The 134,812-nt window shown below is 37.6% G+C and overlaps 4 protein-coding genes across 8 annotated transcripts in view; 3 read left to right on the top strand and 1 right to left on the bottom strand.

The window, feature by feature from the left end:
* Positions 1–22,320: 22,320 nt before the first annotated feature.
* LOC115210231 (ras-related protein Rab-2) lies at positions 22,321–59,278 on the top strand. The gene is made up of 8 exons (XM_029778704.2): positions 22,321–22,475; positions 34,615–34,686; positions 42,194–42,261; positions 49,001–49,083; positions 49,598–49,690; positions 53,448–53,559; positions 53,796–53,864; positions 56,471–59,278. The coding sequence occupies exons 1-8, from the start codon at positions 22,430–22,432 to the stop codon at positions 56,564–56,566; spliced, it is 639 nt and encodes a 212-aa protein (XP_029634564.1). The 5' UTR covers positions 22,321–22,429; the 3' UTR covers positions 56,567–59,278.
* Positions 59,279–70,509: 11,231 nt separating this feature from the next.
* Positions 70,510–78,607, top strand: LOC115210829 (mpv17-like protein 2). Of its 3 annotated transcripts, none has more exons than XM_036502552.1 (2): positions 70,510–70,980; positions 76,896–78,607. In XM_036502552.1, the coding sequence occupies exon 2, from the start codon at positions 76,905–76,907 to the stop codon at positions 77,490–77,492; it is 588 nt and encodes a 195-aa protein (XP_036358445.1). In that variant the 5' UTR covers positions 70,510–70,980; positions 76,896–76,904; the 3' UTR covers positions 77,493–78,607. The 3 variants fall into 3 exon arrangements, with proteins under 3 accessions (XP_036358445.1, XP_029635436.1, XP_036358446.1); XM_029779576.2 differs by lacking the exon at positions 70,510–70,980 and adding an exon at positions 71,488–71,820; XM_036502553.1 differs by lacking the exon at positions 70,510–70,980 and adding an exon at positions 72,621–72,742.
* A 6,965-nt stretch (positions 78,608–85,572) lies between these two features.
* Positions 85,573–96,055, bottom strand: LOC115210314 (nucleolar and coiled-body phosphoprotein 1-like). Its single transcript, XM_029778839.2, is given in 6 exon segments — positions 85,573–87,476; positions 87,794–87,952; positions 88,044–88,115; positions 88,118–88,253; positions 95,095–95,226; positions 95,940–96,055. Coding segments are annotated over 6 exon segments (2,358 nt in total). The 5' UTR covers positions 95,946–96,055; the 3' UTR covers positions 85,573–85,623.
* Positions 96,056–96,178: 123 nt separating this feature from the next.
* Positions 96,179–134,812, top strand: part of LOC115210622 — a 119,130-nt gene continuing 80,496 nt past the window's right edge. For 2 of the 3 annotated variants that reach the window (XM_036502549.1, XM_029779224.2), the window contains exons 1-8: positions 96,179–96,230; positions 97,019–97,167; positions 105,489–105,567; positions 116,182–116,266; positions 117,592–117,692; positions 119,858–119,960; positions 122,357–122,442; positions 130,080–130,176. In XM_036502549.1, the coding sequence (XP_036358442.1) occupies positions 97,027–97,167; positions 105,489–105,567; positions 116,182–116,266; positions 117,592–117,692; positions 119,858–119,960; positions 122,357–122,442; positions 130,080–130,176 (692 nt within the window). In that variant the 5' untranslated portion in view covers positions 96,179–96,230; positions 97,019–97,026. Of the gene's footprint in view, positions 96,231–97,018; positions 97,168–105,488; positions 105,568–116,181; positions 116,267–117,591; positions 117,693–119,857; positions 119,961–122,356; positions 122,443–130,079; positions 130,177–134,812 lie in introns of those variants that run through there. The other variant, XM_029779225.2, reaches the window with a different exon arrangement.

Below are 134,812 nucleotides of genomic sequence, written 5' to 3'. Positions count from 1 at the left end.
TCATTAGAGCAGTTAAGAGCATTGAAATCTCATATTAGAAAATTGGCTTCGGAGTCCAAACCCTCCTTAATAGTATATAAAATAATACACCATCTGAAGATGGCCAGAAGATTAACAAAAATGCATGATAAGTGAGTCAAATATTTACTTATTAGTATTAGTTATTTTGTAAAGGCAGCGGGCTGGCAGAATTATTAGTATGCCAGGCAAAATGCTTAGGAGTATTTTGTCTCACTATGTTCTGAGTTTAAATTCCTCCGAGGTTGACTTTGCCTATCATCCTTTCGGGGTCAATGAAATAAGCACCAGTCAAGTGCTGGGGTTGATGTAATTGACTTGTTCCCTCGCACCAAATTTCAGGCCTTCTGCCAATAGTAGAAAAGAAAGGATTATTACTTATTTTGTACCATTTTCTAAGTCATCCTAAATATTTATCCTCACAAATATATAGGAGTATTTATTAAAAGAAATCTCTTGAATACACAAAGTTGTATGTAGCTGTTTAAGATATTGCGACTTTGTTTCAAGATTTCTGGCTGTCATCCATAACAAAAATTGCCTTGTAAGAAATGGTTTCATTTAATTAAAAAAAAAAGATTTCTAATCTATTTTGATATCATACGTCTCATCTAACCATTTTCTTCACATTACATTTTTGTTAATACAATGCCTACTTGATATTCTAGTATTAAAATGTTTATTTATAGGGCAAATTTAAAATTATAAACTGTTCAATAAATTTTGATTTACATCTTATAGTTTTCTCTTCCATTTAGAATTATTTCACCAAGTATTGCTTATCAGAAACTATTTCAAAATATATACAACACTTTACTAACACTTAAGTTGCTATTCTAACTGTACTATTTCTAAGAATATGCAAATTTTTTTTTTTCACTTCTAGTAACTATTTCAGACGTTTTAGCATATTTCTTAGATTTTTTAAAAATCAAAAACAGTTTATTATGTGGGGTTTTTTTTCTTCCCAAATTTGTATATTTACATTTGGATAATTGAGATTAACATTTATAGTTGGATGCTCAACCACTTGAATGTATTGTGGGGTATGTATTAAATATTTTCAGCTAAGTATGCTGAGAGTAACAGAACTTCGTACTTTGCTGCAGAGTACAACAGTTTGTTGATATTGTTTTCATGTGGTCAGTGGCCCAGTTCCTTAACATTATAGCTTCTTTACCGCCTTTAATTTTAATTACATAGTTTTTCAAAGAATAATAATTGTAACAGAATTTGTAGCATTGCTCTGTTTGTTGATAATTTTTATCCAATTTACTTTTAATTATTTTTTTTCAGCTTTATAGTTTTGATATAATTTTTTTTTTATTTATTCTGCTTTTTTTTAATGAAACGTAATCCAAAAAGTTTCTGTCAAAAAAGAAAAAAAATCAACTCAAATTGCTGCTTTTTTTTTCTTTTTCTATTTTTGGTTGTAATTTTGAAAAATAAAGTTTTTCATTCATAAATGAAAATAATCAAAATAACTGTATAAAAATGATATTACAACTATTTTGAATTGAATCCATGTTTGCATTCAGATATTTTTGAAAAGAAAATACTAACCAAAATAGTTTGTATATATATGTCTTGTATTAATTTATTGATTATTAAAAAAAAATGAGAGAGAATGGTTGTACTATTGACAAGTTGCTGTTTTTCTTTGATAATTTACTTAACATATCTGCTTTGGATGTAATATATCTGCACAATTTTGAGAAACTACATTCTGAATACTTAACTGATAGTCAACATTTGACAAAATGAAACTTTTTTTTTTTGCAAAGTCACTCACGAAATTGTTTATTGAGAAATATACTGTTGCAAGTCTTGCAAATGTTTTGTAGTCTAAAGCTGACTACAAAAGGTATTGCTTTGGAAACTGGTAAGGGAGAACACTGAACAACTCATTCCACTTTGCAGGGCTCCAAAGTGTTAACAATTTTCATATAGCCAGAATTGAAACTGGATGGGGCGTCTATTTTTATGAAAGAAGACAAGTTGTTTTTAAATACGTCTGATCAGATCTGATTGTAGAATAAAAGTTCTTCCACATGCACATGTTGCTCTTCCAACTTCTCTAATTAAACTATGGATAATCATATCAAAAAGTGTTAATACATTTTAACAAAAAGTGATTTGGGATAAAGTTCCTATAATATAAAGTGTAATAGTTCTAGCCACATAGAACCATGTATGTTACGTGCATAATGATAGATAATTTTTTCTGATAATTTTATTACAATTAATATACCTTTTACTTGTTTCAGTTATCAAACTGCAGTCATACTCTCTTTACTCTTTTACCTGTTTCAGTCATTTGACTGTGGCCATGCTGGAGCACCGCCTTTAATCGAGCAAATCGACCCCGGGACTTATTCTTTTGTAAGCCCAGTACTTATTCTATCGGTCTCTTTTGCCGAACCGCTAAGTAACAGGGACATAAACATGCCAGCATCGGTTGTCAAGCAATGCTAGGGGGACAAACACAGACACACAAACACACGTATATATATACGACGGGCTTCTTTCAGTTTCCGTCTACCAAATCCACTCACAAGGCTTTGGTCGGCCCGAGGCTATAGTAGAAAACACTTGTCCAAGGTGCCACGCAGTGGGACTGAACCCGGAACCATATGGTTGGTAAACAAGCTACTTACCACACAGCCACTCCTGGGCACTACCTTGAAAATTCTTAATTGAATGAATTAGCCCCAGTTCTTATTTTAAGCCTAGTACTTATTCTATTGGTCTTTTGCTGAACTGCCAAGTTACCAGGACATAAACACACACACACAACAGGCTTCTTTCAGTTTCCATCTACCAAATCTACTTACAAGGCTTTGGTCAGCTGGAGGCTGTAGTAGAAGACACTTGTCCAAGGTGTCATGCGGTAGGACTAAACCCGGAATCATGTGGTTGGAAAGCAGACTTCTTACTATGCTACTATGCCTGATATATTTTGTCTTTTAGTTAAGAGTCCATGATCCTTTACTGCACCTCTGAGACTGGTTCTGAGAACGCCTCAACTGAAAAATATGTAAAAACTCAGACACCCTAGTATGGTCGTTCCTAAACAAAATAGATGTCTGGATATCAATCCTATCACACAACCCTAAAAAGAATCTTTTCTGTGCAATAGCAAAGTTAGTCCTTTTACATGGAATAGCAGCCTGGTCGCTTACCAAAAGACTAGAATCCAAGTTCAATGGAACTTACACTCTGAATGCTAAGAGCAGTCTTAAACATATCTTGGAGAACACATCCCACCAAGAATCAGCTGTATGGAAATCTTCCTGTATCCTCCATCATAAGGGAAAGGCACCTGCACTTTGTGGGGCATTGCTGGTGAGCTAAACAAGAGCTGGTAAGCGATATACTGTTATGGATGCCAAAGCATGGCTGTATTCAAGCAGGTCCTCTGAAAACAATGTATGTAGATCAACTCTATAGAGACACCGGATGTCTCTCTGAAGATCTCACTCAACTAATGCAGGACTGAGATAGAAGGTGTGTGCAGGTTAACCCTTTAGCATTTAAACCGGCCATATCCAGCCAAAAGTATTCTGCCTGTTTTATGTACAAATTGGCCAGATCTGGTCTCTCACACCAGCCCTACAATATCATCTTAAAAATTAACAGCTACCTCATTAAAATCTCTCAGCTACAAGATAATGCATGATTAGTTCAAAACAATGTGAATAAAAAAGGATTAATTTTGGCAGAATAATATGAATACTAAAGGGTTAAAAATGTTTGAGCAAGCTCAACCTGATGATGATAGCTGAACTTATTCCTACAAGCACAAAATAAGCATCTCATCTAAGACCAGGAAACTTCAGCTCTACAGAGAATGAATATAAGCCTCAACTTCTTATGATTCTTCCCTCCCATGTTCATTTCACATGTACTCCTACATGATATTCCGATAATTATACATGTGTATAATTTTTGTTAAGCTGTGTGGTAAGAAGTTTGCTTCTCAGCCACATGGTTCCAGGTTCAGTCCCACAGTGTGGCACCTTGTGCCAGTGTTTACTACTATAGCCTTAAGCTGACCAAAGCCTTGTGAGCGGATTTGATAAATGGAAACTGAAAGAAGCCATGTGTGTGTTTGTTCCCCCACCACTTCTTGACAACTGGTTTTGATGTGTATACATCCCCATAACTTAGCAGTTCGGCAAAGGAGACTGATGGAATAACTGTCAGACTTAAAAAATAATTAATAGGGTCAATGCAGTCAATTAAAGTTCTTCAAGGTGGTGCCCCAGCATCGCCTCAGTCTAAATGACTGAAACAAATAAAGGATAAGATATCATGATTTCAATTCCTAAACCGGGTGGTGCACTGTATTCTTGAGCAAAATACTTCGTCACATGTTGCTCTGCAGTCACTTTAACACCTGATGCGTAGTACTCAGTGCACCTGTTCAGACAACGTTGATTTGATTGCTATAAACAAATCATTTGTGCAGGTCATTCTGCAAAAGCTGAGTGCTCATATGTCATCCTCAATGGGTGAGTCCATCATATATATATATATTTTATCTATGCGCCCTTTTGAAGCCTAGCCAGGCTCATGGGCCTGGTTTCTGTGGCGTATGTGTTCCCCCCAGCTGGACGGGACACCAGTCCATCACAGCGTTACTCAAGAAACAGGAAGGGAGAGTGAGAAAAAGTTGGGGCGAAAGAGTACAACAGGGGTCCCCACCCCCTGCCGGAGCCTCATGGATATTTTAGGTGTTTTCGCTCAATAAACACACAACGCCCGGTTTGGGAATCGAAACCGCAATCCTCTGACCGTGAGTTCGCTGCCCTAACCACTGGGCCATTGCACCTCTACACACACACATATAGGCATGTATATATAGACTACTACTTCTACATATTTGTGTATGTATCTGAAAATGTGTGGGCCTGTAAAGGAAGGCATGCGAATGTGTCTTCCCAAATATTTTTTCAATTATTCATTCAAGATCTAGAATATTCTATATAAATTGAAAGAGTTGTTGCTATTTGTGGTATTTTTAGGTGTGGTTAGTCTCTTATTCTTTGTCCCCACCACCATTTTATTTGGGTTTTTTTTCATACATTGTTTGAAGTACTAATTTTTCTGTCTTTCCTTTCCAATCCTACCCTTCGCTTTGTTCACATTGCATCCTCAGATGTCTGACTCTCACTCACTACTTCCTCACCTCTCCCTCTCCCTATCCCACCATAGATAAATTTTCAAAAGAAAGTTTCTTACCCTTTCACATACTGTTTCTATTTTCACTTTTAATTTTCATGTTCCTTCTCCTAACCAAACTATCTTTTCTTGTCATTTTGTAGAATCCTCACTATTATACCATGAGTTGCATAAAACTTCTTAACCCTTTTGTTACTAAACCGGCTCTGGCTCTGTAGTACAAATGTCTTGTTTTCATAAGTTTTGCATCAAAATATACCACCAAACCTTAGTTGCAATTTATATTTCTAACACTAGCTTACTGATAGCTAAGTTATTTTACTAAATTTTTTGTTATATTTAAAATAATTGAAAGAAACACAGAACATCTCAAAATAAATACGGTAACGAAAGGGTAAGGCAGTATTCTATGGCCATATGCCCTTCCTGACAACAGTCCTTATTAGTTTTTCAAGTAATATACTTTATCCCATGCCTTTGCTTGTTGGACCACTGAACTGCTGTACTTTATGGTTTATCATCATCATCATCATCATCATCATCATCATCGTTTAGCGTTCGCTTTCCATGCTAGCATGGGTTGGACGGGTCAACTGGGGTCTGTGAAGCTGGAAGGCTGCGCCAGGCCCAGTCAGATCTGGCAGTGTTTCTACGGCTGGATGCCCTTCCTAACGCCAACCACTCTGTGAGTGTAGTTGGTGTTTTTTACGTGCCACCTGCACAGGTGCCAGACAGAGCTGGCGAACGGCCACGAACGGATGGTGCTTTTACGTGTCACCGGCACGGGGGCCAGGCGATGTAGGACATAAACTCACCACTACCCAAGTTGTTTCAATACAAAGACATGCAAATACACATTCATATACATGTCTGCAGCACACATAAGTGCAGGAATGGGTGTGTGGTAAGAAGTTTGCTTCCTAACCACGTGGTTCTGGGTTCAGTCCCACTACATGGCACTTTGGGCAAGAGTCTTTTTCTTTAACTTCAGGGCCAACCAAAGCTTTGTGAGTGGATTTGGTTGACAGAAACTGAAAGAAGTATGTTTTATATATATATACTTAAAATAAGAGAGTTACCGCTAAGTGGTTAACTCTAGTGCTCTGGTTTTTTATGTGCTAAGCCACTTGGTGTTAAACTGATGGTATTATTAAATTAATATCTAATTTTTCACCCTCATTTTTGAATGTATATATATGTATATTTATGTGTCTTTGTGTTTGTCCCCCACTACCATACTTGACAACCAGTGGTTCAGTAAAAAGTGACTGATAGAATCATGGGCCCAGGTGCAAGGGGGGGTGCAAGTACACTTCCTAAAATTTTTGGTGGGTGCAAAATCAAAATTTGCAACCCTACTTACTATTTTTCATGTTTAAGAAACAATGTGTAAAAGTAGCTTAAAATTAGGTTTCTTCTCAAAGAACAAAAATAAATAAATAAAACAACTCCTTATTTGTAAAAAAAAATTTGGGATTGCACCCCCTAAGCAAATTTCATTCCTGAGCTAGTGGATAGAATAAATACCAGGCTTAAAATAAAAATAAGTATTAAGATCCTTCAAGGAGGTGCCACAGCATGGCCAGTCTGATTAATGAAACAAATAAAAGATTAAAAGATTAATACTGTCTCATGAAGTCACACTTAACCTAAACCTTACAGAAAAAAGCAGTTGTGAAAATGGCATTAGGAAGGGCATCTAACCATAGAAAATCATGCCAAATCAAACTGGAGTCTGATGCACCTTCCAGCTTACCAGTCCTGGTCAAACTGTCCAACCCATGCCAGCATGGACAGTGGATGTTAAATAATGATGATGATGATGATGATAAATTCTTTTAGCAAAACAAAGGAACTTATAGGCGCAGGAGTGGCTGTGTGGTAAGTAGCTTGCTTACCAACCACATGGTTCCGGGTTCAGTCCCACTGCGTGGCATCTTGGCAAGTGTCTTCTGCTATAGCCCCGGGCCGACCAATGCCTTGTGAGTGGATTTGGTAGACGGAAACTGAAAGAAGCCTGTCGTATATATGTATATATATATATAGGCGCAGGAGTGGCTGTGTGGTAAGTAGCTTGCTAACCAACCACATGGTTCCGGGTTCAGTCCCACTGCGTGGCATCTTGGGCAAGTGTCTTCTGCTATAGCCCCGGGCCGACCAATGCCTTGTGAGTGGATTTGGTAGACGGAAACTGAAAGAAGCCTGTCGTATATATGTATATATATATATATATATATATAAGTGTGTATATGTTTGTGTGTCTGTGTTTGTCCCCCTAGCATTGTTTGACAATCGATGCTGGTGTGTTTACATCCCCGTCACTTAGCAGTTCGGCAAAAGAGACCGATAGAATAAGTCTCGGGGTCGATTTGCTCGACTAAAGGCGGTGCTCCAGCATGGCCGCAGTCAAATGACTGAAACAAGTAAAAGAGTAAAGAGTTATATAGCATAACTGTAAAAAGAAAAGCAAAAAAATAAGAACACTCATGAAATCAGAAGAGTATCCAGCTTCATTTCACAATGGTCCGCAAAACTCGGTTGTATTTACATATGTATACACACACACACATGCACATACACAAACATGCACATATAGAAATAACTGGTTGCTGTTTATCTATTTCATCTATCTCATCTTTACGACTTAGGTCAAAGATGAATGGCTGAAATGCTAGACTGCTTGACTAAGTCTTGTAACCGTTTAGTTCAGGGTATGAAATAAGAAAAATTGATCATTGCATAATTTGCTCAGCCTATGCCCTGGCTGGCTCCAATGATTATCTTACTCAGGCATATATGCTATCATGTCTGTACTGCTAAGTATATTATGAATTTTCTCAGAAATCCTTTATTGTGGTTATTGATTACTTCTATCACTTAAGTCTCGGATGCATTCATCTTCCAACTCATATGAGACAGTGAAGAAGTATACTTGATTGTCGCTTAAAAATATGTCTAAAAAAAGGAAGCGTAACAAAAATATCAGAAAACTTATTGAAAACTGTTTAATGTCTAGAAAACTGTTTTATCCTATACACTTACAACATTGTCAGCAACAACAAACAGCTTGAATCAGATATGAATGTTGATAGCAAGCAAGCGAATTTGTGTTCCAGTATTCACTGAAAAGTACTCACTTTAACAAATATTACACAAAGTCTGCAAGCATTTAGTAAATAATTGTACACGTGCACTGATGTTGCACATCCAACAGAGTATACTACCTTTCTTTCTCTCCAGTCTACACATGTCTTCTGCATTCATAACCCATGTCTCACTACCACAGAGTATAATCGTTCATGCACAAGCATCATACAGTCTACCTTTCACTCTGAGAGAGAGTACTTTTGCTGCCAACAGAGGTAATAGCTCTCTGAACTTCCTCCACCCTATTCTTATTCTAGAAACAATACTTTCAGAGCATCCTCCACCATTGCTAATTTGGTCACTTAGGTAACAGAAACTATCTATAACCTCAAGAGAGCCTCCTGGGCATTTGAGAGAATCTAATTCCTGTGTGCCCTTAGTGCTTATTGTTCCTACACATCTGCCACATACAATACTTGGGCCAACTTTTTGATACAAAGAGAACACCTATGTATAGTCAATCCTTATTACATTTGTATAAAATGTATTTCTTTTGATGGAAAAGTGGTAAGATCTAACTTCAGATAGTTGTATTTTTGTTTTTGTTTGTTTTTTATCTCTTAGCTTTTCTATCAATTTGGTCAAATTTAACTCTTTACCTATCTAAGGCATTTTCATAAGTTTACACTAAATGTCCATGTTTGTTTTCAGAATTTTAGTTAATCCTTGTTTCATAGATTTTTGAGTAATATAAAACATTCTTTTCATAAGTCCCCTGTTACTCTGGTGGGTGAAAAAAATTGAGATTATATATCATATACGATGCATCAACGCCAGCGAAATGTCTTGTGTATCACTTCTGATACACAGGTCAAGCAAAGGCGTTAAATGTTTTGTAAACTATTTTAGTTTGTAACCCTTTTCTGAGTTATTAAGTTTGTATTTGTTCTGAAGTTTGTCGTTGTGACTTGTGGGAAAAAAATATAGCAATTCTACCAGCAGTTTACAATATTTTGAATTTTTGCAACTGAGTTGACAATGTCCTTTACTACAGCTGCTCAGTTATGTGTTGCATATACTGATTTCAACCTAAGATGCTTAACACCAAGCTCTTCCTTCAGGCAATCCATCTTTGCACACATACCAATGTATCTTCCTGTGTTTTTAATGTCTCCACTTGTTGTTAAATGATTTATGCTTTACTGACCATTATTGAACTGCATAAACTGCTCGTGCCTCTGAAAAATGTTTGTTCATGCCCTGCTGCACTAGATTCAATTATTTCACCAATTCCTAATCAAATTTCCTTCTTTACTATAACTGACTATAATTTTCAGCTTTAGAACCTGGGTATTTTCTCAGCTGAATCATTATATTTGAAGGAGGTAGCTTGAATAGAAGAGATTTGCTGTAAAAATCAGTATAGATCAGTTTGGATAATAGCTCTTAAGAATTCATTGTGAAGGACAGGATTAATGTATTGAAGTTCAAAAATCAATTGTATTATATGGAGTAAATGGCTTATTACAGTTGGATGGCCAGTTGTTTGTCACAAATGTGATTTGGCATCATTGGTCCACAAATTTTGTCACAAAGTTGTTTGTTTGCACTATTTAATTGCTTACTATACACACCCATTGAACTTCAGATGCCTTTTCAGTTTCTTTTCTTGAAGAAATTTTCAAGCATCTTTGATTAACATCGCTCTGGATGAGATTTTCAACAACTTTTTAATATTTGGTTCACTCATCTGTGTATATGGGTAGACAGCCAGTGGGGATAATTTTCATGCCTTAAGAACTCCAGTATTGTCATTTCACAGTCTACTTCTGAAATTTCACAATCGTGTTTCTGAAATACTTTCTTTGTGACTGGCAGGAATATCTTCTGATATTTCACTTTAACAGATGTATCATACTTTATGATTCACACAGGAATACCACCTGGTGGATGTTTATGACTAATTTCATCTGGTTCATTTCTATTTACACTTGTTATTCATCATCATCATCATCATCATTTAGCATCCGCTTTCCATGCTGGCATGGGTTGGACAGTTCAACTGGGGTCTGGGAAGCCAGAAGGCTGCACCAGGCCCAGTTTGATCTGGCAATGTTTCTACGGCTGGATGCCCTTCCTAACGCCAACCACTCCATGAGTGTAGTGGGTGCTTTTTACGTGCCACCGACACAGGTGCCAGACGAGGCTGGCGAACGGCCACGCTTGGATGGTGTTTTTTATGTGCCACCGGCACTGGGGCCAGGCGAGGCTGGCAACGGCCACGAACGGATGGTGCTTTTTATGTGCCACCGGCACTGGGGCCAGGCGAGGCTGGCAACGGCCACGAACGGATGGTGCTTTTTATGTGCCACCGGCACTGGGGCCAGGCGAGGCTGGCAACGGCCACGAACGGACGGTGCTTTTTACGTGCCACCGGCACTGGGGCCAGGCAAGGCTGGCAACGGCCACGAACGGACGGTGCTTTTTACGTGCCACCGGCACGAAGCCAGTCGGGGTGGCGCTGGCAGCTCCTGATAAATCACACTCAGACTCTGCAACTGACTATGGTGACACTGAGATTGTGACACCCTCGAAAAATAATCCAAAATTATTTTCTTTTTCTTCTGCATGGTATAGAGTTGTAGTCAGACTCATCTACTGAGTTCATCTTTGATGCCATTTACCTAAAAAAAAAAAGACTCCTTCGTGAAAGCCAGGATTGATGTATCAAAATTCAAAATCAGTTGTATCAATATGCTTGAAATTGGAACAGGAATTATTGGATATGATAGTAAACATGAAATTTTATCTTCAGTGGAGTACAGGCAAATAAAAAAATCTCGTCTGTGACCTATTTTAAAGTATTTTCTACTTCTAGGTACTCGAGTGACATATGTTACACTTTGTACCTTTCTGACATCAAGCCAGTCACGATGTCACCATTCTGTTCTAACAAGATCATTAACCAACAGATGGTACCAGTGGAAGGACAGAGTAGTAGCACCACACATTTTTTGGTGTTCTTGTTTCTCTTGATCTTAGTAATTACTCTTTTACTTGTTTCAGTCATTTGACTGCGGCCATGCTGGAGCACCGCCTTTAGTCGAGCAAATCGACCCCGGGACTTATTCTTTGTAAGCCCAGTACTTATTCTATCGGTCTCTTTTGCCGAACCGCTAAGTGACGGGGACATAAAGACACCAGCATCGGTTGTCAAGCAATGCTGGTGGGGACAAACACAGACACACACATACACACAAATACATATATACGACAGGCTTCTTTCAGTTTCCATCTACCAAATCCACTCACAAGGCATTGGTCGGCCCAAGGCTATAGTAGAAGGCACTTGCCCAAGATGCCACGCAGTGGGACTGAACCCGGAACCATGTGGTTGGTAAGCAAGCTACTTACCACACAGCCACTCCTGCGCCTACAGGATTTATTTCAAATTTGCATACAAATTTGAAATAAATTTATTGATAATTCTGTGTTAGTTGAACGAAAATAGAAAGAAATCAAATTAAACTTTACATGATTCTCTATGGCATTGTTTCATTACTGTACAAAATGTGGATGATCATTGTAAATTTGAAGATCGCTGCATACTGATATAATTTCATCTCTGAATAGTTCAGAGGACATTGATATTTCTGTCCTCATAAAATAATAAACAAATCATTGCTTACAGAATCAGATATGTAAGATAATGGATAATATCAAAGTGTGTGTTACATAAATGGCAATATGTATCATTTACAATGTAAACTTAATTAGCTATGAATAAATAGATATATTTCGTAAGTAGATCAATGCATCATGTAATCCATTGAAGTGTAAAAATATCACTAAAAATGTTTCGTCTTCATACAGTGAAGAGTCAGCTTCATAGAGCCCATCCCCAGATGAACAAGCCTTATTAATCAAATGAAGGACCATCTACATGGTTGTTCAGCCTGCTAAAAAGAGGAACCAATTTCATCTCAAAATATTCTGTATTATAATCTTTTATCTATATGACACAATCAATGTAGGTATATTGTTGAAAAGTCAGAAGCTGCAGTTGTCATATCATAAAGGATCCCTTTATGGATGTGGTGTGTTAAACATACTATGTCTATAAAGGGATCCTTTCTCAAGATGACCACTGCAGTGTCAAACTTTTCAAAAATATATTTACATTGAGCATGTATTATAGATAAAGATTTTACTCCAGAGCTGATACTATTGCGTAATTTGAACACTTTATTATCATATCATTAAAAAAAGAACAGACATCATTGGATATAATTGCTTGAAAATAAAATGAGATGGCCATGAATGGAATGCTTTGATTATAGGTATTTATAAGGAGAGTTGAACACAAAGCAGTAAATGAGCAAAAATTTGCTAGCTGCCAAATTTTATTGAGCTTTCAGAAAATCTCTTACCTCATTTAGATCTAGTTCGGACAAGCAATCAGGGTTTAAGTGTCAGGGCCATAAAAACACTATGAAACCATGAGCAAAATGCAAGTCATTAACTCTTTGAGATAATGCAGTGCTCTATCAACTTAACCCACAACTTTCTTCCACAGATTACAACACTTGAAAGTAAATAAACACAAAATAGTTTATATCAGATATTTTAAACGATTGGTTCTTATATGGTAAGCTGCAATGCATTGATATGCTTTACATTTTTTAAAATATAATTTAATTCTTTAGAAAATCCATTCTGTAACTTGAGTATCTTGAAATTTATTATTCCCAATTTTGTAATTTAAGATTTTGTACTTCACATGTATGATTAATATAAATGTGTGTGTGTGTGTGTGTGGAGGCACAATGGCCCAGTGGTTAGGGCAGCGGACTCGCGGTCGTAGGATTGCGGTTTCGATTCCTAGAGCAGGCTTTGTGTGTGTTTATTGAGCAAAAACACCTAAAGCTCCATGGGGCTCCGGCAGGGAGTGGTGGTGACCCCTATTGTACTCTTTCGCCCCAACTTTCTCTCACTCTTTCTTCTTGTTTCTTGGGTAAAGCTGCAATGGACTGGTGTCCCATCCAGCTGGGGGGAACACATATGCCACAGAAACTGGGAAACCGGGACCATGAGCCTGGTTAGACTTGAAAAGGGCGCATAAATAAATAATATATATACATATATATATATATATATATATATATATATATATATATACTACAAAATTAGAAAATGGAGAAACATACTTAAATCAATCAAACATCAACCATCAGATGATACCCAATCAATACAGCAGTATATTGGATATATGTTATCCCATGGTGGGTTGAATTTCCAACCCCTATCTCATTTTATATATATATATATATATATACATACATATTTTATCGTTAACTTGCTTCAGTCAATGGCTGCAGCCCTGCTAAGATATTACCTTGAATGATTTAGTCAAACAAATCGACCCTCGGAAAAGAGGATAAAAACCCCCTTTGGTCATGAATGACCATGGGATTGCACCTTGAAAGTTCCTCCCCGAGGCATGAGTCCAGGAAAGGTTGTTTATGACAGACCAGCAGTTGCTCATGCATACCAGCCTCCCTGTCTCCATGCCACTGCTGTTATCCAAGGGAAAGGTAAAGGCCAATACAGTTTGGCACCAGTGATGTTGCAATTCTTTGTACAGCTGAGTGAATCGGAACAATGTGAAATAAAGTGTCATGTTCAAGAACACAATACACAGCCTGGTCTGGAAACCGAACCCACTACCTTGTGATTGTGAGCCCGATGCTCTAACCACTGAGTCATGCGCCTCAGTACTTATTTTCTAAAGCCTGTTTCTAATTTTATTGGTTTTTTTTTGCCAAATTGCTAAGTTATGGGGACATAATCAAACCAACACCAGTTGTCAAGCAGTGATGGGGGACAAACACAACATAAACACACACATTCTTTCAGTTTTTGTCTACCTAATTCACTCACAAAGCATTGGTCAGCCCAGGGCTATTGCAGTAAACACTTTACCAAGATATTGTGCTGTGGGGTTGAACCCGAAATTATGTGGTTGTAAAGCAAGCATCTTAACCACACAGCCATACCTGAACCTATATAAGCATTAATTTCCTATATTTTCCTAAATTTTAAACTTTTTTTTTGAACACCAAATCTGCAAGTAATTTCTTCTACACTTCCATATGTTTGATCTCATGTGCCTCAGTATCGAAAAAATTGAAAAGCAACTGCTTAAAATTCTATTGTTGGTGTATTTTCTCTGAAACAAAGAGCCTACTTTAAAAGCTGTGTTAGTTCTTTAATCCACTATAAATATTATTATATTTAATAGGCTTAGTTAAATATAAAAATCAAGAGTAGGTAATACTGGTAGTGAGCTTTGTGACTGGCTGGTTTTACAGCAACTATGGTGGTCATGGTGGTGCTGGTGCTGGTGGCGGTAGTAGCAGTTGTAGTAGTAGTAATATTAGTAGTAGTAGTAGTAGTAGTAGTAGTAGTAGTAGTAGTGGTAGTAGTAGTAGTAGTCCTTCTTGTTGAATGGACCTCATTAAATTAGATTAGGTGATGGAGTTAGATATCTAATTGTTAATGACCCACAAACTAAGAGTGATCGGAAATTTATATTTTGATTAGCATTCAAGACATGACAATCTGTCATGTATTCCACTGCATCTGTCTTGCACTGGTTAGTCTAGGTTTTAGAAATTGTAACTGGTAAAATCATACTGGCCAAATAAATAACAAAGAAAAGCAGAGGTCTAAGTAAATTTTGTGACTGAAGTCAAAATTTTTCATCACCATCATCATTGTCATCATCGTTATCATTGCTTTCCCACTGCTGGCATGGGATAGGTTGGAAAGGAATGAACATCACCACTTGTCTCAAATTTTTGTTATCTTGTATTGTATCTTATCTTGTATTGAAATCTGCTACAGGCACTTTCCCCCACCTCTACTCATCCCCTATTTGCATCACATCTCCATACCAATGTTGTCATGGTGCCTATATACATCAACTGAAGCTCTCCTTTAATACACAGCTGCTCTCTCTCTCTCTCTCTGTTCATTACTGCTTTCATTCTATGCTGCTTATTATTACTCTTTTCAAGAGCAGTAAGCTGGCAGAACTGTTAGCACGCCGGGCAAAAAGCTCAGCAGCATATTGTCGAGCTTTACGTTCAGAGTTCAAATTCTGCTGAGGTCAACTTTACCTTTCATCCATTCAGGGTTGATAAAATAAGTACTAGTTGAATACAGGGGTTGGTGTAATTGATTTAACCCCTTCCTTGAAATTACTAGCTTTGTGTCAAAATTTTAAACCAATATTACTCATTTCTTTTCTTGTTTTTCTTCAACGTCCATGTCTCCCTACCAAGCAGTATTACACACTTTAGAAATGTTTCATACAGATTGCTTTTGCTCTGTGCATGTCTGTTTGTGAGCGTGTGCATGTGTGTGTGTGTATGTGTGTGAGAGAGAGCAAGAGACATAGAGAGTAAGAAGCGAGAGAGAAAAACCCTCCATTACTCTGGCTACTATAGAATTGCTACAATGTCTACTGCAAATTAGGTCACCACCTAGCAACTACATCTGGTAAACCTGACTGATCAGTTTGTAGACGTACTTTCAAGGGTACTCCTACTGTTAATCATATCTGTGCTTCTATTATAGCCACAGTCTTATGTGTACTCATTATTTACAATGAATACACATTGACATACTACTGACATATCAAACTAGACCTCATATCTCATTGAGATTTGGTGCTTTTTGTTACTAACAAAATGGTCTTCGCCACTTATATTTTAAGTGATTGAACAATTCCACATTCATTGTAACTTTCTCAGCAGGTCTTTAACAAACTCTTCAATGAGAACTGAAGATTCATCATTTACTTTTTAATATGCTCAAAATCTATTCCAAATGATATCCAGTCTAGAATCCCTTTATCATAGTCTTCATCATCATCGTTTAACGTCCGTTCTCCATGCTAGCATGGGTTGGACGGTTCGACCGGGGATCTGGGAAGCCAGAAGGCTGCACCAGGCTCCAGTCTGATCTGGCAGTGTTTCTACTGCTGGATGCCCTTCCTAACGCCAACCACTCCGTGAGTGTAGTGGGTGCTTTTTACGTGCCACCTGCACAGGTGCCAGGCGAGGCTGGCAATGGCCACGGTCGGATTGGTGCATTTTACGTGCCACCGGCACGGAAGCCAGTCGAGGCGGCAAGAGCTATAATTAAAATGAGGGGTTTGGGAGCAGAAACCTAATGACTATCTACATACAATATTCTTCCCTGTACTCCCTGCCAATATTCTTCTTACTAACTCTTATGCATGGTTTGAATAATTCTTACAAGTCTTTTGTCTACACCAAGTGGTTTTTATCTTTTGCTGCTCAGCATCACACTTCATTGGAAAAGCAGTTATTTCAATCAAACAGAAGCCAATCTTGCTAATATTGTCCACATTTTCTTATACTATACAATCTAGTATGTACCTCTTCCAGATATTTCTTAATATTTGCCCTCTAGATGAAATTTATGTGGAAATTATCAAAGAAGACAAGGACTTCTATAATGAAATTGTATTGGATCTTGTTTCATTATCAGCCATGTCTTCTCCTTACTGATAACATAATATCCAACTCAAATTCGAATTCAAAAAGTTTTTTTGACGATATATTTAAAATAAGAGCAGGTATGGCTGTGTGGTATGAAGTTTGCTTCCCAACCACATGGTTCCAGGTTCAGTCCCACTGCGTGGCATCTTGGGCAAGTACCTTCTACTATAGCCTCAGGCCAACCAAAGCCTTGTGGGTGTATTTGGTAAACGGAAACTGAAAGAAGCTCATCATATATATATATATGTTTGTGCATCTGTTTGTCCCCCTCCACTATTGCTTGACAACCGATGTTGGTGTGTTTACATCCCCATAACTTACAGTTTAGCAAAAAAGACTGATAGAATAAGTACTTGGCATACAAAGAATAAGTCCTTGTTTGACTAGAGGTGGTGCTCCAGCATGGCCACAGTCAAATTACCGAGACAAATAAAAGAATAAAATATAAGTATTGTACCTAGCTTAGATATTATATTTCTAAAAAAGAACATCATAATTTTTCTAAACACTAAATACCCTCATCCACTGCTACCACCACCATATCTCCACAGTGCCCCACTTTAATCTGAATGGTTATCCTTAACCTAAGGATAGGCTTGTCAACCAGATTAAGAACCACTGGTGTCCAATTAGTTTTTCAGTTTTCACCAAACTCTAGGCCATTAAACTCTATCAAAGACTTTCTACAGATCAAACGTGGAGGCGCAATGGCCCAGTGGTTAGGGCAGCGGACTCACAGTCGTAGGATCGCGGTTTCGATTCCCAGACCGGGCATTGTGAGTGTTTATTGAGCGAAAACACCTAAAGCTTCACGAGGCTCCGGCAGGGGATGGTGGTGAACCCTGCTGTACTCCTTCACCACAACTTTCTCTCACTCTTTCTTCCTGTTTCTGTTGTACCTGTACTTCAAAGGGCCAGCCTTGTCACACTCTGTGTCACGCTGAATCTCCTTGAGAACTACGTTAAGGGTACACGCGTCTGTGTTGTGCTCAGCCACTTGCACGTCAATTCCACAAGCAAGCTGTTCCATTGATCGTATCAGCTGGGACCCTCATCGTCGTAACCGACGGAGTGCTAGAAGAAGACAGATCAAACAATGTTTTGTTCATATTTTAAGTACTTTTATTGAAATTGTTTAACAAGAAAGGTGATATCTTTAGAATCACATACTGATGCAGGCCAAACAGTTTCTTATACAAGTTAACCTCATTCTGACACAACTGTACAAACCTGTATTTAACTATACACTCTCAGTTAAGCTAAAGGTACTCTTATTTACAGTTGATATTATAGCTAAAGTATATATAATCACTTTATCCAATTTCATAGTATCTTATTCCTATTATCTGATGCTGTTCAGCTCTAAATATCTCTATTGTTAACTAACAATGTTTCTTTTCAAATAGCTTTCTTCCAGATTTCAAACATCTGGAGTCTTTCATTTTATAATTTATACCATGTAGAAACTCCTGTGATAACTATGTCTCATTAGTCAGTGGGATTTTGGTTTACTGAAAAGATATTACAAATATCAAACCTTCAAGGATGAAATGAAAAAAATTGTATATAGAACTCCAAGTACTATTTCTTTAACCTTAAATTCAAGACCCTCTATCTTCAATTAACAATTTCTACATAACTTCTAACTCTTTAACCAGTCATTTCTATCTATTTACATTATAAATATTGTATAGAATCATGTCAATATGATATTTATTTTGTCTAATGATACATTGTGTTGACATTGTTTCAAAAATACTACTACTTATATTTATGGAGTCCCTTTGACATTTGATTCAGAGAGGCAGACATTTTAATTCTAAAATGTCTCACTTCTGTGATTTGAAGCCAGAACTATTGAGTGTTTTACAGAAGCTAAATTTCAACTTTGAGTTAAATAAGCAGGATACAATAAAGCTTAAATTCTTCAAATTATTCTGGTAGTATTGCCCTTTCTGTTTGTATTTAGTAGCAATATATACAGAGTCATGTAGATAAATTGTGACCAATTTTAAGCAGTTGACTTAGTGAATTTAATGTTTCATTTTTTGACAAAACTCTACTTGCTTGAAAATCTAATCCTCCTCTTTATTTTTCAAGTAAAAGGCATGCTGATTCGACTACAGAAAGTCATGGAACAACAGAATCATTCTGCTATTGTTGTTTTGCTGTGTGCCAGGTTCATTGCCAGTAAAATTGCTAAGTTAGTGAAACTTCCAAAAGCAACAGTTTACCATGTGTATAAACAATTTAAAGAAGAGGAAAAGATTGATAGAAAAGATCACAAGACTCAAAGTGATTCCAAACACAATCCTAAGTTTCTTGCTGGCCTCAAATGCTCAACTGAAGCCAACCCACCTTGAAAAGAAGTGCAATGTGTCCCTTCCCTCAGTGTCCAGAGCTATGTTCGATGATGCTGTCACCTCCTAACAGCCAAGGCCAAAGCAATCAGAGCTGAGAGATACCCAAAGCTTCTGTCATTCATCAAGCATCAAAGTGCAGGAAAAACTCTCATGTTTGTGGATGAGAAAAAGTTCACTGTAGATGCTGAGGTGAATCACTGAAATTCTTGAATGATTGCATACAACCCTTCCGACACCACCCTAACTGTGTTTGAGACTAAGAATCCTGTCTCAGTAATGGTATGGCAAGTGATGGAAGTATCATGGACCCACACTTCATAGAGTCTGGCTTGAAGATTGGCATAAAGGAGTATCTGGACATCCTGAAGAACTCTCTGTTACCTTGGATGGAGCATAAGTTTGGGCTTGACAATGTGGTGCTTATCCAGGATTCTGTACTATGCTATGGGTCAAAAGTAACACAGGCCTTCCTTGGTGAGGTGCCATTTTTTGTAAGGGCCAACATCTGGCCCAGAAATAGCACAGATCTCAACTTTCTCGATTACTTTTTATGGGGAGTACTTCATGCAAGGACCACTGTTTCACCACACTCGAGTGTCAACAGTCTGAAGACCTGCATCATGTGTGTGACATGCAAAATCAAAAAGGCAGAGGTTGCAGCAGCTGCAAAAAATTTTGTTCTTGTATAGAGGCAGTAATTGCTCGAAAGGGCAGCCATATTGAGCGATGTTTCTGTTGTAATAAAGGTTACATTAAAATTATATCTGTCTCTCTTTACTCTTTTACTTGTTTCAGTCATTTGACTGCAGCCATGCTGGAGCACCGCCTTTAGTCGAGCAAATCGACCCCGGGACTTATTCTATTGGTCTCTTTTGCCGAACCGCTAAGTGACGGGGACATAAACATACCAGTATCGGTTGTCAAGCAATGCTAGGGGGACAAACACAGACACACACATATATATATATATATATATATATATATATATATATATATATACACATACATATATACGACAGGCTTCTTTCAGTTTCTGTCTACCAAATCCACTCACAAGGCATTGGTCGGCGCGGGGCTATAGCAGAAGACACTTGCCCAAGATGCCATGCAGTGGGACTGAACCCGGAACCATGTGGTTGGTTAGCAAGCTACTTACCACACAGCCACTCCTGTCTACTACCATTATTTTAGTATTTATAACCAGCTTTATGCATTCTAAAAATTGTCTCAATTTATCTGCAAGACCCTATATATATAACACACACTGTTCCTGTGTTTACATGTTGCTTATAATTTGACTTATTAAGCACTTTTATCAAGACTGTCTGTCTCCATCTTGATTTTATCTGCTTTTCCATTCACTGACATGGATTGGATAGACTTTCTGAGGCAGTGTTTTACAGCCAGATGCTTTTCCTGTCTCTAACTCCATTAGAGATACACTGTACCTATTTGTAGTGATGCTACTGTGTAGGGTTCAGCGCGCATGCGCAGAATGGGACTACTTCTGGGTGGCCACCGGAAGTCTTCCCCATGTGCATGTGCGGGAAAACGTTCCCTCAAGCCCGCCAAGCTCAAATCGCTCTCTTCGGCTAGACAGCATTGCGATCGGACGTGCATTCACAGGCTCTGACAACCACTCGTGCTACGACATAGCGCCAACGACCATCAACCAACTTCAACAAACTAACACGAAGCTGTATATCAGAGGCTGTCTTTCTCCCACTAGACACACGTACGACATCGCAATCAATAAACCAGAACTACTGTCTTTTACCTTCAACCTGACTTCGTCTGCATTGTTTTATAAAATTTATATGTGACTAGATTGGATATCGACACCCTTTCAGTGGAGCGATAACAGATCCTTCGTTACATATTCTAAAACTTAGGTACATAAATAATGGTAAATATAGTTAGATAAACCCTCATTAATCCACATTTAACCCCCTTGTCACTTAGGGACATAGTGTAGCTATTCTAAAATAGGGATACATACAATAAATTTGAATAATATGGAAATCGATCAACATCAATGGAATTTGTAGTTTTGTGGTACCAGTGCCGGTGGCACATAAGAAAACCATCCGAACGTGGCCGTAGCCAGTACCACATCGACTGACCTCCGTGCCGGTGGCACATAACAAACACCATCTGATCGTGGCCGTGCCAGCCTCTGTACCGGTGGCACGTAAAAAACACCATCCGAGCGTGGCTGTTTGCCAGCCTCGTCTGGCACCTGTGTCGGTGGCACATAAAAAGCACCCACTACACTCACTTAGTGGTTGGCGTTAGGAAGGGCATCCAGCTGTAGAAACACTGCCAGATCAGACTGGAGCCTGGTGCAGCCTTCGGGCTTCCCAGACCCCAGTTGAACCGTCCAACTCATGCTAGCATGGAAAGCGGACGTTAAACGATGAACGATGAGACCCTCATTTGGTAGGCATTTAACTCCCTTGATACTTTCTCAACAAATGCCTACACTATCTTGTCAAAGATTCTTTTAATTCAACATAGGAAAAGTCCTTTTTTTTTCCTATTTAGGCAATCATCCAACTGGAATAATGCGGTGCCTTTAATCCTAAAGTGCATATCCTCTATTTTAATCCTATTTTGCATGTTTTACCACCACTCATAACATAATCTTCATCAAATAGGAAATTTCGTCCACTTATTTTGGCGTTGATAATCTGTCGACTTAAAAATATTTTTATAGTGTTTAATAAATTTCTAACTACGGAATTATTATAAAAGAGTGTAATAAATGGATTTTAAAATTGCCGAAAATGTATATTATTGTATTATATATTTCGCCCTCCTTTCGTTGTTGTTGGCAACTGAAGAAAAAAAAGTCAGTTGCTTATACTGTAAAAATTTATCAGGATTTTTCGAATTACATTTATTCTTTATATGCTTGGCAGAATTCGTCTTTTTTTTATTTTTATTTTCCCGCCTTTCTTTTCTCTGTATTCGTAACATTTCTATACTTTAAAGTAAGACAATTGTATTTCATAATCTGCGAAGATGTAAAAAGGCAAGAAGAAGAAGACAAAGATTTTTTTTTTTTTCGCAGACGGTTGCGCCCTCTATATAACGTAGAACGGCAAAGCGTGACGTCAACGTCCGGTGACGTCATCAGCAGACATACTTTTACGTAGCTTAAACTGTCTCGGATCAAGCTTCAGGATGTCATATGCATATTTATTTAAGTACATTATTATAGGTGATACAGGTAAGATTTACGTATATAGCTTTGATGGTTTTTTTACTCTAACGTATTAACGTATTTTCGGTATAATTTTTCCATGATAAATTAATCTACGTGCTGAAAACTGTTGTGTGTTGACGCAAGTCGTAACAGCATTTCGTATACCACTTGTCGACGTTTGATATCTTCCCTGACTCCTGCCCACGCCTCTTCCCTTTTTCCCTCTTTTACCGACACCAGCAGCACTGCGAAGATGGCAATATTTCTCAAATACCCACAACCTGTCACCTGTTAGCAATAATAGCCAATCCTCCCCTATTTCCTATGCCACAATAGACATTAATACATATATATAGACATTAATATATATATATATATGTGTGTGTATATAGAGATATGTGTGTGTATATGCCATTTATCTTCCATGCATTTGTGTTTGTTTCGTTTGAAGATGGCAATATTTCTCAAATATTCACAACTCATCACCTGTTAGCAATAATAACCAATCCTCCCTCTGTTTCCTTATGCCTCAATAGACAATACATACATATATATCCATATATATATTTATATACAGAGATATGTGTGTGTATATACCATTTTTCTTCCATGCATTTTTGTATTTGTTTCCTTTCTCGGTGACGTTTTAATGCATTTTAATGTCTTTTTAAATCTCTGGAAAATATTACCTAACACTTGTTTGCTTTCTTCTTCTGTTTATACTTCTGTGATTTAATTACTGATAAAAAAAAACCCCCAAAACCCCAAATATATTCCAATAACTGCTATTATATAATAAAAACGTGACAATTGCCAAGTCGTGGTTAAAAGATACTAATGGCCATATTTTTATTGATGAAAAATAAAACGCACCAATTAGTAGTTTGTTACTTGTGATTTATACATCCCACCTTTTGATAATTTCCAACCCTTTTCTTCCTTTGTTTTCGTTTTAGAAATCAGAAAACATCTGGATAATTATTTTCCTTTTTTTTTTTACTATCTTATATTATTTTTCAATGCTTTATTTGAATAGCACAAAGGTAGCTTTTTTTAAATATAAATATCATTTTTATTTCCATGCAATTGAAACTTCCTATTAACAGTGGAATATTCTACTAGGTTTGACTAGTCAGGGGGAAAAAAGAAAAAAAATACAAAACAATCAACATAGTACCTTAATTCCTTTCATTTTCTTTAATTAACTAAAATCATATAATTTTCCTTTGTTGCTATACAGATTTGATTAGAGTATATTATATTTTTGCTTATTAACTTTTTATCATATTAAATTGCCTCTTACTGATTGTTTTTTCAACACAGATTATATATATATATTATATATATATATAAATATAAGAGAGTGACCACTAAGCCACTTGGTGTTAAATTGACTGTACTATTAAATTAGTATCCAATTTTCTCACCCTTATTAGTTGATTATATATATATATATATATTCCTTTAAACTCATTCAATAGTTCATATTAAAACTCACCAACACGAGACGTGTTTACATTGTGTATTTTACGTATTTGTAGGAATTGTTGAATTCTATATCCAATCTGTTAGTTAATTATTTAAAGGGGTTAGTTAAGGTGTATATTTATGACCACACTGTAGACCTATTTAGCCTAATAGGTGTATATTTTGATATGTAGAAAACGAGATCACTGGTGGAAATATAAAATCTGTCTAATGTATATACGATGCATCTCCATGTAGTTGTGTGTCTGTATTGCCAAGTGTATTCCTAGTCTAAGAGGCAATCAATATTTACACTAGGGTTTTTAAGCAGTCCCCTCCAACAACCAGTTAAACATGACTAAAAACTGCGTCCTTGTACTTCGTATTGGGGTCCATAAAGAGATTTTCTTTGCTCGTTTTCGGGTCCTTTATATATTGAAATTTCATAAATATGTCGTTTTGTTATTTTGGCTGAGTCTCTAAAATTTTTGCTCTCTGGGATGTAAATAATTATATCTGAATTCTCATTAAATAAAGATAGTGCCTTGCAGCTATTTTAGAACGATTTTTTGAAAGATATTTATCGGGTGTGATTAATTTTAACAAGTATGTATGAACAAATGACCTGCTTTAAAAGACTTGCATAAAAATATTTTCTGGGTGTGACGACCTGCAATGTATGTATGTATATATATATATATATTATATATATATATATATATATATATATATATATATATATATATCCTACACAACCATAATGGTTGTCTAGGTTTAAATATTGTTTTTTTTTTGTTGTATATCAGTTGCAACCATTGTAAATGAATAAAATTGTTTCTATGATTGACTGTTTGCTAATTACTGTCATTAAATATTCTTTGCCTATGTAGAATATAAACTGTACCCATTTAAGATCATAGTTCTATAAATGTAACTGATCATTCGCTGTTTCTTTACTCGAACTACTACTGAATTTCGTTGCCCTATTTCGTGTTTATGGGTGTATTTCACTTGGTTCAAGCTTTGTTCATTAATGCTTTGTGTAATGAGGTAAAATAAAATATTGTCAGCGATGTCTCTTTGTTACACCTTCGGCAGTATATATATATACATATATATATATACTAAAACATTGTCTCCATATTGATGCATTATCGATTTATTTTTAGAAAGTCACAAGATATATATATGTATACATGTGTGTGTGTGTATATGTGTGTATGTATATACATATTCATTTAGTTAACATCCTTTTTAATATGTTCAATTGTCGGTGGTGGCCTTTTCGATTGTGTTAAAAATTCATAAGATGAAAAGGTAGCCTTATTCGTATCGACTACTACTTCGTTTCTTGGTGCACGCCTCCTGCAAGAAACCTCTGAATCGCATTTGTCTTCGTTTCAGTTGTTCAATTCTATATATGATATGATTTGAGTTGGTGAGTGGAGCAAATGTCTATGTATGACTAGTACGTGTTCAACCAACAGCTTGTTCAGCTATTAGTGCGTGTGTGTATATATATATATATATATAATATAGTTTACTGTGGAAGTTATTTATTACGTTAGGTTCGCAGCTGGCCTGAAAAAAATATGGATTCGATTTATTGAATTCATTTGCAAGCCTTGTTTTTCTCATCTTTTTCTCTGTGTATATATTTTATTGATGAACTATAGTCTAGGTTATAGCAAGCTATAAATACATAAGAGTATAATAACCTCAGGAAAACTAGTGATATTCTGCGTTGGCAAAGAGTATAAAGCAAGTAATTCTGTGGAATAAATTGTGCCATAAAAAAGCCTAACGTTTCGGTCAGAATCCGTCGTTGCAGAGAAAATAAACGAATATTTAATTCAATCTCAAGTTGTCATATATATATTTGCGACAATCTAGCGAGAGAATACACCATATGTCCAATATATTTCGTTAACAATGCAGATTTTACCAGTGGCAGTAGTTGCTGTTGTATATATAATCACTCCTCTTTAGACTAATCTCAGTGACATAGTTCTCTCCAGTTGCCATTTTCCTGACATATTGGTTGTTTACATCTTACTTTCATTTCCAACAACTGTTGGATGCATTTATGTGGCTATTTAATGTAAACCCCAAGACGGATGTTATTGAAGATTCTTTAAATTAAAAATAGTTAAATACTACAAAACCGACATTTTAGAATAATTTCGAACGATTCATATAAAGACTTTAATTCTATGTTTCTGAAACCCTTGCAGGCATGATGATTATTATTACTTCCTATAACTCATAACTAATATATTGATTTTTTTAAAGTCTGAAAAGGGTATTTTTCACATTTTTCTTTTCCTTCTTTAATTTCCTCAATTTTGCACATCATCTGCGTAATATTGTCCGACACTTATTAACTAGCTTGTTGTGAATGAGAAATTTAATAAATTCAGTTGCTGAATATAGAATGGTAGTCCGAAATTGTGTTGATTTCAGGAATAATTACAGATCCAATTTCTGCAAGATGTGTGTGTATGTGTGTATTTACATAGATTGCTGTTAATACTAATCGGTTGTACTATTTTTTAATATTTTTTATAGCAAATATAATGATCTCAATTTGATTATTATAAAACTAAAACTACTTCTTGTTCTGTCGTCTCGTTTCTTAGATATTTATTAAATTATAATTTTCACATTCAATTAATTTAGATAATTCTGTAATATAATTTAATCTTAAGCAGTTGAAAAAGATTTTATAATATAGTTAATAATCGTCCAGTGATCATGACAACCAGATTTCTACTAAGGTTATTAACGAAATTTATACATTCTACCTGTTAGAAGCAATTACTACCGATTCTTGCTCCATATGTTTGTCTCTTTGGAACTTCCTTATGTAAAGCTTTTCACTTGATGATTGTTGCTCATCTTAGTATGCTCTCTTGAATTTCACTATTTCACTGGTTATTCTTTATGAATATGTAAGCTATTTGTCTGTTCATGGATGGATTATTCTATGCAAATTTTCACTCTAGAGATTATCACTGGTGATATAGGAAAGCATGCTACATTTTTTTATCAAATAAAACCTCTTCATGAAGTATTTGAATGAAAAGGAAAAAAACAACAAAAAAACACTTATTTAAATGATATTACATCTTGTACCTTTTTATATATTATTTGTAAATAAATAAATGGTAGCACTATTTCATTAAATCAATAAAAAAATTTATACTTTTTGTTTAAAATTTGTTATGGTGTAGTCAAAGAAGGACAGTTCTTGTGACTCTTTTCAGGACTCTGAGACAGAAAGGAAGAAGTTACCTGCAAATCAGGGACCTTGCCTGAATTCTTTAAACCAGGGATTCTCAACCGGGGTCTATATAAGAATTTGTTAAAATTTATGTGCAATAAATTTCTTATACTTCAACACATTTTTTATGCAGTTCCTAATAATACTTAATTATAAAAAAGAAGAAAAAAAAAACCCAATTTTTTTTTATATACATTGAAAGGCTATGGAGGTCCAGCAGATTAAAATAGGAATCGAAGGGGTCCATAGGCAAAAAATGGTTGAGAACCTCTGTTTTAAGCAGTGGATTTCTCTAAACACACCACAAGGTAGTTGGGTGGTGTGAAACCAGATGCTATGTTGGGTCAACTATCTGAAAACATGCCTTCCACACCTTTATATCAAATTTCTCTCGTGGTTTTAGCTTTTAGTTGACCTGAGGCTTATTATAGAAGACATTTTCTAGACAATTTTGTTTTAACATGCTTTTCCTGAAATAAAACATTTGAGTTATATCGTTTTTCATATGGTTGAATGTAGTAACTAATATGAACATTTCAATGACTGGCTTGCACATCACATTAAACATTCATTAAAACCATAATTCAAACAATTTATACTCATTCAGTTCAGGTTAAATAGTTTCTGTAAAATCTTGTTGGAGATGTTATATATGGATTTCATTTGTAAATGCTTTCATAATAATCACCCAACCATTTGAATAAAGTTTCTTGTTTTTCATGAGCTTAATTTCACTTCAAGTGTTGTGCTATATTTATATGTTATGTACCAGTCTATTTAGTTGAAGATAATGCGTTCAGGATGAGAAGTTTTTGTGATAGTGTTGAACTGAATGTGGTGAATGGTTCAGTGGTTTGAAATCTATGGCTGACATATATCCATGTTTTAATTAAGGAAAGAAAAATTGTCAACTGGTGGGAAATTCATGTTTAGAAACATTGGTATCGATAAATCTAGACTGTTTCTTAATGAAATAGACTTTGTTGAAGTAGTCTCTATGAATGAGGAACTTTTGCTGCCAGTCATAATTTAAATATCTGCAAAAAAGGTTTGCATTATGCATTACATTCTACACCTATTTACTGGGATATTAAAATTTTATAGAATGTAAAGGTTAAATAAGCTGAATATAGTTACAATTTGGTTGGATGTTGACATACATCTGTGATGGAAAGTATTATCTAAGTTATTGCAGGTTTACTTATTTTCAGTGGATAGGAACTATATTATCACTTTGATCACTTTGACCGACCAGTCCGTCAGGCATCCATTTGACACTGCTGGTCACAGCATGATGTCCACTCCTCTCTGGATCGCGCCTTTCTCATCCACGTGATCCCAATTGTCCTCTTGAAATCGTCACTTCACCGTCGTGGAGGTCTTCGAGTGGTCTTTTCCGCTCACGCAGGTACCACTCGACAAAGAGAGAAGAGCAAAGACTGATAACGGCTCAAAGAGCCATGGAAAGGTCAATGCTTGGTATCTCGTTGAGAGAGCACATAAATAGCAACATCATCAGAAAGAAGTCCGGCGTGAGAGATGTCATCGCAGAGTATACTCGCAGCAAGTATAGATGGGCTGGACACGTCGCCCGGCTTACCGATAATCGGTGAACGCACGCAGTTGTCGAGGAACTATATTATATGGTCATGAATGTTGAGTAATAACTGAAAGAGTGCAACTGTGAATACAAGCAGCTGAAATGGGGTTCTTCCAAAGGATCTCTGGAGTAACATTACTCAACAGGGTGCATAGCTCAGCAGTTAGTGAGTTTCTCTTGGTTGAGCTGCTACTTCTCTGCATTGAGAGGTCACAGCTCCAATGCTACCGGCATGATTAGAATGCTGCAGGGAAGGATCACAAAATAGCTTCTTCAAGCCAAGCCAACTGGTAGCAGACTTAGGGGTCGACAAAGAATGAGACCATTGGATAATATCCATAATCTCAGTTGATCAAGCTTGGGAATCCAGCTGGAGAATGTTGCTTCTGATCGGACGCTATGGAGGAGGTACTTGATAAATGGATGGAGTAAATAGGCGCAGGAGTGGCTGTGTGGTAAGTAGCTTGCTAACCAACCACATGGTTCCGGGTTCAGTCCCATTCCGTGGCATCTTGGGCAAGTGTCTTCTGCTATAGCCCCGGGCCGACCAATGCCTTGTGAGTGGATTTGGTAGACGGAAACTGAAAGAAGCCTGTCGTATATATGTATATATATATATATATGTATTTGTGTGTATGTTTGTCCCCCTAGCATTGCTTGACAACCGATGCTGGTGTGTTTACGTCCCCGTCACTTAGCGGTTCGGCAAAAGAGACCGATAGAATAAGTACTGGGCTTACAAAGAATAAGCCCCGGGGTCGATTTGCTCGACTAAAGGCGGTGCTCCAGCATGGCCGCAGTCAAATGACTGAAACAAGTAAAAGAGTAAAGAGAGTAAAGTATATTGTTGGTTTGGTTTGGGCTAGTTATCTTATGAAGGTTAGAATTTTTCTTTTCCTAACTGGTATTGATAGTTACTAAGAGTAATATTAGTTAAATATAATTAAATATTGTAATATTCTAATATTTGAAATGTGTTTTTGAAGTAAATATCATTAATTGAACTTGCACCAGGAATCTAGAACTCTGATAAAGTATTTCATAATAAATTGATGCTAACACTCTAATTTCCTCCCAGTAATTTTTTCCCCCCCAAGTACTGATTTTTAATACAAGACTTCAAATTTTGGGGAAAAGAACAGTTGATTGTATTGACTCTAGTATTTGAAAGTGCTGGGACAAATACCATAAAGCATTTTGTCTGACACTCTTAGAATTCTGCTAATCCCCAAAAATTCATCATCATCATCATTTAGCGTCCGCTTTCCCTGCTAGCATGGGTTGGACGGTTCAACTGGGGTCTGTGAAGCCAGAAGGCTGCATCAGGCCCAGTCTGATCTGGCAGTGTTTCTATGGCTGGATGCCCTTCCTAACGCCAACCACTCTGTGAGTGTAGTGGGTGCTTTTTACATGCCACCCGCACAGGTGCCAGATGGAGCTGGCAAACGGCCACGAACGGATGGTACTTTTACGTGCCACCGGCACGGGGGCCAGGCGAGGCTGGCAATGGCCACGAAAGGATGGTGCTATGTGCCACCGGCACGGGGGCCAGGCGAGGCTGGCAACGGACACGATCGGATGGTGCTTTTATCTTATATTCTTATATTCTTCCTTATGAAGGTATTTGCTTCATTTAATCAACTCATGTTTATAATAAAATATGAACACTGGGATTAATTTTCCATCAATGAACATAGCTTATGTGTTTGTACTAATTTTGAGCAATAGTCTTGTATACAATAAATTGATCTGTTAGTTTTGGGATTTTAAAATGATTGATTTTGATAAGGAAGGTTTGTATGAATGGCTTCATAAAACGTTTAGTTGAATACTTCTTAGTCCTTTCTGCAAAGGACATTATGGCCTGTTGAAAAGAAAAATTAGAGGAAACAGTATGCTTGTAACATTTGAACTATTTTAATACCGCCCCGACTGGCCTCTGTTCCGGTGGCACGTAAAAAGCACCATCCGATCGTGGTCGTTGCCAGCCTTGCCTGGCCCCCCGTGCTGGTGGCACGTAAAAAGCACCATCCGTCTGTGGCCGTTTGCCAGCCCCGTCTAGCACCTGTGCAGGTGGCACGTAAAATGCACCCACTACACTCACGGAGTGGTTGGCGTTAGGAAGGGCATCCAGCCGTAGAAACACTGCCAGATCAGACTGGGCCTGGTGCAGCCTTCTGGCTTCCCAGACCCCAGTTGAACCGTCCAACCCATGCTAGCATGGAAAGCGGACGCTAAATGATGATGATGATGAAGACTGCTTAAAACTCGAATTTATTTGAGAGAACATTCTGTAAATAATGTTTATTACTGCTAGAATATGTGTTTGGATTTCATTTTTTAATATTTAATTAAGTTTATGCTGGCTTAAATTTCAATCAAATTTATTTCTGAAAATATTCCATTTAAAAATATTTTTTAATTCAGGAATAGTTGGCTTTAAAAAACAAATGTCAAAATATTAAAATTCTCATAAAAAAATGTAAAAATTTCTTTGTGTGGCATATTAGTTGAGGATTAGTTGGTCTGTGGCTTTATAGTAGTAAGTTTATCCGTTTTACTGGCAGATTGTTGTATTTCCCTCTGTATTATAAAGCACTAAAAAGGTAGCAAATTGGTAGTCATTAGAGCAGTGGTTTTCAACCAGGGTTCCGCCAGTACAGTCCAGGGGTTCTGCAAGAAGTTACAAAACTGCAAAAATCGGCAGTAATTTTTAAGTCTCCTGTGCAGAAATGTGTGCATAGGACTATTAAATTATTGCACAGGGGTTCCTCGAGCCAGTGGAATGTTTCCTTGGGGTTCCGCTCCAGCAAAAGGTTTGAAAAGCACTGCATTAGAGTGTCAGATAAAATGCGTTGAGGTATTCGTTCTAGCTCTCTGTTCTCTAAGGTTAACTTTGCCTTTTTTGGGGAATTGGGGTTCAATAAAATGCCAGTTCAGGACAGTGAATTGGCAGAATTGTTACAGCAGTGAATGTAATAACTTGCAGTATCTGTCCTCTCTGCATTCTTGGTTCAAACTCCGCCTATTACTAGCTTCTTCATTGTGGGAAACGGAGCCTTTCGGATCTGGCTAATGGGGATAAGCCTCCAATGTCAGACAACAGAATATGTTAATTGGAGCTACACTTAAAAAAGTACGATGAATTCTAGGACAGTTACTAATGCTTCATTCTGAGTCTTGGTGACCAGGTCATAAATATACAATAAAACTATAATAATGCACCCATCATCATTTCAGCATATGATCTCGGGTCAAACCTCTTGTCAAATAAGGTTTGTTACTTGAATATTAAGACTTTCTTAGCACTTTTACCCTTTAAACTATTTTAAGAAACATAAATTTCTCAATTTTCTGATTTTCACACCTGTATGAACATCAATGGAATTTGTATTTTTGTGGTACCAGTGCCGGTGGCACATAAGAAAACCATCCGAACGTGGCCGTAGCCAGTACCGCATCGACTGGCCTTCGTGCTGTGGGCACGTAACAAACACCATCCGATCGTGGCCGTGCCAGCCTCGCCTGGCCTCCGTACTGGTGGCACGTAACAAACACCATCTGAGCGTGGCCGTTCGCCAGCCTCGTCTGGCACCTGTGTCGGTGGCACATAAAAAACACCATCCGATCGTGGCCGTTTGCCAGCCTCGTCTGGCACCTGTGTCGGTGGCACATAAAAAGCACCCACTACACTCACGGAGGGGGTTGGCGTTAGGAAGGGCATCCAGCTGTAGAAACACTGCCAGATGTGACTGGCCTGGTGCAGCCTTCGGGCTTCCCAGACCCCAGTTGAACCGTCCAACCCATGCCAGCATGGAAAGCGGACGTTAAAAGATGATGATGATATGCTACCTGTTTCTATGTTTAAAAAAGGTCATTCAGATTTCCAATCTCATCCCAGTTTTGTTTTTTAAAATCATTAATTTTTTAAAGATATCTTTGTAATAACTACTCTTATCTTTTAATATCTGTGCATTTATTTTCCCAGAAAAACAGATTTTAGACTTGTACATTTATATTTTATAAATACAATAATAAATTTTGATTGCTTTTTCTTATAAATTTCTCACAGTTTCTAGAATGTACTTCTGGATTGAAATCTCTTCCTTATATCACATGATTGATCTTTTGAACATCTGGTATCGTGTAATAAATCTATACATTCTCAGGTTGTATTATACAATCAATACAACATACAACCCTTTTGATACCAACTTGTCCAAGATTGCCTCTGATTCTATCATACAAACATCCTGTTTAAATTAAAACCTTCCATCAGTCATTTGTAATTTATCGCCTTTGTGTGTGGCAAATGTGCAGGTACAATAAGCACTAAAAATGTACAGAAAATAGACTTCCTCAAATGCTTGGGGGAATCCTTAGAAGTAGTAGATAGCTTCTGTTACCTAGGTGACCAAGTTAGCAGTAGAGTAAGTTCTGAAAGCATAGTTGCTAGAATAAGAGATGGGCTAGGCAAAGATCAGAGCTACTATCTTTGTTGGTAACTAAGGGCCTCTCCCTCAGAGTGAAAGGCAGATTGTATGATGTTTGTGTATGCTACATGCAAATATATGGGAAACTACCACCTGTGTCATCTCTCGTGAAAGGTAAGAAAGTCCAGTTTGCTGGACATTGTTGTAGAGCTGAAAAAGAGGTAATTTCTACTCTTCTCCTCTGGAAGCCATCTACTCGCAATACCAGAGGGCGCGCACTCTCCTACCCTGATGTAATCTCCAGGGATACAGGCATCCAGCAACAGGACCTCCGTAATGCCATGATGGACCGTGAAGTCTGGCGCAGCATGGTAAATTCCATTGTCTCGACCACGGTCGAACAATGATGATGATGATAACATGGCAGTGAAACATGGGCTATAACTACAGAAGACTTGAAAAAATTAAGCCAGCAAGCTCTGCCGGATGGGTAATGTAAGTGTGCACACACAACAGTGTAAATGATTTAATAGGAAAACTGGGTATCAGAGGCATCAGATGTGTGCAAGAAAGAACACTATGATGGTATGGTTATGTTTTGTGTATGGATGAGGACAGCTGCTTAAAGAAGTACTGATTTCTAATTGTGGAGGGAAGACCTAAGACAGAGTGATGAGAAAGCAACTTCAGATGCTGGGTCTCACTGAGGAGATGACAAGGGACTGAAACTTGTGGCAATTTGTTGTACATGAAAAGATACATTAAGCTAAGGAATATAGTGGCAATCCATGCATACAAGCATGCACCTACTCCCTCTCCCAACTGAGAGGTCTTTGAGTTGCAAGTGTTAGTACCATGTAAAATGCATCCTTGCTGGTGCCTCATAAAAAGCACCTGGCACACTGTAAAGTGGTTGGTGTTAGGAAGAGCCTCCAGCCATAGAAACCATACCAAAACAGACAGTTGGAGCCTGGACAGCTCCTGACTGACCAGCTCCATGCCAAACTGTCCAACTCATGCCAGCATGGAAAATGAACATTAAACAATGGTGATGTTCCAAACATCAACTTAGGTTATTTTACTAAGTTCTGCATTTTTAAAATTGATTTAAACAAGGTAGTGTATTTCAAGAGAAATATGGTAACAGAAGGGTTAACTATATGGTTGGTTATAGAATTCTAAAACCCAAACATAAATTTAAAAATCTCTGATTTTGATTTCTGAAAAATCAAATGAAATTGTGAGAGAAGTACCCTTATAAACTCCTCCCTCTTCCTCACATTTTTCTGCCTACATTGTAATGAAATTATTATGAATTTTTTGTTGTTGTTTTATCTTTCTATTGTATCTTGATAGTAATTAAGTTCTTTACTTCACTAGGTGTTGGTAAATCCTGTCTGCTGCTGCAGTTTACTGATAAGAGATTTCAGCCCGTACATGATTTAACCATAGGTTGGTATATATTTTTTAATTCATTTTTTTTTTTTGTCTTGAATCATTAAAATTGTTGTTAAATCTTAAATTATGAGTCATGAAAAGAAATATAAGCATTTTAGATTTCTAGTTGTCAGATTTTATAATAAACCTCTTATATTATGTATATCATGGAAACTAACTATATAAATATTTAAGCCTTGAGGCAAGAAATGTCTTGTATCTAAAATGTACTTACTCTCTCTCATAGTTAATGAAGAACTAGGCGCAGGAGTGGCTGTGTGGTAAGTAGCTTGCTAACCAACCACATGGTTCCGGGTTCAGTCCCACTGCGTGGCATCTTGGGCAAGTGTCTTCTGCTATAGCCCCGGGCCGACCAAACCCTTGTGAGTGGATTTGGTAGACGGAAACTGAAAGAAGCCTGTCGTATATATGTATATATGTATGTGTATGTATGTGTGTGTCTGTGTTTGTCCCTCTAGCATTGCTTGACAACCGATGCTGGTGTGTTTACGTCACCGTCACTTAGCGGTTCGGTAAAAGAGACCGATAGAATAAGTACTGGCTTTACAAAGAATAAGTCCCGGGGTCGAGTTGCTCGACTAAAGGCGGTGCTCCAGCATGGCCGCAGTCAAATGACTGAAACAAGTAAAAGAGTAACTCAAAATGTTATGTTTGAACTGTTCTCTTTAACTTGTTTATTTAATAAACACTTTGTTCCTACTTGGCACAACATTTTTAAAACATACTTTTAAGGGGTAGCAAAATTCAGTTTATGTAGGGTGTCAGGGTTCTTAAGGCCAGCTCTGATTACATGAATGTAAGTCTAAATCCTCATTACAAATATTGTGTTGTATTGGCAAAGGGACCTAAATGGTAATCCTTGTAGAAAAAAAATTTGTTAATCCATGTGAGATATTTGTGCTAAGAAGGAAAACTTTCTTTTGATAAATGCCTTTGTCAATTAGTATAGATCATTTTGCTTTTTCTGAATTAACTCCTCAAATGTTGTTGACTATCTCTAATGGTATCAGTCTGAAAATTGGTGCCATGCTTTCTTCACATCATTGTGGTTGGTTATAAGAAAGGCATCCACTTTATTCTAAGATTATGCAAGTGTTCAAATTTTTTAAACTCACTCAGTGTAAGTGTCAGTTGGTGGCTGTAGTCAAACTGTAGAAGTTCCATACCTGAAATAACATGGGTCAAAAAAGTGTAGACATCTAACAAGCTAATGCTGATACATTAATACTAAATATGATACAAAAGAGTTTCAACTTACATAAAGAATTCCATTGTTTTCTAGGATCTCTCTTTAAAATAACTACCTGTTGATATTGCTGTGTTTCAGTTATGTCAAAAATTGAGTACAGATGTGACTTAGCAAATGCCTCTTCAGTGAGAATATTATGTTATAAAAAAAAAATCTTGCCTTGTAGTTTGGGGAAAATCTATAAAGAGGTTCTGATAATACATCAATAGAAACTGAGCTTAAAAATAAAGAATACTAGCACAAAATATGGTTTGATCTTTTTACAACCATGAGGCAATGGCAAAGGACCAAGATCTCTGGAGATATGCTGTGACTGCAAAAACCCGGGCTGCTTCCTGCACCAGTTCCGCATAGCCCCTGCCCATTCAAAGTACCTTGGATTCCAGAACATCCCGCTGTGCTTGAGGAGACCTGTTGAGTCAAGTACATGAACATCGAAATAAATATCAATGGAAATAGTAGTTGTGATACCCGTGTCGGTGGCACATAAAAAGCACCATCCGAACGTGACCGATGCCAGCGCTGCCTCGACTGGCTTCTGTGCCGGTGGCACATAAAAAGCGCTATCCGAATGTGGCCGATGCCAGCGCTGCCTCGACTGGCTTCTGTGCCGGTGGCACATAAAAAGCACCATTCCGAATGTGGCCGATGCCAGCGCTGCCTCAACTGGCTCCAGTGCTGGTGGCTCATAAAAAGCACCATCCGAATGTGGCCGATGCCAGCGCCACCTTGGCTGGCTTCCGTGCCGGTGGCATGTTAAAAGCACCAACCGATCGTGGATGATGCCGGAATCCCCTGGCACCTGTGCAGGTGGCACGTAAAAAGCACCCACTACACTCGCGGAGTGGTTGGCGTTAGGAAGGGCATCCAGCTGTAGAAACTCTGCCAGATCAGACTAGAGCCTGGTGCAGACCCCGGTCGAACCGTCCAACCCGTGCTAGCACGGAAAACGGACGTTAAAAGATGATGATGATAATTTCTAGTGAAATAACTCTGTATTTTCCAATTTCAATAATAATCAGGAATTTGGAGGGATTTGGTAAAATAATTTTATTATAGAGCTGGAGTTTGGAACATCATCATTTAATGTCTGTTTTCCTTGCTGGTTTGGTTTGGATGGTTTGACAGGAGCTGGCAAGTCTGTTGTGGCATGGTTTTTATAGCTAGGTGCTCTTGCACCCTTGCAAAACTACTTGCACAAAAGGTGTCCCTGTTAAATCTGTTTCTCACAACATATTCTAACAACTCTTCCCTCTATTTGTGTCCACTCATGGCATTCCCTCTCTTCCACTTCCTTTTCACACTCTTGTGAACTTACCCACCCATTCACCCTAATCTTCTATTCTTCTTCACTTATATACACTACTTTACAGAGTATACTGAATGCTTTTTACATGGCACCAGCACCAGTGAGGTCACCAGGTCACTTACGAGACAAAACCCTTCAACTGAGGTGGGAGTAGTATTAAGGGAGATGGCATTGTGTTGGCCTTGCATTAAAGGAGATACATGGCTACCTCAGTCGGAGAGAGAGAGAGAGTGTGTGTGGGTGGGGGTGTACACTCAAGTTACAAAGTGGTGTATATAAGTGAAGAGGAATCGAGGATTAGATAGGGTGAATGGGTGGGTAAGTTTGCAAGATTGTGGAAGAGAGGGAATGCAATGAGCAGACACAAATAGAGGGAGGGGCTTTTAGGAAAATATGTTGTGAGGAAGAGATTTAACAGGGACACATTTTGTGCAAGTAGGATTGCAAGGATGCAAAGGGAGAGTGGGAGATATAGGGGAAAATACTTCTAAAACTTGTATTTGAAAATTTACTAGAATTGTCACAGGTAATGATATAGGTTTGTTGTATTTTAATCAAATTTGACATTTAAGAGCTATGACTTTTATTCATGATTAAGGTCTGTTTTTAACCTGAAATTGTATGCTTTTCAAATATTTGTACATCTAAGATTTTTTTTTTTTACAATCTAAAGACCAATGTTTTGGATTAAAAAGTGAAATTATTGAAAAGCTTGAAATGGAATTAATACTTAATGAGTAAACTTGTGAATGTAGACAGCACTTAGTTTTAGACAGAATGAATACATCTTGTAAGCCTAGTTTAAGATCATTAGAAGTAGAAGTGATTATGTTGGACAATGAAGGAAGAAAGATTTAAGGTTGTCATTGAAGGAAGGTTTCTCAATGCAGTGTAACTTTTTATAAATAATCTTGAATGCTTTACTCTTTTACTTGTTTCAGTCATTTGACTGCGGCCATGCTGGAGCACCGCCTTTAGTCGATCAAATCGACCCCGGGACTTATTCTTTGTAAGCCCAGTACTTATTCTATCGGTCTCTTTTGCCGAACCGCTAAGTGACAGGGACGTAAACACACCAGCATCGGTTGTCAAGCGATATTGGGGGGACAAAGACAGAAACACAGAAACACAGACACACAAACACACACACACACATATACATATATACGACAGGCTTCTTTCAGTTTCCGTCTACCAAATCCACTCACAAGGCATTGGTCGGCCCGGGGCTATAGCAGAAGACTTGCTAGCAATGATTGAAAAAGTATCTTATTGGTAATAAATAAATTCATTCCAGTCATCATTTATTTAGTCTTACAATGTTTCTAATTATTTCTATTCTATTTTAACTCAAAATCATCAAACCACTTCCATTAATGTATGTAGACTTATAGATCCTTTGTTAATCAATGTTTTGCTGACTATTCATTTGTTTGTGAACTTTTGAAAACTGGGAGTAAGATCTTTTAGTATAAAATTTTAAAATCTTCATCTTATTTGAATTTTATTCTGTAATCTATTTTCTAAAATACAGTTAATAATTTGATGATGCCAAAATCAATTATCCTATTAGCTTAACTTAATGCTTGCCTTAAGAATGTTTTATATAATTTTTTAAAAAGGTGAATACGTACTATTTTAGATGATTTATATTTGGTAAACATTACATTACTGATGTTTATGGTGGCCAGAGATCTAGGGAAGATAGTATTCAAATTGGCAGCTAGCCAATTTGAACATAGCAGTAGTCATCAACTTAGTGATAGTTTAGTATCTCCAAAATAATGGTATTTTATTAATTGCCATAAACATACCCAACATCATGGGACATTGAAATTCTTTCATTTTGAGGTTAATAGGAAATTTTTTTGTATTTGTTTACTTAGTATTTTACTTGATTAAATTGCATTTATTGAAAGTTAAAGTCTGATAACATCTGTAAATATGAAAAATAACAACTAGGGAAGTTCAACTTCGCTTTTTGGATTATAGTTACTTATTTTTTAGTTTTGAGGTTTTTTTGATGAGTATAACTGATTCCCTTCCAATATGTTACGAATAATTATTTCATTAAAATAGGGAACTGGAAAGTAAAGTTGATTTTGGTATGGTTTAAACACAAATGTTGACATTAATTGTTATCAGAAGACATCTAATCTAGATTTTGGCATGTTGTGCACACTCTGATGATTTCTGTACCTTTAACTTATTGTCAAATCTGGTAATCAGAAGAGAATAACATTTGCAAATTTGAATAATTCTGTATGCTTTCATGTGCTGTAGAAGATAGGAAATTCTGACCTTATAGGCAGAGCTTTTTATTGGAAAATTTTTATCTACTCAGACCACCATTAGTCTCCATCGTTAGATTCATCTTCATTATCATTATTGTTCTAATGTAAACTTTTCTATGCTTGCATGGCTTAGACAGAATTTGTTGAGGTAAATTTTCTATGAATGCCTTTCCTGTTGCCAGTCCTCACTTGTTTCCAAATAAATCAATATTTCACCATGACCAGATATGTTTTTAGAGAAAATTAGAAACAAACAACCCCATTTGTATGACAACAATGCTTGTTTTCAACTACTATATGATGTCCAGTTCAGAAGAGAGACACATGTGTGCGCAAACAAATGACAGGCTTCTTTCTATTTTCGTCTGTCAAATTCACTCATAAAACTTTGACACTCTGGGCTATTGTTAATACTTTCCCAAGGTGCTATGCAGTAGGACTGATCATGAAACTATATGGCTGGGAAGTAAACTACTTAATCATACAGCCATGCCTGCATCATATGTCTTTTACATAAACAGTAAGTCTGTTTCATATGACCTGCTTCTTATTCATTCTCAAGTTATACAGAATAAGCATCATCATCATCGATTAACGTCCGTTTTCCATGCTAGCACGGGTTGGACGGTTCAACTGGGGTCTGGGAAGCCCGAAGGCTGCACCAGGCCCAGTCAGATCTGGCAGTGTTTCTACAGCTGGATGCCCTTCCTAATGCCAACCACTCCGTGAGTGTAGTGGGTGCTTTTTATGTGCCCCCGACACAGGTGCCAGACGAGGCTGGCGAACGGCCAGTGCAAATATAAATGGTGACTGAGTCTTCTTTAGATTCATGTTAATGTATCAAAGGAAAATCTCACTGAAATAAATGACTGGCTAAAATATGTCAGCTGATTAATGAAGAATTTATTAGCAATGGAGGCAATCAGCATTAGAAAAATTCAGATGGCAGCATTCTTTCAAAGTCTCTATGCGGCTTAATTGGATGAGCTCCATCCTCACTGAACTAATTAACCTGTTAAAATCTAATTTAGCCATCTTGAAGCTCAGAAGCATGCAGCTGTCTGCTTTGTCTTAAGAAAGGTTATGTCTCTGACTGTCATCTCATACTGGTTCCGATCTCATTGAAAATTTCCTCATAGATGTAATTTTTCATGACAACTATGAATAGTAGAGCTGTATTTTGATGAAATTTATAATAGTTATGAACCTTTTAAAGATTGAAATGAAATTTTGTAATATTAGTTTCATCCCATTCTCTATACGCTGTTGTGGCAGTTTTTTAGTTTTTGTTTACAAGATGTAAAGTTTTTTTTTCTTTTAAGTGATTGATATGAGAACATATGCAAATACCCTCATCTAATGGATAGAAAGTTTAAGGCCACCAGGAGTTAGGTACCTTGTAGCTGTTCTTGAAGCATGTCTCTAGGAGAATACATATGTCCACTGCTATCTTGGTAATAGAACTGGGTAGGCAGTCTAGGCTTGACTAGGAGAAAGATAACTAAGAGTGTAAACTGGCAAAGACTAAGGAAGTCAACTCTTAAACAGTAAATCAGATTAGAAGAGAACTCACAGCCTACTGATCCTGTTCATCTCAAAGAGAACTTGAAGGTGAAACAAATGTGTTGTATCCAAGGCTCCTGAGGATGGGAATACTTGTTCTTTTGCTCAATACTTTCAAAAGTCCTGGACATTGAAGCCAATGTGTTTAATTTTATCTACCTGAAAGATGTAATGCTATAAAATAAAAAATCTCCTCAAACTAATATTTGGATGCTAGTATGTAGCAGAGGGTTACGTTTTTAATCAATTACATAATATTGTACCATATTGGTATGGAATTCTGGGAGAGATTATGTAAGAAAGTATCAACAAGAAATTTTATTTTTAGAGCAGCTGTATGTAATTATAATAATGAAATTATTGTATACAGTGCTCAGGTGCACCACAACTTGTCAGAAAGTGCGTATAGAGTATATGCAGTAATGTACAAATGTCTGGAAAGCGAACAATGCATTATCTAAGTGTATTAGGTTAATAGAAGTAAAGAAGTACTATTGTATTTCTGAGGAAGAATCTTTCTTCAAGAAAGCATTTTTTTGTACCTGTAGTTATAGAATTATATGCAGTTATATACTGCTGGCTTAAAAATCATTTGAGTTTGAATCAAAGTCCTTATCTCTTTGGTGTGAATTACTTTTTCAGATTAAATTTCAGTTAATTTATTTTTATTACTGAATTACAGTGTATAAACAGTTTGTTTGGTCACTACAATGGTTAACAGCTTTTGTTTTTATAGTCCTTCATAATTATGTTAATATATTTTATAGTCTTTTATAATTAGGTTAATATATATATTGTAGTCTTTTATAATTCTGTTCATTTATTTAGTTTTCTTTATATTAAGATGCATCTTGTCTTTTAATCAACTTATCTTGCCATGCTTTTTTTAAACTTTTTTTTAAAACCTGGATTTTCATTTCATCCTCTGTAATATTTTTTGTTGGGTCAAATAAAATCCATTATTCTGAAAGGCAAGATGTGTGTTTAATGATGGAAGGAGAAAATAAAGGAATTTTTCTAAGATTCCACTAAAGTGTTTGCAAAATCTTGTATTTGAGTTTAGTTAATTAAACCTTTTTCTCTCAGGTGTGGAATTTGGTGCTCGAATGATTACAATTGATGGAAAACAAATAAAATTACAGATTTGGGATACTGTAAGTTTATATTCTTCTATTCAAATTTAAACAAATTCAAAAGAAAACATTAATGAATTATTAATTATGATTATACTTGTCTTTGTATTAATTGTTTCTTTTTTTCCCAGTTTAATTATGCTTATGATTCTTATTCATATAATTCTTTTGATATATTTTTTGTTATAAAGCCTAGATAAAAATGAATCATTTTTCAATGTTAAAGACTTTTTGATATAATATTTCTAAGAATGTCAACTTGTTTTAACACACTATCTCAAAGATAGTATCTCAGTAGTGACGGTTATTTTGTACTATATTGTTATATGGGAGTAAAGGAGAAAATGGCAAAAATAATCAAAATAAGGGTAAAATGAAAGCAGATGGGTTGAGAATTGCTAAAGAAGTTTCTTTGTTGGCTAAAAACTTAGTTGTTTAGCCATGATTGATCCAACTTATGAAAACTTCTAGTCATGACCATATAACTTTTTGTATATTATTCTTTAGTGTATCCTTCCTTTTTGAAGGGAGTAGGGTATTATTTGATTGCTCTTTGGCTGCTATTTCTAGTAGACTGATTGACCATATAGAGGATCCTGTCATTTGTTTAGCTTCAGATTTTTTTGGATGTTAGGGCATTATTTGAGAAAGATGTGGCTGCTATTTGTAGCACCCTCAGTTCAAAGTTAATGGAAAGATAATTTGGGGTCAATAGTGAAAAATACAATTTATTTTTTTATATGTTTCAGCCTTGAGGCCGTGGCCATGCTGGGGCATCGCTATTGTAATCACCTTTAAATTGGCCAGTTCTATGGCGTTTGAAGGGTTTGAGTTCAATATTGCTGCCCTCTTTTGAGATCTTGGATAGTAAGAGGTCCAGTTTCTTGAAAACATCTACTCCCATTCCATGGAGGTCCCTCAGATGTTTTGGTAAGGAGTTAGATAGCTGTGGGCCTTTGAATCCAAGCTATTGCAGTACATGGTCCTCACCCTAGATGAGACAGCTGGGACTTTTGGAACAGTGCAGTGACGTCCATTTCGAGGTCACAATTACAAAGTTTGGTGCCAGCCCTTCTAGTATCTATCACTGTGTACCTCTCCCGTCTTTGTTCTAGGGAGGAGTTGTAACTCTTTCAGTCTCTCCCAGTAGCTCAGCTGTTCCATTGATGCAATCTTCCTCATGTAGTATTACTGAACCGCCTCGAGATCTGCTATTAATCCTACAATGTAGGGTGACCATAGTTGAGAGCAGTAGTCCAACCAGCTGAGGACAAATGTCTTCCACAGGACCAGCATTGTTTCCTGGTCCCTTGTTCTGAAGGTTCTCAGAATCCATCTGGCCATTCACCTGCACACTACCACCATCTTGGTGACATGCATGTGAAACGAGGCATCGTTGCTCATATAAATCCCAAGATCATGCACTGTATGTGATTCTAGGATTTCCGCTCCTTTTAGTCCAAAGTATCGTTGTTGTGACTTCTGAGTACCAATTAGCTGGTAGTGGAGGGCTTGGAATTTGCCTGCATTAAATTGCATGTTGTTGTCCTTAGCCCATTTATATATGGCATCTAGGTCTTTCTGTAGAAGATTAGCACCAGAAGGTTCCTTGACTGCTTGTGCTACTTTTGTGTCATCGGCATAGCTAGTAAGTATAGCTATCTGTGTAACTGATGATTTGTCCGAAAGCACTACCATGGACAGTAGTGGCCCTAATACAGTTCCCTGAGGCATTCCACTTTCTATTAATGTCTCCATGGAGAGGGCTCCATTGTCTGCTACAGCCCCCAAAATAGAAAGCTTTGGTTTATGAGTGTAATGTTGTTGAAAACTCTTTATATAAAATATGTAACACCTATTTGTCCCCCCCCCTCCCAGTAAATGATATAGATTCCTGATGCCAGTATATTACAAATAAAGTATACATATCAGCATCATTCTAAAATCCACTTTTCCATGCTTGAAATGATCATATGGAATTTGTTGAGGCAGATTTTCTACAGCCAGATGCACTTCATGTTGCTAACCTTAATCTGTTTCCAAACAAAGTAATAACCTCCTAGTTCATAAAACAATGACTAACCTAGAAATGTTATCATGGTTTACTGCAAGCAAGGGACACTGCCTATATTGATATTAATTCATTTGCAAATATTCTGGACACTGGGCATGTTTCACTATCACCTATACTTCAAAAAAAAAAATTATGAATACACAAGAGAATTTTAAAAAGTTAGGCTTAAATTTAATGACCCTTCTGTAACTAATTTTCTTCACAGGATACTTGGGAATTTGAATGGTTTTAGTCTATCCAATTTTGTTGTATGTTGTCAGTGAATAACAACACAGCTGGTCATAACATTGAAATATTAGCGTGTTCAAAGTACTGGCAACTTAAATAAGGTTGAAATTGAGAATAAATTTAAACAGAAAATAGCATGCAGATGAGTATTAAACATTAGTGGAGAAAATAAATTGGTGTGGAATTTTCTTATTCTCCCCATCACTTTTTGTTTCCCTAATTGGAAAATATCAGTATATGTATTACTGTATGGTATTAGTGGCAGAAATGGTAGAACATCAGACTAAACGCCTAAGAGTGTGTAGTTTAAATCTTCTATATTCAAGTTCAAATCTCTCTGGGATTGATAAAATAACCACCAGGTATATAATGGTATCAATTCAGTTGATAGTATACTTTTACTACAAGTTTCTAAGAAATCATATTTGTAGTTTACAGTGATTCAAAATTAAGTTCCATACACTTGCGTCAGAAATTAATTAGCACTTCTCAAATTTCTACATTAAATAGGTTAAATCAATTAACCTATGAGCTGTTCAAAACGTCTTACGCGATGAGAAAACTTAGTATGGTGTGATTTCGGTCCTTGCGAGGCGCTACCTATATCTATTAAACAAAGGAAGATTTGTCTGCATCCGTACTCCAAGTTGTTGTTGCACTGCTATGTCAACATCATAAGGCTGTAGACTCTCAAACTGCTCTGCAAACAAAGTTACGTCATCGTTCTGCGCAACAGTGAACTCGCAACAAGGCAATAGTTCGAGATATGGCCACTAGGTGACAGCACATACCTTGAGTGAAGAGCAAATCAAGGGTGCTAATTAATTTCTGACGGTAGTGTATTTTAAATATCTTTATTGTAGTATAAATTGTTGAGGTTTTATTTTGCTTTAGACTGAACTTTTCAGATTGAACTTTATGCATTGATCGTCTAAAACAGATGGCAAGCAGAAACAATCAGTAACAAAAAAATAAATAATAAATAAAATTTGAGCAAAAGGATAATTGTATGCACATGTTTGTAAATATACTTGTATTAAAAAAAATTTTTTTGCTTTACATTCAAATAAAGGAATTCTAAGCCAAGAAAAAAATGTCACATTAGTGGAATTAAGACAGCAACAAATGTGTAGTCACGTGCTAAACTTTTGAAGTATTGCTATCAGTTTGAATTTGTAAAAACACCTGTTACTTTTTTTTTTTTTTTTTTCCTTCAAAATCCAGCTTGTCGTGAATCTTGTTGAAGCAAAAACTAAATGCACAAATAAAAATGGATACAATTGTGATATAGCTCTTGCAGATATTGAAGCCATTAGCCTCTTTTTTCATTTTTTTCATCATTAACTTTTCGTTGGTTTTTACATCTTTCGCCCCCGTGCCGGTGGCACGTAGCACCATCCATTCGTGGCCGTTGCCAGCCTCGCCTGGCCCCCGTGCCGGAGGCACGTAAAAAGCACCATCCGTCCATGGCCGTTTGCTAGCTCCGTCTGGCACCTGTGCGGGTGGCACGTAAAAAGCACCCACTACACTCACGGAGTGGTTGGCGTTAGGAAGGGCATCAAGCCGTAGAAACACTGCCAGATTTGACTGGGCCTGATGCAGCCTTCTGGCTTCCCAGACCCCCAGTCGAACTGTCCAACCCATGCTAGCATGGAAAACAGATGCTAAATAATGATGATGACATCTCATCTCTTTTTTTACTATCTCCAGTGACTATTCTATCCCTTGTCTACACTTAGTAGACATTTTATAGGAGTGTCCCATCAATATTCTTTGTATTAGAAGAGCAGATTTAAGTACAATTGTATTATTTCTATATACTCACGTGAGTCACTCAACTGTTCATAAGACAGATGTCAATAGATGATTAATTCTATTGACTTACGAATTAAGTTTATTCTCTTAAGAACATTAGTGACACAAGTGATATAAGTCTAACAAGAAACTGCCAGATCAGACTGGAGCCTGGGGCAGCCTCCTGGCTTCCCAGACCCCGGTCGAATCGTCCAACCCTTGTTAGCATGGAAAACGGACATTAAATGATGATGATGCACTGTTTCTAGATTGTTACCCCTAAAAATTAAGAGTGCTTATTATATACAAGAACTAGATACTACTCATTTTTCTACGGTCATATTCAGAATGGCAAAAGTTATATCTATTGCACAAGCTAACAATTGCGCAGTAAAGAATTTAACTTGCTATTATAATGTTACATTTTTCTATGGTAGGGATAATACATTAAATGTTCGTGTTTCACAAGAATAGAGTGCCCCTAAGATTGGATTGTTCTGTCATTTACTATCTGAAACACTTCAGAATGATTCGGATGGAAACAACAAAATGACAAAGGATATGTAGTTTCTGTTTAAATGATGTTACAAACACCTCAACCTGTGCGTTATATACTGTTACAAGTAGAAAGGTGTTAAAAATTTTGTTTCAACTGCAGTAATAGATGTTGGAACTTTCCAAAAGCATTCTTGCTGCAACTATCCAGTCAATATATCATTTAATATATTCAAACATATATATATATATAATATATTCAAACATATATACATATATATATACATATATATATACATGTATATATATAATATAAATATATATTTTTAATGTAAAAATATTTCATTTTATTAAATGATTTTAGCGTTATATTAAACAATATGTATTGTGTAATATTCTAAATGTCTTGTGTTCAAAATAAATCTAAAAACATTTTAAGTCTCACTTCACATCTATTCTTGTGAGAAATACTTAAAACTGAATAGTGTCATTATAATAAAAAAAAAAAAAAAAAGAAAGCCTTTATATCACTGTTAGGAATCACTCTTTTCATTTCAATCATCAAAATAGTAATAATTTAATCAATTTGAGAGAATTGAGAGGTAAAATGACATTTTAAATTGAAAGGATTAATGTATTGCTTTAGTTTTTGTTAGAACTAGGAAATTCTAAAATATCCAGAGTTGGTGAAAATCATCAAGAAATATATTTTGTCTAGCACACTGTTTTTGCCAAGTTGTGAGCTGCTAATTTCATATCCATGAAAATCTCTGCAAAGTGTATAAGGATCTCCTTCATCTCATTGCAAACTAACAAGCACATTATTATCTCAAATCTAATTTTATGTAGAAACAACTTGCCAACATTTGAAACCAGTTTTAGTAAAAAATCCCAAATTTGCTATCCTTCATTTTTTGAGAAAACTACTTTAAAAAGCAGGTTTGATTTACTTTAGAGTCAAATTATGAAATTGTCTTCCTAAAAGAATGAAAAGGTAGAAATTCATTGCTTACCTAAATGACTTTTTCTTTTTACTCTGATTAATTAGATAATTTATGTATTTGGTTGAGAGGATATAAATTTATTGTGGCAGTTTCGTAAGAATAGGCTGTGAAAAGATGATCAAGGATACAATTATAGTAAACACTTTATTTCTGGGAATGAGATTTGTATTGATTGAAAAGCAACAAACTTGTCAGTAGCATGTGATCCACCTGTTGGTTTGTATAGAAATATCAACTTCAACTTTTTAGATAAAATCAATTTGTTTTTCTTCATATTTTTATCAATTTTCTTTGATGCACACCATTGTAATATATTTTTCATTCAAGACTGCTGGCATGAATAACTCCTGTAAGATCAGAAATGTTAAGGGCATTTATTATTGTATATCAAGTACAGAGGAAGCTATGTTTAACTGATGGTGTGGAGAACCAAAACATGTCCAGATTTGTTGCTTAGACTTGCCAAGATTAAATTAATATTGGAGAAGTAAAGTTTTCTCAGTGCACAAGTATTAGATTTTTTTTTTCCACATTATGATGGCCATAAAAGTAGAACCAAAGAAGACATGTGGAACTTGTATTTAATTGGTAGATGAGTGTCAAAGAAAATTTTAATTATGATACAACTGATTTTATATCGGTCATCATTCAGTCAAGAGTTCTGAACTCCTGGTAGAGCTATCTTTGGCTACTAGGACAAGGACTTAGATTAAGCGCGACCAACCTCCAAAGGCCCTAACGGTGGAACAAGTAGATGATTACAACAACTCTCAATGCCTGAGCCAGCAGATGAAGAAGACAGTTATGCATGACGGACATACTACAGAAGGTACTACTCAAAACTAAAACCGGGTCAGTGGCATTCTGTTGCAGGGGAAGGTAATGAAACCAAGTGTATGGATCACTTTCTGACAAGTTGAGGTCCACCTCAAAGAAACCCACACCATTGGTACTTTTTTCTATATCAGTCAGCCAACTGTGGTATAAATAGTATCATTAATCATTTTGATCTTTCACAAGGTTGAATTATGTATCTTTTTTTTACAAGGAATTTGTGTGTGTGTGTATATATATATATAATATATATATATATATATATATATATATATATATAATCCTTTCAAACTTTGAAAAAAGTAGGTTAATGTTTTCATTTGTTTTGCAGGCTGGTCAGGAGTCATTTCGGTCAATAACCCGATCCTACTACAGAGGTGCAGCTGGTGCTTTGTTGGTCTATGATATTACAAGGTGATTCAGATATTTCCATATCATTTAAGTAGTCAGTCAGTCTTATAGAAACACACATTTGAATATATCTTTCTGTTTTTGTATGAAGGATTTTGTGATTTTATTTAGGGCCTTACATTTTTTCAGTCTTTTTGTCAGATCCACAACTTTTTACTGTCTCTTGCTCTTGACAAGCTGTTGGGATTGTAACTGTCTTGAGATTTTAAGAATGGATTTTTTAAAAAATCAATATCATTAATATAAACCAATACTTCTTGTCATACTTGACTATAAATGCCATTTTCGTCACAGATGTTCCCAGTAGTTTGTTTGCAAGCAATTATTGGTTCATTCTAAAATAGTTCAATTGGATCATTGAAAAAGACAATATAAATTTTTTAATTATTCTACAAAAATAATTTTATTATCAAATTACAGAGATGGTCGTTAGTCATATTAATTTACAGAAATGTTTTAAACATTATCTCTTTTTATAGTTTCATGAATTAAAAATCTCTTTCAATTTACCTTGCAGGCGTGATACATTTAACCATCTGACAACATGGCTAGAAGATGCACGCCAACACTCAAATTCTAACATGGTTATTATGCTTATTGGAAATAAAAGGTAAAGGTTGATTAGGTTTTGCCTTGTGGATGAGTGTGTATATCCTGTGTCTCCTGACCCCTTTGGCTTAACTTCTATGCACCTTCAGCCCTTCCAATTCCTGAATACTATCTTACCTCTCTCTGTCTCACCTGCACAGATTCACTGTATCATGTAGTCTATATAACATGAGATAACACTGGATACCTCTCTATTCAACCTCCACAGCATCCTTTCTTTTATCTTCCCCCATCACAATACTTAACCCCTCTGTCTCTCTTCCCACCATCACTACATACTTTGTGAAGTGTGGATCTTTGTGTTCACCATCACTCCCTTTCTCGTGTTATTTATGATTGATGTTTCACTCTTTTCTAACTGTTTCTCATCTCTGATTTCCCATCAATCAATCCATCCTCATTTCACCTCCAGACAGCCATTACTTCCTCTCCCACTAACCCTAACATTACTCTTGTCTTCCTCCTAGCATTGCCTTTGCTGTTACTCTCTCTCCTCTACCATCCTTTCACGCCAATTAAATCTGTTTTTCCTATCATACTTTATCTTCTTGCCATCTCACCCTAGGCTCTGCTGCTGTTATCACCATTGATATACTAAAAAAGTTGATTGAAAAAAATGAAAGGAAGCATTGTAGTGATGCAAAAAGTTAATTTTCACTTAAGAAAATATTTAGTTGCTGTTTTAATGATGAGATCATTGAGTGAGTCCTTGTCTATTTTCTATCACTCGTTTTCATCTCCAATTGAAAATGCTTTACTTCACATTCCCACAAACCCTAAATCTGCAATCCCAGTTAAGATGGTATTTTAATGATGCCGCACAGTAGTTGCTGGAATAGAGTAAGTAATTTAGAGCTTGTATTTTGCTGGTGGCATTGTTACACTTAAACCATTTTATTTGCTTGAAACTTTATAACTTAAAAATGAACATAATTATATTGTGTTAAGGCAGGACACTCATTTTGCCTTACAACAGGTTTTATACCTAGCAAAGAAGTTATTAACAAGTATAAAATATTTCTTCTGCTGATATGTTTAGTAATGAGACAATAGGTCACCAGTGGGGGGTCACAATTTAAGTGGATTAGAAGTCACCAATTTAACAGGTACCACTATGTGTATGACATGTATGTAGAAATAAATATCTAAAGGCAATGTTGTAAATAGAATATAGTACTTTATTCTTTAGTGTAAATCACACATGTTGCAGTAAAACCACTTAAGTTGGTTTGTAAAAGTTAAAAAGTGTGTAGTGAGTCATAAATGAAATTCCCTAGATTTATGATGTATTTAAGTTGGTGCTTACAAGCCGCTAATTGAACTCTGCTAAAAATTAAATGAGCTGTGTGACGTTGGTTGTAAACTCTATACTAAATACCGTAAATCTTCGAGTATAGTCCGTCCTTGAGTATAATACGCAGGGGATTTTTAAGGGGCTGTACTTCTGAAAATCCTAAACCTTGTATATAATATGCACCCCTTCTCTAACTTGAGTCGTGCATAATTAAGCCAGCAACACCTTGTCGAACAAACATTTCCGTGCATGCGTAATACAATAATGGTGATATTCTTAACTCTTATATGGGAATGTGTGGAGGCGCAATGCTCCAGTGGTTAGGGCAGCGGACTCGCGGTCGAAGGTCTCGGTTTCGATTCCCAGACCGGGCGTTGTGAGTGTTTATTGAGCAAAAACACCTAAAAGCTCCACAAGGCTCCAGCAAGGGGTGGTGATCCCTGCTGTACTCTTTCTCCCATTCTTTCTTGGCCTGCTCGCTTAGCCAGCGGGGTGGTGTCATTCGAAGGCTAAAACAATGCGAATGCATTGTGACCAGCGATGTGTAACTACATCTGATGGACTGGTCGATCACGTGATATAGGAATGTAAATATGCTTGCAAATTGTTTTTGTTGCATGTTATTCTGTGTTCTGAATACTTTTATTTTAATAAATGTTGCTTACTGCAAGTTATAGACAGTTCTTTTATGACTTCATTGTTTTCAGGCTTAGCTTAAGGTATTTTCGCGCCTCACATCACAAAATGCGTCTGAATAAACATTGCCTGACAGCAAATAGAGACTCGGACATTGCTTAGAAGATATATTTCATTTTTAACCTCGTATATAGTATGCACTAGGGATTTTGACCTTTAAATTTTGGGGGAAAAAAAATGTGGATTATACTCAAGGATTTACGGTACATAGCTGAAAGAATTATGTAGCACTAGGGCCATTAACTCTGTCCGATTAAGTTGGTGGTGAACATAAAACATGCCACATTCTAGAAAGTGATATTGTTTTCTCGTTGTCAATACTGCAACTGTTTTAGCTCCTTGAAAAAGGCATGCAAAACTGCTGGGTGGAAGTTGTCGCATGCATTCTCCTGCAGCCAGCTCCAGTTGGATGAAATGGGCGTAGTTCTTTCTTGTCTCACTACATATGTAATAAGCTGTGACAATAGCATGTGGGATTTGAATCTTTAGTACAGAAATGGATTTCAACAGCTGTTAAGTACAAAATACTAACTCAGATCATATTTTCTTTTGGAAGGTTGCTTTCAAGTATCCAGTGGTGCCCCAACCCCAACAGATTCCAGCTGCAATTAGTCGTGAAATAAATAATTTTCCTCATTATTTTACTTAGTCTTACTTGAAATTCATGTGAAACCATTCATCTGCAAATATTATTAAAGAATGCATGTGTTAGGTATTTTTGCCAACTCCTAAGTTATCTATTTGTTCAAGGATTATTAATTAGTGTTTTAATTCAAACTCCAACAATTACTACAAGCTACATTTGTACAAATTTGTAAAATGACTTGTTTTCAAATTTGTCAATGCTTCAAAATATGACCCCCCCCCTCACTGAAAATCTCAATTTCTTTTTTGCTCCAGAATGTTAACCCTTTCATTACTCTATTTATTTTGAGATGCTCGGTGTTTCTTTTAATTACTATAAATATAACAAAGAATTTAGTAAAATAACTTAGTTATCATTCAGCTAGTGTTAGGAACATAAACTGTGACCAAGGTTTGGTGGAAGATTTTAATTCAATACTTATGAAAACAAGACATTTGTACTACAGAGCCAGAGCCCGTTTCATCCAGGATGGTAATGAAAGGGTTAAGGCTTCTAATCTCATGGTTAAAAGTCAGCAAATTTCTTTATAGTGACTTTTTGACTGCCCAATCTTATAGTAAAGGCATGGTATAGATATTGTCTTATCCATTGTATTAAATACATCATATAGTTGCTTTCTTTTGGACAAATCCCATTTTCTTTTCAATACAAAATAATTGTTTATAATGTATAGACTCCATATTCTAATTTCCATTAAAGCATACTACCCTGTATCACTATAGTATTTTATATTATTCTTTCTTTAGATTTTAGCCATCCTAGTTTTTACCCTTCATTTTTTTAGTATGTATTCTTAATTTTTACCTTTCGAAGCTCATGTCTAATTAATGTATATTTGATAATATATTACGGTGGCGAGCTGGCAGAAACGTTAGCACGGTGGGCGAAATACATAGCCGTATTTCGTCTGCCGTTACATTCTGAGTTCAAATTCGGCCAAGGTCGACTTTGCCTTTCATCCTTTCGGGGTTGATTAAATAAGTACCAGTTACGCACTGGGGTCGATATAATCAACTTAATCCGTTTGTCTGTCCTTGTTTGTTCTCTCTGTGTTTAGCCCCTTATGGGTAGTAAAGAAATAGATAATATATTTCTAATTCTCAATTGGTTTTTCCTTTGTAGTGATTTAGAAGCCAGGAGAGATGTGAAAAAAGAGGAAGGTGAAGCATTTGCCAGAGAACATGGATTGATTTTCATGGAAACATCAGCCAAGACGGCTGCAAATGTGGAGGAGGTAATATCTTAATTTCACTTGCTCTCATGTCATACAGAAAACATGTAACTTTTTTTTATCTCATTACAGAGATCAGTTTGACAGAAAAGCTAAATTGAGTTTTTCTTTTTACTCTGAATATTCTAGGAATTTATTTCAATCTTTCTTTTTTTGAAAATATGCCAGTGTTTGCATTTTTCTTATTGACATTTTAATGCTTATTTTTAGAATTTTAATTAATTGTTTATCTTTTCTAGGCTTTCATTAACACTGCAAAAGAAATATATCAAAAGATTCAAGATGGTGTTTTTGACATTAATAATGAGGTTTGTGGATTTATTTATTTGAGAGAAAATTCTTTATTTTAGAATCTATTGTTTAAAAAAAAAATCTTCATTTTGTAGTGTGAAGTGAATTGCGATCTTTATTTTGAATTGTAATAACCATTTAAATACGAATGTAATGTTTGCAAGATAGATTCTTTGCTGTACTTTGACTCAGACTGCAGGCACTGTAGTGCTGCGAACAGCTATGTATACCAGTTGCCTTATTTTCCAAGCTAGAAAGTAAATACTAACCAATTAGCTTGGATTTGACTGCTAAAAGAATCCAATTGTAAACATACCTGCTCTAAGAACAAAGATAAATTTGAGTCAGTGAGGTAGTCTCTAAATAATTGGTTGACTTGCTAGAGGTAACTACCAAATTTCCTGAAATCACACTACCATCTAAATTATACTGGACAAGCTTGTTGGAGATATCTGAAAAGATGTAATGGTAATTACTGGAAAACCTTTGGACATAGTTCTGCTCAATTGGAACTGGGACAATAAATTCTAAGGCACATAGGTGTAAAATCTTCTGGCAAGGTAACATGGATGGAGTGGGGGGTGTAGGCATACTCCTTGCGGAGAAATGAGTCATAGAGATTGTCAGGGTATGTAATAGTGCTTAAGCTCAGGCTAGTCCTGCAAAACAGCACAGCTACAATTATCTCTGCCTACGCCCCACAAGTGGGCCTACCAAATGATCAGAAGGCCATTTTTATGATGCCCTTCTACAGGCTACTTCAAAGATGAGTGGCAATCCAGTATCTTCACTAGTGTACACGGAGGCCATGGCATTGGTTCCTGAGACTATGAGGGAACTAGGCTACTGGAGTTCGGTGAAGCATGTAACCTTTTAATCTGCAAAACTAGCTTCAGGAAACCAGACAGCCACCTGATAACCTATCAATCAGGTGACTCTCCTAGCCAGATTGATTTCATCCTCACCAGACAGCAGGACGCAGGGTTGCTCTTAAATACAAAGACCCTCCTGGATGAAGAATGTACCCCCCAGCATAGGCTAGTCATTAGTGACTTTAGGCTCGAGGCCAGGATACCAATCCAAAAAAGAAGGGTTTGGAAGTTAAAGAACTCATGATTTGATGAGGGTGGAGGAACTACAGACATCAGACATAGAAGATAGCTGGAAATTCCTACGGAACAGCTTGCTGAGTGCCACAGACCAAGTCTGTGGATGGTGCAAAGTCCCTTCCAGACCTAGAGTTATATGGTGGTGGAATAGTACGGTAGACATAGCCATTAGAGCAAAGAAACAGGCCTGGAAGGGTGGGGGTAGCAGGGAACTGTACAAGGTATCCAAAAGGTAGGCTGGGCAGAAGTTTGCCAATGTCCAGTGATGTGAGGACTAAAGAACTGAAGTATTTCGGATTGCAAGACAGTGCACGAGAGAAATGTGTCCACATGGATGATGGTGGACTTGCTGTTAATGATTCTGAAAAGAAAGAGGCTTGGAGAAGCCATTATGAAAGACTGCTGAACTTGGAGAATGAATGGGAGGAGGAGAGCCTGCCAAATGTTGACCCAGTAGAGGGGCCAGCTATCCAAATAGACAGCTCTCTGGTAGATAAAGCAATTAAGGGTATGAAGCCAGGAAAAGCCCCCGGCCCATCAGGAATCATTGCTGAGATGCTTAAAATATCTGGTGGTGTGGGCTATAGCCTAGTCACCTGCATTGTAAACCAAGTAGTTCATGATGGAGTCATACCCAATGTGTAATGTGTAAGCACCCTGAGAGAAATGTTGGATTTAAGAAGCATCAGATGTGGTGTGCAAGAGAGACGTTTGCGCTGGTATGGTCATGTGCTGCATATGGATGAGAAGAGCTGTGTGAAGAAGTGCCACTTCCAAACAGTCTAAGGAATCCGGGATAGAGGTAGACCCAGCAAGACATGGTTTGAGGTAATGAAGCATGACCTTCGAATGTTGGGCCTCACAGAGGCAATGATGAAAGACCAAGACCTCTGGAGATATGCTGTGACCGTGAAGACCTGGCAAATAAAGTGATTTCATGGCTATATCCTACACCAGTTTTGCATAACCAGCCCCAGCCCATTCAAAAGTACCTTGGATTGTAGGGCGACCTGCTGTGCTTGAGGAGACCTATTGAGTCAAGTATATCGACTTCAAAATGAAAATCAAATAGAAATTGTAGTTGTGATACCCGTGGCCGATGCCAGTGCCGCCTTGACTAGCTCCTGTGCCAATGATATGTAAAAAACACCAACTGATCATGGCTGTTGCCAGCCTCCTCTGGCCCGTAAAAAGCACCCACTACACTCTTGGAGTGGTTGGTGTTAGGAAGGGCATCCAGCTATAGAAACACTGCCAGATCAGACTGGAGCCTGGTGCAGCCTTCTGGCTTCCCAGACTCCAGTCCAACCCGTGCTAGCATAGAAAATGGTTATTAAACGATGATGATCTAATATAAAATGTAAAAACACATAATCTTCCTTTGATAAGAATTAATGTCCTTCACCACTGATATCAAATTATTTTGTTAAAATTTTTTTTTTGTAATTAATATTCAAGTTCTATGAGTTTCAGATTTTTTTAAATGATTTTTTTTTTTTTTTTTTTTTCCACAGGCAAATGGAATCAAGATTGGTCCACAACATTCCAATGCCAACACCAGCATGCCTTCTGCTGGTGGCGGAGGAACCAGTGGTGGTAACTGCTGTTGAACTTATAAAATTGGTTGGTGTCAATGAGCCGTTGGAAGCAGGATGCCAGAACTTGCTATTTGGCTGCTGACAAGCCACCAGCCAAGAGACAAAAGTATGCTAAGGGACAGTGTGACATCAACAACTACCACACTCTTCCAACTTTCTTAGTTTGTTCTGAATATAATTTCAGCCAAGTTCAGAAACCTTTTTAATATCCAAATTTTTATGCAAACTGAGTAAATTGAACTATTTTACTTATTTTCTAAACACTCTAAACGTTTGCATTCCTGGAAGGTTTCTTGAATCAACCATTGGTTAGAGATAAACAATTGCACTTTCTTTAGTATTTATACATACATATAACTTCAAAAATACACCAACCCACACAACATACACACACACACACACATTGTTACTATTTTACAATGGACTGTATACACACATACAAATACACACACATTTAGTTCTATTCTAAAGGGTATGTCTGTTCATGTTAATGTCAATTTTGGATGCATATATTCTGTGCGTATGTTCATCCATGTAAAATTATGAGTATATAAATCATGATGGTAAAAGGAAAAAAGCTTGTCTTATAGATAGTTTGCTGTTTTCATTTTTAATAAATTGTCCTCTGTAAACTGTTCCTATATCTCAAAAATATAAATCTCAAGCTCATATTCTCATTCTTAGAAGTGCAGACAGTCAAAATTAATTCAACAAGTATATATCAATATCATTTAGTTGGAAATCCCACATTTTCCATTTTTTTGTTTTTAACATTTGTTTCATTTCAATGTGACTTCCCAACCTACTTTTCTTATTTGCTTTGCTTTGCTCCTTTTTATATTTACTTGAATACAGTGACACATCCAACTATTATTCAAGATTTACTACCAAATTAATCAGCTTAAGTTTAATTTTGAAAAAACTAATTCAAATAACAAATTCCTGCTACATTCCAAATTTTTTTCCCTCAAGTCACTTTGTAGTCCAAATAATAAAAAGGATGTTTACAGAAGTCTGGTTTGCTTTCCATCATTGTTAGATTTAGCTGGTTGAGTTAAAAACTTGGACATGATAAAAACTAGCTTGTAGCATACAAGAAGATTATTACTTGCTTTTATTTTTAAGTGTTCTCAATAATGAATTAAGAACTAAGCTATTCCAGTTTCATAGTGTTATTGATAACGTCTTTTAGATCTGCTGCAAAAGTTGAGATATATGTTTCAATCCATGCAAGAGTGGACAGTGCAAATGAATATATTTTTCCACTGAAATTAATTTGCATTATTTAGTGTAAATTTGACTATTTGTGCATGTATCTGAAAATGCTTTATAGACGGTATTCTTCACATTTACAAACCTATTTGACACACACTGCTCAATTAAAAAAAAATCATTGCTTTCCTTTTTTCCATCCTATCAAGATTTTCATATCAAAGTTGGGAGTGAAAAAGAAATAGCAGTCATAGAATTAAGTTTAATAAATTTCTTAGTTTCACACTTTTGAATTAACCCTGAAAACTAATCGTTTTAAAGATTTCCTATAAAAGTTAAACTTTCAAAATAAATTTAAAGTGTTTTGATTCCTCACATGCATTGCTCAGCATTTAAATTTATCAACTGTATTGGAAGCATCAGGATTCACTTTATCCCCAAATTTTTATTTTTACATGTAATGGATTTTTTTATTTAAAATATTGAATTGTAACATGATAGAGGTTGTAATTCGTGGGTGTATAAAAGTATAGGCATGGCTGTGACTAAAACTTCTGAAGGCAGTGGCCCAGCATGACTGCATTCTATTGCCCTGTAAATCAGTAAAAAATACAGCTGGCATGAGTATTTCAAGGGTTTATAGAAAAGCTTAGTACACTTTTCCTCTACTAAAATACAATTTAAAAGTTATTTGTATGAATAAAATGTCCATTGTAAATTGTTTAAAAAAAAATAGAGGCTGACACAATATATAAATGTTCTAGAATGAGAATATGTAGATACTATTAAGACTGAGTCTAGATTTATCTCATTAAGGAAAAAAAAACAACAAAACTATGAAGACAATATACAAATCATTTTTTAATTTTATTTTTCAGTCATCTATATAGCTGCATACCCAAACAATTTTCTCGTCCAGCCAACATTTACCTGTTGAAGAGAAAACAATTTTAAATATTTAGTTCACATTTTGGTTTACAAATACATGGTAATTATTCGATAAATTAATGTAATACAATAGTAAGCCTAATTAGTTCAATAAGAGTATAAAGACATTTGACTGCAACACTAATTCACTAATAGCCATAGTTCTGTTGCTCTGTTTAATACAATCTCCTAAATTTCCCAGCCTTGCTATGAAATTTAATGGTGAAACTACTATTAGAACTCTAGTTTTATTACTTCAATACTTAATATTGTTATTGTTTGAGCTGTTTTTACAAAAATGATAAAGTTGCAACAAATCAAATGTAAATCTAATTACCATCAACATGAGGAAATAGCATTTACAAACCTCTTCAATATCTATATAGGCAACTGAGAAACAATTAAATGGTCTCTGTCTTGCTGTACAGCAATGGAAATGTGCCTCTTAGTAAATCATTCTCCAAAAACATTTAATTTCCACAACTTATGAAATCAATTTTGTCTTGACTCTTTCAGATTAATGCCAGTTGGGTAAAATTTAAACTGTCAAAAGCTTACCTGAATAATAAATATAATTTACATTTATTCCAAGTTGTGTTCCTAGAAATTGCTGCCAACCAGCGTCTAGAGGTCTGCGATTTATGTTTATTAAAGGTGAAATATAAGATATTGAACTTACTACTAGAGCCACTGAGCAAAGAACATAATTCTACATAGCTGATTAAAAAGTTTTCTTCTAGATTGGTGTTCCACATTAGCAAGCCATATATGTAGTCTAATCATAACTACATCAATTTTACAAGAAAGTTACAATTATAAAAGAGAAAAAAATGTCAAATATGATATAAAAGTTGAGTTTAAAAGGCCAGCACTTCAAACTACAAAAACTGTCAAACAGCTTGCTATGATGTCTTTACCTACTAACTATACTTATTCAAGTTGAACCAGTGATTACCCATCTTCAGCAATGGACATTACGTATAAATTATCCTCGCATTTATAAATATTGCAACATTAAGTCATCAACATGGTACAATTCCTGACAAAACTCACTACAATGACAATCAGCAAAAAATTATTTTTCAAAAGGCGTCTGTGAGAACACAAATGACTAGAGTTTATTTCCAACTTCATTCATCATACCTTTTTTTTTAAAGGATGATTCAGTTCTTTTTTTCCCCATATAAGAATTTAGTAAGCATATTCATTCCTCACCAAGACAATCAGTTCTCAAGGGGGAATATAACAGTTATATCATTTCAAATAAAGCTCAGTTCAAAAGTAATTATTGGAAGTTAAAATAAAGAAAATCTTCAGTATGATATGACTTGTATTATATCTTGCACCTCAACACATTGGTCTATTGACTAAATTACAGAAAATATATATTTCCAAGAAAATTACCACCACTACCAAGTTTTTACTTGACCAAATGCACATAAAAACATTCCACTTTTCTAAATAGCTTTCTTTGTGTACATAGGCTCTAAAGATGCAAAATAAAACTGAAAATAAGTGTCTTGTGAGATAAAGTACTTAGATATTAACCTGGAAATTTGGATCCAACTATAAAAGCATTGACAATGCTTTCATTCAACATTACATATCTCAAAGCCTTGTAAGTGGAGATCATTCTGAATCTGAAGGAATGTGAGTGTGCTTTTGTCTTGATATGGTGTGGCAGCTGTTTACAAGTGTTGGTGGTGTTCATTTATAATCTTACATGGAAACATTATCTGGTTATGGGCAAATATTAATTTGCTTGGAAATAAGTGAGGGTTGGCAAAAAAGAGTTTGGCCATATAAAAACCTGTCTCAAATGCCATCTGACCCAATGCAAGCATGGAAAAGTGGATATGAAATATACGATGGCTTCAGAGAGGCAATGACACATGACCGAAATCTTTGGCAATATGCTGTGCTTGAGTAGACCAATCAAACCAAGTGAAAATGTAGTTCTGGCAGATACTAGTGTCACACAACTGGCATCCAGCCATAGAAACCATGCCAAATTAGACTGGAGTCCGGTGCAGCCCCTCGGCTTACCAGCATGGACAATGGATGCTAAATGATGATGATGAAATAAAAATTACATTGGATATGTATTTGGTTGAGAGCTTGTGGGCAATAATGATGTTTCTGATGATTGTATACATAGCCTCAAATAAGCATTCAATGCTGCATATTAGAGTTCTAAATTAACTAAAGGATTGTAATATTATTGAAGCTACTCTATAGATACAAAACAAGCAGTTAAGTTGCTAAATGACATTTAACACCTATGTTCAGCATGTGACCTGGTGTTTGGAAAAATGGAATGTTTTTGTAAGTTCAGAGTTTTAATCTCGTAGTTGACCAGCAGATTAATAAATGGCAAGAGGTATAATATACATTAATCTACAAGTTGTCAAAGTGAAGCAGTAGATTTTGCTATCCATCAAAAGAAGAAAACCAAGAAGTGTGCTGTTCTGGTATGATTTCTCCAAGAGTTCAATTTTTACTGTTTATACCTAATATTATAAATACTGAATGCTATTTTCATGTATCTGCCTAAAATTAAACCAGCTTTGATAACTTGAAGATTTGGTACTGTTTGCATGAATATTTGAAAAGTGAAACCCCTTGCAAGCCCTAGGTGTTTTGTATGTTACTTGAATTTTACTTATATATCTGATATGCTTGGGAATGGTTGTTTTAATCTTAGATTACTGGATTTAGACAAAGTGTTTAATAAGAGTATCTGCTGGTTAGTATTTAGAACTAATATCATTTGTACTCTTTCACTGGTTTCAACTGCATGCTGTAGCTATGCTGGGGCACTGTCAGCATTAATGCTTGTTTATTTTAGACCCATTTTCTGGCTCCGCCTCTGGAATCAATTCTGGTGAAGTAGTGAGTTGGACAAGTTGTGGTGCATCTGGTACTTCAGAAAATTGTCTAAATGTTCTTTGAATACATCTACTCCTAGTAGATTTCTGGGGCCTTTTGGCAAGATATTGAAAAGTTGCAGGTCCTTGAAACTTAAGCCATTACAGTACTGGGTCCTTACTCTGGACAGAGAGGACAGGATCTTTGGTACAATGCAGTGGTATCTAGTTTGGTGAATTGTAGAGCTTTCAATCCCAAAGTTAGGTTTTAGACTTTCCATAATCTTCCATATATATCATTGCATATCTTTCATATCATCTCTATGGGGAGCAAAGCATTAGCTCTTAACTTCTTGGTAGCTTCTCTGTTGCACTGAGTCAATCTTCTCAGTATAGTGCCATTTGAGTGCCTTCAGTTCTACTGTTAGTTTGACGTTTTGAGGTGATCGTAATTGAAAGTTGTAATTCAGATGACTGAGGACGAATGTTCATAGGTCTTATTAACTAAAGCTGTATAGTTGGATATTATATATTGCAATTGGTGAACAGTAAAATCACTGATTACAAGTTTCCTACAAGTCAACCAGTTTTGCTGTATTTTGAATGGTAAGAATAACAAAAGATTGTCTCGATATCTCGGTAAAGAACAACTATGACAAGGGGCTTCATTCAAATGCATCAGTTTTCCTGTTTTATTGGCAATCATCAACATCATTTAACGGCATGGGCTGGACGGTTTGACTGAGGTCTGGAGAGCCAGCGGCTGCACCAGGCTCCAGTCTGATCTGGTAGTGTTTCTACAGCTGGATGCCCTTCCTAACACCAACCACTCCGAGTGTTAGTGGGTACTTTTTATGTGCCACCAGCACAGAAGCCAGACAGGGGGGCCTAGCATCGATCCGGTTTAGATAGTGCTTTTTACATGCCACCAGCATGGGAGCCAGTCAGGGGGCACTGGCCACAGCTCCAATATTGATTTTACTTAGCTTAACTGGTCTTCTCAAGCATATATTGCACAATGCATCAAGGGTACTCTTAACTGGGCTGGACATGCGTGGCTGTGATCTCACTTTAGTGCCGGGTCTTCTCAATTACAGCATATCTCCTGTCATTGCCTCTGTGAGGCCCAAAGTTCAAAGGTCATGCTTCACCACCTCATCCCAATGTCTTCCTGGATCTACTTCTTCCATAATTAGGGAGTGACACTTCCTCATCCATACGTAACACATGACCATACCAGCGCAGTCGTCTCTCTTGTACCACATTTGATGCTTCTTATGCCCTTCTCTTAGGGCACTTACACTCTGTTGTGTATGCACAGTGACATTACACATCCAGCGGATCATACTAGCTTCATTTCTTTCAAGCCTACGCATGTCCTCAGCATTCATGGCCCATGTTTCACTGCTGTGTAGCATGGCAGTTTGCACACATGCATCATAGTCTACCTTTCATCCTGAACGAGAGGCCCTTAGTTGCCAGCAGAGGTAGGAGCTCCCTGAACTTTGCCCTGGCTATTCTTATTCTAGCTGCTCCACTCTCAGAGCAAACACCCCCACTACAGACTTAGTTGCCTAGGTAGCAAAAGCTATTAACTATTTTTAGTTTCTCCCCCTGGCATGTGATGGAATCTGTTGTATCTACATCTTCAGTGTTTATTGCATGTCACACACAAAAACTATTTTCCTGGTTAACCTACCTTTGATTTTGCTGCACCTTTTATGTGTCCATAGCTTACAACAGGCACATTGTATGGAGTTTCTACCCACACCTTTTCTACAGATCGAGCAGGGCCTTCTATCTGAAGGGGATTGTGGTTTGCCAGCCTTCCTATTTACTAAAACTTTGGTTTTTGCTAGGTTGGCCCTATATGTATATAGCTATGGTGCTGTATTTACAAGTGTCATTACCTACAAATTAACTTTATGAATAAAGAGAACTTTAAAAAATTAGAGAAAATTTCAAGTTACTTTACACCTTAAAGTTTCATGGTAAAGATAACCCTTAGACAGAAGTGGTTAGGAGAAAGAACTTTGGTACTCTTGGATAATTCAGCACTAATCTTTTTACCAGCTACATGTCTGAAGAATGCTTTCAAGCATGAAGCTAAGAGTAATGTGATATAAAGTAACTACAACAGGCACATGACAGGCATCCTTACATTTTATGTCTGCCAAATTCAATTCACAAAGCTTATGGGCTTATGGTAGAAAACACTTGTCCAAAGTGCTGTGCAATGGGGCCAAACTCAGAACCACATACTTGTGAATAGATTTTCTTCATCATATAACCATACCTATTTCTTTATTACCCACAAGGGGCTAAACACAGAGAGGACAAACAAGGACAGACAAACGGATTAAGTCGATTATATCGACCCCAGTGCGTAACTGGTCCTTAATTTATCGACCCCAAAAGGATGAAAGGCAAAGTCGACCTCGGCGGAAATTGAACTCAGAACGTAACGGCAGACGAAATACGGCTACGCATTTCGCCTGGCGTGCAAACGTTTCTACCAGCTCGCCGCCTTCCATCATATAACCATATCTGTACACATGTATATATTTCTTATTTATCGCAATTTTTAACAGGTGTTTCTTAGAGGCTTTCTGTGAATATCTTGTTAAATATGTGAATACTGTTGTGTTTAGTTTTGTCATTGGAATTAATTTGTTCCAAAGATAAGGCAGAAGTTATAAATTCTAGTTAAAACATAGTTACAGATATTAGTGCAAGAGATTCATTAAAGAAAAAAAAATACGTGTTGCAAATCATTTGACAAGAAAACACCAAAAATCAAATCTTAGTATCAATAATATTGAACAAATAGAGAGAAAGAAAGAAAAAAACGTTAACTTACTCATCGTCTTTGAATTTTCTCTTAATTACGGGGACATATTGAAGTATTAACTTCCAGTCAGTAAAATACAAAAGAGCTACACCTCCAGTAGCAGCAAATATACCTAATGATCGACTTCTACAATGGAAAAAGGATTAAACATTTTGTAAGGAGTGGTATTTCAAAAGAAGTAACTGACTTTTAAATTCAAGGCACAATCAATAAATCACAATACATTACGTTAGCTTTCTTTCAACACGACAATATATATATATAAACAAAGCTTAATAAAAAAAATCTATTTCTGTATAAATAAAAGGGTTAATGGGTTAACTAAATACTACTTGCAAACATTTCCTTTTAGTTGGAGGAAGAAAAATTAACTAGCAGCTATTGTGAAGGGCTCTCGGAGTAGAAGGGAGATAATTTCAAGAAATTAAGACGTTAAGTTGCATGTTTCAAGGAAGTAAAGCCTGATCTTTGTCTACAGACAAAGGACATGGTTCAGTCTATAAGCCTTCATCAGCATAGGGTAGTCTGTTTGTATGTTATGAATAATTTTGGTCCAATATCATTTGCACGATATGACAAAAAAAAAACCTGAAATAAGGGAAATAACTCAAATACCATGTCGAAGCTAACGAGTGGTGTACTGACTGCTATACATAATTACTTTTATTGAAATTTCCATTTTAGGTGAAGGAAGAAAACAAAAATCTAGTGGTAACTGCTAGTGACGGTCAATTTTTTCGTAGAATTATATAAGCATCTCATTTTTTATTACCTTAAACTATCATAAACATAACGTTTATGATCGTTTTTTCATCGTCTTTGAAGATTTTGGAAGGTCAGAAAAGTTGCTCTTCAGAATGGGTCATGTTTCTTCTATAGATCTATCTCAAGATCACCAGATTGAAATCTCAAAATATGTTTTTAAAATAATTAAAGTACCTCTCCATCTCTCTCTCTCGTGTGTGTGAGAGAAAGAGAAGCAAAAAGTTGAGAATGCATTTGGAGTCTTTGAAAAGATTTACGTATGACTGGTGGTGTGAGATGAGAAGACTCCTGGACTAGAATGAACTATTTGTGAAAAAATGAATTGTATTTTCACTTTTAGAAATGTTTATAGTGATAAGAAGATCCTATGCTAGCATATCTCCAGGTCGTTCCATATTACACTACTTCTGAAAATCATTACGCACTGATATGTGTGTACATATATATATATATATAGTGAGAGAGAGAGAGAGAACACCAGGGTTAGGTTTAGAAAAAATTTCTTCTTCTGAAGGTTATCTAAGGAAAGAATTGGGGAAAATATACTTAGTACATGATCAGAGACTACAAAAATATTCAGCAATGAGCACATCACAACTTAAAACCCCATCAACAACACAAAGACAATTACCACATACATCAAGGAGACAGTCTTGTACTTTACTCTTTCTAGAGAGGAGCATCACGACACTAAAATCCTCAAAATTGCTGCAAATAAGACTTTACAATATCTGATGATCTCCTATGGTAACTTCACACACAATACCCCTGTTTTACTAAACCAACTGCATAGTCCTTCCAGTTAAACCACCAGACCATTTGTACCTCTTCCTTTCATTTCACTTTCCCTCACCATCCTGATAATTCACTGAAGTTGCTTTGTGCCATGTAGAAACTACAGAAGAGGTATTGTAAATTCCACCTGTGAATTAAGTGCAATTAACCCTTCTTTATCATCAGCAGTTAAATTAGGGTCACAAGCGTTTCACTCCTTAGCCTATATGCGGCGAGCTGGCAGAAACTTTAGCACGCCGGGTGAAATGCGTAGCCGTATTTCGTCTGCCGTTACGTTCTGAGTTTAAATTCCGCCGAGGTCGACTTTGCCTTTCATCCTTTCAGGGTCGATTAAATAAGTACCAGTTGCGCACTGGGGTCAATATAATCGACTTAATCCGTTTGTCCCCTCTGTGTTTAGCCCCTTGTCGGTAGTAAAGAAATAGGTATTTCGTCTGTCGTTACGTTCTGAGTTCAAATTCCGCCGAGGTCGACTTTGCCTTTCATCTTCTCGGGGTCGTTAATTAAAGTACCAGTTTCGCACTGGGTCGATGTAATCGACTTAATCCCTTTGTCTGTCCTTGTTTGTCCCCTCTATGTTTAGCCCCTTGTGGGTAGTAAAGAAATATATATGCTTTACTCGAGTAGGGCAATGAGGACTAAATCAGTCGTTGCCTGCAGAAGTGTTCCATGCATAGTCTCTTGTCAATCACAGTGACTTCAGCTGGGTTTAGCTGCCATGCTTCAGTTGTCTGGGTTCCAGACACTACAGGAAATAGTGCACCAATCTAGCTGAAAAGTTACAGTAAGTGTGTGTGTATATGTTTGTCCCCCTAGCATTGCTTGACAACCGATGCTGGTGTGTTTACGTTCCCGTCACTTAGCGGTTCGGCAAAATAGACCGATAGAATAAGTACTGGGCTTACAAAGAATAAGTCCCGGGGTCGATTTGCTCGACTAAAGCCGGTGCTCCAGCATGGCCGCAGTCAAATGACTGAAACAAGTAAAAGAGTAAAGAGTAAGTCATTAATCAAGAACTGATATTCAATTGTCTTTAAGCTGGTAAGAAACTTAGAGTCTGTCCTCCAGAGACACTGATTTTGACCATGATGATTCTTTTTACACTCTGAGAGAGCAAAAACATGTCTGGTTGGAGTGCTGTTATTGTTACCTTGTTTGGAAAGATGAGTTTCAAATTCTTCCTACATTTCTCAAGCACTATTAAGCTACATCTGTTCTTGAATCCTTTTGATATCAACCAGCCTGAGACCAAACCTGATTCTATGATACAAACTTCTTGCTTTAAAGTGAGCTAAATTAAAAACTTACAGCAAAATCTCATGTTAATATGTTCCAAAACATCAGCTTATTAATGACAGTTATTTTACAAATTCTTTCATCATCATCGTTTAACGTCCGCTTTCCATGCTAGCATGGGTTGGACGTTTCAACTGGGGTCTGGGAAGCCCGAAGGCTGCACCAGGCCAGTCAGATCTGGCAGTGTTTCTACAGCTGGATGCCCTTCCTAACGCCAACCACTCCGTGAGTGTAGTGGGTGCTTTTTATGTGTCACCGACAGAGGTGCCAGACGAGGCTGGCGAATGGTGTTTTTTACGTGCCACCAGCACGGAGGCCAGGCGAGGCTGGCACGGCCATGATCGGAAAATCAATTGAAGCAAAAACAGTATGTTTTAACAGGAATATAGTAACAAAAGGGTTTAACTGAACTTACTAACCAAGGAAGCAGGATGCAAAAGTCACGAGGACTATTTTTCCTCTGAATATCTAATATATATTACTGGATATTTTCAGGATTATTTATAAGATCTACTTAATAGTCTTTCCTTACATTAGATGGTAAAGAGGTTCACAAAGAAAAAATAAATATATAAATCAACTAATTTCTTTAACCTGATATTTCACATATTCATTCCTTTTCACGAGTATTTTATTATTTTCTTAAATGTTCATCAAAACCCAATCCATTACAAACAGATATCTGTGACAGTGGTTCAGAACACTCTATGGCACCTTATAAACCCGGAGGCGACAAATGCCTTGTGAATGAATTTGGTAGACGGGAACTGTATGGAATCCCATCGTGTGTGTGTCTGCATGCGCGCGCGACTTTGTTCCCTCCACAACCAGTGTTGGTTTGTTTACGTCCACGTAATTTAGAGGTTCGGCGAAAGAGTTCAATGCAATAAGAACCAAACTTAAAAAGAAAAAAAAAGTATTAGGTCTATTTGTTCGACTAAACCCTTTGAAGGCGGTGTCCCAGCACGGACGCAGTCCGATGACTGACACGAGTAAAATATAAAAGATAATCTTTGTCCTCTCTTATGGGGAGAAAATTTTTACTTAAGAAATATACGTTTTTTGGAGATAAGGCAGAATGCAATAGATCCAGGTGCGTCCCTACTAATATCAACATTCCATCAGCACTGACTTAGAACTGAACCGTAAAAGATTTAACAATAACTGCATGTAAAGTAACTTTATTCGATCCATCTGTTTCTCAGCCTCACGATAGCTAAAAAAAATGAGGGTTCATTCAATGTAGAACCGCTGCGTAATTGTTCGACCTGCTAGATATAACTGCTAAATCTACAATAGTTGTAAAAAGAGAAAGACATCTATAGAAAGATTGGGTGGTTACGACTGCAACACCTTTGATTATAGGTCTGTTTAATCAAAGTTGACTTAGGGGCGAAACGACAAAATGACGAGTGGTATGTGTCTACTATTTATAAGGAAAAATACTTATATTTTTCATGAGGAAAAATACTATTTTCTATATGAATATGTGAGTTAGAGACTCGTGCGTTTGTAGAGGAGTGGTCGAACACCTCCACAAAACTCTGCGACAACCTAATAAATAGCCAATTGTTCCTGCCCTCATTTTCCCCGACTGAAAAATCTACTCTTAATACAAGTTTCGTTTTCCCCACAACTTCGATAAATAAATAAAAATTATGCTGCATATTTTTCCAGAAATTAATCAAATTGTCATTTTGCAAAGTAGGCTGTAAAATCTAGACGATTCTGTAAGGCCAAATATAAAACAACTGAATATTCACTGTAAAAGACTTCTGGTAACTAAAAGGAATCGGAAAATCACAATTCACTTCATTTAAAACAATTTTTGATGTAGAATTCTACGAGAAGGAAATAAACTGAGACTTGATTTTTAGTTTACCAGAAACACATTGTATCAAGTTAAAGTTAGACCTTTTTTAGTTATATTTTTTAAACTATAAACTTTTAGTTCTTATGCTGAGACACAAAGGCATTTAATCAGTTTATCTTATATACAATAACTCCCGGGAAGCAAATTTTCATTTCACATATTTTGACAACATTATGCTAGAAATTTTAAGTGTATTTTCGAAAATTCTTCTATAAAAACGTAATAAATAACCTTTTGACCGACCAAAATGAAACAAAGGGAAATAACATAACTAAGATCTGAAAGACCCTTTTTAGCATTTTAATTCTGAATATAATTTGAATGCTGGAAGGATTTCTGGACTTCCCCAACAGAACAGAACAGAATCAACAATTCATCCGAACAGAAGAGAAACAGGAAGAATTCTTTGGTGTGACCTTCAACAAGCATACATAGAAAGCTAATTAAAAAGAATATCGACCTCGTTTAAGGTATAATTTACAGACATATAAATATACTTACGCGTTTTTAAGCTGTTGGGCATGTTTCCCCGAAAATAGTTGAGCGAGGGGCATTTTACTTTCGGATGAAGGTTTGTACCAAAGACTCTGGTATGGAGAAGCCACGGATGCCAGTCACCTTGCTGAAGATGGTTCGCCAGGGGAGATAAGTAGCGATAACTCCTGTCACGCACTCTTCGTTAATTATAAGTCAGTTTATTTTATACTAGCAGTATCGCCCGGCGTTGCTCGGGTTTGTAAGGGAAATAACTATATAAGCATTTCTAGAGAGTTATAGCCAAAAAATAGCAAAAAAATGTATTAAAAATGGAAAAAAAAAAATGATGGTAAATTTTTTTAAAAATCGTTGACTCATCGTAGACATTTTTAGAGAGTTACTTCCCTTATATAATAGCGAAAAAATGCATTCAAATGGAAAAAATGATAGTAAATTTTTTTTTTTAATCGTAGACTCATCGTAGACGCGCGCTAATACCCATAAGGGGTCGATATGAATCATGGCTATAAGATACCCGGTTTTGGTTTAACTGCACCGCAAAATGTGGGAGTAGTTAGGAATCTAAATCGTAGGAGACAGACACACAACCTCTCTTTCATATATAAAGATTTATTTAAAGCATTAATTAGACCAGTGCTTTTCTACCTTTTTTCCTGGAGCGGAACCCCAAGGAAACATTCCACTGGCTCGAGGAACCCCAGTGCAATAATTTGATTGTCTTATGCATACATATCTGCACAGGAGAATTAAAAATTACTGTCGATTTTAGCATTTTTGTAACTTCTTGCGGAACCCCTGGACTGTACTGGCGGAACCCTGGTTGAAAACCACTGCATTAGACTAATCAACATGCAGTGTGTCTTTTCTTCTTTTTATAAATATAGTTGGGCAATATGGAACTGATTCGAATGAGAGTTGGTTGATATATCTGGCAGGTCGCGTGATCACACAAAGCTACCCTAGTTGACTTCATACACATGTTAAGCCGAGCCAAAAGGGTGCTGTTCATTTCAGCCGTCGAAGAAAGTTAAACGTAGGAAATCTCATCGGTATCACTCAAAAATGTTTCGTGAATAAAAGAGGTGAATTTTAAAGATTATTTCTAAGGAGGCTGATCTAATCAAGTACAAGCTAACAGCATTGGATCAACAAGATAAATACCGCTAGTATCAGTAGAATGGTAGGGTTTTCTGTACCTGAGTATTAAGTCTCTTTTGGCGCATCCACTTTGAAGAGACATTGTAAACCGGAGAACAATGACCACTGGTCACGGCTGACTGCAAAAGCGTCTCAAGTGACACCCAAACGACTGGCATGAGTTAAGGGAACTTGATATGCTAGAGAAAGTTTTTACACCCATTCTCACGTGTCCAGGTCGATTGGCCCCATTGCACCCAGCACTAAGAGTTATATTAATATTGATAGCGAAAGTAACTGTTGTCAGTGTTAGTTTCTTTTTAAGCTCCCATATTTTATTGGTATAATCATTTACAACTTCTGTAAGTATATATGAAATAATGTCAATCTGAGAAAATTTGCTTTTACTAAACATTTATCTTAATTCCGTTCGCAACTTGGATATGCCTTAAAGAAATGTTAGTTTTTTTAGATTGCTTTCTGTTGCTACACATTTTAACTTCTTACCATCTTAGCTCATAACTATCCTGATCTAGTGGATTAAAGGCATTCTAGCCACGATCACTTCATTCTTTTTGGTGTGTGTAGGAATATGTCATCTATTGCATGCACTATGTCCTTTATATAAGATGACAACGGGTTTAAAGGAGATTTGGCAAGCATTTCTAGCAAGTCGAGCGACCACGAAGAGGCAAGCTCACTGACTGTAGACGGGGTCCAAAAGTCCGTATGTATTCAAACAATCAAAAGCTACTCATGAATTCCCTACCGAGTCGTCATTTCATTATCTTGCCTCCTTTGCTTGGGCACCCTCGACCGCCACTACTTCTACAAGCTACCCTAACAGCAGTGCGATCGATAAGTACAGTAGTTATTTCTAGACTACGGATGGAATTAGTGTCTTCTATTTAAAATTATTTCCATTACTTCCATCCATACAAGTGACACGGTGTTACACTGTGAGACGGGAAGTAACACGGAAATCATCTCTGGGACAACATTATGTAACAAAAAGGAAAACAGAAACAGGCATTCAAGAAAGAAGGTAGGAACATTGAATCGCATCATATACTCGAACGTGAGAGATTATATTTCTCATATTACGAAAATTTTCACGAGAGAAGCTGAGAATAACTCGATGAATTACTAGAGTTAGTTACCTTTTTGGAATAGATTCTCCACGCGATCGCTCGACGTGCTAGAAACAACAACCAAATCACCTTAAAGTTTGAAAGTGTTTATAGTTACAAAAAATTAATTTCTCGATCTGCCGTTCAAAGGGTAAAGATCCGATGCTTCTGTTGTTAAAAAAAAAGAAGCCAAGTCCTATAGGATAATATAGTTCTAAGCATATTATGTATGAACGAAAAGAAAAAAGACTTGTTGGTCATGGGTAGAACGTCTTTGGTCGTAGATGTACGAGATCAGAACTGACATGTGGCAAAACAATTCTGCACGTTGAAATACACACACACACACACACGTTAGGGCCATAGATATTAGATGGAACAGGTGTTAGTTGTAATTTGAGAACACGGTAAAAGTTAGAAAAGCCGAAATAATTTTTTATATTGGTATTTATTTTGAATATTTGCCGTCAAATTTTCTAGGGAGGGAAAGGTTTGAATGTCACAGCCTATTTCTTATAGATTTGAACCTTACCGACAGATATATAACTTTTTTATCGTATTTATTGCATTAAATTTCGCCGATGTTGATCATCAGTAGTTTTATACACACTAGTGATTTTCCTCTCATAAGAAAATATTAGTTTATATCTATTTTTTTTTAGTAAGTACACCCCTACGTGGTTCACTAAGAAAAACAAAAAACCTCGGAAAATTTACCTTGTTTTTTTAAACCCCAAAATAATATCATAGAGAGCTTAGTGCTCCTCATTTGAACACAAGGTCACAGACTGCGTTAATGGCAATTACTAATTAAAGAGACGGACTACCTAAATTGAAGTGGATCTGTGTGCTTTATAAGTAATTAATTGTGCTTAAATGTGTGTCTGTGTGTGTAATATATATCTTCGAAATAATTTTAAAATATACATGTTTGTTATAGACCACCGCGAACGGATGTACCATGATATACCATTAACCAGCCGGAGCGAAGTGTTCGTACCTTTCAGAGTGTGTAAATTACGATTATATTGGGGTTTAATGTAAAAAAGAAAACCTCAACTTAGTAGGCATGCACAGATACATACTGACACACATAACAATTTTTCTAAATTTCAAGTTTCATTTTGCAGATACACTTGACGTATGTCAGTATATTGAGGTTGGGGCACATATGTGAAGATAATCCTGCAACATGCCTATACGTGTGTGCCTCCCACTGACTTTATTTCTTCATAACCTCCAGAAAAAACGGATATTTTTTAATGAAACCTTCTACAAATACGCTTTAGATGGTATAGAATCCCATTGTATTGGAATTTGTTGTGAAATTTTTTTTTCCGTACGTGGGGAGAAGGGTTTCGCAAAATTCACACAAGGCACCTAAAAATGGGGGCTAATGCAGTTTCGCACCTCTCCTTGAAAAATGCATTTTTTGAAAAAAAGGTTTTCGGATCCCTGCGCTTTAGATGTCGGAGATTACGGGGAGAGAGAATTAAAAAACATTTTTTTTTGTATATTCTCCGACATCTAAAACATAGAAATCCGAAGAAGTTTTTTCAAAACCATGCATTTTTCAAGGAGAGGTACGAAACTGCATTAGCCCCGAAAAATGGATATTTTCAGAGTGATTATGATAAAATCGGAATTTAATATATATATATATATATATAGGCGCAGGAGTGGCTGTGTGGTAAGTAGCGTGGCACCTTGGGTAAGTGTCTTCTACTATAGCCTCGTGCCGACCAAAGCCTTGTGAGTGGATTTGGTAGACGGAAACTGAAAGAAGCCTGTCGTATATATGTATATATATATATATATATATATATATATATATATATATGTTTGTGTGTCTGTGTTTGTTCCCCTAGCATTGCTTGACAACCGATGCTGGTGTGTTTACGTCCCCGTTAACTAGCGGTTCGGCCAAAGAGACCGATAGAATAAGTACTGGGCTTACAAAAGAATAAGTCCCGGGGTTGAGTTGCTCGACTAAAGGTGGTGCTCCAGCATGGCCGCAATCAAATGACTGAAACAAGTAAAAGAGTATACTGACACATCACATACATCTACAAAACGAAACTTGAAATTTCGAAGAAAATTGTGTGCATGCTAACCGTTTTTATTTATTTATTTTTACCACATCAGATTCCAATATATCCGTACTTTATGCACTCTGAAAGGTATTTGTAGAAATTTTCATTTAAAATAACTAATTTTTCTGGAAATTATGAGGAAACAAAGCCGTTTCGGTCAATATAAAGATCTTCACCCGTAAAAAATAAAATAAAATAAACCAGCCTGCTGGGTGTTAACAAGTATGTAGAAAGAGTATATAAAAAAAAAAAATTGCCTAACGACCCTGGGGGTTGGGGCGAAGGACTTTCGGAAAATTCACAAGATCCAATTTTTCCGTCATAACTTTCGGTAAAATGGATATGTATTGATTTTTTTTTACGGAATCCCACGTGTTTGGTTATGGAGGATCCGATTCTGAAAAAAAAAAAAATTTTTAATCGCATTTTCAAAATTTCAATCCCACCCCACCTCATACTCCCCTACGTAATTTTTCACTTTTTCCGGATTTTTTTTTTTTTTTTGTGAAATACGTAGAAAAATACGAAAATTACGATTCTGATAAAAAATTGTTTGTAAAGTTTCAATTCTTCAACAAGGCGGCAGCTCTGAACTGAAACTACAGAAGAAAAGAAGAAAAAAATCTTCAAGCAGGTTAGCCACATGCTAGAAATAATAGCCAAATCTCACACAACTTTGATAACATAATCTACTTCCGTCTATCCCTAGTTTCCGCATTGACCACCAGATAAAGGATCGGGGGACCCTGTCAAAGGCTTTCTCCAAGCCAAGTACAGAGGTTTATCTTTGGCCAGATATTTCTCCTGCAGTTGCCTTACCAGAAATATAGCATCAGTGGTGCTTCTGCCTGGTACAAAACCAAACTGCATCTCATCTAGGCTAACTCTCTCCCTAATTAGTTGGGCTATGACCCTTTCTGTAACTTTCATCACTTGATCCAATAATTTGATACCCCAGTAGTTATTTCTATCTAAAGCATCACCTTTACCCTTGTAGCAGTTGACTATGGTGCTGCTACACCAATCATTGGGTCAGACTCCTTCATGAACTACCTGATTTATGATGCGGGTGACAAGACCATAACTCAATATGCCCGGTATTGTTAAAATTTAGGTAGTAGTTAAGTAGTAATTTTGCATTGCTTTATAAATGCACATTCTTTTAAGATAATTGCATTTCCTCTTATAGCTCTATTTTACATTATCTATTATTGACATTCAAGCTTTCTTCATTTTGCATGTCTTCCCAGTGCTCCTCCACATACTTACAGGACTATCGCTATGGAAATATCTGATACAATGATATCAAATCAGTATAATACATACTATCTTAAAGATATCATGTTTGTACCAGTATATATATATGTTTTTGTTCCTCCTCGAGCCATCCCTGGCTCATAAGGGCCGGTTTCCCAGTTTCCTTGGCATATAGATTCCCCACCTGGACGGAATGCCAGTCCGTCGCAAGAGTAAAGAGTGAGAGAAAGTTGTGGCAAAAGAGTCAGCAGAAGTTCGCCATTACCTTCTGCCGGAGCCGCGTGGAGCTTAGGTGTTTCGCTCATAAACACACATTGACCAGTCCGAGATTCGAACCTGCGATCCCTCGACTGCGAGTCTGCTGTCGAGGGATCACGGGTTCGAATCTCGGACCTCTTAAAAGGATGTCAGCATCCAAGTTCCCCAGTTTTATCCAGTGTATCAGTAAAATACTAAAAGATGGGTATATTGTCATTTATGTATAAGAAAAAGAAAATACTATATTTTGGATAATATATATATATGTCATCATCATTTAACATCTTTCCATGCTTGCATGAGTTGGATGGTTCGATTGAGGACTGGGAAGTCGGGAGGCTGCACCAGGCTCCAATCTGATTTGGTAAGGTTTCTACAGCTGGATGCCCTTCTTAACATCAACCACTCTGAGTGTGTAGTGGGTATTTTTTACGTGCCACCAGCACAAGAGCCAATCAGGCAGCCCTGGGATTAACCATGCTCAAACGGTGCTTTTTACATGTCTCCAGCACTGGTGCTAGTCAGGTGGTACTGGCATTGGTCATGCTTGAATGGTGCTTTTTACATCCCACTGGCACAGGTGCTAGTCAGGCGACACTGGCATCAGTCACGCTCGAATGGTGCTTTTTAAAGATAATAACTTATTTGAATTTATATGTACATAATAAGTACATGTATACACACACAAGGAGGACAGTTGTATAAAGTTGTGCTATGTGCTCAAAGAACTGGCATCTGTAGAAGAGGGAGTCTAATGGAGATGTGAATGACATGGTGAAGTCAAATCTAAATCACACCTCACAAAGAAGATATCAAAGGACCATGTTGACTAGCATATTACCAATCAACTCAGTTGACCCACTTGCCTGCTCAGGCATAACAGAATGGATGTTAAAATTTATGTATATTTGTGTCCATACACACATATGCATGCTTGCATATCTGCCTGCTGTGTAACCTACACCACTGTTCTCTGATAACTTCATGCCCCTCTGATGCTCGTATTAGTTTTCTACCCTCACATCATGCATCGCTATCATTGATGTGTCTGTTGCCCATCCCACTCTCACCTTTAACTCTTTATTGTTAAACTGTTTAGCTCTGATTGGGCAGATCTATAATAAAAAACATTCAAGTTGCGACTATTTGACTTTTGTATTTGTAGAGATTGTATCTGGGGCTACATGATCTATGTCCTTTTTTAAGACCATGTAATGGGAGTTGAGGAAGGTTTGGTTACTATTTCTAGTTCATATATTTTTTTCTGGAATGACTACCAATTTCTCAATATGAATTATTTAAAATAGCTTTTAAATAAAGACTCAGATCTAAAATTTTTATCACCGTTGTGAATGTAAACAAAACTGTTTTATGTTTTCCAGGTCGAAACTATGACTAATGTTTTTATTGGTGCACGCAAAAGGATATACCACAAAGTAGTATCTGGTGTACAGCTGTTGTTTTCACGGAAATACCTTCTCTTGACTAATACAGCCATTAGTATAACATCCGCAGCAGGTGGAGATTCTGTTCAACAACTCTATGAACTTTCAATTCAGCGACAGCAAACATGGAACAGAGATCGGACTCTACACATCAGTATTACTGGTTTAATATTGGGACCCCCAAGCCATTACTGGTATCACCTAATAGACTATCTTTTCCCAGGTTCTTCAATTCGTGTAGTCGTCAAAAAACTTCTATTTGACCAAACTATAGGTACACCGATAGGTGTATTTCTATTTTTATCATCACTAGGAATTCTAGAAAATTCCTCAGTTGACAAAATGTTAACTGAATACAAAAACTGTGGAAAAACTTTGTTACTTTCTGAGTGGCTAATTTGGCCTCCAATACAAGCGATTAATTTTGCTTTCATACCACTTAAATTCCGTGTTTTATTTGATAATTCAGCATCGTTTGGATTTGATATTTATTATTCTTATATTAAATATAGAACTGATAAGGTTTCTGACTGATATTAAAAATAAAAGTGAAATTTGATGAAAATATATAAAGTGCCTTTCTTTCAAATGTCGATACTTTGAGATGTAAGATATTTGAACACACACAGACATATGTAAATAAATAACCTTTAATTGGCGAATCTCAATAAATCAAAATAAAATATTTGCCACAACTCTAATCTTTTCCTAAGCCTGTGATATATGTGTAACAAAAAAAAAAAAAAAATTTATAACATTATTTATTTTGTTAAAGGTGCTATCAGTTTTCATTAAAAAAAATTTTGTTCTTATTGTTGTCAGATTTGGTGTATTAACGTGGTTTTATATGCTAATTATGGAAATGAAATTCATTTTTGCAATAAATTAATAGATAAAAAGTTAATAGCTTTTTAAGTTTGCAAATTTTGGGTAATTTTAGCCAATCAAAAGCCACAAGTATATTGGTGCTTGTTTCCATAGTAACAAGCCAAGGTATAGTTTCTTTAAAACACCAACCCATGTATTGTCTTTACCTGTGTATTTTTTTCAGAAATGCCTATTTTCTGAGTTTGTACTACCTCATTTTTGTCATTTTCACCTGTTCTTTTCAGAAACGAACAGATATTTTCTGTTGTTGTCCTCTCACTACCTCATTGTCATAATTTTGAACTGTGTTTTCCTGGACTTCTTCGACCTAAATAGATGCATGACTGCAACCAACTCATTTAACCTTTCAAATATGATGGAGAAATTGAAAACCTAGGCAAATGTGGTTTCTTACTTACAAGAAAATTGTGTTATCCTTAAAAGAAAATTATGTAGAAAAAGACACCATATGAACAAGAAGGTTTATGGGAAAATTTACAGTTGGTGCTCCCAAAAAGGATGCAAAATGTGTCTGCCAGAAAAGATACATCGATGGAAGGAGGCACCCTTCCTCTTAGGACTGTACTGGTTTTTTCCCTTTACTCATGGGTCAAGGAATTGACTTCAGTCTGGCTTTGTGTTGAAGAACTGGGGATTACAGAGACCTGTTGAGTCAAGTGCATGTACACGAACATCGAAACAAATATCAATGGAAATAGTAGTTGTGATACCTGTGTCGGTGGCACATAAAAAGCACCATCTGAACGTGGCCGTTGCCAGCACCGCCTCGACTGGCTTCTGTGCCGGTGGCACATAAAAAGCACCATCCGAACGTGGCTGGCTTCCGTGTCGGTGGCATGTTAAAAGCACCAACCGATCGTGGCCGATGCCAGACCCCCCTGGCACCTGTGCAGATGGCACGTAAAAAGTACCCACTACACTCGCGGAGTGGTTGGCGTTAGGAAGGGCATCCAGCTGTAGAAACACTGCCAGATCAGACTGGAGCCTGGTGCAGCCCTGGCTTCCCAGACCCCGGTCGAACCGTCCAACCCGTGCTAGCGCGGAAAACGGACGTTAAACGATGATGATGATGATGCTCGTGAAATATGGAGAACCTACTCCTCAACCCAGTTCAGATAAGCAGTCCTGGGAAGTTTGTTGAGATAAATGAAGCAGTTTTCTCAAGATGTAAATACAATTGGGAAACGTGCTTGCTACCTGAACAGTGGGTTTTCCAGTGGATTTTCAGAGGAGCATGTTACAAGACCAGACATATTTTTCTTTATATGGTGCCATGTCGGAATCGCAATACACTGAAGGAATGCATACGTCAGTCAGTTCCTCCAGAAAACACAATTTTCAGTGACTTCTGACATTCTTGAAATTTATGGTTATATGTGGCACAGGAGATAAAAAAAAACTCCTAGACTATCTCAAACTTTTGTTTTTGAATTTTTGCTACAAAAAATGTATCAATTATTTACATGAACTGAACTAATTTAATGTAGTTTGTATTTTTGTAATTTTTCACAAAAAATCTTAAAAATTCGTTGAAGATTTTTTTTTATACTGTTTACATGCCTGTTCCAACATTTCACATTACTTTATTCAATAAAACTTATTAAAACTTTTTACAAGTTTGTCTTCATAAATGCCATCTTCCAAATCCTGTTTTCTGATTGGGTAAAAATTAAAGTTCAAATTTCTGTAACATTTTCCTTAAAATTTTTTTGAACAAATAAATGACAAAATAAGATTCAGTGTGAAAAATTACATCACTGTACCAAATTTGAAAATTTTCACTTACTTTCAAAACCTTTGACAGCAACAGTAAAGATCCTGAATATATATTAATAGGTCTCAGGGGTCCTGTAAAGGTGATGTGTACAGTCCCTTAAATCCTACCTCCTCCCCACAAAAAGGGCAAACACCTGATCAAAAGGCATTGCAGTCATGACCATCTCATTTGCTTAGGCATATATAAGACTATCTGATATCCTTTGCAATAAGATAATAGGGAATTCTAACTTATATTTCTAACAAGAAGGCGGCGAGCTGGCAGACACGTTAGCGTGCCGGGCGAAATGCTTAGCGGTATTTCGTCTGTCATTACGTTATGAGTTCAAATTCCGCCGAGGTCGACTTTGCCTTTCATGGTCGATAAATTAAGTACCAGTTTCGCACTGGGGTCGATGTAATTGACTTAATCCGTTTGTCCCCTTTATGTTTAGCCCCTTGTGGGCAGTAAAGAAATATATATTTCTAACAAGTAGGCTGACATAGGAGTCCTCTCCTTCCCATTTTCATAGGTATTTGCAGATTCCATCTTTATCAGGTTCTGATGAAACTATCACTCATTCACTGAGGAGAATAAGAAATAAAAATGTACACATATTTCTGAAATGGTCAGACATTGTGTTACATATCTAAACAAAAAAGAAAAAGGAAAATTCAATGTAAAGTTATTTGTACTTGATCTTATGAATCCAAACTATTGTGTAATCTGTAATCTTATGACGAATGAAGTCAAAACTGGCCATGTAAGAAGTGTTATTTTTGTACAACTGTTTTATTTTTCTTGCGATATAAATCTTAAAAATTTACGAAAGATATGTATCATATACTCTTTTACTTTTTTCAGTCATTTGACTGTGGCCATGCTGGAGCACCACCTTTAGTCAAAGAAATCAACCCCCCAGGACTTATTCTTTGCAAGCCTAGTACTTATTCTATCGGATCTCTTTTGCCGAACCGCTAAGTTATGGGGATGTAAACACACCAGCATCGGTTGTCAAGCGATGCTTGGGGAACAAACAGACACACAAACATATACGATGGGCTTCTTCCAGTTTCCGTCTACCAAATCCACTCAACGCTTTGGTCGGAACAAGGCTATAGTAGAAGACACTTGCCCAAGGTGCCACGCAGTGGGACTGAACCTGGAACCATGTGGTTGGTAAGCAAGCTACTTACCACACAGCCACTCCTGTGCCTATATGTTCATAAAAAAAATGTACTGCTTGTGGAGTTTTATTTGTTTTTATAACATTCACTGACCTTACACATTGCTTTTATATGAAGATGTTCACATAGAATCATGAATAATCACATCACTGAATTATTTCCTTAGGTTTTCGAGAGGGGATGACCTCCCTTTGCGAATATCAGAAGAGCAAAGAAAGTGTCTAAAGCCAGCTGGAGACGATGATCTCCTGGGGCTAAAAGCTTCAGTAACACCCACCCCCAGTGGCTAGCCACATTGAGATGGCCAGTACACTTTACGTTGAATTATTTCCATCTTAAGTAAATTTATAGTGGTCTATGAGACTGGGACATGTAAGTTCAATGGTAAAAATGAAACCAACAGTAAGAGGGAATGTACAAATATAACTTGGTTATAGTAAATGACCGAAACAAACAAGTAGATACTTTAAAGTAAATCATTATTATTATAGAAAAGTTGGACATAAGAAGCATCAAATGTGTGCAAGAGACGACTGCGATTGGTATGGCCATGTGTTACATATGGATGAGGACAAGTTTGTGAGGAAGTGCCACACCCTAACTGGAAGGAACCTATGAAAGAGGTAGATCCAGGAAGACATGGGATGAGGTGGTGAAGCATGACCTTCGAACATTGGGCCTCACATAAGCAATGACAGGAGAACAAGACCTTTGGAGATATAGTGTGATTGAGGAGACCCGGCAACTGAAGTGAGATCGCTGATGCCAGTGTTGCATGTCCAGCCCATTTAAGTGTACCCTTGATGCATCGGGCGATGAAATGCTTGAGAAGACCTGTTAAGTAAAACCAAAATCATAGTTGTGGCCAGTGCCCCCTGACTAGCACCCATCCCAGTGGTACGTAAAATGCATCATCTGTATGTGTTCGATGCCAGGTCCGCCTGACTGGCATGTAAAAAGCACTGTCCAAATGTGGATGATGCCTGTACCCCTTGACTGGCTCCAGTGCCAGTGGCATGTAAAACGCACCATCCGAAAGTGACTCATGCCAGTACCCCCTAACTGGCTCCCATGCTGGTTGCATGTAAAAGCACTATCCAAATGTGATCGATGCCAGGCCCACCTGACTGGCTCCTGTGCTGGTGGCATGTAAAAAGCACCCACTACAATCTTGGAGTGGTTAGCATTATAAAGGGCATCCAGCTGTAGAAACCTTGCCAGATCAGATTGGAGCCTGGTGCAACCGCTGGCTCTCTAGACCTCAGTCAAACCATCTAACCCAGGCTAGCACGGAAAATGGACTTGAAAGAAGTCCGTCATATATATGTTTGTGTGCCTGTGTTTGTCCCCCCGCAACATCGCTTGACAACCAATGCTGGTGTGTTTACGTCTCCATAACTTAGCAGTTCAGCAAAAGTGACCGATAGAAGAAGTACTAGGCTTACAAAGAATAAGTCCTGGGGTCGATTTGCTCGACTAAAGGCAGTGCTCCAGCATGGCCGCAGTCAAATGACTGAAACAAGTAAAAGAGAAAGAGGGTATTATCATCATAGTTTTAATTTTCCATGTTTGAAATGTAATTCCTTGAGGTAGATTTCATAGCTGGATCTCCTTCCTGTCACAAACTATCTCAACCAGGGTTCCGCAAGAAGTTACAAAACTGCTAAATTCGGCAGTAATTTTAAATTTTCCTGTGCAGATATGTGTGCATAAGACTATTAAATTATTGCACAGGGATTCCCCGAGCCAGTGGAATGTTTCCTTGGGGTTCTGCTCCAGCAAAAAGTTTGAAAAGCACTGCTCTAAGCAAATCTCTTTACAAAAGAAATGTATGAGAACATTTGTATGACATGAAATTCATTTACAAACGTTGCATGATTTCAAGGCAAGGGGACACAAAATCGCACACAACATAAATGCAGAACATTACTGTGTGGTAAGAAGTTTGCTTCCAAACCAGAGTTTTGGGTTTTTACTCTTACAGTATAGCACTTTCTATTATAGCCCTGGGCCAACCAAAGCTTTGTGAGTGGATTTGGTAGAAACTGAAACTAATCATGTATGTACACATATGCATGTTACTGTCTCCTTACACTATTACATGACAGTTGTAAACAAATATCACCGTAAAGCAAGCATTTTCCAATATATTGTGAAAACATGCCTGGTCATGAGGTAATATTTATTTGGAAGCCAGTCACGCATTGGCTATTAGTAAATGTGTAACTTTCATCATCATTTTAATGTCAACTTTCCATACTTGTATGTGTCAGATGACATTTAATCCTCTTGATACTAACCTACCTGAAACCATCTCTCTAGTTCTAAGATACAAATTTTATGTGTAACCCTTTTAGCATTTAAACTGACCACATCCGGCCCAAAATCTTTTACCTGTTTTATGTTCAAACTAGCCTCTCACACCTACCTAAATGTCATTGTCAAAATAGGCATTCACAAAGCTTTTTTTACTTGCATGAGTGGCTGTGTGGTAAGTAGCTTGCTTCCCAACCACATGGTTCCAGGTTCAGTCCCACTGCGTGGCACCTTGGGCAAGTGTCTTCTACTATAGCCTCAGACTGACCAAAGCCTTGTGAGTGGATCTTGTACATGGAAACTGAAGGAAGCCCGTTGTATACATGTCTATATATGTGTGTGTATGTTTGTCCCCCCACCCAACATTGTTTAACAACCGATGCTGGTGTGTTTACGTCCGTCCCTGTAACTTAGCGGTATGACAAAAGAGACCGATAAAATAAGTAATACTGTTACAAAGAATAAGTCCTGGGGTCGATTTGCTCGACTAAAGGCGGTGCTCCAGCATGACTGAAACAATTAAGAGTACCGTATTTTTGAATTGGCATAACTACAGATTTCTAGGGTATTTCACAGAAGTTCACTTTCAAGAAAGCAGATATTTTTTAATGAAATTCTCTACAAACATACCTCAGACTATGTAGATTCAAAGGATGTAGGAATTTTTTTTTGGGGGGGGGGGAAACAATTGGAGGCTATTTTTGAGAATCATTCCCCACTTGCAAGTATTTCTGAAGTCGTCTATGATTCATTTTCTATTTTGTGCATCTGCAGATTTCTACCACACATATATATATGTAATTAAAATAGTTCAAACCGGGAATTATTCCATTCACTATAGAGATTATGCAACAAATTATACTTTACATTTCTATATATAACTGTGCGTGTATATTCCTTACTTTTGCTTCTGCCTTTCTATTAGAAAGGTTTACCTGGGAACTTACCATGCACAAAAAGTACAAGTACAATATAACCCTATGCATGCCTCACCAAAATATCACCATGCCCCACGTTGGGTATCATGGACCCACACTGAGAGGATCTCTTCTGTTTGGCTGCAGCTGTGGATATTTCAAAGTCTATTGAAAATTTTAAAATCCAGTCAGCCAAGCTGAATCTCAGAAGACATTTTACTTTTACCAGAAAAATTTAATAAAACTTATAGAGGTTCGAAGTTTGATAATTGCCACCCAGTCAGAAAACAATATCAGGGACCTGTCATTTTGTGTGTTATAATATGAAACCAAATAAACTATTCTACATTCAGAAATTCATGACTAAGCAAAACAAAAAATCTATTTGGTTAATAATTTTACCACATCTAAACCGGGATACAAGCAACAGAACATGGTTTCACACAGAATATATTTGCCAACATGTGCTATTTCACAGACAAGAGCTCTCATGCTTGGTCTGTTACTATGAAAACAGGTACAAATATGTCTGCAACTCACAACTGGCTGAAATAAACCAATTTGCAAACCTTTTAAGCTACTCTTTGATATATGGTAAAAATTAATTAGCCAATAAAACATTACACTGGTTACAAAATCAATTCTAACGAATTGAAAATTGGCAACCAAACACTAGTGATACTCTTCCAAAGCTTTCCCCATAAGACTGCTAGATATAGCTTACCCTTAACTAAGAATTTCTCCTGCAGTCGTTCCACTAAGATGAAAGCATTAGTGGTATCCAATACCAACTCTTCCCAAAGTTGTGCCATAACCTCGGTCATATGAGTTAATAAGAAACCTTTACCAGAGAGTCTTCTTTGTTGTAGCCACTGGTTAAACATGCAAGTGACAAGCAAACATCTGAATAGCTCTGATAGTCCAGCTGCCTTTCCTGTATTTATAACCTTAAACCAAGATATAGATGCAATAGTTGCTACCTTGCTGGGTCTACCCGGAGTAGACCTTTCTTTAAAATGCATAATAATCTACATGAAACTGCAGCTTTTGCCACCACAATATCACTGTTGAAAATTTTAACTTAAGAGGCAGGCAACCGTAGAAATGATAATTCAGAATGAGATATCAATCTTCACGCAACATATTAGGTGACTATATCATCATCATCATCGTTTAACGTCCGTTCTCCATGCTAGCACGGGTTGGACGGTTCGACCGGGGATCTGGGAAGCCAGAAGGCTGCACCAGGCCCAAGTCTGAACTGGCAGTGTTTCTACAGCTGGATGCCCTTCCCAACACCAACCACTCCATGAGTGTAGTGGGTGCTTTTTATGTGCCAGGCGAGGCTGGCAACGGCCACGATTCGGATGGTGCTCTTTACGTGCCACCGGCACGGAAGCCAGTCGAGGCGGCGCTGGCAACAGCCACGATTCGGATGGTGCTTTTTACGTACCACCAGACTAGTAGAATAGTATAATACAGTATATAATATATACATATAGTATAATATAGTCAAATACAAATATGAAGGAAAAACAAAAAGCACAAGACAACCTTAAAAGAGTAGAATTTATTTTGACATATAACACCACAGTAGTAAATTACTTCTGTTTCTTAGCAGCAGGTTTCTGAGTGCCAGATGCAGATTTAGGTGTAGACTGAGCAGGTTTAGGGGATTGAGCCTGCTTTGCAGCCGGTTTGGGCGACTTTGCAGCTGGCTGGGCCTGTTTAGCAGGTTGTGCCTGTTTTGTAGCCTGCGCTGGTTTGGGCGACTTTGCAGCTGGCTGAGGTTGCGTCTGCTTTGCAGCTTGTGCTGGTTTCGGTGTCTTGGCAGCTGGCTGGGCTTGTTTCTGGGGTTGAGTTTGTTTTTGAGCTTGACCCTGCTTTGGAGTTTGAGCCTGTTTAGGTGCCTTATCCGACTTTGGAGTCTGAGCTTGTTTTTGAGGCTTATCTGACTTAGGTGCCTGAGCCTGTTTTGGAGCTTTATCTGATTTTGGAGTCTGGGCTTGTTTGGGTGCCTTATCAGTTTTCGGAGTCTGGGCCTGTTTTTGTGCTTTATCTGATTTAGGAGCCTGAGCCTGTTTTGGTGCCTTGTCTGACTTAGGAGTTTGAGCCTTTGTAGTTTGACCCTGTTTAGCAGGCTGACCCTTTGGTGCTTGACCCTGCTTTGGTGTTTGACCTTGCTTAGGCTGGGATTGTTTTGCTGCTGGTTTAGCAGTTTGCTGTGGCTGTTTAGTAGCTTTAACAGGCTGTGCTTGTGCCGCCCCTTTGGCAGACTTAGACTGCGCCGGAGCAGCACCTTTGCCTGATTGTGCCTGTTTAGCTGGTTTAGCTTGCTGCTGTTTGGCAGGTTGAGCCTGTTTAGCTGGCTGTGCACCGGAACCCTTTGCTGGTTTACCAGGCTGAGATACTTTTGCAGCTTTACCGGGTTGGGAAACCTTTGCAGCTTTTCCCGGTTGGGTCACTTTTGCACCCTTACCCGGCTGCGCTTTAGTAGGCTGAGATGGCTTTGCAGCCTTAGCTGGTTGAGCCCCCTTTGCAGGCTGTGCTCCTTTTGCAGCCTTAGCTGGTGCACCCTTTGCTACCTTAGCTTGCTGACCCTTTGCAGGTTGAGCACCCTTTGGTGCTTTGGCAGCCTGAGTTGGCTTAGCAGATTTTGCCTTAATAACCTTTTCAGCTTTAACAGGCTGTGCCTGCTTTGCACCCTTTCCAGCTGCCTTACCTGGCTGAACTCCTTTGCCAACAACCTTTGGTGGTTTGGTTGCTTTAGCTGGCTGACCCTTAGAGGGTTTGGCTGCTCCCTTGGCAGAAACCTTTGGAGCTTCTTTACCAGACTTAGCTTTTTTGGCTGCTACTGCTGCAACTTCCTGTGTAGGTTTAGGTCTCTTAGTTGGCTGAGCTGGTTTTGTCATACCTTTAGCAGCTTTAGTAAGCTTAGCTGCTGCTTTGACAGCTGGTTTAACAGGCTTAGCTGCACCCTTGGCCGCTCCCTTAGCACCTTTAGCTGCCTTTCCTGCTCCTGCAGCTGGTTTGCCTTGTTTTGCAACCTTGGCACCCTTTGCTGCTTGAGCTGGCTTGGCAACCTTGGCCATCTTAGCAGGAGTATGAAGGACTGATTTCTGACCACCACTTTTACTGGCATCTCCTGGGCTCGGCCTTTTCTTAGACTGTGGCTGTTGCTTTTTCTGAATACTAGCAACAGTAGCAGCCACTTTAGCAGCATCCTTAGCAAGTGATTCACTCCTACTCTTAGAAATTGATGATTGTTTACGTTCACGGCGCCTCTCTTTATGTTCTTTCATTCTCAAAGCCAGAAGCTTAGCATAATCTGCAGCTTCTTCACGCTTTCTTGCAAATCTCAATGCCTTCATACTACGAAGATGTCTCCTTCTTTGTAACACCAATGGTGTCACCAATCGTTGAATCTTCGGAGCTTTAGAGAGTGCACTCTTACCTGAAAATAGAAGAGGGGAAAGAGAGGAAAAAATTTAGAATTATTAGCTTAAACCAAGCATCAATTCATTTAAAAAGGCAATTAATGTGTAGTGTCTATAAAATTTTCTTACACTATCTGTCAATCATGAACTAGTAAATAGCTCGACATATCAAGAGCCAACCAGCAATAATTTTGAAGCCGAGATAAAACTAGTAATAATGATTTAACAGTAATATGAGGAATAAGTCTAGTATAATTCACTCAGTGTAAGAAAATTTTGACAGACAGTAAATGCCACACACTGATTACATAAACACTGCAAGCAGAATACTTACGTTTGCTGCCTTCCTTGAGAGGGATTGGTCTACGTACAACATATCTTCGTACATCATCTTCTTTAGAAAGATTGAACAATTTCCTAATTTTACCAGCTCTCTTGGGACCAAGACGACGTGGGATGGTAATATCAGTAAGACCAGGAATTTCCTGCTCACCTGAAAAAGGAATAAGTCGAATGACCCATCAACAAACACTTGAAAAATGTAAATGAGAGAAAAAAAAAGAAAGAAAACCTGGAATACATACCTTTCTTGATAATAATTAAGCTCAAAACACTCAAATTGGCATCAACAATACAGCCACGCACAGACTTCTTCGCCTCTCACCTTCTCGTCGGGGACGGTAACAAGAATGTCCCTTAGAGAGTAAAAGGCGGACACGTCCAGCTGTCAGGATACCTTGTTTCATGGGAAAGCCTTGTTTGTCATTTCCACCCGTAATTCGGAAAACATAGCCCTGTATGCAAATAAATATCAGAAATAAATTTCAGTGGCAACCCAAAATTCAAAATTAAGCAGCATGTTCACAAAATAGACAATATCTCAAGAAAAATGTAATCAAAGTTAGTTTAGCACCAAATGCAAATTATTTGCCAGTGAAGATGTGCAGTTAATTTTATCACAATGACCACACAAAATCATGAACTAGTAAATAGCTTGACATACCAAGCACATAAAAAACACCCACTACATTCGTGGAGTGGTTGGCGTTAGGAAGGGCATCCAGCTGTAGAAACACTGCCAGATCAGACTGGAGCCTGGTGCAGCCCTGGCTTCCCAGACCCCAGTTGAACCGTCCAACCCATGCTAGCATGGAAAGCGGACGTTAAACGATGATGATGATACCAAGAGCCACCAGCAATAATTTTGAAGCAGAGATAAAACTAGTAATAATGATTTAACAGTAACATGAGAAATAAGTTTAGTATAATCCACTCAGTCTAAGACAATTTTGACAGCTAAATTGAGACAGACAATTCAACTAGAAGACACAAAAAGATATGCTATTGTAGATCTACTTTATTGATAAGAATGTAATGGATAGTCTATTCATTACAAAAATCTTTGTACTAACACAAGGATCTAGGCATATAATGTCCAAAACTGCATGTAGCAAACCTATTTAAACAAGAAGAACACACATTCTTTGCTTTCATAGAAATGCATAATTAATTTACCCCATCTTTAATTACAACAGTAACTAAGTTTACTGCAGTGGTAAGCATCCAGGGGTTACCTAAAACTCATCTACCAACCACGAAGTAAAACTGTCATCTTAATATAAAATCTACATAAGAGCTGAAGAGAGAGAAAAAGAAATGATCATGAAAAGTAATAAAACAGCTGTAGCCTGGCTAATACCCAAAATGAGTAACTTAACCGTGGCATGATGACACTGCTTAGCATTTCAACCTTCATAAAAGAAATTTCTAATGTAGAGAAAAGAAAAAAAAATTTCCACAACGAAGTATACTCAATACGATTCACTCCTTTGTCAATAATACTTTGAAGCATCTTAAAAACAATAATATAGTATGTGACACACACACAACACTCTACTAAGTAATGCAAACAACTGCCACCTCACCTTAAAAAAAGGATGGCATAGATTGAACCCTCTAGTGTTCAGATTAATCTGCCAAATGCAGCGCTTATGCATTCACGTTGCTTTGAATTAATCATGCATTATTTCATAGCTTTGAGATTTCAATGGTGTGATTGTTTAGACAAACCCACAGAAAAATAATATAGGAGTGTGGCGAACATTTCAAGGTGTTATGAGCAAATCCTGTCAAGTTGCTCCCCATGAAATGCTTTAATTGATCAAGCTCATGCCAGCAAGACAATTCATGCAAAATGCTCTGCCTCCTTATCAAGTCTACACTTTACAACTGCTGCAAATAATTTCTTCTACCCTCTCCAACTCCCCCACCGTCACTCCTATTCTCTAATGACAGACCAATTCAAGTACCTTGGCTACACAGGTTAAAAGTGGCATAACCCCCCCCCCCACTTCAATCCATGCGAATGCGGAAGATATTGATCAATAAAGTCTAGCAGATTTTAAATTCATGCGCTCTTTTCAGCCAAAATATCAGTAAGTGTTACCCGGGACAGGATTCACAAGATCCAAACCCTTGTGAGTTTATAACCGGGTGGTTACTTTCCCCTCAATTATACTCGACTACAATAAAACTATTATTGTAGTAACAAGATATTGGGGTTAAATCTAAGAGAAAACAAAGGAAAAAAAATTCTCTCTTCGAATGTCAACTAGTGAATTTGTTCAACATGTAATCCCCATCCACACAGAATAAAGCGCTTACCAATTTCCCCTCAATACCTATTTCTTTACTACCCACAAGGGGCTAAACACAGAAAGGACAAACAGATTAAGTCGATTATATCGACCCCAGTGCATAACCGGTACTTAATTTATCGACCCCGAAAGGATGAAAGGCAAAGTCGACCTCGGCAGAATTTGAACTCAGAATGTAACGGCAGATGAAATACCGCTAGGCATTTCGCCCAGCATGCTAACGTTTCTGCCAGCTCACCCTCAACATATACCATGATGTGCTAGTTTAATTATGGAAGATGAATATCACATGTGACCCGAGGTCACAACTGAGCCCTTCATAAAGCAGTTCCTATTTCTTGGGAATTTCAGAAGATTCTTAGGAAGGGAGGAGAGGAGTTTTATCTGGTTACCTTTTAGTTAGTTAGTTAGTTAATTTGGCTCAAAAGCAAATAGCAAGGCCATGTAGGGGGACATGGAGTTAAGTACAGGGTGGTGTTCATGTAAAGAGTTCAGGCCACTTGAGGTCAAGGGAGACTTTGAACAAAGCAGTCGTCAACATCTTCACCATCTCGTCTGGCAGCTTGTTCCACGGATCTGCAACCCGGACGGAGAAAGCTCCTCTCCTTCGATTGAGATGAAATCGTCGCAGGTAGAGCTTTTCGGAATGACCCCGCAGCCGACGCTCTGGAGCAGGAGTGAAGAACAGCTCTTTCGAGAGGTTAAACTTCCCGCTTATGATGTTGTGGGCGAGATGAGATCACCACGGCGGCGGCGTTTTTCTAGAGAATAAAGGTCGAGCGTCCTCAGCCTTTCTTCATAGGAAAAATTTTTGAGACCATGAACCATGCGGGTAGCCAGCTTCTGGACTCTTTCAAGATGCTGTATGTCTTTGAGGAGATAAGAAGAGGCTTGAATCCCGTACTCCAATATGGGTCTCACCAGCGTGAGATAGAGTGGTAGGAATATGGCTGCTGTGAGCATTCCGAATGACCGTCGAATCAAGAACAAAATTTCGCGTTCTTTGTTGGCAGCATGGACGCACTGGGCCGAAGGCGAAAAGGAGGAATCCACCAAGATACCCAGGTCCTTTACCTGATCGGTCCTCTCCAGCAGCAGACGACCCGGCTCAAAATCAAGTTGAGTTGCAGGAGGAGAGACAACAGGCAGATGACAGCACTTTGACACGTTCAGACACAGGTCCCATTCGTTAGACCACCTCCAAATTTGGTGGAGGCATCGACGAAGATCCTCTATATCACCGCGAGGAGCGACCAGTTTGACATCGTCGGCAAATAGAAGGGTGTGTTGCGTGAGGTCGTCGGGCAAGTCATTTATGAAGACTAAGAACAATAAGGGTCCAAGCACTGAACCTTGAGGCACGCCATTGCCCGCACTGGAGACGTCGGATCGCGAACCATTAACTTGGACGGAGCGATTTGAGAGGAAGGCACCAACCCATCGTACAATATCCGGATGGAAACTATATGCTTGAAGCTCGACAAGTAATAGGCGGTGTTTTACCGAGTCAAAAGCTTTGGCAAAGTCCAATAAAACGATGTCAACAGCATCACTATCATCGAGGATGCGCGTCACCAATTCTTCCATTACCAGTAAGTTGGTCAAGCATGATCTCTTCGGCACAAAGCCGTGTTGGGAATCAGAGACAGAGGCTGTGTTTTGGAGGTGGAGCATCATACTTTTTTTAAGGATGGTTTTGAACATCTTGCTGATTATTGATGTATGGGAAACCGGTCGGTAGTTAAGCGGGTCTTCGCGGCTCCCTTTCTTGAAAATTGGGCAGATTATCGCTGTTCTCCAGTCCGCAGGTATAACACCCGTCGCCAATGACATATTGAATAGACATGTTAAGGGCTCGCAGATGACCAGAGCCAACGCCTTGATAACCCGTGGGTGTATGCCGTGACCCTTGTTGACATCGAGGCCTTGAATAACAACTAGTTCAAATGATGTATTTCTCTGAATATCAACTGATGACAGGTACATGCACAATAGTAATGTCCAATTGTCAAGTCACCAAACTCTTGAATATACATAAGCCCCACTTTCTGCTAACAATGGGGATACTTGTAACCACATATTACATTTCAACAGGTTCAAGCTTGTATTCACAGAAATAATAGGATGTCATGGTTCATCATATAAGAATGGCATATTTGGTAGGCATTCACCGACCCCCATCCTATTCTACTCTCAAGATACTTTACAACATGCATGGATTCAATAGTAAGCTCTCCTCCAGTTTATAGAGACTTGAGCACTTGTGAATATCAAAACCAAACTGAGGTGATACACACACACATTTGCAGCAATTACTGTGGCTAAAGATTCATAATGTAGTATAAGCTGGTCATTTTTTAAAAAATGGTAGGAAACTTTAAAACCAAACAATTAATGCCAGTCTATGCTATTACTGTCATATAGTTGGCCTAAGAAATGGTTTTCTTGCCACGAAGATTTTTTTTTAAAATTATTTTTTAGGTGATACCTCTTTTATTTTGATAATTACCATCTCAAAATAGAATATTGTATTTATAGCATTGGTGAAATTAATAAATAAAAGACATAAAAAATTTGCCTTGAGTATGAGATAGCGAGCAGAGTCTTATTCAAAATTATGGCATTGTTAAGAGAAATAAGCCATAGGGTGACAAGTAAATTGAAGGTAACAAAACCCAAGGTACTGCCCATTTCACATATTCTATGAAACCTGATGTAAAATGTGTCACAACTTCAAGCCAGAAAATCCCCAAAGCCAACAGGCATGTAATTTGGATTGGAGAGAATAGAACAGAGCACTAATGCATTAAAAAAAAAAAAAAAAAGAAACCTTTGTTAAATTACCACCATAATTATTAATCTGGAACTTTTAAAGCATTTTTGGCACAAAGCTACCTCATATTTGTAAATTTAATCTTTAAAAATAGCCATGCTAGACCAACACTTTACATTTCCTAAACAAATTACACAATGAGATTTGGGTCAAGATTTCAGTTGAAATACAAACACACAGGAGTTGATATTGAAGAATTAAGTTCACAGCAATAAAAATGAAAATCATTAAAAGGGTACACTATAAGCTCACATGATTGTAACATTACCAGTTATAAATCACCAGTACAAGCATGCAAGGACCTATACTTGTATGGAATGAGCCACACTCATGAAATTTACTTTGGAGATGTCTATTGGTGCATTTCTATTGATTCAAGGAGACATCTGTCCATAGGCACTGTGTGGTAAGTAGCTTGCTTACCAACCACATGGTTCCGGGTTCCGTCTCACTGTGTGGCATCTTGGGCAAGTGTCTTCTGCTATAGCCCCGGGCCGACCAATGCCTTGTGAGTGGATTTGGTAGACGGAAACTGAAAGAAGCCTGTCGTATATATATATACATACAAGTGTGTGTGTCTGTGTTTGCCCCCCTAACATTGCTTGACAACCGATGCTGGTGCGTTTACGTCCCTGTCACTTAGCGGTTCGGCAAAAGAGACCGATAGAATAAGTACTGGGCTTACAAAGAATAAGTCCCGGGGTAGATTTGCTCGACTAAAGGCAGTGCTCCAGCATGGCCGCAGTCAAATGACTGAAACAAGTAAGAGAGAAAGAGATCAAGCAGATTTGCTTGGAGTGACTACTACACCAATATCTCCCTACATAGACCATCCCAAGCTGAGTGGTTGGTATATAAACATGTAGATGAAATGGGTTACCCAACATGGCTAGATTAAACCACCCTTAAACAGAACTGCTCATATAAATATCCAAACCAATAATCCCAGTTTTTGTTGCAGAATAACTTAATGGGGGAAGGGTGTTTACAATCAAAGAGTTCCAGAAGTAACAAGACCCAACTACTATGATAGATGTGAGGAATCACTAAAGTTTTGAATGTAAAAAAGGAATATACAAAACTCCTCAAAATTAAACGCTTAAACCAAGCCATTTCAAAGGAATACAATAGGCAAAAAAAAAAAAAAAAAATTTTTTTACAGCTTTAGTAATTTGGAGTCGACCAAAACGGATGCTTTAAATCGGTTTCATTTGATTATAGCGTCAATGCCCACATTCTGACTCAAACGACAGAGTAAATTACAGCATATGCAATTGGAGCACAATACGTGCGCTCTTTTTAGCCAAAATATCAGTAAGTGTTACCCGGGACAGGGTTCACAAGATCCAAACCCTTGTGAGTTTATAACCGGGTGGTTACTTTCCCCTCAACTATACTCGACTACAATAAAACTGTTATTGTAGTAACAAGATATTGGGGTTAAATCTAAGAGAAAACAAAGGAAAAAATACAAAACATTCATCAAATTAATAGAGCTAAAAAAAAATAAAGAAATATTTCAACAAGATGTGTGTTTATAATAAACAAGTAGCACCATAGAGGACAACAGCCATTTCTCAATTATTTCGTATTAGTTTTACACGTATACAGATACCAAATGAAGTGTATTTAATTCCCCCACAAACGCCTATTGATCTATTTACGTTTCCATTCACGTTCGTTGGGGTCGCCCGCCAACCAAATAGATCGGGTGGGTAATCCTACTTGCATAGTCTTCAGTTGAGTGACTAACATTTGTCTAATATGATCCATAATAGGATCACTTAACATAAGCGTAAATGTCCAATAAGGTCTACACTGGATATAACTAGACATTCAATAGAAAAGGTATAAATATATATATATATTTCTTTCCTACCCACAAGGGGCTAAACACAGAGGGAACAAACAAGGACAGACAAACGGATTAAGTCGACTACATCGACCCCAGTGCGTAACTGGTACTTAATTTATCGACCCCGAAAGGATGAAAGGCAAAGTCGACCTCGGCGGAATTTGAACTCGGAACATAACGACAGACGAAATACGGCTACGCATTTCGCCCGGCGTGCTACCGTTTCCACCAGCTCGCCGCCTACGGTATAAATATATTTATATAAACACAAATACGTATCAATATGTTACCTTCCATTCGTCACCGAGACTTTCAGCACTGATTTCCGCAGAAATACGCTTATCATAAAATGGTCGCAATTTCTTTTCGGCATCGATTTCGATTAACTTTTGGCAGCCAGTGGCTGGATACGAGATATTCAGCTGAAAATTGAAAATAAATATACATTTGAAGCTTCAATTCTAATCGGTAGTATAATCACAATCAAAGAAATTACTTGAAGTTACATTATAAGAAACGTTAATTGCAACATAATGAAATTTAATATTGAGGTGGACCAAAGAACTTGTAACTACAGATGCGCGCCGACACGGTTTCAGAACCGAATAAGTGCAGTATTTATGGGATTTTGATGCAACTTTAGAAAACTCCAGTGGGGTTTCTAACAGAAATTTAATGATATTGTAAATTTACAAATGAATATAGCCACATATATATACAACAATGGAGGTTATAAACTCTTGGTTGGATGTCGGTGTCGGAATAGGGATTAGTCGCAAGTATAGTACCGTACACCACTTATAAGCAGTGTCTAATAATTATTTAAATACCCAAAAATATCAACAGCTCTCGAAATGAAGGGAAAAAGTATCATTTCGACAAAGATTATAGCGAGACAGCACAGGAATAAGCCATTCTAAAATTAATTTCGATCACCCATGTGTTGTTACATGGCTGTCGTGTTTAACGTGGACTTTCGGCAACTTTATCAGTTGTCATCTTCATTATTTAAATAAGTTTCATATAATTTTTTCTTTTCATCGAGACAAATAAAGCATCTACTATTCAAATATGATATTATTTTAGCAAGATACAAATCGTAAAACAAGTAAAAATTAATATTTTGTTAACATACCTTCATAGCTGTTCCTTACAACGGAACTATCACGCGAGAAAGAGGCTAGATTCACACGCGTTAATCTGATTTATAATTCCCGACTGTCGTTACGTATATAATGCCACAATTTTTTTCCAAAAAGAATGTTTTAAAAATCCTTTATTATCTACGAAATAAACACTAAAATAATTTAAATAATTAATTAAACGACAGTTAATCAATAAACGTGAAATTAAAAGTACGAATATACTGCGTCAAACTTTTGTAAATAGCACGCAGATTAATTTCAAATTATTTCTTGGACTCATCGTAAGTAAATATTTATCCAAGCAACAAATTGTTAAGAAAACTTTGCTTATAGTTTCTCAAAATGCTGAACTTTTCATTTGCACTACTTGTTGATGATTTGTTTCATGTATTTAAAAAAAATTGTTATATAAATAATATCGATGAAGAATAGAAATGCGGAAACCAAAGTAAATAAACGGTTTTTGCTGTTTCTCAATAATGCCAAGATAACATTTCACGCATGTGACCCTCACTCTAGAATTATGACAATCGTTTTTTATGAATCAAATATGTTAGATGTCTTCATGTACTTCTTCAGGCCAAGAAAGTTGTACGCAAAAAAAAATAATGTTATTGGTTGTTCAGAAATATAACAACTGCTTGTCTTGTTTTACCATTTATTGAATTTATTGAATTGGTTTGTCATTAGAGAATAGGAGTGATGATGGGGGAGTTGGACAGGGTAGAAGAAATTATTTGCAGCAGTTGTAAAGTGTAGGCTTGATAAGGGGGCAGAGCATTTTGCAAAAAACAACTTTTGCATGAATTGTCTTGCTGGCATGAGCTTGATCTATTAAAGCATTTCATGGGGAGCAACTTGACAGGATTTGCTCATAACACCTTGAAATGTTCACCACACTCCTATATTATGTTTCTGTGGGATGTCTCACCTCTTTAGCATTTAAACTGGCCATATCCAGCCAGAGTATTATGTATCCAGATTTGGCCTCTCATCCCTACCTGCAATGTGATTCTAAATGTTTGTTCTGTTACTGATGTTTACTAACTAGTTTTGTTTATTTCCTTAGACTATGGAATGGATGGAATATCTGAAGATTACAATTGCTTTCAACCCAGCCACTTCGTCGTCTTAGATTCTCAAAATTCTTGCTCTAAGCCATTAAATGAAACTTCTTTTTTGAAATCTCTCCCTGCACTTCAGATTCCAGAAACTCAAGTGAGAAAATTTCACAGATTTCCCTTCCTGACATATTTCCTTTCAGTGTTTTGTCCTTGTAGAGTTTTGTGAACAGTTGGATAATTCAGATTTCTTAATCCTTTCTATATGTGTTAACTTCACTGTAACTAAAGTATAAAACTGCTTGAGATAAGCACCAAATTATTGTGCAAGACCCGACTTCAAGAAAGCAAGATCTAGTTCTTCATTTCCGTAAAAACGTGAAACATTTGCTTTTCATTTATATCAAAGTCTATTTATTGACAGTTTTTGGTGTAAAGACTATATAGAATCACCATGGAGAGCAATTCTGACCAACTAGAAACAAACCTCAAGAAATAAATGAAAAGTGAAAAGTTTTGTGTTTTTAGATGACAAAAAAGGCCTAATCATTTCAGTTTTAACATCTACTTTTAGATCAAGGAACTTGTCAGACAAGTGAGTTAATCTGAAATATATTGAAGGACTAGCAGCATAGCCCGGCGTTGCCCGGGTATGTAAGAGCCCCTAGTAGGCAACGACTAATCCCAATCTAGTTCTTTTCCTCTAGGGAACGAAGGCGCATGTGTAGGTTGCAATGTCTTCTCTTCACTCGAATACTTCTATGCATACGATGGTCCTAGCTGTCTCCCGACAGAAAATGTGTTGCATATAAAAAGCTTAGATTCTGGACTCCATGTCGAATTTATCGATTTTTTTCAGAACTGGGGGAACTTTTCAAAATTTTCGCTGCGTTAGTTTTGAATTATGACATTGGGCTATGTGTGTGTCAAGTTTCATCAGAATCGGTTGAAAGCCGTGGTCAGGGTGAGGGTACAACCTGACAGACACACAGACAGACAAACTGCCGTTTATATATATAGAGAAGAGATAGAGATAGCATGAATATGTACACAGGAAGTGTTTCTCAATACAATAGCCTGAGATTTTCCATATTTCACTGAAAGGAGACAGTCATCAATATATGCATTACAAGATATTACAGCTCTCTTTTGGCTTTGCATATTTGATTATGGAGCTCTTCATCATAATCTTTTAACGTCTGTTTTCCATGCTAGCATGGGTTGAACGGTTCAACTGGGGTCTGGGAAGCCAGGAGGCTGCACCAGGCTCCAGTCTGATCTGGCAGTGTTTCTACAGCTGGATGCCATTCCTAACGCCAACCACTCCGTGAGTGTAGTGGGTGCATTTTACATGCCACCGGCACAGGTGCGAGGGGAGGCTTGCAGTGGCCCCACGATCAGTTGGTACTTTTTACGTGCCACCAGCACGAAAGCCAGTCAGAGCGGCACTGGCATCGGCCACGTTCGAATGGTGCTTTTTACGTGCCACCGGCACAGATATCACAACTACAATTTTTATTTGAGTTTTATTTTGATGTTGATGTACTTGACTCAATAGGTGTCCTCAAGCACAGCATGTCACCCTACGATGCTTGATAATATTTCTAATTGGTTATATGCTCATCTTGTAAAGAATTTCATTTCATAGTCATGTGTATTTGGGCTTGATCCAACTGCACAGGATCTTGGGCAGTTACCATTGCCTCTCAGATTTACCTAGGCCTTTTGAAAGAAATTGAGTTGGCAGAAATTAGCCAGTCAAATTGGCAGTGCTTATTCTTGGATGGAAGGCTCAGTCTTTTAATCAGTTTAAATCACCACCAAGCCCTTCGATAACTGCAATGGAGTTGCAAGCATTTGAACCATGAATCATAGTGTCTTCCATCAGTCTCTGATATATCACATTCTGGTTAAGTAACTTCACTTCAATGTTTAAATTATGATGAAACCGTTAAAAAGAAATGTGTATTTTTCATCCACAATATATATATATATATGTCACTACAGCTGCAATGTAACAAACTAGATCTTAGGAATTTGCTCTGTCTGGGAAAACAGCCTAATAACTTGCTACAGAAACTGTTCTGCTAATAATTCTTAAGCATTAAAGAATGGTACTAGATCAGACTGTTCTAGGATATCTCTTTCTCTTTTACTCTCTTTTACTTGTTTCAGTCATTTGACTGCGGCCATGCTGGAGCACCGCCTTTAGTTGAGCAAATCGATCCTGGGACTTATTCTTTGTATGCCCAGCACTTATTCTATCGGTCTCTTCTGCCGAACCGCTAAGTCATGGGGACGTAAACACACCAGCATCGGTTGTCAAGCAATGCTAGGGGGACAAACACAGACACACAAACATATACACACACACTTATATATATATACACATATATACGACAGGCTTCTTTCAGTTTCCGTCTACCAAATCCACTCACAAGGCTTTGGTCGGCCCGGGGCTATAGCAGAAGACACTTGCCCAAGATGCCACGCAGTGGGACTGAACCCGGAACCATGTGGCTGGTTAGCAAGCTACTTACCACACAGCCACTCCTGATTAACCCTTTCGTTACTGTATTTATTTTGAGATGCTCTGTGTTCCTTTCAATTACTTTAAATAAAACAAAGAATTTAGTAAAATAACTTAGTTATCATTAAGCTAGTGTTAGGAACGTAAATTGTGACTAAGGTTTAGTGGAAGATTTTAATTTAGGACTTTTGAAAACAAGACATTTGTATTCAGAGCCAGATTCAGCCGGGTTGGTAACGAAAGGGTTAATCAAAAGATTGCATCCTCTCATGCATACAAGTTAAGAAGTTCACTTCCCAACATCATAGTGTGAAGTTCAATTCTACTACTTGGCACCTTGGGAAAGTGCCTTGTACCTCAGTTTCAGGTCAATCAAAGCCTTTTGAGTGAAATATTAATGGTAGAGACTATACAAAAGCTGATTGATTCCTGTTCCTAGGTAGCAGAATTAATCCATGACTCATTTTAACATCACCACCTGATCCTTAGATGCCTTTAGCAGATTTATTAGCTCTGCTGTAAGTATTTAACCAGGGCACCTATCTGCTTTTCTTCAAATCAAGGTAATGTGTATTTTCTGCCCTCTTCAGTAGTAACAGAAAGCTAATCATTGTTTATCAAGGGTGCAGTGAGGAGATTACTTTTGGAATTGCTAAGATTGTTGTTACTAATGACAGTTTAGATGTCTTGTTTTTAAGTTGTACAGAACAATGTGTGAGCAGGAAGTACTTCAAAGCATAAAATTCAAAAATGGCAACCACTTAACAGAGTGTACTAGGTGCTCAAAAACTCTTGTGGAAGCGCCATCCAACCAAAATGCAAATATATGGGAAACTACCACCTGTGTCATCTCTTGTGAAAGGTAAGAGAGTCCAGTTTGCTGGACATTGTTGTAGAGCTGAAAAAGAGGTAATTTCTACTCTTCTCCTCTGGAAGCCATCTACTCGCAATACCAGAGGGCGCACACTCTCCTACCCTGATGTAATCTCCAGGGATACAGGCATCCAGCAACAGGACCTCCGTAATGCCATGATGGACCGTGAAGTCTGGCGTAGCATGGTAAATTCCATTGTCTCGACCACGGTCGAACAATGATGATGATGACTAGGTGCTGCTAGTGCCACATAAAATGCACCTAGTACACTCTGTAAAGTAAGTGGCATCAGAAAGGGCATCCAGCTGTAGAAACCATGCCAAAGCAGACTTAGAACCTAGTGGAGCCATTTAGTTTGTCTGTTCTCAAAGTGTCCAAACCTTGCCATCATGGAAAAAAAATTATGTTATATAATGATGATGAATGATGTAAGATTATTTTTGCTTGTGCCGGTGGCATGTAAAAAGCACCCACTACACTCACGGAGTGGTTGGCGTTAGGAAGGGCATCCAGCTGTAGAAACATTGCCAGATCAGACTGGGCCTGGTGCAGCCTTCTGGCTTCCCAGACCCCAGTTGAACCGTCCAACCCATGCTAGCATGGAAAGCAGATGCTAAACGATGATGATGATAAATATTATATAATCAAAGGTTGCATCATTAGTTCTCTTATTTTAAAGATGTTCTGAAGTAATTTGGTATTATACACATCTCACAACCATCTCCTGTAATCATCATCATTTAATGTCCATGTTCTATGGGTGGGACGGTACCACAAGAGCCAGCCAGGCCAAAGTCTGCACCAGATTTCTGTGACTGTTTTACAGCTGGATGCCCTTCCTCACACCAACCACTCAGCAGAGTGGACTTAGTGCTTTTTATGTGGCACAAGCACAGGTGAGGTGAATAGTGCTTTTTATGTGGCACAAGCACAGGTGAAGTCAGTTTTGACAAGTTTTTTACAGCTGGATGCCCTCCCAAACACCAACCACTTTACTGTGTGGACTGGGTGCTTTTAAGTGGCGCCTGCACTGACAGGGTTACCAAATACTTGCAAGACAAAATCTTTTAAAAGGCGAGGAGGTGATGATGAAAAGGTTATAGTGAGACAGATACTTGTTGTAGAGGAAGTACAAGGTTACCTGGCCAGAGAGAGAAAGATCAGTAATGAAGACAGAAACAAGTGTACTACTGCAAAGAAAATACATGGTTGCCCAACTTGAGGGAAGTGCAGAAGGAGAGAGAGTGGGAAACCGCAGGATGGAGATGGTGGCAAAATGCTGGGCATGCTCACAAGGACCAGGGATCAGAGTATAAATGAGATGGTTGAGTAAAGGAAGAGAGAGTGGCAAGTGCCAGGGCATACCCTTGAGGTTCAAATGCCATAATATAAGCGACAGGATATTGCAAAGGGAGTGTGAGTAAGTATCAAAAGACCTGGGTATATTTAGAGTTGGAGGGGCTACTGGATAGTAATGATACAGAGGAATAGGGTTGTGAGGATAGGATTGGGGAGTGAGAGCTAGGCATAGTGAATGAAGGAGCAAATGCGAGAAAGAGAAGAGATGTAGATTGGATTGTTGGGGTAGAGTGAGGGAAAAATTTTTTTGTTACGTGTGGGTAGAACACCCAGGGCAGGGGCTGACAGATGGCAATAATAGAGTGAGACAAGGCATGTGGGTAGAATGCACAGGTTGAGGGCAAGCAGAGAGAAATGATGCAGTGGCACCTGGCCAACAGGACAAGATTGGGGTGTGGGAGGTAATCATAGTACATGAAGTGGAAATGTGAGGAAGAGAAGGGATGTAGAGACGTAGTTTGGTTCATTGTGGTAGAGTGTGTGAGAAGTTTCCTTGTTAAGTGTGGGTGGGACACACAGCACTTCCAGAACTCAGTTTTGCTGATGTGGGTGGGTCTTCTCAAGAACTTCATATCACCAGACATCTCAGCCCATGGTCATTTCCTCCGTGAGGTCCAATTTCTTAAAACCAGTCCTTACCACTTCATCCCATGTCTTTCTGGGTCTCCCTCTCCTGTGATCAGCACCTCTTTACGCAGCTGTCCTCATTCATGCGCATCACATGTCCAAACCAATGTAGTCTTCTCTCTTGCATGCTACATTTGAGTCCTCTTGTGCCCAACTTTTCTCTCAATACATTTGCACTTATTGTACATGTGCACTGATATTGCACATCCAATGGAGCATACTACCCTCGTTTCTCTCCAGTCTATGCATGTCTTCAGCATTCAGAGCCTATGTCTCACTATGGAGTATAACTGTTCATACACAAGCATCATATAGTCTACCTTTCATTCTGAGAGAGAGGCCTTTTGTTGCCAACAGAGGTAATAGCTCTCTGAACTTACACCCAATTCTTATTCTAGGAACAATGCTGTCAGAGCATCTTCCACCATTTGCTTATTTGGTCTCCTAGGTAACAGAAACTATCTATAACCTCAAGAGAGCCTCCTGGGCATTTGAGAGAATCTAATTCCTGTGTGCTCTTAGTGCTTATTGTTCCTGCACATCTGCCACATACAAAGACTACTTTATCTAAATCTACCTGTGATACCACTGCATCTCTTATGTGTCCATAGTTTACACTGGGTGCAATGAATGAAATTTCTTCCAACTTTTTTCCTACATATGGAGCAGGGCCATTTTCCTGACGGAAAGAAAGTTTTATCTTTCTTATAATAATCATTTTTGTCTTAGCTAGGTTAACTTTAAGGCACTTTGATTCCAAGTTTTGTTTCCATACCTGGAATTTCTTCTCCAATTCTGCTAAAGATTCTGTAATAAGAGCAATGTCATCAGCATATAGTAGTTCCCACAGGCACCCAGTTTTGAATTCCTCTGTTATGGCCTGGAGAACTATAATGAATAAGAGTGGGCTGAGAACTGAGCCCTGGTGTACTCCTACCTGAATGCTAAATTCATCACTGTATTCATGGCTGACTCTCACCTTACTGACAGCACCACTGTACATGGCTTGTAAAGCTTTAACAAGCCACTCCGCTACTCTTGACTTCCTTAGAGCCCACCATATAACAGAGTGGTGATCTCTGGCGAAAGCTTTCTCCAGGTCGAGGAAGGCTAAGTACAATGACTTACTTTTGGCCAAGTACTTTTCCTGCAGCTGTCTCACTAGGAAGATTGCATCAGTGGTACTCTTCCCAGGTACAAAACCAAACTGCATCTCATCTAGTTTAATTCTGTACCTAATCAATTGGGCTATAACCCTCTCAGTAATTTTCATGACTTGCAGAAATCTCATACCCTTGATATAAATTGGAAAATTGAGTTTCTTCTTCAGATATAGAATGTAATAGTATTTGTAGTCATCAGATGTAACATAGAGTTTCCATGATGACTTATTCAAACTAAAATCCTCTATTAAAATGGTATGCTTCATTACTCTTACACAAATCCTTTGCAAAAAATAGTGTATTTTGCTATAAATAAACAGTCTACATATTTAACTTCATCTGAAACCACTTTATTCCCATTTCAGTCTGTTTTAAAACACCTAAATCAGAGTCATTAATACATTTTATTTAATCATCCATAAATGGCATCATTTGGTGGTTTTATTCAAATGTGTGTCCAATTACATCGATGATGACAACACAGATGAACATGAACAAAGATAATATATAAATGCACTTGTAATTTCTGATTAATGTATTTTGTAAGCTGTTTCATTCACAAATATCTGTAATAATATTTTTCTCGAGGCATCTAAAGTATCCGTTTAGTTCCTTCTCAAGCTATCCCTGACTCATAAGGGCTGGTTTCTGTGGCATATAGGTTCCCCACCTGGACGAAACACCGGTCCGTCGCAGGTGAGCTGCAAGATGCAGGGGGAAAGACTGAGAGAAAGTTGTGGCGAAAGAGTCAGCAGAGATTTCGCCATTACCTTCTGCCAGAGCCGCGTGGAGCTTAGGTGTTTCACTCATAAACACACATTGCCTGGTCTGAGATTTGAACCCGCGATCCCCCGACCACGAGTCCACTGCTCTAACCATTAGGCCATATGCCTCCACATCTAAAGTATCCATCTGATATCACAACTGTTTCAACAAGATTATTTTTTCACGATTATCCCTTCTTATATCCATTCTTCATTTTTGCTTTTCTTTTCTCTATTTAGCTTTTTAGTAACTTCTGAATATTTTTTTGTTTTTAATTATTTTGTAATGGTGCTAGACTTTAACCCTTTCATTACTGTATTTATTTTGAGATGTTCTGTGTTTCTTTCAATTAATTTAAATTTAACAAAGAATTAAGTAAAATAACTTAGTTATCATTAAGCTAATGTTAGGAACATAAGTTGTGACTAAGGTTTGGTGGAAGATTGTAATTCAAAACTTATGAAAACAAGACATTTATACTCAGAGCCAGAGTCGGCTTCAGCCAGGTTGGTAACGAAAGGGTTAAAACCTGTGGGGCATTTTTATTATTTTAGTGGACGACCAGCTGTTGCAAGTTTTTGGCTTTAATTGTTGGACAGGATTTCATAGATCACTTTCATCATCATCATCATCATCATCGTTTAACGTCCGTTTTCCGCGCTAGCACGGGTTGGACGGTTCGACCGGGGTCTGGGAAGCCAGGGGCTGCTCCAGGCTCCAGTCTGATCTGGCAGAGTTTCTACGGCTGGATGCCCTTCCTAACGCCAACCACTCCATGAGTGTAGTGGGTGCTTTTTACGTGCCACCTGCACAGGTGCCAGGGGCGGTCCGGCATCGGTCACGATCGGTTGGAGCATTTAACGTGCCAGCGGCACGGAAACCAGCCAAGGCAGCGCTGGCAACGTTTGGATGGTCTTTTTATGTGCCACCGGCACAGGAGCCAGTCGGGGCGGCGCTGGCATCGGCCACGTTCGGATGGTGCTTTTTATGTGCCACCTGCACAGGCATCACAACTACTATTACATCACTTTCTGGTTATGTAATGTCTCCTCAGTGTTTAAATTAGAAAGTAACCTCATTAACGTTAGGTAATTGACCCCTTTATCTTTTGCTTCATGTTTTGTTATTCCAACTTTATTGATTTTGCTTTCCTATTTTAGACTGAGCAAGTGCACATCAATCCATCCCCAAATCAAAAGTCTGCAGTTTCAGAGACTTATCAATATGATATTGACCTTAGTAAGTGTAACAGCACCATCTTCTATTATCATTGACATTTAATTATGTTGATTGTAAGGTTGTAATCCTTTAGAATATGTATTAACAGTATGACATTTTAATTAAAGTATAGTTTATGTGCTAGATGTAGTGTACCTGATGACTCAATAAATCATAGATATACCACTACACATTTTCGGTTTATTTAGTGCATTTATGGAGTCATCCTGGGAGAGCCCAACCGTCTCCAAGATATATGCATTACAAAAGTCAAACTCAAAACTAAGCTAGATCACTTGAAGGTTTTACAATTCTGTTCCAAACAGTGATAATCAGTATTCCTCCAGTCACTTGGTCATGGACACTGTGCAATGCAGTTGACAAGATACAGAACATTAATTCTTTGACTATTTGTCTATTATGCTAATGTCATCAACCATTGTGCCTTCCAAAGTGTTAGATAGTTAATGTATAAATCATGGATATTAAACACATGTTTGGCGTTAGGAAGGGCATCCAGTCGTAGAAACACTGCCAGATCAGACTGGGCCTGGCGCAGCCTTCTGGCTTCCCAGACCCCAGTTGAACCGTCCAACCCATGCCAGCATGGAGAGCGGACACTAAATGATGATGATTCATCTGCTTTGTTAAAATATTGGTATCATTTCAAGTTTGTGATTGAATGATTAATACCAAATTGGGCATGTAATAACTCATATATCATATCACTAATGCTGTTGATGCCTTTAGGAAAGATATGAGCATCAAAATATGCAACTACTCCTCACCTAAAATATAGACATTTGTTTCAAATCAAATTGGGGCCAATATAAGATAATAGTAAAGGTAAATAACAAATTTATTTTGGTAGCTATTATCATCATTCCCATCATTGTTATTCATGTTCTGTATTTGTAATTCCATTTTGACATAAATTTTGAAAATGTCTTATGTTCAATTTTTCTTACTTTGATTTTGTTGATCTCAATTTTCTCAGATCGAACCTAACTATGCATTTCATTCCAGATCTTATTTGTTCTTTGTATGTTTTGGGTAAAATCTATTTCAATTCATGGTATTTCTTCACTTATCCATACCACTGGAAAAGCATCAAACACTTTTAATTCTTTGCTTTTGTTATGCTCTCCATAACTGATTTGAACTCATTTTATTTCTAAAATTTACATTCAGTGGTACCATTTTAATATTTATTGAATAACAGCCAAATCTCTCCCAAATCATACCCTACTAACTTAAAGAAATATACATTAAAGGCGCAGGAGTGGCTGTGTGGTAAGTAGCTTGCTAACCAATCACATGGTTCCGGGTTCAGTCCTACTGCGTGGCATCTTGAGCAAGTGTCTTCTGCTATAGCCCCGGGCCGACCAATGCCTTGTGAGTGGATTTGGTAGACGGAAACTTGACAACCGATGCTGGTGTGTTTACATCCCTGTCACTTAGCGGTTCGGCAAAAGAGACCGATAGAATAAGTACTGGGCTTACAAAGAATAAGTCCCGGGGTCGAGTTGCTCGACTAAAGGCGGTGCTCCAGCATGGCTGCAGTCAAATGACTGAAACAAGTAAAAGAGTAAAAAAAGAGTAAACATTGTATTTCCTGATATTCAAAACGAATTATATGGTCACAGCAAGACTCTATTTCATCATAGATTTTATTGATCAGAATTAATTTGGGGTAAACAACAGCAGCAATACAACTGTTTGTTTAATTTGTATCATCATCATCATCATCATCATTTAACGTCCGTTCTCCATGCTAGCATGGGTTGGACGGTTCGACCGGGGATCTAGGAAGCCAGAAGGCTGCCCCAGGCTCCAGTCTAATCTGGCAATGTTTCTACAGCTGGATGCCCTTCCTAACGCCAACCACTCCGTGAGTGTAGTGTATATTTTTAATATTTAATAAGTTGGTCACATTTAATTTTTTATCTTTTCAAACTTACCATTAATTAGCAGAGCTTTAAATCTATGTACTTTCATATCACAAATAATGTTTTATACTTTCTAAACTGAATCTTCTTTGATATTTCCTTTCTTCATGCTATGGCACCTATAATCATCACCATCATCATCATCATCATCATCATCGTTTAGCGTCCACTTTTCATGCTGGCATGGGTTGGATGGTGCAACTGGGGTCTGGGAAACCAGAAGGCTGCACCAGGCCCAGTCTGATCTGGCAATGTTTCTACAGCTGGATGCCCTTCCTAACGCCAACCACTCCGTGAGTGTAGTGGGTGCTTTTTACGTGCCACCCGCACAGGTGCCAGACGAGGCTGGCAAACGGCCACGATCGGATGGTGCTTTTTACGTGCTATAATTTCTATAATATTTTGATTTTAGTTCCCATTTTGGGGGCAAAAGGATTTTCTTACTCTCAGTTGTCATCAGTGTTTAGTTCTTTCTGAATAGCTAATTGCTTTGTCCAAACAAAATCTGTTTCAGTGCCCCCCCCCCCTCATCCCCATGGACTAACATGGTAATTAGACTTGTACAATTGCAGGTGAAATCATGAGAGATCCTGAAGAAAAGTATGCTGCTAGAGCTGAAGTACATTGGCATACAAGTGTTTGAATAGAACTTAATGCTCACCAAGCAGATTTCCAACTATAAATGAGTATTATTTCTAAAGGTTAAAAAAATCATCTACTCAGCAATAGAAAATCCAATCCATTTAGGGGATGAAATCTCTGACGAAATTCTCGTCTGTTTGTAGAAACTTTATTATTATCATCATCATTTAGCGTTAGGAAGGGCATCCTGGCGTTAGGAAGGGCATCCAGCCGTAGAAACACTGCCAGATCAGACTGGGCCTGGTGCAGCCTTCTGGCTTCACAGACCCTAGTTGAACCGTCCAACCCATGCTAGCATGGAAAACGGATGCTAAATGATGATGATGATTTAACATCAGTTCTCCATGGTTGCATGGGTTGGATGGTTTGACAGGAGCTGGCCAACTAGAGGGCTGCCCAGGCTTCATTTTGTCTGTTTGACTTGGTTTCTACAGCTGGATGTCCTCCCTAACACCAACCACTTTACAGAGTGTGCTGGAGGCTCTTAACATGGCACGGGCACGAGTACCTTTACATTGCACAACATGGGTGCTTTTAAGCGGCACTGGTACAGAGGCTTTTATGTAGCATTGGCACCAGCAGCCACAAGCTCACAAGACTAGGACCCCTCAGCTGAGAGCGATGTAGAGGACATGCCTGTATGTAGGCGTAGGAGTGGCTGTGTGGTAAGTAGCTTGCTTACCAATCACATGGTTCTGGGTTCAGTCCCACTGCGTGGCACCTTGGGCAAGTGTCTTCTACTATATTCTCGGGCCGACTAAAGCCTTGTGAGTGGATTTGGTAGACGGAAACTGAAAGAAGCCCGTCGTATATATATATATATATATATGTGTGTGTGTGTATTTGTGTGTCTGTGTTTGTCACCCCAACATCGCTTGACAACCGATGCTGGTGTGTTTACGTCCCCGTAACTTAGCGGCAAAAGAGACCGATAGAATAAGGCTTACAAAGAATAAGTCCTGGGGTCGATTTGCTCGAGTAAAGGCGGTGCTCCAGCATGGCCGCAGTCAAATGACTGAAACAAGTAAAAGAGTAAAAGAGTATGTATGAACAGCTTTGATTTTACTTAGCTTGATGTGTCTTCTCAAGCACAGAAGGTGAAAGGGAAAATTTAAAACTTGAAGGATTTATCTCTTGAGCTTCTTCTATCATTCATTGTCTGAAAGCATCAAACGAGAAACCTACTTTCTCTAAAAAGTAGATAGTGTGCTGTTAAGATGTGTTACACTCTAAAAAACATATGAATTGGGGTTTGTTTCTGCTTGTCATGTACATTCTCTAGTTGTGTAAAAGAACTGTAATGATAGCTTACGCGTATTTATCTTTAACTAGCAGTATCGCCCGGCGTTGCTCGGGTTTGTAAGGGAAATAACTATATAAGCATTTTTAGAGAGTTATAGCTAAAAAATAGCAAAAAATGCATTAAAAATGGGGAAAAAATGATGGTAAATTTTTTTTTAAATCGTTGACTCATCGTAGACATTTTTAGAGAGTTACTTCCCATATATAATAGCGAAAAAATGCATTAAAATCGAAAAAAATGATGGTAAATTTTTTTTTAAATCGTAGACTCGCGCTAATACCCAGAAGGGCATGATATGAATCACAACTATAAGATACTATAAGTATTGGTTAAACTGCACCGCAAAATGTGGGAGTAGTTAGGAATCTAAATCGTAGGAGACAGACAGACACACAACTTGACTTTTATATATAAAGATTACCCAAGTATGTGATCATAAGCTTGTATGTAAGCAGTCTTGGGTAAATCGTATCTTTCTGGAAATCCAGTACTGAAAAGGTCAGGTAGCAGTTTTATTTAGCAAGTTATCACTATTTTGACAAATATGGTGAAGACTATGCTTTGCTGATGAGGCTAGAATAATAGTGAAACATACCCAGTGTTGTCTCCTGTTCTTGCTACCCACAAAATTTTACATAATATTATTCATTGACTTATATTGTTTTCCTTCTCACCATATGAATTATTTCTAATCAATTTTGTAATGTTTACTGCCTAAATATAATTACAGTAACTTTACTTTTGTTTTCATGTGGATAATGTTTCTAAGTTATTTCTTCTTGGTATAGAAAAAAGTTTTATCACAAGAAAAAAATTTTGCTACAAAGATATAAATAGCAGTCAACAAACATGCATTAAACCTGCATGTTTAATCTCAACCATATGGTTCCAGGTTCAGTTCATTGTGTGGAATCTTGGGCAAGTGTCTTGTGAGTGATTTTGGTAGATAGGAACTGATAGAAGTCTTGTGTGTGTGTGTGTGTGTGTGTGTGTATATATTATATGTATATATCAGTGTGTGTGTGTGTGTGTGTGTGTTTGTTCCCTATCATTGCTTGATTACTGGTGTTAGTTTCTTTATGTCTTCATTATTTAGCAGTTTTGCAAAAAGAGATTGATAGAATAAGTACCAGGTTTAGGAAAAAAATATACCGGGGTTGATTTGCTCAACTAGACCCCTCAAGGTAGTGCCTCAACATGGCTGCCGTCTAATGACTGAAACAAGTAAGAGGTAAAAGACTTTTAAGGACAACATCATCATTATCATTGTCATTGTCATCATTTTACATCTGCTTTGCATGCCAACATGAGTTAGATGGGTTCTTTGATCCAAGTCAGTTCTTATTGGTGTTACTCCTGTCCTTGACAGATTAGAGGAAAATGTCTTGCCTCAGTGGTATTAATGGTGTAAGAGAAACTGACTCATGATCATGCTTACTAAGATGTTACTTCTTATTCTACAACACCTGTCTACTATTTTTGATATTAAAAGATAAAGGTATGTCCATTGTACATAAACATGGGATAGAGAACCTATGCTTGCTGATCACTAAGCTTGATATAAACAAGATGTGGATACAAGCATGGCTCTGTGATTAAGATGTTTGCTTCACAACTAAGTGGTTTTGGGTTTAATCCTACAACATGACATATTGGCCAAGTGTATTCTACCATAGCCTCTGGTTAACCAAAGCCTTGTGAATGGAATTTGCTAGATGGCAACCATGTGGAGAGACCCTTCCTGTTTTTGGCTGGTGGACACTCCCATCACCTGGTTTTAAACCTTTAGCATTCAGATTACTCTGTCAAATATAATGCTAATCTTTGCACATAAGTTTAAATTAATCATGCATTATCTTGTAGCTTTGACATTTTGATGATGTGATTGTATGTTTTAAGAATGACATTGTAGGATAGGTATGAGAAGCGAGATCTAGCCAGTTTGAACATAAAACGGGTAGAATATTTGGACTAGATATGGCCAATTTAAATGCTGAAAGGTTAATATCAACACCTAGTCCATAGTACCAGAAAATGGAATCCACTCTGTAATAATCATTCACAACAGGTCACTGGTTTTAAGATAACTTCTTCCTATCTGTTATTGTGGTTCTGAAAAGAGTCATCAGTTTCCTTCCTTTCTTTCTCTTAGTGATAAAAAATAAACAAGAAACACATAAAAAAAGACAATGAAGTTTGAAGTTTGTAGGAATCTCAATACCTGTTTAAATAATATCTAAGTTTCATTTTTATTGTGTTCATGGTGATTTTCTTTTGTCAAAAATATTAAGGCATAAAGCTTTTTATTTTTAAAACTTGTTTTTGATGAGGAGGATTTTTGTTTTTGTGTTTGATTTCAATACTGTAGATAAACAATAAAACTAAGCTCTCACATGAGTGGATTTCATTTTCTTTTAAATTTCTTTAAACTGTTCAGCATTCAGATTACTTTGTCAATTGTAATGCTTATTAATTCATCATCATCATCATCGTTTACCATCCGCTTTCCATGCTGGCATGGGTTGGACGGTGCAACTGGGGTCTGGGAAGCCAGAAGGCTGCACCAGGCCCAGTCTGATCTGGCAATGTTTCTACGGCTGGATGCCCTTCCTAACGCCAACCACTCCGTGAGTGTACTGGGTGCTTTTTACGTGCCAGACGAGGCTGGCAAACGGCCACGATCGGGTGGTGCTTTTTACTTGCTACCGGCACGGGGACCAGATGAAGCTGGCAACGGCCACGGTCGGATGGTGCATTTTACGTGCCACCGGCACGGATGCCAGTCGGGCAGCGCTGGCTACGGCCACGTTATATTTTATATGCATATGTGCAGTGGGCTTCCTGCAAGTTCTGTCTACCAGATTCCTTTACAAGGCATTGGTTGGCTTGGGGTTTTAGTAGAAGACACTTTTCCAGGGTTCTGTATAGTGCTGCTAAACCCAAAATCAAGTGATTGTGAAGTGAAGTTCTTTACCAGACAGCCATACCTGTGCCCCTTCCTTTTTGAGATAGTTGGATATAATTTGAAATAGATTTGGCTATTATTTCTATCAGATCAAGCAGACATGTAGAGGATGGTTGTTAGTGTTAGGGTATGAAACTTGTAAGTTTAATAAAATTGAGACTAATATAACTTTGTAGAAATTAATTAAATTAATAAAGTCTGTCGTACGGTCGCACGACAGGCACCCTTGCCAACCCCCTTTGCTTGTGAAGACATGTTGGGGCAAGCGAAATCGAAATCGAATTGAACCAGCCAGGATCCCTGGTCTGGTGGTACGTAAAAAGCACTATCCGACTCGTGGCCGATGCCAGCACCGCCTCGACTGGCTTCCGTGCCGGTGGCACATAAAATACACCAATCTGACCGTGGCCGTTGCCAGCCCCGCCTGGCACCTGTGCAGGTGGCACGTAAAAAGCACCCACTACACTCACGGAGTGGTTGGCGTTAGGAAGGGCATCCAGCTGTAGAAACATTGCCAAATTAGACTGGAGCCTGGTGCAGCCTTCTGGCTTCCCAGAACCCCGGTCGAACTGTCCAACCCATGCTAGCATGGAGAACGGACGTTAAATGATGATGATGATGATGATGAAAGTAAGGCAGATTGTATGAGGCTTGTAAACAAACAGCTCTGTTGGATGACAGAGAGACATTGGCTGTGACTACTGAGGACAAGCAAAGGCTTGAAAGAAATGAAGCTGGCATGTGCTGCTGGATGGGTCCTGTCGGTGTACATGTACAACAGTGTACATGTTTTGAGAGAAAATTGGGTATACAGAGAATTAGATGTAGTGTGTAGGAGAGAAGACTGATGCTGTAATGGCGGCCTACATTGCATACCTTCTCCTTTCTTTAAGCATTCAATGAATCTCACCTCTGCTATAGTAAGCATCTTCCTCTGGCACTTGGATTCACTGCCAGAAGCCTTAGAAGGTGCAGAACGTTTGGGTGACATCGTAGGACTTGAAATAAATTCGCAATTTTACACACAAATGCGAAACAACACCACACACCCGCCTCCCGAGTTTCGTTTTTCATACAGTTTGTGCAATTCTTTGTTTATTCATCTATGGTACACTATGTATTTTCTTTTAATATATTTTAATTAATGTGTTATACAGTGCAGTACTGTACTGTATTTTTATTAATTTTTAGGCATGAAAATGCTTATTTTACCACAGAAATAACTGAAATCTAAAAAAATATAAATACCCATCAGCTGCAGAAACCCATGATGTAAATTTACATATCATCATCATCATCATCGTTTAACGTCTGCTTTCCATGCTAGCATGGGTTGGACGGTTCAACTGGGGTCTGTGAAGCCAGAAGGCTACACCAGACTCCAATCTTATCTGGCAGAGTTTCTACAACTGGATGCCCTTCCTAATGCCAACCACTCTGAGAGTGTAGTGGGTGCTTTTACATACTACCGGCACAAGGGCTAGTTTGGTGGTACTGGCAACAGCCACGCTCAAATGGTGCTTTTTATGTGCCACCTGCATAGGAGCCAGTCCAGCAGCACTGGCAACGACCTCGCTTGAATGTTTTTTTCACGTGCCACCAGCACAGGTGCTAGTAAGGCGACGCAGGTAACGATCACGCTCGAATGGTGTTTTTAATGTGCCATCGGCACGGAGGCTACCTTGTTGCTCTGGCAACGATCTCACTTGTATGGTAGTCTTAGCACTCCACTACCACGGATGCCAGTCATCGGATTTGATTTCGATTTCACTTGCCTCAACAGGTCTTCCCGCGATGTACTGAGGGTGCGATAGGTGAACCACGATATGGCAAATGATTACTGTATATGTATTTTGAGTTTTTTAGATATCAAGTGGAACAACTCTGAAATGTCTGGAATCCTTTGCTTCCTTATCAGAATTCAGTACCAATTGTGTGCTGTGACCACTAGACCAGAACAAAATATACATAGTTGGCAATGTAAAGCAGTGTGTAAAATTAACAAAATTTTCAATCAGTTCAAATATGTTTGGAACATATTTGAAAAGGGCCATTTTCACTGTGTTTTACCTTGGAGAAAAATTCTCAATTTAGGCAAAGATGCAAAACACCAGAATCATTTTGAAGCACCTCCTATGGACTAATATACATATTTTGAGTTCTTTATGTTCTTATCAGTAATACTGAAGTTTTTTTTCTTTTCGGAGTGAGGATGCTGTCTAATTATCTAATATTTTGCTCATTGAGACAAGCATATCATACCAAATATTAGCTACAGTATGGTCCTGGGTTTGATCCCGTTGTGTGGCATCTTGGGCAACTGTCTTTTATCATAACTTTGGGTCAACCTAAGCCTTGGGAGTGAAATTGAATAGTTGGAAACTGTGTGGAAGCTTTTTGGATTGATTGTACCATTCAAAGGTTTACACTTGTTATACACCATGTCACACTTACTCTACCTGAGTATTACCTTAATGGTACGTGTGTCTGGTATACTCAGCCATTTACATGCTATTTCAATGTACAGGTTGTCCAGCTGATTGAACAACTGGAAACTTCTATTTGGAAATTCTGACTGAGATCCAAAGAATCAGTCTGAAGGAAGCTTAATCTCTGCAACACAGAACTTATTGATAGATGATGCATTGGGGTGGTTTGCAGTTGGATGATGTTCACAACTGGATAGAGGCAAAGACATGAAAGGGAGCATATGATTTGAGAGAAAGTTGCTGAAATAGCGTAGGAGTGGCTGTGTGGTAAGTAGCTTGCTTATCAACCACATGGTTCTGGGTTCCGTTCTACTGCATGGCACCTTAGGCAAGTGTCTTCAACTATAGCCCCGGGCCAACCAAAGCCTTGTGAGTGGATTTGGTAGACCGAAACTGAAAGAAGCTTGACAACCGATGCTAGTGTGTTTATGTCCCCGTAACTTAGCGGTTCGGCAAAAGAGGCCAATAGAATAAGTACTAGGCTTACGAAGAATAAGCCTGAGGGTCGATTTGCTCGACTAAAGGCAGTGCTCCAGTATGGCCACAGTCAAATGACTGAAACAAGTATAAGAGTAAGAGTATAAGAGTAAAGAGAGAGAAAACAGAGTTTCAAAATTACCTGATAGGTCTTTGAAGATTGCCTGGATTGATTGTGGAAGGACAGTTCTGTAAATTCATGTGAGAATTTTGATAATCCAGTGATAAATCAATTGAAACTTTTTCATGAACATTATGAGTGGCTCAAAATGTGGGGTTTTTTCCCTAAAAATCTGCAGATATTATAATAAATAACCTGAATCCTTCAAAACTTCCATGCTTTCTGAGATTCGCCAACACTACACCTAATTTTCTCCCCTCCATACACACACAAGCATGTATCTGACTCGTACATTGTTCGCTTTCCAGACATTTGTACATTACTGCATGTGCTTTATATGCACTTTCTGACAAGTTGTGGTGCACCTGAGCACTGTATACAATAATTTCATTATTATTATTAAATGAAACAATGTGCTCTAACATCTTGCTTAATTGACATTTCTGAGAAGAATGCAGAAGAAACCTATTATTTTTCAGAATAAGGCATCACTTGTTACATAAGAAAAAGCTAAACCACTAGAAGGAAATCTCAGTCACCAGGCCATGACTTTTCTCATCACAAATCCTTTTTTATTATCTCTTAATACACTCAGGGTTAAGGTATCCTATTCTAAAACCAAAATACAAACTATTGTATGTATTCTATAAAACGTTGGAATAACTAAATGTCTTATTTTTCTCTTGCAGTAGATTCCTCTGATTTTTCTCAAGCATCATTAAAATTCTTGGAAGCACCAAATATGGAAAGTAACCAACCTGTAAGAACTCAAAGGTATTTATGAATTTTTTTATTATTTCTTTTTTTAATGTTGTTAAAGACATTGAAGTATATTTATCCATAAGCATTTAAATTGGCCATATCTGGCTAAAATATTCTACCTGTTTCTGGCCTTTTACATCTCACCCTATGATGTCAATTTAAAACTAAACAATCACATCATTGAAATTTCGAATTCTGTGACAGTGCATGATTAATTCAAAATAATGTGAATAAAAATGCTTTACATTTGGCTGAGCAATCTGAATGCTAAAGGATGAAATGCCTTTCAAATAAGTGAACGGAAATTATTTTAAACTAACTTTGGAATATTGCTTCTGTATTTGTATTGGTAGAAATCTGTTAAGCTTATGATGTTCTTAAAAATATATGAAAAGATAGAACATGAATGGTGAATTAATAAGGTAATGAATAGCTACTCAATAGATTGGCTGTTTGTATCTAGTCATCAGTACAAACATTGTGTTTATAGTCAAGTCTCTTAGCTCTAAACAGTTTAGCACACTGAACTTCAATTTGATATTGTGGGTTGTATAATTGACTTCTATAAACAATGACAGCACTGTGTAACTGATATACATTTCATTGGTTGGCAGTACTCACTTTAATTCTTTTAGTGGTTATGCTAACTATGATAGACCAGTGAGTTATCTATGAGATAGGAAGAGTTGTCTCTCACTTGCTTAATGTTATGGAAATCGTGACAAGCACTTGCATTATGGATCCTTGTCACTTGTAAAAGAGTTAGCTCACATAAGAAAAACCTAAACCACTTGAAGGAAATCTCAATCACCAAGACTTTATTGAACTGCTTCATTTTTTGTCTATTCTGTTGCAGTTTCTCTTTCAAATCACTATCTTGCTTTAAAAAAAATTCTAAACATACAAATATAACTACAGGGACTTTTCATTTATTTACCTTACTCAATAATAATATTGTTGTTTCTAGTAACCTCAAAATAAACCTATCAAAGAAAAATGATTTAATTATCAGAAGAGTAGGGAGAATGCTGCTGTCTGGGAGGTGACTATGCTTGGTTTGTGGAAAATGGATAAGTAAGGGTGGCAAATGGTGTACCCAGTGTAAACACTGGTTGCATAAGAAATGCAGTGGTATCACAGATAGGCTAACAGAGGAAGTAATTGGACTGTTTCTGAAATCAGAAGATATAAAAAAAAAATCGTCAAATTTAGCTTGAACACCTTGTAGTTAATTAATGATATGACCTAGTTAATCTAATTAGCAACAATTAACATTAACAAATTAAATCCAATTATTAATGCAGCTAAATATTTACACAAGTTTCTTTCTTTCTCAGTGGATCTTCAAGTGAAGAATCTCACAGTAATTTTTGTAAACCTTTACCACCCTCATTTGTTGAAGACCCCAGTTCTAAACAAAATCTGTCGACACCTACAGGTATACTGTTTTAGTTATATTTCTTGTAATTTGATAAACAATAAACTTCACAAAATTATCTTTTTAACTAATAAACTTTGATTATAATTTCACATTTCAAAATTCTTTCATCATCATCATAATGATATTAATAATAATAATAATAATATAATAATAATAATAATCAGTGTTGTCATCATAATCATCATCATCAACATCATTTAACGTCTACTTTTTTATGCTTGCATGGGTCAGATGAAGTTTTCTTTTATGATGATTAATGAATTCTCTTTATGCATTTAATTATGTAAGCCATCATTGTTATTTTCTTCAACATCACACTTCTATAGCTACCACTCATATTGCTACAATTGTTTGTAACTTTTCATGAGCCAAAGAATTTTTTAATGGTCTTATTTTCCATAATATTCTTGACACTGGAAAGATTTTGACTCTTTTTCTGCTGGTATTTCTTGACTTTTTCACTACTGGTATTCAGTTTATTGACTGCTGAGTGAAGGGAAGCAGAGTTTGTATTTAAAACCATAAAATATTAAAGCAAAGTCGATGTTTATTTGTGCTGGATGAAAGTGGTAAGCTGGCTGGATCGTTAGCACACTGAGCAAAGTGCTTAGCAGTATTTTGTCTGTCTGTACGTTCTGAGTTCAAATTCTGCCGATGTCAATTTTGCCTTTCATTTTTTCAGGATGGATAAAATAAGTAGCAGTTGGGCACTAGGGTTGACGTAATCAACTTACCCTTCACACAAAATTGCTGGCCTTGTGCCAAAATTTGAAATCAATATTTATTTATGCTCAATGAAGGCGGTGAGCTGGCTGAATTGTTAGTATACCTAGTGAAATACTGAAATACTTAGTGGCATTTTGTCTGTCTTTATGTTCTCAGTTCAAATGCCACCGAAGCTAACTTTGTCTTTCATCCTTTCAGGGTCAGTAAAAAAAGTAACAGTTGAGCACTGGGGTTGATGTCATTGACTTACCCCCTCCCCCCAAATTTCTGGCTCTGTGACAAAATTTAAAACTGATACTTTTGGCAGACACCCATAAAATTATCAACCATCGTACAAACAGTAACTCTGAGCACCTTTTTAAACTCCACCCATCTAACACCCGTGGACATGTTTACAAAGTCAGAAAACCGCACAGCTCCCATGACTTTAGGAAACATGTTTTCACGCTGAGAGTTGCTGAAGCATGGAACAAACTGCCGGCATCAGTTGTTAGTTGTCGGAGCACTGCATCCTTCAAAACTTCCATGCTTTCTGAGATTCGCCAGCACTACACCTGATTTTCTCCCCTCCATACACACACAGGCATGTATCTGACTTCCAGACATTTTTACATTACTGCATGTACTTTATATGCACTTTCTGACAAGTTGTGGTGCACCTGAGCACTGTATACAATAATTTCATTATTATTATACATACCTACACAAGGCAGTGAGCTGGCAGAATTGTTAGCATGCCAGATAAAATTCTTAGTAGCATTTCGTCTGCCTTTATGTTCTGGGTTCACTTTGCCTTTCATTCCAAGGTTGACTTTGCCTTTCATTTTTTTCGGGGTCGATAAATTAAGTACCAGTTGCATACTGGGGTTTGATGTAATCAACTTTCTCCCTCCCACAAACTTGTTTCCCTTGTACCAAAATTCGAAACCAGTATTTTTGCTGGTGCTTTTTCATTGGTCAAATTGGATCTCGCTTTTAGTATTTTGGATTATCTTCTATCTTTTACTTGTTTCATGTGTTTGACTGTAGCCATGCTGGAGCACTACCTTCAAGGGTTCAGTTGAACAAATTGACCCCATTTCTTTTTCTTCTAAACCTGGTGCTTATTCTCTTGGCCTCCTTTTACTGAACTGCTAAGTTACAGGGACATAAACAAACCAACACTGTTTGTCAGGTTGTGATGGTTACAAACACAAGGACACACATACACAGAGAAACCCATGCAAATATATATAGATATATGATTGGCTTCTTTCAATATTCATCTACTAAATCCACTCACAAGGGTTTGGTTAGCCCAAGGCTATCATAGAAGACACTTGCTCAGGGTACTACACAATGAGATTGAACCCGGAACCTTGTAGTTGGGAAGCGAACTTCTTACCATGCAACCATACATTGAATAACAAAGTAATCTTGATTAAAATTATTTCTAGGTCATGGTTCTCATGAAAAATCAAGTGCCGATGATCCTGTATCGGTGACCATACAAAATGTAAAGAAATCCAGGGAATTGGCTGCTGAATCGAAAAATAATTTGTATGTATCTTTTCATTTTTTTTTTTTTTACTTGATTATTTCTTGGAGAAGGGAAACAAAAGTGTTTAATTACAAACATTTATAGCGCAGGAGTTTCTGTGTGGTAAGTAGCTTGTTTACCAACCACATGGTTTCAGGTTCAGTCCCACTGCGTGGCACCTTGGGCAAGTGTCTACTACTATAGCCTCGGGCCGACCAAAGCCTTGTGAGTGGATTTGGTAGACGGAAACTGAAAGAAGCCCGTCGTATATATGTATATATATATGTATATATAGATATATATATGCATGTGTGTGTTTGTGTGTCTGTTTGTCCCCCTAGCATTGCTTGACAACCGATGCTGGTGTGTTTATGTCCCCGTTGCTTAGCGGTTCGGCAAAAGATAAGTCCCAGGGTCGAGTTGCTCGATTAAAGGCGGTGCTCCAGCATGGCTGCAGTCAAATGACTGAAACAAGTAAAAGAGTAAAGAGAGCTAATAGAACATGTTTTTATTATTGCTTATAGAAGGTGGTGAGTTGGCAGAATTGTTAGCTTGCTAGGCAAATTGCTTAGCTGCATTTCATCAGCCCTTATGTCCTGAGTCAAATTCCATTGATGTCAGCTTTGTCTTTCATCTTTTCGGGATTGATAAAATAAGTACCAGTTGAGCACTGGGGTTCAAGCAATCAACTTAACCCCTTCCTGAAATTGTTGTCTTTATGTCAGAATGTGAAATCATTATTATCTTTTCTTTTACGCTAGCAAATCTACCCATCTACAATGGAGGCATAAAACGAGGGAGGGAAGTCATAACAGCAGTATGTATTGAGAAATGTGTAAATGGACTTGATAGATTAGTGGGTGATGTCTTAGAAAAATCACATTTTTGTTGGTGATATAGCATTCTATTGCAGCCATATGACATGTTTGTGACTAAGTCACATGTGATGACAATTCACTCCCGAACTGAAATAGGCTCCCATCCTCTGTATCATGAATGGTTATGTGGACCCCTCCTAACAAAAGCCAGAGCTTCCTTCGATCACTACATAAAAAGTATTAAGAAAAAAATGTTATTTAGACATACTTTTATTTTAGTTGTTTACACTATTTTATGCTTATACATTCACAGTTCACAAATTTCCTTATTTAAATTATGAACCATATTCCTTTTGATAATATCAATATGATTACAAAACTTCTTTGTAGACGATATTTTTCTGTTTGGTTGACAGTAATTTTCAAATTACTGGAGTCCATTGCCCTACTCGTAGCAACGTATAACAGGCTGTGTGTAAACATCGGAATGGGTAAAAATACACCTACATTATCTAACGTCTGGCCCTGTGCCTTGTTTGCTGTGAATGCATGAGTGGAATCTTTAGGGTTGCAAAAAATTGAACTAAGACTTATCTCTCACTGTTCTATGCAAATAATGTCTGGATGTTCTGGTACCATGGGTTATTTTGATTGACAAAACTGAGATGTAAACAACAGCCGCTTCGATTAGCCATTTCGAAACCTACTTGAGACTGATACACTTAAATAACCACTAAATAATCACACACACTATATACTGACTCACTTTTTCCAGTTTATTTTCACTATTAAGTGTCCTCGTGAACCACTTTGTATCTACGATGGGGCCACGAATTATATGATGAAAATCCAGAGTTACTCATGGTCAGTGAATTTTTGCCCATAGATACATATGCACACATCTTTTTTGTGCATGAAAGAGAGAGAGAGTGAGTGAGGCAGTATTTCTTCATAACATATAGAAAAATGGATGTCTTTTAATGCAATTTTTTTTAGTGAACTTCACTAATTGTTTTTTGCTAACATAGACCAATGCTACTTTCTTTGGACTTTGGTTTCATTTGCAATAATGTAGTTATTTGTCTCCAGGAAATAAATCCGATCGTTTCTTTTTTACTTGCTTAATGCTCTTGAGAAAGTCAAGAATGTTTCAAGTTTCTTGTATTGTTCCATTTTTTTTTTTTTGCATTTGTGTTAAAGTGAAGTATCTACACTTTTTATTCTCTTATTCATGCGAAGGATGGTAAGCTGAAAGAATTGTTAGAAAAATGTTTTGCAGTTCTACATTCTGTGTTCAAATCCTGCCAAAGTCAACTTTACCTTTCATCTTTTAAGAATTGATAAAATAAACAAATAAAGCAATGGTCAAATACTGGGGTCAGTGATACAGCTTAACTTCATTCTCTCTAAGTTGCTGGCTTTGTGTTTAATTCAGAAACAGTTCTTTTTATTCATACTTGCATATTATATGCATAAAATAATTGTAACTGCACACAAACTGTTTATTCATATGATTATAATGTCATGATTAGGTTTACAAGAAATATAGATTATTCAAATTTTTTAAAGTTTAGCTTTGTTTCTTATAATTTATTTAGAACTGGAAAACCAGACGAAATTAAATCAACAGCTTTAGCACGTAAATTTCTGTTTAAAAGTGATGAAGATACAAGCGAGGATAAAGGTAACTGAAAGAAATTATTATTCAAGTTTATTTTTTAAGTTACGGAGATGTACTCGCATAGCAAGTGACCTGAACTGAGATCGTGTACTGGAATGAAAACAATTGCAGCGTGGAAGGTGTTTGTAAGCCATTTAAGAAACACACAAAAGCCGTTCGATTCACTTCAACATCATCATCATCATCATCATTTAACGTCCGCTTTCCATGCTAGCATGGGTTGGACGGTTCAACTGGGGTCTGGGGAGCCCGAAAGCTGCACCAGTCCAGTCAGATCTGGCAGTGTTTCTACAGCTGGATGCCCTTCCTAACGCCAACCACTCCGAGAGTGTAGTGGGTGATTTTATGTGCCACCGACACAGGTGCCAGACGAGGCTGGCAAACGGCCACGCTCGGATGGTGTTTTTTATGTGCCACCGACACAGGTGCCAGACGAGGCTGGCAGACGGCCACGCTCGGATGGTGTTTTTTATGTGCCACCGACACAGGTGCCAGACGAGGCTGGCAGACGGCCACGCTCGGATGGTGTTTTTATGTGCCACCGACACAGGTGCCAGACGTGGCTGGCAGACGGCCACGCTCGGATGGTGTTTTTATGTGCCACCGACACAGGTGCCAGATGAGGCTGGCAAACGGCCACGATCGGATGGTGCTTGTTACGTGCCCACAGCACGGAGGCCAGTCGATGCGGTACTGGCTACGGCCACGTTCGGATGGTTTTCTTATGTGCCACGTGCCACCGGCACTGGTACCACAAAGATACAAATTCCATTGATGTTCATCTATTTTGATTTGTTTTGATTTTCACTTGCCTCAACAGGTCTTCACAAGTGTCACAAGAAGGAAGGTATGCACAGGTAGGGGCCATGGGTTATGGCCTGACTAGTCTTGCCAGGTCTTCGGATGGTGTTTCTATGTGCCACCGACACAGGTGCTAGATGAGGCTGGCGAACGGCCACGATCGGATGGTGTTTGTCATGTGCCCACCGCACTGACTACAGCACTGATGGATTTCTTGTGTGCCACAGGCACTGGTACCACAAGATACAAATTCCATTGATGTTCATCTATTTTGTCTATTTTGATTTGATTTGATTTTGATTTTCACTTGCCTCAACCGGTCTTCACAAGTGTCACAAGAAGGAAGGTATGCACAGGTGGACTGACTAGTCTTGCCGGGTCTTCGGAAGGTGTTTTTATGTGCCACCGACACAGGTGCCAGATGAGGCTGGCGAACGGCCATGATCAGATGGTGTTTGTTACGTGCCCACAGCACGGAGGCCGGTCGATGCGGAACTGGCTACGGCCACGTTCGGATGGTTCTCTTGTGTGCCACTGGCACTGGTACCACAAAGTGTGTGCCACCGGCACTGGTACCACAAAGATACAGATTCCATTGATGTTCATCTATTTTGATTTGTTTTGATTTTCACTTGCCTCAACAGGTCTTCACAAGTGTCACAAGAAGGAAGGTATGCACAGGTGGACTGACTAGTCTTGCCAGGTCTTCGGAAGGTGTTTTTATGTGCCACCGACACAGGTGCCAGATGAGGCTGGCGAACGGCCATGATCGGATGGTGTTTGTTACGTGCCCACAGCACGGAGGCCGGTCGATGCGGAACTGGCTACGGCCACGTTCGGATGGTTCTCTTGTGTGCCACCGGCACTGGTACCACAAAGTGTGTGCCACCGGCACTGGTACCACAAAGATACAGATTCCATTGATGTTCATCTATTTTGATTTGTTTTGATTTTCACTTGCCTCAACAGGTCTTCACAAGTGTCACAAGGAGGAAGGTATGCACAGGTGGACTGACTACGTCCCAGGTAGGGGCCATGGGTTATGGCCTGACTAGTCTTGCCGGGTCTTCGGATGGTGTTTTTATGTGCCACCGACACAGGTGCTAGATGAGGCTGGCGAACGGCCACGATCGGATGGTGTTTGTCATGTGCCCACAGCACAGAGGCCAGTCGATGCGGTACTGGCTACGGCCACTTTCGGATGGATTCTTGTGTGCCACCGGCACTGGTACCACAAGCGGTACTGTTGCCTCAGCAGGTCTTCACAAGTGTCACAAGAAGGAAGGTATGCACAGGTGGATCGACTACGTCCCAGGTAGGGGCCACGGGATATGGCCTGACTAGTCCTGCCGGGTCCTCTCATGCACAGCACACTTCCATAGGACTCGGTCTTCAGTCATTTCCTTGGTGAGACCTAAAGTTCGAAGGTCGTGCTTCACCACCTCGTCCCAGGTTTTCCTGGATCTACCTCTTCCACAGGTTCCCTCAACTGCTAGGGTGTAGCACTTTTGCACACAACTATCTTCAGCCATTCTCGTCACATGACCATACCAGCGCAGCCGTCTCTCTTGCACACCACAACTGACACTTCTTAGGTTCAACTTTTCTCTCAAAGTACTTACACTCTGACGATTATGAACACTGACATTACACATCCATCGGAGCATACTGGCTTCATTTAAGTTTAATTTGTCAAAATATTTTCGTAGCTAAAATCTGCGACCTGTTCACTGACGAAAATCCGTGATGCAGCATGGATTTTTGTCAGTGAACAGGTCGTGGGTTTTAGCGACGAAAATATTTTGACAAATTAAACTTAAATGTTGAAGTGAATCAAACGGCTTTTGTGTGTTTCTTAAATGGCTTACAAACACCTTCCACGCTGCAATTATTTTTTAAGTGCATATATATTATTCACTTAAAATTGACTTTCTACTTGTTCATTCTTCCTGTCTTAAATTCACATATCACTTTTTTTTTTGAAATTCTCAGAAAAGATGAGCTCAAAACTTAAATATGCTGAATTCACCTATAAGAGATCATTGCTGCTGTTATCATTACTGCTATCATTATCATTATAATGATTGTTTTTTAACATACAAAGGACATGCCTTCTTCACTATGGCATTTTGCTATTCAGTGATGATTACATTTCTTTTTGCTTATGAAGTCCACTATCCTCAGATTTGAGCCTGCTACTTCTTCCTAAGTTTTTCCTGGCCATAGGTACTTTCAGTTGTTAGCCAGTACAATGGATGTTTTGACAAACAAAATAACTCAGGACTACTTATGCTCCACAATCTGGGCTGGCAGATGAACAGAAGGACCAATTCAATGAGGTTCTTTTGCAGATTATTTTGATGATGAAGAATAGTGACCTTAGTGTGACTGATGACCTCAATGGACATGAGTGTATATAGAAGCTATGACTCTAGTTCTAGATATGAGAAAGAAACAAGGTTGCTGAAATTCTGTGATGCAGATGACCTGATGATTTACCACCAACTTGTCATTTGGCCACCTATCAATCTGGTGGGCACACAATCCAGAAAATTGACAGACTCTTGTGAAGACAAAGTCTATGCTAATTATTTAGCATACAAGCAGGAGTTCCCCAGGGCTTGGTTTTTAGTCCCCTCCTATTAATCATAGTTCCCCAGGTTATAGCAGGATTTAAGACTGGTGCTCTTGAGAACTACTGTATGCTGATGACATTCTTCTTAAAGAAGAATCTGTAGTAGAACTAGAAAAGAAATCCAGGTGTGGAAGAAAAATCTGGAAACAAAGGGCCTTAAAACTACTTGAGCAAAATCAAATGCTCTAGAAAACAAGAAAACAAACAGGACTCTCCTGATGGAAAATGGCACGGTTTGATATGTAGGAAAGGTGCTGGACAGAAATTCCATATGGTGTGCTCAGTGCAGGCTATGGATACACAAGACAAAAAGCGGAATCACAGGAAGGTTAATAGAAAAAGCAGACTTCGTGTAACATGTGCTGGAGCAATAAACACTAAGAACACACAGGAAGTAGATTCTCTCAAATACTCAAGAGGTTCCTTAGATGTAGCAAATAGCTTCTGTCACCAAGATGACCTAATTAGTAGCAGAGAAGAATGTTCTGAAAATATAGTTCCTAACAAATGTTCAGGGAGTTGTTGGCATCCTTTTTGTCTCGGGAGACAATGGAGTTGCGCATAAAATAGTCTAGTCTGGCTTTTACATTTCACGTCCTGATACATTTCCTGCTGTGGCTGTGTAGTCCTATCCTGGACAAACACTCCCTCTGGCAGGTATTGCAAACGTAGCAAAGACTGTTCCTGGCTGGTTGTAATGCCATAGTTTCTTGTTGACGTCTTTTCTTGTCTTTCCATTTCTCCTCTCTCTCTCTGTCACTCCTTTGTATTCCCTCTTTTACGGCACATCGCCAATCTCCACGGTTGCTGGCAGGGAGTTATTACTTCTATTAATAACAAAAGTTCTTTGCCTCAGCATGAAAGGCAGATTGTATGATGTTTGTGTACAGGCAATGAGAGATTTCTCTTAAACTCATTTTTTTCTATCATCTCATCTATGCTCTCTTGTTTATACATTGCATGTCAGTGAGCCTTGTTTCTTTCTAGCCTTTGCACATCTACCTCTTTCCGTACTTACACATCTTGCTACCAGTCAATACCACACTTTGTACACTGTCCTCTACTCAGAGAGAAACCTTTTATTGTCAGTAGAAATAATACACGCGTGTATGTGTGTGTGTGTGCCTCCATGTGTTTGTGACTCTCTTTTACTTGTTTCAGTCATTTGGAGCACCGCCTTTAGTCGAGCAGATCGACCCCGGGACTTATTCTTTGTAAGCCCAGTACTTATTCTATCGGTCTCTTTTGCCGAACCGCTAAGTGACGGGGACATAAACACACCAGCATCGGTTGTCAAGCAATGCTAGGGGGACAAACACAGACCCTCAAACATATACACACACATACATACATATACATATACATATATACGACATGCTTCTTTCAGTTTCCGTCTACCAAATCCACTCACAAGGCATTGGTCGGCCCGGGGCTATAGCAAAAGACACTTGCCCAAGATGCTACGCAGTGGGACTGAACCCGGAACCATGTGGTTGGTAAGCAAGTTACTTACCACACAGCCACTCCTGCGCCTATTTACATTATTTTTAATACTAAATTATAAAAGTTATTAATAGACATTTATAGTAGTGTCTGTACATGTGTAGGAGCTTATGGGTTTGTAATGTCTATATCTTCTACAGCTAGTCTTCAACTGGGTTGATTGTTTATGTCAACAGCTAAAAAGTAAATGTTTAAAACTCAGCCATTCACAGTTTTTGATATGGTGTTGTTCAGTGCATTGCACCCTTTAAACTTCATTTGACTGGTTGTAATAACTTAAGAATTGTTGATTTTTAACTGAAATTGTTTGACAGATGCTGTGGAGCTTTTTCATGTGACAGAGGTCAAAGTACCTTCACTCATTTTGATTTTGTATTTTTATATAAACATATAGCTTCAACCAGTTGTAGGGTTTCTTTTCCTTCTTCTCTATCAATGGAGGTAAGCTCTTGGCTAACCAGTTCTATAATCTGATTTTGAAATCTGGTTGTAATTTCTTTAAATATTGTTGAGAACTGAATGAATGTTACAGTGTCACTTCCTCTCCTCTTTAAAACTAAAAACTTATGTTCATGTTAGGAATCAATACTACTTAAGTTAATTAGTTACTAAATTGATATTGATTGTAAAGATATGAAACTGAATATTTTGTATACCAGTTTATTAACCCTTTCGTTACTGTATTTATTTTGAGATGTTCTGTGTTTCTTTCAATTATTTTAAATATAACAAAGAATTTAGTAAAATAACTTAGTTATCATTAAGCTAGTGTTAGGAAGGTAAATTGTGATTAAGGCTTGGTGGAATATTTTAATTTAGAGTTTATGAAAACAAGACATTTTACCACAGAGCCAGAGCCGGTTTTGGCCGGGTTAGTAACAAAAGGGTTAAGAAGTCAAATTTCATAGAATTTTCTTTTGTTATGGTTATTGTGTAATTAAATTTTCTATTAGTAAAAATCCCAAGAGGCATAGATGTTGCGGAAATATCAGTCAAATTTAATTTTGATTCTGAAAATTGAACTTTAAAAAACAAATCTATTCTGATATGATTGTATTTTTCATTCACACTATGTTAAGGATTTTAAATAACTATATTTTTCTATGTCAAGATTAATTAGTTCTTCAAAATTTACCAAAATAATTGCAGCCAGTGTTTACACATAAATGATTTATGCAATGTGAACTATTTAGCAGTATATATGTGTGGTATCTATTTTTCAGATTTTTTCCATCATTTTTTAAGCATGCAGTGGAAGTGCAATTCTGATAACATTTTTCAGACCCTCCTAATCTTGAGTATTAAGATAACAGAGTGAAGTTAATTAAATTATTTTTCATTAGGTTAGAAATTGCATGGAAATTGTGGAAGATGTTCTGGAATAACATAGTTTAGGGGATAAATACTGGTAGAAAAATCTGAATGTAAAATAATTTTTTTGTGTGTTTAACTCTTTAGCATTTAAACCGGCCATATCCGGCCAGAAGTATTCTGCTTGTTTTATGTTCAAACTGGCCAGATCTGGTCTCTCACACCAATCCTACAATATCATTTAAAAACTTAACAGCAACCTCATCAAAATCTCATAGCTACAAGATGATGCATGATTAGTTCAAAACAATGTGGATAAAAAAGGATTAATTTTGGTGGAATAATGTGAACACTAAAGGGTTAAACTTAAGTTGTAGAATTTCAGTTTTTAAATATGTAAATTGCTTAATATTTTCTGTGCACTTTCACTTAGTAAGCATTATTAAAGCATTCAAAGTTCAGTGAAATTCTCCAAGAGAGTAGAAAATGTGATTGTTTTCAGATATTTGTTTTGGTTGATTTTTCAGACTTTAGACTAAAAAGGTTATTTTTGGAGAAATTATTACATCTTGAAAATTTATTTTAGCCACTGGAAACACCTGCTGCATTATTGTACTGACTCATCAAAATGAAAAAAAATAAATTCAATTGAATATAAATCATCATATACAAATTGAATTTCAATAGCCTTTAAAGTACAGTGCTGACGTAGAGTATCTGTTAATATATATATATAAGGCAGTGAGCTGGCAGAAACTTTAGCACACCGGTGAAATGCTTAGCGGTATTTTGGTTGTCTTTATGTTCTGAGTTCAAATTCTGCCGAGGTCGACTTTGCCTTTCATCCTTTTGGGGTCAATAAATTAAGTACCAGTTTCATACTGGGGCTGATCTAACCAACTGGCCCCTCCCCCCAAAATTTTGGGCCTTGTGCCTAGAGTAGAATATATATATATATATATATATATATATATATATATATATATATATATATATATATATTGATATATATATATATTGTCACCTGTGCTTGATGTATATGGTGTCCCTGCACATCATTGCCCGGGGATAACACAGGTAATAGATACTGAAAGTACATACAGATATTTTATCCCTTAGTTGGTAACTACAACTGCTAGCTCTCTCTTTCTCTCTCTCTCTCTCTCTCTCTCTCTCTATATATATATATATATATATATATATATATATATGTAAGTAAAGATTTTGATGCAATTAGTAATTTGGAAAAGAGAAAGGATTTGTGTTTTAAGTAGCTGTATTGATACTCTTAATATGGGATAATGCATTCAATCACTTTTTCTAAAATATGTTCCCCTATGAAAATTGGAATTTGTATAATCTCAAGCACTATTAATTTCCCTTCTACTAGATAGTGAACCAGAAGTGAATACTCCATCAAGACATATAGCTTCTCTACAAGTTTCTCCAGTTTCTGTGATAGTATCAGATACAGCAGATGAGATGAAGTAAGTTGGTTGTTTGTATTATTTTAATAGATTTTTGTTTGTTTTTGTTTAGGGCGGCGAGCTGGCAGAATCATTAGCACATCAGGCGACATGCTTAGCAGTATTTCGTCTGTCGCTACGTTCTGAGTTCAAATTCCGCCAAGGTTGACTTTGCCTTTCATCCTTTCAGGGTCAATTAAATAAGTACCAGTTACACACTGGGGTTGATATAATCAACTTAATCCGTTTGTCTGTCCTTGTTTGTCCCCTCTGTGTGTAGCCCCTTGTGGGCAGTAAAGAAATAAGATTTTTTTTTTTTACGTCTTATTCATTTCAGTCATTTGACTGTGGCCATGCTGAGGTACTACCTTGCAGGGTTTAGCTGAACAACTCAACCCTAGTAATTATTCCTTAAGTTTAGTACTTATTGTTTCGGTCTCTTTTGCCAATTCCTTAAGTTTAGTACTTATTGTTTCGGTCTCTTTTGCCAAACTGCTAAATTACATGAATGTAAACAAACTGGCACAGGTGGTCAATTGACGGTGGGGAGAAAAACACAAACACGAAACACACACATGCACACATACAGACTATGGAACCTGGTGCAGCCCTTGGCCTTACCAGTTCCTGTCGAGCCACCCAACCCATGCCTGCATGGAAAATGGATGCTAAATGATGATGATGATGATGATGATGATATATCATCATCAAGAAGCTTGCTTCCCAACCACATGGTTCTGCAATCGGTCCCACTGCATGCCACCTTAGGCAAGGGTCTTTTACTATACCCTTGGGCTAAGAGTAGATTTAGTAGATGGAAACTGAAAGAAGTGCATTGTGTATGTACATATATATATATTATATATATATATATATTATTATATATATATATATATATATTATATATATATATATATATATATATATATATATATATATATATATATATATATATGGAGGCGCAATGGCCCAGTGGTTAGGGCAGCAGACTTGCAGTCGAAGGATCACGGTTTCGATTCCCCAACCGGGCGTTGTGTGTGTTTATTGAGCAAAAACACCTAAAGGCACCACGAGGCTCCGGCAGGGGGTGGTGATCCCTGCTGTACTCTTTCACCACTCTTTCTCCCACTTTCTTCTGTTGGCCTGCTCGCTTAGCCAGCGGGGTGGCGTCATTAGAAGGCTAAAACAATGCGAACGCATTGTGACCAGCGATGTGTAGCAACATCTGATGGTCTGGTCGGTCACGTGATCACGTGATATATATATATATATATAATATATATATATATTGTTGTTGTTGGCATCGTTTTGTCTCGGGAGACAATGGAATTGCGCATAAAATAATCCAGTCTGGTTTTTACTCCAGTTCTGTGCAGGCCGGGGCTGGAATTAAGAAAATCCTGGGTAGCCCAGTCAACAGGATTCCTCTCTTGACCTTGCTGATGTAGTCTCAAGGAGTGCAGAGCATTACCTTTGGCTCCAGCTTGGTTGCAGGAGCTGCTGGAAGAATGTTGAGTTGAACACTAAACCACCTAAGGGGCTCCACTCTGGTTTTCTTTGAAGGTTGTCTCCTTTCTGTAACCCTGGATATGTGGATATATATATGTATGTATGTATATGTGTGTGTGTGTGTGTGTGTGATATCTTGGTCTCTGTGTTTGTCCCCACCACTCCTCGACAACTGGTGTTGGAATGTTTAAGTCCCTGTGACTTAGCAGTTTGGCATAACAGACTGAAAGAATAACCACTAGGCTCAAAAATAAAAATAATAATAAGTCTTGGGGCCAATTTGTTCAACTAAGACCCTTTGAAGCTGTGCCCCAGCTTGGCCAATGTCAAATGACTGAAATGTAAAAAATAAAACAAATAATAAATGATATATGTTTAAATTGCTTAAAATTTTTTTTTTATTAAATTAATTTTTTTAAAAATTGATTTATTTAGTACATTAAATGTGAAACTAGTTTTGTATATATATATATATATATATATACTTTGATACTTTGATAGGTTTCAGCCATTATTGGCCCAGGCCATGTCTAACTTAATAGCACCACCTATTATATATATATATTTTTTTAAAATTAAATTCATTTTAAAAAAATTGATTTATTTAGTACATTAAATGTGAAACTAGTTTTGTATATATATATATACAAACATAGGAGAAGGAAACATAGGAGAAGGAAAGATCCAGAGGAGGGAAGACAGAGGAAAAAAATTGCCAACGGTACACACAAGGTCACATTTTGTATATATATATATATAGGTGGTGCTATTAAGTTAGACATGGCCTGGACCAATCATTGGTCGAAACACATTTAAGTTTATCTAAGTTTATATACTTTGATAGGTTTCGGCCATGTCTAACTTAATAGCACCACCTATATATATATATATATATACAAAATGTGACCTCGTGTGTACCGTTGGCGATTTTTTTCCTCTGTCTTCCCTCCTCTGGATCTTTCCTTCTCCTATGTTTCCGACGAAGAGCTCCGCTTGAAACGTTAAACCCACCTTCTTTCCTTCTTTCCTGAGCATCCAATAATACTATATTTGTTCCACGTCCTCGCGTTGTTGTGTTTTTTTGTGCTTTCATGTTTGGATTAACTTATATATATATATATATATATATATATCACCATCATTTAACATCTGTTGTCCATACTGGCATGGGTTGAACAGTGTGCCTAGAGCTGGCAAGCTGGGGAGCTGCACCAGACTCCAGTCTGATTTGGCATGGTTTCTACAGCTGGGTGCCCTTTCTAACACCAACCACTCTACAGAGTGTGCTGGGTGCTTTCATGTGGCACCACATGGGTGCTTTTACATAGCACTGCACAGGTGCTTTTACATGATGCCACATGCATACTTTTTTGTGGCACTGTCACAAGTGCTTTACACCACCAGAAGGGACTGGTCCTAACACTTCTACTGCAGAGTACAAGTCTTCTTGGGTACATCAAAGCAGGACAACACTAATAAAATACATTTTAGATTTAAAAGATTGTTGTTATTTTTAAGACTTGAACCAGTTTTATTCAAAGTATAAAACCACTGATAAAATATCTGATATTAAAAATAAGAAGTTATCGATTCAGAAGTTGTTTCAATTGAAGAATATAAGTACTTCTGGTAGCAATAAGGAAATTGTAAAGTTTTAAAAAACTGGTTACGTCAAGAATTTCCTCTCTGAATATAAAATGTTCCATAGTGGCAGTCACTTTAGTTTAGCTTAACATACCATGCAAGGCATAGTATAAAAATGTATTGATCACATTCATAATAATTTCGCGCAATTAAGTCTCATTTCATTAACATGAAACCTTCAGCTTCTTTAACAAGCATTTTCTTTACTATCACCCTTATCCCCTCCTCACTCCATTTCTGTTGCCATAATCTTATCTATTTTGTATTCTCAATTATCAGCTTCCATAAGCTTCTAACATCTTGGTTAATTCTTTAATTCTTTCTCCTCGATATTCAGAGTAATGGAATGCACCAACCTAAATACTTATCTATGTTGGTTCCTCACAGTTCAAAGTTCAAATTATAATAGATAACCCTTATTCCTCTATCTAATGATAAAATAAGGACTTACTGTTGTTTCTAATTTAGGCACAAGGGTGGTAGTTTTGAGGAGTGGGGATAACTTGTTGATATCATTAACTCCTGTACTTGACTGGTACTTTTTTTTATTAACCTCAAAAAGTTGACCTCAGCAAGATTTGAGCTCAGAATCTAAAGAATCAGAAAATATATAGCATTTTGCCTGATGCTCTAACAATTCTGTTAATGTAGTATTGTCAATACACTGTATATTCTGCAGTATAAAAAACAACTCCTGTATCCAGTTAAAACCAGTTATTATTTTAAAATCAAGAGCATTTATTAAAGACCTACAGATATTACAAAAACATTTTCAGAGGAGGAATGTCAACACCCGTAGCCCTTTTTAGGGCCTTTGAAATTGGTGAGAAAAAGTTGTCAGATTGGAGATCTGGTTTGAATACTTGCAACATAGTGAACTCCATTAAAGAAACCTAAGAGCTGAAAGGCTCTTCATTACAAGAATGAGAATTGCCTGTCTGATAGGCTTATGTACAGTTCCTGTTAGCCAAGTTTCACTCACAAGTTGTTGGTGAATTGAAAAGTATGATGGAAGATACTTACCCAAGGTACTGTGCTGCGGGATTGAACTTAAAACCATGTGTGCTGCAGGACTGAGCTTAAAACCATGTAAATTTTTTAACCATGCAACTATACTTGCAAAGTGGTTGAAAGAATATTTTCTCAATATTATTAAAATTGATTTGAAGTAACTTTGCTACAAACCCAGATAACTTACATTAACCCTTAGTCTTAAATAATTTAGAATACCTAAATTCATAACCTATAATTAGTGCTATTTGTGTATCTGAACAGGTAAAATCACTTTAGCCATTTCAGTTGTTGATCATTCTTGGTCTACTTCCAATAACTCTTCAGTTTTCTCTGATCAATTTTACCTATTGACATCCTCTGTGTTGTCTTTTACTTCAACAATTACTGTTCTTCAGAAGCACCTAGCTTTCAAAGATTATTCACTATAGCAGCCTCTCTGTTTCACAACACCCACATTGCTTACGTTTTTCTATTTTATAAATTATTTTAA

This window comes from Octopus sinensis, linkage group LG4, assembly GCF_006345805.1.
Source record: "Octopus sinensis linkage group LG4, ASM634580v1, whole genome shotgun sequence".
In the NCBI taxonomy this organism is placed as follows: Eukaryota; Metazoa; Mollusca; class Cephalopoda; order Octopoda; family Octopodidae; genus Octopus; species Octopus sinensis.
This window is presented reverse-complemented; position numbering and strand designations above follow the sequence as displayed.

What these genes read in the sequence shown, in the direction of transcription:
- LOC115210231 (XM_029778704.2), top strand. Translation starts at nt 22,430, where the DNA reads ATGTCATATGCATATTTATTTAAGTACATTATTATAGGTGATACAG. An exon ending in CATTATTATAGGTGATACAG is followed by an intron (nt 22,476 to 34,614) that starts GTAAGATTTACG and finishes TTACTTCACTAG; the next exon opens with GTGTTGGTAAATCCTGTCTG. An exon ending in TTGGTCTATGATATTACAAG is followed by an intron (nt 49,084 to 49,597) that starts GTGATTCAGATA and finishes TTTACCTTGCAG; the next exon opens with GCGTGATACATTTAACCATC.
- LOC115210829 (XM_036502552.1), top strand. Translation starts at nt 76,905, where the DNA reads ATGACTAATGTTTTTATTGGTGCACGCAAAAGGATATACCACAAAGTA.